Genomic DNA, 138710 nt, shown 5'->3' on the forward strand with positions numbered 1-138710 from the left:
TGTGAGGGCAGGGTGCCGGCCAGGGTAGGCTCAGCGCGTTTGGTGTGGCTGCCCCCAGGCCCAGCCAAGCTGGGTCCCCAGGCCTGTGCCCCCAATGGGCTTTCATGGGCCAGCAGGATAGGTCTTGTTGCCTGTGACTTCGCTGGCTGCCCAGGGGTGTCACAGACTCTCCGTGCCCTGAGGTGGGGGGGTGCACAGCCAATAGCTCATCCACCTGAGAATTCCAGGGGGCCACCTCACTGCAGGGGGCCGGGGGGGGGGGGGACAGTGACTCTGGGTCCAAGGTGTGAAGTATGCTCCAGGCTTCCCCTGATCCGAGGCTCGGGGGTGCAGGGACCCACCCTGGACTCCCTGTCTTCCAGGCCTACCTCCTGGAAGATGCTCAGAGTAATGACTTTCTTGAAGGGATGCTCCTGACCTCGAGATCCAAGCTGGTTCGGCCACCTGGGCTGCTGCTATAAAGCCTGCTCCTCTTCCTGCTGAGGGTCAGAGGACTGTCCACAGAGGACAGTGTGCTTTCTGGCCCTCCTGTCCCCTCCCCTTGGCCACTCATGACTCCTGCTTCTGACCAGTCACTGCCCCCCGGCCCTGGCTGCCCACTGGCCCAAATTATGAGTCTCCTCTCATGCCTCTTCCCCTTTTCTGGTTTCCCACCAGTGAGGGGCCCCCGCAGACCTGCCAGACGGCCTAGGGGCTCTCCCACACTGCCTGCCGAGCGCCCAGCCGGTGCCCCCTTCTGCAGCAGCTGGGACGGGAGGAATACATCCGCCTGTTTCCTCCAGGAAGGAGGCTGGGCAGCCCAGCACCCAGCCCTCTGCGCCAGGGGGCAGCAGCTGCGGGGGCTCCTCTGGCTCTCCACCCACACTCCTCTCTGGGATGGCCTCTCCACAGGTGGGGAAACTGAGGCCTAGCAGAAGCCAGGGTCCGCAGTTTCTCCTGACGGCCTCCTCTGCAGCTCTGCCAGCCCGGATCAGGCAGCCAGGGCCCCTGCTCTGGGCCCCTCCGCTGGGTCCCCCTGCCCTCTGTCACCCTGAACCAGCATCACGCTGTCCATCCACTAGCCGTCCTGTCTTCACCACTCCGGATCCCTGCAGAGGATCCCAGAGCCCCAGGGCTGCCCCCAGGCCACCTCAGGGGCCCCAGGAGAGCAATGTGGGCTGCGGCGGGAGATGGAGCCAGACCCCAGGGCTGTGGAGTAGCCGGTGGGGCGGCCTTTCTGAAAGTGGGAAGCCGTGGGCAGGGCAGGGGTGCCCTCTCCCAGCCCCCCACACTGGCTGGCCAGTCTTGCTCTTCTCTCTGCACCCACGTGTCCATCTGGAGCTGCATCTCTGTACCCAGCCCGGGCCTTGCAGCCTCACAACAACCCTGTCTCCGCGGGGACCCCAGGAAAGGCCTGGACCACACCGGGCACTGCCCACCCACGGCAGCTCTCCCGGGCAAGCTGGCTGGGGCTCCGTGTCTCCTTTGCAGAGAACGAGTCATCCTGCCACCTTCTGGCATCCTGGATGACCCGTCCCTGAGCGGCAGCCCGCGCCCCTCCCCGGGAGGCCAGAGTGCCTTCCCCGCTAACTTTGCTGCATGCTCAGTTAGCCCGGCCTGGCGTCCTCCAGGCTGGAAGGCTAGTTTTCCTTCTTCTACTTGTTTTGCTCCTCCCTAGAATTTCAAATAGCTTCTCTCATTCCGTTTACCATCACCACATACAAGCATTCCCCCGAAGGGGCCTCTGCATGAGACACTGGGGCCTGCGTTTGCATTTTGTTTGCGTTGTTCTGGAACCCCTCCCTGAGTAAAACGGTCTGGAAAGAATAAAATCACTACCGGGAAGGCCCTGAGCCCCAGTCTTTAAGCGTCTCCGCAGCCTCTGGGTGAAGCCCCGATTCCAGGCCAGCCTCCAGGGCCCCGCGGTGGAAGGTGATGCCCACTCCCCAGCCCCATTTTTGCAGCGGCTCCCAACCTCCACGCCCACTCCTCTCTGCCGCACTCCCTCCAGCCCTCTGGCCCCTCCCCACCCTGCTGGGCTCTGTCCTTCCAGAATCCCTGAGAAGCAGACCTCCTCCACCTTCCCTCCCTGAGGCCCCCTCCTGCTGGGCTCTCACTAGCTGTTTCCTCCCACCTGGCTCTGCAGCAGGGTGCATTCTCCCGCTGACCTCTCCTTGAAGGAGCCCGGGACCTTGGGCTCGGCAGCGCCTCAGGCACCTCCAAGCACAGCCTCCTCAGCTCAACCCCAGAGAGGGTCAGGGCTGCGTGGTGCCCTTCAGTGAGGCCCTCCCCATGTCCTGGCTGAGCCCCAGGCTTGGCTTTGACCCGAGGAAGGAGCACGGGGGCAGCTGGGGCTCAGCCGGAAAGGGTGCACGTGGAGCATGCCGGCTCAGGTTCGGGGTGCCCACGGGAAGTCTGCAAGGAGCATGCCAGGCCCAGCTCGGGGCGCCCACAGGAACCCTGCACGGAGCACGCCAGACCCAGGCTCTGAGTGCCCGTGGGGCTGGAGTCTGGCTTAGAGGCTGTTCCCCAAATGCAGAGGCTTCCTGAGGAGGAAGTGAGCCCCCACCCGAGGGTCACCAAACAGCTCTGACCCGTGGCCTTGGAGGCCCCTCTGACACCACCCTTGCCCGCCTTTCTGACTGTCCCACTGGGAGCTGTGAAGCAGCCCACAGTGCCCCCATCTCCATCCCTTCTGCAGGAAACTGTCACTTTCCGCCAAACCCTTATTCACCCTCTAAAGCCCTGCTCTTGCTGTCCTCTTGCAGAGACCCTCCTCCCCCACACCTTGATATCAGCTTGGCTCCTCCCCATCCCTCCTGGCCCCAGTCGTTGCCTGAGCACGGAGGTCCCCATACCGCCCTGCACCCGCTCCTCGCTCGCGGGCATGCCAAGGGTCCACCGCCCTGGTCTGGCTCCTGTGCCGGCTCGTCTGGCTTCTCCTGTGCCAGGAGTCTGGGCTGCGAAGGAGGCTATTTTTAGTCTCTGTTATCCCCGTAATTATCTTGTCTCTGTTTTGCCCTGGTGCTCAGTACATTTCTGCTGGAAAATAGTCTGTGTCTCTGCACTCAGGAGAAACGGGGTCGAGGGCGCCTGCCCTCAGGGAGGGCGTTGGCCGGGTGGTCAGAGACCCTCTGCCACTTTGTTCTGTCCACTGTGGGAGGTGTTGGCTAGGGGGGCCTAACCGGAAGTTTTGATGCCTCCTGGTAAAGGAGACCGGGCATCCCAGACTATGAGCCCCCGGTCCATCCTCAGTCTCAGAAACAGCCTGGGGAGGGAGGGGCACTGGACCCAGCGAGGATCCCCGCCTGGCCTCAGGGGGCATGAACACCGCTCTCCTCTGACCCCTGGTGAAGCAAGCTACGCCTCCTGGAGGCCCGTCCCTGGTGAGAAGGAAACCCGTGTTCCTGCCGGGACTCTGCCCTGGGTTTGCTCCTTTCAGCTCTTCCAGGAAAACCCCTTGCCGTGTGGGCTTCCCCACCAAGAACAGATGGGCCGTGGGCGCCTGCACTGCAGGCTGGACCAGGAGTCCACGTCCTTCCTCAGGCTTGAGGTAGACGTCTCAGAAGGAGGCTTCTCAGATGGGGCGGGGTGGGGGAGGCCGGGGACACACCTCTGGGGATCTGGGGCCCAGACGCACCTGGGACTCCAGTTCATGACCCCCAGATCTGACTCCTGAGGTTGTCTGGCACCCCTGGCACCCTCCTTGTCTCCCTCGGCCGGTCTTCAAGGCCCTTCCGGCGCCCCTCCACACCCCCCACCCGTGCAGCCCACACCAGAGGCTGATGCGCCACCTCGCCCTCTGCCTGGCCACCCCCTCTCACAGGTGCTCCCTGCAGACCCAATCCTCCCCTCCTCTGCAGGCTACCTCCTGGGCGGCCGCCTCCCAATGCTCACCCCCATCCAGGGGCGCCCGAGCTTAAGTCACCCCCGAGGAGCCACCCACACCTCAGCCCTGCTCCAGTCCTGGCCCTCTGCTGGACAGCAGAATCCCCCTTCCCCAGGACGCTCCTCCCACACACCGGGCCTGGCCACCCCCATGACAGACTCAGGGACGCTGCGTGGGCCTGTCCTCTGCTGGCAGAGCCGTTCTGCGGCCAGCACTGGCCAGTGCGTTTGTGTGAGGGATGGGCAGCGGTGCCTTCAGCCCAGGGCTGGGCTGCCCCTCAAGGTTACTTCTCCCTGAATGCTCATTTTTGTAAGTTGTTGTTCTTGATCGAGTGTTTCTCTGCATTGCCACACTCTCCCCTCCCTCACCATCTATGTGTTGCTATGGGAACCAGGCTGTGGTACCCACAGCATCCTTGATGGATGGGTTTCAGGGGCACCTCTGTGTGTGTGTGTGTGTGTGTGTGTGTGTGTGTGTGTGTGTGTGTGTGACATGGTGGGTGATGCTTGAGAGAGGCCCCTGGGGTTTCAAGATCAGGATGGGAGGTCCAGGGAGGGTGAGGGGTTATCAGAAACCACCTTCTTCTGATCTTCTTCCAGTCTCTGCTCTTCTTCTTCTTCCAGTGTCCCCACCAAGGGCACCCCCCTGTTGCTGCCATTCTCCCTTTCCCCCCGATCCCCTTCTGAACGTCACCGCCCTGGTCCTGGGTGACGTCAGCCTGGCCCTCACTGTCTGGGAAGGCCACAGCAGCCCTCACCCTGTGTCCACGCCCTTGCAGAGGTCCCTCCCTGCTCACCTCACCTTGGGCCTTGGGGTGGGTGGCGCTGGCTGATTCAGCCCTTTCCCTTTCTGTCTTTGCGATGGTGCTGGCCCTGTGTTCCCTGCAGTACACGAGGTGACCGCAGCTGCAGGCCACGGTCAAGGTCAAGTTCAGTGCCCAGTGCTGGGACGCTTCTGGACTCACTCAGAACCTGTCCTTGGGGGCCCCTTGGCTCCCCTCCTCCCTCCTGGCATCCCACGGCAGCCCTGGGGGCGGGGGCCTGGGCGAGGCGGGGAACTTTGTCAAATTGCCGGAGGCCTCCAGGCTGACTTGGGACACAGGCCACTGGATGCAGGGGAAGTGAGGGGGAGGGGCTCCCAGCCAGGATGGGGAGGCGGGAGGCACCTGCTGGGGGGTGCCCTGCAGCACTGACAGCAGCCCCCACCTGTCAGGCAGCCTCCCGCCCACCTGGGAGCTCTGTGCCTGGAGTCCCGATGCTGTGTGGGTGGGAGAGGGAAGCCGGCGGTGGGGGGCGGCTGCGCCCTGCACCGTGGGCCAGCAGGCAGGTGATGGGGCGAGGGTGCAGGCCTCGGGGCCGGCGGGGTTGGGACGAGGATGCAGAGCCAGGCAGTGGCCAGGGTCTCATCCCAGGGACCCAGGGCAGGGCTGCGCCTCCCCATCCACCCTCAGCCACGTTCCCCCACGGCTCTGCACACCAACAAGGGGCAGTCCCAGTTGCATCTGCCTGGAGGCTGGAATACACCCCACACCAAGTATTTTGGATATATTGGGTTAAATAAAATGTAAATAAAATGAATCAATCTCTTTACTTTTTGTGTGTGAGATTACTAGAAAGTTTTCAGTCCTATTTTCGGCCCTCTCTGTCTCTGTTGCTTGGTGCTGTTTGCCTTGCCTAGAGCCCGCGGGATGAGGGCCACCACTGGGGCTGAGCTTCCCTCCAAAGAGGGGGGTGGGTGAGGGGCAGGCCACTCGGGGAGGCCTCAGGGCCGTGGGGGTGCCTTGTGAGCAGTCTCAGTGGTGGTGCCCTTCCGGAGCACCTGAGGTCACCCTGGGGCCTGCCTGCAGCCAGGCCATGCCCTCTCCTGGCTCCCAGCACCTGAGGCCAGCTCCACACTGCCCAGCAGAGGCATCCCTCCCAGACCCTGACGGGGTGTGGGGCTGGAGGGGAGACTGGTGCCCAGTGGGTGCACTCCTGCCCTCTGGATTCTGACCGGCCTCCCTGGTGGCCCCTCCCCACTCAGGGCTCCGCTCTCCCAGAGGTCCGTTTCCCCACCCTGGGGGGCTCCCAGCCACGGGGAGGGGTTTCTGGCCCCCAAACATCCGGGGGCTCTTGTCATGAGATTTCAGCCCCAGAGCCTGGGCTCAAGACTCAGTCCCGAGGCTCGTGAGGCTGGCCCCACAGGGCAGAAGGGCAGCATTTGGGAGGTGGGCTGCCACTACCCTCCACAGGGAGGAAACCCCACGACCCCGTGCCTCTGGCCTGGGCCCTCTGATGGACAGTCCCGGTCGGCCTCTCTCCCGGGGCCCCTCTTGCCCCAGGCCTCCTCCCGGAGGGCCAGGAGGGGAGCCTGTATCTTCGGCATGGATGATGACCCCTTGGTCCAACAGGAGGGATCCAACTGGAAGACTGGGTCCTGGCAGGGGTCTCTGGGCCCAGCCCACACAGGGGACCCTTGCTCATGGCCTCCTCCGCCCGGGGCCTTGGACTCCAGGGCTGCTGTGGGGGCTCTGCCTGCTGTCCTGTGGGGTACTTCCTGGTCCAGACGTCTGCCTCCAAAATGCCAGCTGTTCAGAGAACCCGGCCTTGGCTACCGTGTCCTTGTGCCCAGGGCCCTGCCCCGCCCTCCCTCTGCAGGGACTGGAGAGAGCAGCCCTCTGTCCAGGGTGGCTCTGTCTTCCCTTGACCTGGAGCTGCTTATGACTCAGTGGCTGTAGGAGACCACCGTCACGCGGAGGGCCCCTGTCCTGGGATGGCACGGGACTCCTGCTGCGTCTCTGTGTCAGCTCATCTCAGATGGTCTTCCCCCCCGTTTCTGTGCATTCCCTGGATTTACCTCTGAACTGGTCGAAACACTTTCCTGGGTCCCTCCTTGGCGAGGGAAACAATGACGCTGACGTGTGCATTTCACTGTTGGGCAGAGAACCGAGGCTGTGCGCCCTCTGCCCCACCCGGGCACCCTGTTTACCGGGGAGTGGCACCCAGTTAGTGAGCCACAGGGCCAGCCACGGCGACCCCAGCGGCCAGCTTTAGAGCAGAAACCTGAAGGTGCTCTCTCCAGTGGGCTGGGGTCCAGGTGGACGCCCCCCTTCTCCATCTGACGCCTGCTTACGCCTTGCTTTTCCTCTCCCCAGCTTGGCCTGAATGCTGCCTTTTCCTATGAGGCTTCTGTCGGCTGGCCTGTGTGGGGACCCGCTGGGACCTACAGGAGGAAGTGGGGAGGCAAGAACAGGGTGGCCCTCTGGTCAGTCCTCAGGGTGGGTGCCCTCAGCCAGCAGCACGACCACAGGTAAGCGGGCTCTGTGGGCCGTAGCCGATTTGGCCTGTCCCAGGACTGGAAGGCTGGCTGTACCACCAGCAGGCGGTGGTGCGGCCGGGGGACGGGCTGTCCTAGGCTGTTTGACAGCTAGACCCAGAGCTTCTCAAGACAGAGTCCCTGCTTCATTGTGCTGGGTGGGGCCGGTGGGAGCACCCCAGCACCTGGCCTGTGCTGGGTACTCATTTGACGTTTATCAAGCGAAGGGAGGGAGGGAGACAGCAGCAGATGAAGAGAAAGCCTTCTCCAGAACCAACCTCATTCTGGCCAGGTGGCTCCCCTGCACAGACCTTGCCTCATCCTCCCGGCCCCGGGCTGGGGCTTGGCACAGTTCCTGTGAGGCCCCAGGCACCCATGCCCTAGGGCTCTGCCCAGGGCTCTGCTCCGAGCCCTGCAACCTGGGCTCGGCCTGCTTCTTCCTCGTCCCAAACGCCACCCTCCGGGACCTGTTCCCCATTTATACAACCAAGGACAGGTGCTGCGTCTTGGCCAGCTCCTCCCTCCCTCCTTCGCTGCAAAACCTGGCATGGCTCGGGGCTGTGCTCCTCTTCAGGCTTCTTTTTTATTTCTATCTCTGGCATTTCAGGGCCCCGGCTGTCCCAGGACTCAGTTAATCTTCATCACGCTCGTATGTGGCAGGTGCTATTTTACAGGTGGGGAAACAGAGGCCCAGACTGGCTCAGTGATCTGCCCAAGGCAACACAGAGCACCGCGGGGCTTGGAGCAGGGGGGCCCGTGGCACCGGCCCCCGTCAGGCTGGCCACAGGAGGAGCAGCCTGGGCCTGGGGCCACCAGCCGTGAGCACCTTGCTGTCTCCACTTCCCTGTCCCATGCCCCTTCCCGGCACCCACCGGAGTGTCCCTGCCAGCCCAGCCTCTCCTCCCAGCCCCACTCCTGCCCTTGGGCGTCTGGAGGAGAGTCAGGAAGAAAGCGGTGGGAAGGAGGGAGACAGCAGGAGGTGCGTGGGGTGGGGAGGTGCTTCTGTCTGGGGGGCTCTGAGGAGACAGACGCAGGAGCAGCTGGGGCTGGTGCCGGCAGGAGCCAAGTGGGAGGGAGCCTGCTAGGGGCAGAGCCTGAGAGGTGACAAGGTCCGGGAGCCTGGCGGGGCCCCTGGACACTTTGTGTTCTCTGCTGGCCTCGGCCGCATGGATGCCCAGAAGGACCTCGGAGCAGAAGCAAGGGGGCCTGGAAGCTCCTGTCTGGTCTGACCTCGGCCTCGCCTCCTGCTGGCTGGCCTCCCCCATCCGGCTGGCCCATGTGACTTTCCTCAAACCCACGCCCCCTCCTGCTGCCACTTGGGCCACGTAGCCCCAAAGCACCTCCTTGCAGACTCCTCCTCCCACTTCTGGACTGGCCTTTGGCCCTCTCTCACTTGCCCTGAGACTTACGGGTTCTTAGCTCCACACTCTGTGTGCCAGTCCTCCGCTGGGACACCTCTTCTTTGCTCCATGTCTGGCAAACTCCTATCTATGCATCAAGCCCCAGCTCCTATGCCCCTTCCTCTGCAAGGCCTGACCTGAATACCCCAGGCAGAAATGGACTGTTGCCACTGGGCACCTGTCTTTTTGAATGGCTGTCTGTTTATGAGTCTGTCTCCCTACCAGGCTATGAGCCCCTAGGGGCACAGACTGCCTTGCTGTTGTTCAGTCACTCAGTCATGCCCGACTGCGACCCCGTGGACTGCAGCACGCCAGGCTCCCCTGTCCTTCACCGTCTCCTGGAGTCTGCTCATGTCCACTGAGCCCGCGATGCCATCCAGCTGTCTTGGTCACATCTTTCTCGTCCCTTCTCAAGCCAATGGGGGACAGTACATTCCGGGTGCTCGGTTATCATATGCTGAATAAATGAATGAGTCAGATGGAGACAGCCTGTCATGGGGAGGGGGGCGTGGGCTGCACAGGATTCAGAAGAGTCCGTGCCGTTCCATCCTGTCTTCCCACCAAGACAGGCTCCAGCTGAAACTCGAGTTCCGTGCAGCCTCCACCATCCTGCCTGGCCCCGGGCCCTTCCCCACGTGACCGTGGGCAGCAGGGAGCCAAGGAATCACGTCGGGCAGCGTGAGCCTCAGGCAGAGCTGGCCCCTGCAGAGGGGTGCCCCGTGGACCCCCAGGCGCCCGGCCCCTGCGCTCCACAGCAGTCGTCTCGAGGTCTACCTGCCTGACTCCAGGTTTTCTGGCTCTGGAGCTGACAGGTGCACACCCAGGGGTCAGAGCCGGGTCCAGGGAGCGCCGCACAGGTCAAGCGGAAGCCCCTTCTGCCCCCGCACCCTTCAGTCTGCCTTTGCCCCTCCTCTGGCCTGTCGCCACACCGGGAGGGGTGCCCCAGGGGGGAGCTGCTTTCCCAGGGACAGTCGGGTCACCCCAGCTTCACTCTCACAGGGGTGCCAATGCCTCCCGCCTGGGTCACTCACAAGTGCTTGAACTCAGGCCGTCACAGTGGGGCCTGTCCCCTCCTCAGCCTACTTGTCCCACTGCCGCCTTGTCCATCCCTGGATTCTGCCAGTGCAGCCTGCATACTACCTACCCCTCTGCCCCGAGCCCCGGCGCCCAGCAGCTTTCACTGCCCCCCATCTAGCCCCACCCTCTGCCTCTGCCCTCTGGTCACTCCCATAGCCCCTTTCACACCATTTCCCCAAGAGCACCCAGGATCCTCCGTCCCTCTGCTGCCTGCCCTGGGAGCCCTCCCAGGCTGCGCCAGCCCTGTGGCTTGCCCATACCTCTGGATCCTTCATCCCCGGTCCCCACACCAGAGCACACTGGCAGATAAGCCCTTGTCACCCTGTAATGTCTAACCCTAATGGTGATGGATCCGGCCCCCTCCACCCCAAGGTCCCTGAGCCTCCATTTCCCACCCCTCAAGCCTCTGCATCCCAGCACTCCCCCTCCCCCTGGGACCCCTCTCTACAGGCTGGTCGGGGGCATGGGGCAGAGCTGCCTGGGGGAGGGCAGGTGTGGCCTTCTCCCCAGCCTGGAGCAGGAGGGGGCCCTTCCGAAGGGATGGCTGGGCAGGGGCCACTTCCTAACTCTCCTCCGGGAAGGGCTGTGCTGCTTCTGTCCCAGTGACCCCTGTGCTCAGCATTAAAGCTGCCCCCCTTGATGGGAAACCCCAGCTCTGATCCAGCCCCTGGGGACCTTGCTTTGTCCTAGAAGGGGCTGTCCCCACCCTGACCTGCCATCGCGCCCAGAGTTTTGAAGCAGAGGCTTCGGTGCCCATGTATCATTCGGGCCCTGAGCTCAGCCCCTCCCCTAGCGGCCTTGTCACCATGGAAATGGCACCAGCCTCCAGGAGCCCCCAGGATGGAGGCACTGATTCAGATCTGGGGTCTCTGAGGACCATGCGTCCTCCAGGGTCAGTCCCCCCAGTGTGGCCGGGGGCTCAGCACTACCCCATGGGTCCTGAGGGCTATCAGGGTCCTTACAAGCCCCCCGTGACACATCCCCAGGGCCTGTTCTGGTACTTTGTCCAGTAGCAAATGGTTCTGATGAAAGTCTGAAGTGTTCGCAGGGACAGCGAGACCCCTGTGTGTCCCTCCAGCCCCAGAGCCTGGGGTGGGCTCTGTCAGGGTCATCTGTCTCCCCAAATAAGCACAGAGGTCAGAGGCCCCGCAGGCCCTGGTTGGGAGCAGTGGGCATGAGTGGAGAGAGTGGACAGAGGACATGGCCCACCCCAGGCCTGCGGCCTTCCACTCTTGGGGAGCTGCGCACTGGGGGCTGCTCCTACAGCCCAGCTCTCTGGGTCGAGAGACTGGCCCACAGATCGAGGTCTGGGGCCAGCTGCACACATCTCCCTCCTCTCCCCGCAAGCCCCGGGGCCCACCTCTCCAGGGTGCTGTTGGCTGCGGGACACATGGTAGAAACCCCCAAGTCACTGCCCTGTGGGGTTACCCCCGAGTTCCTCAGGGCCCTTGCAGGTGCCTGCAGGGCTCCAAGGGCCCGGCTCACTCTTCCCACTGCTCTTATTCACTCCCCGCCTCCCCCAGCCTGGAGCCACCTGAAGGCCCGCCCAGCCCAGTGGTCTGCCCATGGGAGGGCGGGGCACACGGCTCTGAGTTTCCCTCATCCCCAAGAATTGGTGCCACGCTGCTGGGCAGCGACTCCCTCCAAAGCCTCCCCATTGCCCCCTGGAAGCCTGCGACTCCCTCTCTGAGCGGGCAGAGGGCCCCCGGGGGAGCGAGCCCCTGAGGCTGTCACAGCAGGTCCTGTTGCAGAGCTGCCCTGTCCTGGGGTGGGGGGCGGGGACGGGGCTTCCTCCAGTCTTCGGACCTCTGAAGGGCCTGGGGACACAGGCAGGGGGAACAGGCTGCTGCCAGAGGCCCCAGCCACGCCCCGGAGGCGGCAGTTGGTGTGGCCACACCCTCAGCTGCCCTCCTGGTGTGACTGGTGGAGACGCCACTAGTCTTGCGGGGGGGCCCGAGCCAGGCCTGGATGGGCTCCTGCTCTCTTGGGGGCTGAGAGCCAAGGCAGAGGGTTGGGGAGGCAAGGGAGGGACCGCACGTTCTGGAAGGACCCAGCGAGCCCAAACCCATGGAATGAATGGAGTTGGGCAGCACCCAGTGCCGGCAATGGGGACGGGCGCCCAGTCCTGTCTGCGGCCAGTGGGAGAGGGCGCAGGGCTCCAGGAAGAGGAACCCGGGGATGGCAGGGCCTGTCCTGGGGCCGCCACCGTCTCTAGGACTTGTCCACGTCTGGATCGGGTCCTCCTGGCCCCCAGAGAAGCAGACTCAGGGCCGTGGAAGCCCCCTAACTGCCACTGACAGCAGTTGGAGGACGGAATTCTTAGGTGGGGTGGCTGTTGGGAAAGAAGGAGCCGTGGCTTTGGGGACCCTGGGACAGGACTGGACTCACAGTGGGCTCTCTCAGGAGGTACCCACCCACCACGCCAGCCCTACCCGTCCCCTTTGGGGCTCCCAGCATTGCCGGGTCCCCCCCCACCTGCTGTCCTTTGGGCTCTTTTGCTCAGAGTGACGCCCGCCTGCCAGCAGGGGCGATGCCAGCAGGGACCCCACATTGGCTGTCCTTGGTGGGCTCTCCAGACCTCTGGATAACCTGGAAGCCCTGTACGCACTGCTCCTGCCCAGGGCCACTGGGTCCTGTAGTCATGTGGCCGGGCTCTGCCCCCACCCTGTGAATTCATAAAGTCCTCAAGCCCTTAGAGAACACGCTCCTCACTGCTCTGCCAGCCACCAGCAGGCGGAAGTCCGGACCACGTGGACCCAGGCTGCCCTGCGGGGTCCTGAGTGACTGTGGGCACCGCCTCTGTCCCTCAGACGTCCACAGGGTGGGCAGCGAGTTTGTCCCCAGCCAGAACGGCTGGTGTCCTGTCCCCTCTAACCTTTCCGCCCACACTAGCCCCTTCCCAGCCAGCCCCCATCGAGGCCTGAGGCCTGAGTCCTCCGTCATGTTCTCAGGATGCTCTGAGAGGTCAAGCCTCTGGACACACAGAGCTGGCCAGAGCCCTCGTGCCAACTCCCTCCTCTGGTGGTAGTGTCCACTAACTTGTCTTTTTCCTTTATTCTTAAACCTCATGTCACCTTTGTTTTTAAATAAGCACTCTTTTTTTTTTTTTTTAATAAGGGTAATCATTCTCATTGCAGACAAGTCGGAATTTGAAAAGAGTACAGGAAAAACACCCAAACCCCAACACCCAGAGGTAATGGTTAATTTTAAATTAGAATCATATGGCTTTTTCATTGCATGTGGGACCCTGAGCAATTTCCCGCGTCATTAAATCGTCTTCAGAAAGATGATTTTTAATCACTGCCCGTCCTTCCTGTGTTTTTGAACATGTGTGGCTATTTTAACTGGGAGAAGATTCCCTGAGTAGAGAATTTGCTGTGCATTCCTCATTCATTCCATTGATTAAACTCCCAGCAATGGGGTCCTCTGTGTGCTCCTGGGGGTCTTAGCAGAGACTCCCTTCTTGGGGGCTGTCAGCGACGTTTTGGGTGATCTCTGCCTGTGACTATCAGCTTCTGGGGGCGATTCCATTGGCCACCAGCAGCTCATATCTGAGCCCAGGGTGGAGCCCTCCCTGCACCTGACCCTGCGTGTCTGGGAGGCTCTTCCCTTCTAGGAACCTAAAGCTTCAGGGAGGCAGATGGAAGGCAGATCCTAATGGGGGAGAAAGGGAGGCCCAGGCTCGGAGACGGGAGGGCAGAGGGGTGAGGGGGTGGGGAACACAGGGCAGGGGGCAGGAGTGCCCCAGGCAGCAGTGCCCTTGTGCCAAGGTGGGTGGCAGTGCGGTGGTGGGGCCAGGAACTGAAGGGAAGGCCTTTGCGGCCCTCTGGGGGAGGGCGCTGGGGGCCCGCAGTGGACCAGGCGGCAAGAGGGGGGTGATCCTGCCCCTTGGCCAAATTGTCCTCTCTGGGGCCAGTTACCCTGGGCCCTCTAGCTTTACCTCCGTGGGTGCCCTGTGCCATTTGCTGACTTCGGTCTGGTCTTTCCTCCCCAGGAGGCCTCCAGACTCTCTCCCACTGTCACTTCCACAGCCTGGTCCCAGGACCCCCCCAGGTATGGAAGGGACCACAATGGCCTTTCCATCCTCCGTGAGAGTGGTTTGGGGGACCAGCTTGCAGATGAGGGGATTACCACCTGGAGAAAACTCTCCTCTAAACAGAGCAACAGCCCCCCCAACCCAGCCAAAGCCAGTAGCCACTGTGCTGGTCAGGAGGGTCTTTGTGCAGCAAGCGCTTCTGCAGGGGAGGGGGCTGCGGGGGACCACCAAGGGCCGCAGGAGAGCAGTGACTGCTGGACCACCGGGAGGTGGCCCTGAGGGGGACGGCTGGGGTGCAGGGGAGGGGGGACAGGGCCCGGCCAGTGGGGGGCTCAAGGGAGTGACACGGGAGGGGATGGGGCCGGGAGGGGATGGGGCCAGGAAGGTCTGGACTGGAAGGGCTGCTCAGGTGAGGTTCGGGGCGGGGGGCTGGGATGGAGGGTGGGCTGGAGCGGGGAGAGGTGGGAGGTGGAGGAGACCCTGAGGCTGGCAGGAGGAGGTCCTGAGCCACAGGCTGGGTGCGGCAAACTGCAGGCCCTGAGAAGTGGGATGGCCCACGCCCATTCCAGGGGCTGGGTGAGGGGTCGGGGACTGGACGCCAAGCGTTCTGCTGGGAGTCTGGCTGCAGCCCCCGCCTTTGTGACCAGGGAGGGGGTTGGGTCGTGGACTGGGAAAACACTGAGCCTCTCCCACACTCGCCCCTGCTGCAGGGACCAAGCTGGTGGGAGGCTGGGGAGATGCCGTGACAGGACAGGGGCCAGGGGGCCAGAGCTGGGAGGTCAGGCCACGAATAGTGGAGGGGGTCAGGGCATGCATGAGGGCTGGGTGCCTGGGGACAGAGGAGCCAGGGACAGTTTCGGGGAGTACTTAGGAATGAGGCCGGAGGCGAAGGGAGCAGGAGCCCCGGCGGGATGCTGGTCACAGAGGTCCTGCCTCCCAGGGAGGGGCTGCACCATCCAAGGAGGAACACCTGCCCGCTCTGTAGCCGCTGCCTGGGTCCAGGTCAGTGGGGGCCCGGCGGGGCCTCCAGGAGGCCACGAGCCAAGGGGGCAGCCTGTGGTTAGAGACGGAGGCTCGTCAGAAACGCAGATTCTGCTGTCCCAGTGCCTACAGGCTCCCGCTGCCTTGCATGCTGGACACCGCTGGAAGTACAGGCGGGGCTGGAGTCCCCCGGTGCCCCAGGGCTGCCCCGGGGTTGGCACTGCCTCCCAGAGTGTGTGGCCTGCCCACCTAGGCCCAGAGAAGGGGGTCACGGTCTGGCGGTGGCTAGGCTGGGCACAGTGGACCCCAGGAAAGTCCCGCTGAGCTCCTGTGGCCTGTCCTCATGGCCCCGCACGCCTGGCTGCCCCTGTGGGGGCCACACCTGTGCTGTGCATGTAAGGACGGTGGGCAGGTGGTCCCTGCCATGTGGACCCTGCACTTGAATCACAGAGCCTCTGGGGTGGGGAGCCTGTGGTAGGCTGGGGCCCAGGGGCCCTGGATAACTGGTAGTGTCGGGGGGGAACCTCAAATGTTGGCCCAAGTTAGGAACCAGCCCCTCCTCTTCCCCAGGTCCTGTGGAGGCCTCGGAGCTGCTGACTGGGCGTGGGGGGCCTGGCCTGGGCTGGAGTAGCTGACAGAGGAGGGGCTGGCTGCGCTGGGCCCTGCTCCTGCAGGTGTGAGAGAGGCTGCCCTCTGCCCTCCCAGGACCCATCCTCCCGGAGCACCGCGCGCCATGGTAGCCGCACCCAGCGATAGCTTCCACCGCCCCTCCTGGCAGTCCAACCGCCTCTCGCCTGAGGCGCAAGAGCTGGACATAGGTGAGCAGGGCTGAGCAGGACCTTGGGAGGCCTGCTGAGCTGTCCCTCCGGGCCTTGGTTCCTGTCACCACGGCCAAAGTGTCAGCCCCCCACACACCCTCCCCTCTGGGGTTCCCTCCTGACACTGTGTGGGTGAGCAGCAGACAGAAACTTCTGGAAGGGCTTCGGCAGTCTACCAGTGGCCAGAGCCGGCCCGTGGAGCCTCACCCAGCACCTTACTCTCCCCGTCCCCCGAGGCTGCCCGGGCTCTGTGCTGCCCTTCCTGGGGTCCTGGGGTCTCGCGCCTTCAAGGGAGGCACAGGGTGGAGTCACCCCCCGCTGTCGCCCATCAGGGTCTAGGGACGCAGTGCTGGCCTGAGAACCAAATGAACACAGTGGTTTTGTGTTAGTTTAGGGTTCCGGTGCCTGGTGGGCACAGATCCTCAGCAAGCGTTCAGTGAGCAAGTCAGCGAGTGAGCCGATGGGCGGGCGGCGGGCAGCTTCCCAGTGCTGGTCAGAGCCAGCAGTACACCACCCCCCAACGACAGGCACACTCACTGAGATGGGCCCCGGCTGTGGGCGGCAGCTGGGGGCTTCTCAGAGCAGGCTGGGGAAGATGGGGGGCTGCAGAAGGCAGGGGATGCAGGCACCGTGGGGCCCAAGCTGTGCATGACCACCTGACCCGGGCACCTGACCTGTTTCATTCCCCATGAACACTGGCTTCGCAGCCTTCTGGTTTTTTCTGATGGAAGAAGTATTGATTATCTGTGAAAGTGTGGGCCATTTGGAAACCAGTCCTCACTGCTATCACTAAGCCTTCTTCTGCTCATGAGAGAGGACTCTTGTCTCTGAGTGGTCTGAACATGCTTTTTATTTGCACTTGAGAAGAGTTGCTAGATCACCTTTCAAAGAGGACAAATTGCCGCCTCCCCCACCCCTGCAGCATGACGGTGGCGTCTCTCTCCACACTCTGGTTGTCTTTGTCTTGATAACGAGAAAGACCCTCTTCCCTGGTTTCAGTCTGCAGTCTTTTCATCACTGGTGAGGGGCTGGGGCTGCCTTGTGCTTCATTTATTGGCCAGCAGGCTTTCTTCTGGAAGCCCCGGCTCCATCCCCTATGTCTGTATTCCAAACAATGGTGCAAATCCTTACCGACTGACTGACAGGTGTAAGGAGAGTAACCTTGGTTACAGAGGTCACTAGTGTGTTTTCAGGGTTTACTGGTGGGTTGTGATGCTGCCCCGGGGCCCGAGTCCATGTCGCTGGCTCTGAAAGCCCCCTCCCTCTGGTTTCTGCCTTCGTGCCGTGTGTAGAAATCCTTCTCCCATCCCGGGATTCAGAGACCCCAAGCCCTCAGTTTCCTCTGTCTGTTTACGATTGTAGTTTGGAGATGCAGCTATCAGGACGGGCTGCCCTTTCCTCGGGCGGGCGCAAGGAGCAGGGTCAGGGTCCAAGTTAGGTTTCAGCCCCGCGTGGTTGGCACTCGTTGCCCTCACCTCCCCTGTCGAGGGGTGCGCCGAGGACCCCTCTCCTGGACTGGGCCCTGGCTCTTCCCCTGCCTCCAGGTGGAGTCAGCCCTGGGGGAGGCGTCTGCCCTCCGCGGGGGTCTTCAGAGCCTCTTGGCTGTGTTCCCGCATCTGTCCCGCGGGTGCCTTGTGCACCAGGCCGGGCTCCGGTGACTGCGAGACCCAGACAGAGCAGGAGCCCTGAGGCCTGGGCTCCTCGGTGTCCCCGCATCACTGCCTCTCTGTGTCTCTGCGCTCTGCAGACCACTCAGGCAGGGTGGTGGTGGAGAAGCCCCTGCACCACAGCCCGCCCTGGGAAAAGGCCGTCGTCAGCAAGATCAAGACCATGTCCGTCTCGGAGAAGTGCCTCGTGCTGGAGTCCATCCTCTGCTGCCTCCAGCAGCACAGCCAGGTGGGTGCTGAGCTCCACCCTCCGCCCTGGGCGGACTCCCTCTCCACCCTCTGCCCTGGGGGGGCTCCCTCTCCACCTTCTCCTCTGGGGGGCTCCCTCTCCACCCTCTGCCCCAGGGTGGGGGCTCCCTCTCCACCCTCTGCCCTGGTGGGGCTCCCTCTCCACCCTCTGCCCCAGGGTGGGGGCTCCCTCTCCACCCTCTGCCCTGGTGGGGCTCCCTCTCCACCCTCTCCCCCAGGGTGGGGGACTCCCTCTCCACCCTCTGCCCCAGGGTGGGGGGCTCCCTCTCCACCCTTTGCCCCAGGGTGGGGGGCTCCCTCTCCACCCTCTGCCCCAGGGTGGGGGCTCCCTCTCCACCCTCTGCCCTGGGGGGGCTCCCTCTCCACCCTCTCCTCCGGGGGGCTCCCTCTCCACCCTCTCCTCCGGGGGGCTCCCTCTCCACCCTCTGCCCCAGGGTGGGGGGGCTCCCTCTCCACCCTCTGCCCCAGGGTGCGGGGCTCCCTCTCCACCCTCTGCCCCAGGGTGGGGGCTCCCTCTCCACCCTCTGCCCTGGGGGGGCTCCCTCTCCACCCTCTGCCCTGGGGGGGCTCCCTCTCCACCCTCTCCTCCGGGGGGCTCCCTCTCCACCCTCTGCTCCGGGGGGCTCCCTCTCCACCCTCTGCCCTGGGGGGGCTCCCTCTCCACCCTCTGCCCTGGGGGGGCTCCCTCTCCACCCTCTCCTCTGGGGGGCTCCCTCTCCACCCTCTGCTCTGGGGGGCTCCCTCTCCACCCTCTGCCCCAGGGTGGGGGCTCCCTCTCCACCCTCCGCCCTGGGGGGCTCCCTCTATACCTATACCCTCTGCCCTGGGAGGCTGCTCCTCCCGACTCTGCCCCGGGGCCTCAGAGCCCACTCTGCCTGCTGCAGTCCTGACATCCCTGACACCCGGGGCATGTTCAGGGGAAGGTTCCCAGAGGCAGGAGGGAGTCGTGACAGGCACATGTGAGGGCCAGGTGGGTGCCTGTCAGCTGGGCGAGGGCCTGGACCCCTCAGGGAATCGGATCCATTTGCTGCTGCCCATGGGTCCGTGGGGGCTCCCAAGTACTGGGTGGTGCTGATGCCCCTCTGCAGGACACAGGAGATGCTGTGCTCAGGCCTCCCGCGAGGGTCTCAGGCTGACCTTGGGGGCAGAGCCAGCTCTTCCCTGACGCCCCCCTGCTCCAGCCCTCTGTCCAGTGTGAAGGTCTGGAGGTCAGGTCACAGCAGGGCAAGTGTGCTTAAATGGGGGTGGGGGGGGCTCCAGCACAGCTTGGCCCCGTCCCCTGGGTGGCTGCTGACCCACTCCCAGGAGCCTGGCTTGGGCATGGGTAAAGCGTCCAGCCAGGGGAGCAGCCTGTGCAGAGGCCCTGACGCCTGGAGACAGCAGCACGGGCTGCGGGCACTCCCCGGAGAGAGCACAAGGCCAGCCCCGTTCACCCACCATGATAAGGGTTTAGCCTGCGTCCTGTGGGTAGCAGGCCACCAGGGGCCACTCAAGGGTGGGTGTGGCTAGAATCTACTTGGAATGAGTCCCTTGGAGGGCTGCTGGAGGGGTAGCAGCCCCCACCCCCTCCTTACCCTTTCTGGGATGGGTTGTGTTCTCTGCCCACCCACGGGGTCACTGCAGTCCCTGAGGACTCCCGGTGGTGGGCCTGCTGTGCACACCTGTCCTATGTACTCTGATCTCTGGGGGGCTGGGGGGTGGGTGGCAAGCACTGTGTTCTGCCTGCAGCTTGTGCAGGTGAAGGTGTCAGATGCCAGCATCCAGGAGGTCCTGGAGCCCTTGAACCTGGACTTCAGTTCTACTCTGGAGAAGGTTGGTGCCGCGGTCACCCCCAGGCCCTCCCCTCCTCAAAGGCCGACCCAGCCCAGAAAGTACTGGAAAGGCAAGGGGCGGCTCTGCTCACAACCGCTGCTCCAGGACCTGACCCCAGGGCAGGAGAGGTGGCCAGGCCTCAGGGATGCGGGCCTCAGGGCATTAGCACCCCTGTGCGTGCTGCCACTGCACGAGGGCCCGTCCAGGCCGGGGTCTGCCTTGCCTGCCCCTCCCAGGCCTGCGCTCTCGCAGCGTGGGAGACACCCAGTGGTGCTGGTCCCTTCCAGTCATGCCGCCTGGTGCAGCACGCACTGATTTCCATCAAGAGAAAAACGAAGGGGCTTCTGAAAGATTCTGAGTGCAGCCTCCACCCCACCTGAGGGGGAGTGGGGGGTGGAGATGCCTGGCTCTGCCGGGGGTCCCTGAGACAAGCGGGCCAGGAGGCTCAGCACGGAGCTCGGAGCGGGCACCTGCAGCCCCGCACAGAAAGTGCTCTCTCCTTCTGCCCTAGTCCTTCCTCTTTCACTTGTATGGCGTGATCCTCAGGGAGAGTGCTGACAGCGACATGGTGAGGCAGCACCTGGTCCAGCTCCTCGAGCTGTCCCACCAGTCATCCAGCGACCGGGAGGTGGGTTGGAAGCCCCAGGCACCCCAGCCCCTTGGGCTCCCTCAGGCCCGTGGGCCGGGCCCCCTCCAGCTCACCTGGCTGCTTTGTGACCGAGGTCCACGCCACCCTTCCCATGGGGACTCTGTGACTCTAATACCACCCCAGCCCTTTTGCAATAAACACAGGGGCCACCGGTGCAGGCCCTGACTGTGAGAGTGGGGACTGCCCAAGGGCATGTCCAGGCTCCATCCTGGCCGTCAGCCCCTGGGGTACAGGTTATCTCGGGCGGGCACAGCAGCCCTGCCAGCCACTCAGCAGGCACGGGCTGCATCCTTGGGAGGGGCGGGTGGTCTGCAGGGCGCTGCCCTCAGGGACGGGCTCCTGAAGGGGTCCTCTGGCCCCCAGGGCATCTCGCTGGCCATCGGCATAACGTCCAGCTCTCACCTGGAGCAGGTGTGGGGCAGGCTGGAGTACCTGGGCCGCACCAGGTTCCTGAGGTCTGCACCCCTGTCCCCGGACAGCCAGGTAGAAACGGTGGCGCAGGGGTGGGGAGGGTGGGGGCCTGGAGTGTGTCTCTGCTGACTGGTGCTGTCTGAACCTCAGTTTGCTCATGGAACCTGGGGAGGCAAGTGGTCCTGCCCAGCCACCTCCCTGAGGGGCTGGAGGGGGGACTCACATCTTTCTGTCCTGGCTGGCCAGGCCGATGTGAGCCTTGCCCCGGGGGCCCCACACAGGGGGTTCCAGAGCCTGAGTTAAGCTAAAGGTCAGGGGCCGAGGGGCCTGCTCTGACCTCAGGCAGCATGTATGGCCCTGGCCATGTCCTTGCTAGGGCGCCAGGCCTGGGGGCCACGCTGAGTGGCTCCACTTTACCTGCCCACCCTGCCTGGATGCCTCCACTCAGAGAAGATGGGCTGCTCTAAGGGGCCGGGTCCTGCCAGGGCGGGTCGGGGGAGCAGAGGGCTTGGCGGGCCTTCTCGCCGCCCGTAGCCCCGCCTCTGACCATGCTGCCTGCCGTGGCAGCTGGAGTCGGACCTGCGCTGGCGGTGGGTGAGCAGCACTGCCCTGCTGTGCTACGGGCAGGTGGCCATGCGCGCCGGCAAGCAGGTCCTGCCCTGGGTGGACAACATCACCTCCAGGATGGTGTACTACTTCTGCTGCAGCAGCCACGTGAGCCCCACCGGGCCTTGGGCGGCAGGGCGGGGAGCTGCGAGCGTGTGTGCATGCGTGTATTGTGCGTGCGTGTGCATGAGAGCTGAGCCAGCCAACTCTTCCAACGTCCAGTCCTCGTGTCCAACGCCTTGCCCATCAGGTGGCTGTACTGATGGCACCTGGAAAGCAGGGCCTGGTGGGGAGTCAGTTCTGAAAACGGGGAGTAGGGGCTGAGTGTGAGGCATGGTGGCGGGGGCTTTCGTCTCCAGGGCTTTGTGTCCTTTCCTCACCAGCAGCTGACCTCTGACCCCGGCCCACTCTGAACCCTGACCCTGGTTGCACACTGAGTGTGACCTTGACCTCAGAATGACTTTTAGACCCTCACATCTTTTTCTCAAAAATGTCACTGAGTGAGAGCAAGGATGGGTCAGTGCAGACTTCCCACGGAGGGCTGCAGGCCTTTTAAGCCAGGTGGTGTGTGTGCGAGTGCGTTTTGTGTATGTTGTATGTGAGGTGTGCCTGTGGTCTGTGTGTTGTGTGTGCCGTATGCACAGTTTGTATTCATGTAGGTGTACGAGGGCATGCTGTGTGTAACATGTTTTGCAAGCTGTCAGCGTTGCATGTGTTGTGTGTGTTATGCATGTGGGCAATTTTTGTACATGTGTGCATTTTGTGTGCATGAGGGTGTGCTGTGTATATGTGTGGATGTGCGTGGAAGTGGATATGCTGTGTGTATAGTGTGTGTTTGTATTGTGTGTGTAGATGTGCTAAGAGCTGTGTTGTGTATGCTACGTGCGTGTGCGTGCTGAGGGTGTGTCCTCCGTATCATGTCTGTGTAGAGGTGCTGTGTGCGCTCCGTGTGCACTGTTCGCTGCGGGGGTGCCGCCTGTACATGGGCCAGGCAGGCTGAGTGATGGCTCTCCCTGGGCCCCTGGCGGGGGCTCTGGTCCGTCTGCCTGGGCAGGACAGCACCCTGAAGGCGAGCTTCCTCTCGGCCTCCATCATGCTGGTGAAGGCTCTCAGCTGGGAGAGCAGTACCCGAAGCTACAAGTTCACGCAGACCCCAGAGCTGATCCAGTGTCTCCTGGTCAGTGACCCCGGGGGCCTGTGCAGGGGTGGAAGGCTGGGCAGGCAGGTGGGCACCTCCTCCATGCTGGCTCTCACCCACCCCCCAGCGCATCCTGGAGAAGGAGCCCAACTTCCTGGCCAACCTCTTCCGGCAGAAGATCATATTGGTCATTGTGGAGCTGAGGTAATGTCTCTCAGGGTCCAGGAGCGAGGACAGCCAGGACTCAGTTCGGGTGGGGGTCAGTGTGCAAGGAGATGAGAAAGATGTGAGTGAGGGCTAGAGCGGTGGGCCTGGCACCAGGGGCTGAGCAGAGCCCAGGGGCCACAGGGTCAGGGACAGGTTTCCTTTGCTTCTTGTCAAGGTCAAGATTGATAACGTTGGCACAGACTGAGCCCTGACTCTGCTCAGTGCTGAGCCCTGACCCTGGTCACACATGTTACATGTTTAGCCCTGACCTTACCATATGCTGAGCCCTGACCCTGGCCACACTGACCTCTGGTCACACTCTCAGTCCCGACCCTGGTCATACTCTGAACCCCACCCTCCTCACAGATTGACCCAGATCCTATTCACAGTGTTGATACTGACCCAGAATCATCCCTCAGTTTTCTCACAACAAACATCACTGAGCCCAAGAGAAGTGAATGAATGAGGTGGGATGGCCCTTCCAGTCCGACTGAACTTCGTGTTCCCCACGGCACCCCACCCCCACCCTCACCGAGCCAGAGTCCCTCCCCTCACTTTGGATGGTGTCAGCCTCTGCCGGCCATCTCTTCCAGCCACTTACGGCCCCAACTCAAACCCACGGTCAAGTCCAGAATCTTGCAGACCTGCCTGCAGAGCTTGTACAACCTCCCACCCGTGGAGATGCTGAAGACCAGCTTGCCGCCGCTGGAGCTGGCCCCGGACGTTGTGGTGACTGCCCCGCTCCTGGGGTGGGGGTTCCGGGTGCTGGGCCGCATGGGCGAGTGTGGGGAACAGAGCAGAGAGCCCCAGGCTCACATGCTTTTCAGCCCAGCTTCACGCAGACTTGCTTTGACCTTGGAAAAACCCTGGATCTTTGGGCTCAGCCCCCTCAAATGGGGCTCTGGTCTCCATGCCAATAGTGTTCCATGAGAAGCAGAGGGTGCTGGGGCCAACGCACAGCTGGAGATGAGTGGCCAGGCGTCCCCCACCCCAGGCCCCGGGTCTGCTCCACGTGGCATCTGCTCCCAAGGTCCCGCCCCTGCCTGAAACACATGCTCACCACTCCACACACCTCACTCAGGCTCACCTGCATCCCTGGGCACACCTGTCACAAGCCCTGCCTGGAGCCGCTGCCAGCACGGGCACCTCCTTTTAAATTTCAAATTAGTATCCTTGCTAGTTTTTTTCCAGGGGATTGTAGGTGCACAGAATCAGATGATCATAATCCTTGGTTGTGATATACTCCTGCTGTTGGTCCATGTTACTAGTTTTAGTTATTTACAGTAACAAAACACGTTACCCCAAACCAAAGCTAGCACCTTGACGATAACCTATAAGTAACCATATGTTCCCCCATCTCATCTCCTGCCTCCTGCAGCAACAAGTTTTAAAAAGCTAAGTCTAGTTGATTGACACTACTGTGTTAGTTCCAGGCATACAGCAAAGTGATAGTGTTATATGTATGTGTGTGTGTGTGTGTACGTGTATATATATACACATACATGTGTGTTATATATATTATATACACACATGTAGGTACATATGCACATGTATGCACATGTACACACATACATATAATATTGCATGTTATATGCATATACACACACACACATACACACAGATTTCCCATTATAGGCTATTACAAGATATTAAATAGAGTTCCCTGTTCAATAAGTAGATCTTCGTTGCTTATCTGTTTTGCATGTAGTAGTCTGTGTCAGTCGATCCCATACTCCTAATTTATCCCTCTCCCCTCCCTTCCCCATTTGGAAGCCGTAAGTTTGTTTTCTGTAGAGTCCGTAGGGTTTGATGCGTGACTTCTGCGAATAAAGGCAGTTGCCTTCTTCCTCTCCAATCTCAATGCCTTTTCTGCCTCATTCTCTACTTCTGGCACACCCTAGAACCTCGAGACGGCGCTGGCCAGCAGTGATGAGGGCGGATGTCCCAATCTTGCTCCTGATCTGATGGGGAACACACCTGTTTTCACATTCAGGCATGCTGCTAGCGCGTCAGGATGAAATCTTCCCTTCCATCCCTAGTTTACTGCTAGTGTTCATGAGGATGGAGGTTGGGCTTTGTCAGATGCTTTTGCTCTATCTACTGTGAGGATTGATTTTGATGTATTTTCATTTCCACTTAGTTCAAATACTTCCTAATTTCAGTTTAAATTTTTTAAAAATTTGGTCTATGACTTATTCAGAAGTATGTTAATTAGGTTCTAGTTTCTTTTTTTTTTTTTTTTGGTCAAAGAAAACACTTTAGAGAAGTGTGACTCCTTTAAAACGTATTGGCCCAGATCACAGCCTGTCGGTGAACACGCAGGCTGCACGGATGGGCCGCTCATGCCGCTGTCCCTGGGGTCGCCCACAAACGCCAGCCAGGTGAAGGGAGGGGGTCGCGCTGCTTAAATCTCCTGTGCACTCACCAAATTTTGTCTTCTATCAGTGACTGAAAGGGATGTGGACATCCCACTACCGCTGTGGGCTGTGTCTGTCCTGCAGCTGTATCAAGTATGCTTTGTTTATTTTGAAACTCCATTCACTTTGGAGCTTCATTCCACACACACTTTGGACACATGTCCTCCCAGGGAGCAGAGCCCAGCGCCCTCACGGAACAGCCATCCTTACTGCAGGCCTGCTCTCTGCTCTGGAGTCAACCTTCTGGTGTCAGTGTAGCTTGCATGTGTCAGCATCACAGGACTTGTTCCTATTAACTTATTCGTGTCGTAATTTAAGGGGTCTTTTTTTTTTTTTTTTTTCTACAGGAAGCATGTTAGTTGGGTCTTGCTTTTCTATCCAATCTGGCAACCTTTGCCTTTAACAGGGGATGGCCATGTTAAACTAACTTTGCATCAAGATAGTTGGGTTTATGTGACCATCTGACTGCTGGTTCCAATTTGTCCTTTATCTCTTGTTACTCTTTTTCTGTTTTGTTTTGTTTTTTTTTTTAAGTTTCCATTTTATCTGTGTTTTTGGCTTATTTGCAACAGCTTTTTGTTATCTTATTGGTTATTTCAAGGCTTTCGGCAGACATCTTTAGTCTACTGCTGTGCACTTCGAGTGATGTCCCCCACTTCACGTGTGGGGGGTCCCAACACCACCGTGGCTCTCCCAACCCCTGTGCTCCAGTGTCATACGTTTGTTTCCACACGTTACCAAAGCATTGATATTCTTTTTGCTTTAAACAGCCAGTTATCTTTTGGGCTTCCCTGGTGTCTCAGAGGTTAAAGCGTCTGCCTGCAATGTGGGAGACCTGGGTTCGATCCCTGGGTCAGGAAGCTCCCCTGGAGAAGGAAATGGCAACCCACTCCAGTTATCTTTCAGCAAGATTTAAATAATGAGAAATGTGTCTCATATTTGCCAACACAGTTCCGTTTCTGGAGGTCTTTATTCCTTTTTGTAGATTCAGATATTACGTTTCCATCCTGCATGAAAGTCCTTTCATCCAGAGACTGGCCTTTCAAAGATCTGACAGTTCCAGCACCTTGGCTGTCCTATATCTGCAAAGGTCTTTATTTAGCTTTTGTTAACGAAGTGCATTTTCACTGGGTATAGAATTCTAAATTGACAGGTCCCTCTTTTTTGTGTTAGTGCTTAACACACTTGACCACTGTCTTATCACACAGTTTCATCCAAAAAAATCTGCTGCCATCCTTAACTTTGTTCCTCCAATAACATGTCTTTTTTCCTTTGACTGTTCAGTTGCTTTTTATTTTTTTGACACTTCCTCCTTAAGACTGCCTTTAAGCAATTCTGTATGGTAGAGCTTTTGTAATTTTCTTCATGTTCCTTGTGCTGGGAGTTTGTTGAACATCTGGAACTGTGGACTTAAACTTTTCACCACATATGGAGGAGTTTTGGCCATTATTTCCTCACACACTCTCGTCACACACCCCACCCCACGTCTAGGATCCGTCCTCCAGTGCACGTGTGTTAGACTGCTGGAAGTCACCCTGCAGGTCACTAATATTCTGCTTACTTTCTTCTTTCTACCACTTTGGAACTAGAAATATATTTTTGTCTGGGTACTACGTTTCAAATTTCACTAATCTTTTTTTCTTTGACATCTCATCTGGATTTCATCCCATGGTGTGTGTTTTATCTCATACATTTTGGTTTTCCTCTTTAAAAGTTCTATTTGGATCATTTTTTCCATATCTTGTCTTTATCTTACAGATAAGACAAACTGTGGAACTTTCCTCTAGTTTATTAACATGTGGAATACAGTTATAATAACTGTTTCAGTGAGTTTGTCTACTAACTCTATTATCTGTCATTCATGGGTGGATTTCGGCTAGTATTTCTCTTTCAATGTGGGTCATGTTTTCCTGCTTCATTGCACACCTGGTAATTTTTAAACAGATGTGAACCATCATAAATGAGGTTTGTTAATGTGCTGTATATTTTTGTATTCCTATAATTATTAGGGGGCTTTGTTTTGGTACACAGTTAAATTAATCGTAACTCTAAACTCTAAACTTTTTCAGATCTTTAAAAAAAAAATCTTTACTGGTGGGCTAGAGCAGCACTGATTCTGGAGCTCAATCTGCCTCAAACACACCTCTGGACTCTGCCCTCTCCCCATGAATTAAGACATTCTCTATCCAGGCCAGTGTGTGCAGGCCCAGTCCCAGCACGTTGAGCTCTGGGGACCTTCTCTCCCACCCTGGGTTGGGGGGGTCCCACCTTCACCTGCTGGACTCCAGGGGACCCTCTGTTCTCTCTGTGCACCTCTCCCCTCCCTGGTTCTCTGTCTTGTGGATGCCAGCGGCCTTGACCTGCAGTGACATACCTCCATTGGGAGGGGGAGCAGAGGGCAGACGGACCCGCCTGTGCTGGGCCCTCGGGCTCTAGGGTCTGAGGGAAGAGGTGCTTGTCACCTCTTTTACAGCACTCAATAGCAACTCAGTCTCAAACTTCTTTAGGTGTTTATTTTTCTTCTTCAGTCAGTTCAGTTCAGCTGCTCAGTCACGTCTGACTCTTTGCAATCCCGTGGACTGCAGCACGTCAGACTTCACTTTCACTTTTCACTTTCACGCACTGGAGAAGGAAATGGCAACCCACTCCGGTGTTCTTGCCTGGAGAATCCCAGGGACGGGGAGCCTGGTGGGCTGCCGTCTATGGGGTCACACAGAGTCGGACACGACTGAAGTGACTTAGCAGCAGCAGCAGCAGGCTTCCCTGTTCATCACCAACTCCTGGAGCTTGCTCAAACTCATGTCCATTTAGTTGATGATACCATCCAACAATCTCGTCCTCTGTCGTCCCCTTCTCCTCCTGCCTTCAATCTTTCCTGGCATCAGGGTCTTTTCAAATGAGTCAGTTCTTTGCATCAGGTGGCTCAAATACTGGAGTTTCAGCTTCAGCATCAGTCCTTCTAATGAATATTCAGGACTGATTTCCTTTAGGATGGACTGGTTGGATCTCCTTGCAGTCCAAGGGACTCTCAAGAGTCTTCTCCAACACCACAGTTCAAAAGCATCAATTCTTTGGCACTCAGTTTTCTTTATAGTCCAACTCTCACATCCATACATGACTACTGGAAAAACCACAGCTTTGACTAGATGGACTTTTGGTGGCAAAGAATTGTCTCTGTATTTTAATAAGCTGTCTAGGTTGGCCATAGCTTTTCTTCCAAGGAGTAAGCATCTTTTAATTTCATGGCTGCAGTTACCTTCTGCAGTGATTTTGGAGGCCCCCCTGCCCCAAATTTTTCTCCTTAGAGTTTTAACAAAATGCTCTTGCTTCTCTCCGACTGGCCAGGGAGAGGCTCGTGATCAGGAACCAGGCCTGCTTTTTCCTGTTGCCTCATGCAGGTGGTGTGACGCACGCTCAGTACGCACCCACTGAAGAAGACAATGGATGCGTGGCTAGGGAGCTGTCATTGCAAGGGTGCCAACTATATTTCCGGTTCCTATTTGCATTACAGCATAGACTGTCTCCTTTGAACCTGAGAAATCTTTGGTCCCAGGCGGCAGATTGCAGCATTGCTCTGCAGAGGAACAGCCATGGTTCCCTCATTTCAACCAGGCTTTATTGAGTGCTTGCCACAGTCATTCCCACCACTTGGCGTGTTCATGTGGCATGGACCACAGTGACACAATCACTTACTCATTCAACAATCACCCAGTGGCTCCTAATGGCGAGTGCCGGCAGGTCTGCGGTCTGCCACCACACAAGTACTGGGGCAGGTCTGTGTATGGCTTTGGGTCTGAGTTCAAATATCTGGGAACAAGCGCCAAAAAATGTTCCCAGGGAGAAGCAAGGAGGGGAGAGGAGAGAGGGCAGGACTCACCCCAGGACACGGGTTTGAGCAAACGGAAGACACAGGCCATGGAGACTGGGAGGTGGGAGGACCACAGAGAGCTGTCCAAGGAGCCAGGGTGGGGTGCTGCCTACCCCCTGGAAGCACCCGTGGCTCATGGAGCCCTGCTTCTTCCTCGGGTCTCGGAGGCAGATTTGATATCACCACAGGCTATAACACGAAGAGTTGGCCTCTGTGGGGGCACTCTGTCTGTGCTCCCCCCGAAGTGCCTGGTGGCAGCCAGGCTGACCAGCTACCCTCTGGCCACCAGGCGCTGTACCAGAAGTCCATGCAAGCACTTGACCTGCTCTTCCAGGCCTTCATCTCTGAGAACGAGAGCATGGATGAGATTTGCTTCCTCCTGCAGGTGAGGATTCCCAGTACCCACCCCACCCCGGGGCCCACCCAGGGAGCATTCTGCAGGTGGAGGGCCAGGAGGGCAGGTCAGCCAGTGTGCCCCGCACATGTACCCAAGTGCTGGGGGTGTTCGCCTCTTCCCTCAGAACAGTGCGGACCCTGCAAGGAGCAGGGAGGCCCAGTGCCCTTACCTCCAGGAGCCCCGGGGCAGGGAGGATCAGCTCCTGTGGGCTCTCCTGCAGCCTGGAGAGGCCGTCCCTCAAACACCAGCCCCTCTCTGCTACCCCTGCACAGCCCAGGGCCCAGGGGGACACCACTCGCCCCCAGAGCCCCAGGAGCACCGAGGGGCAGTCATGTGGCCCCAGTGCTTCACCCTAGGGTGCCAGGCTACTGGACAGGTAGGAAAGGGTAATATGCCCCGTGGGCTGTGAGCCACCCCTACCACCCCCACCATCCCAGCTGTGCTCCAGGCGGTGGGAGCTGGGCAGGAGGGCAGGCCTGCGGGCTGAGGTCTCTGGCTTTGGCCTCCGCCCCAGCACGCAGAACCCTGGCTGAAGTCGAGCAAAAGCTACGAGCGCAAGCGGGTGGTGCAGTCCATCTTCCTGCTTCTCAAGTACGTGGTGGACTACGTGAAGCTCACTGTGAGTGCCCCGCCGGGCCCCCACCCTGCCTCCTCTTGACTCCCACAGTCCCTGTCTGCTGAGCACAGGGATGCTTGGCGGGCACTGGGGCCCAGACACCCTCCCACCAGGAGCCCAGACCTGGGGTGGAGGTCGTGGTTCAAATAGAACAGGGACGACCTGGATGGAAAGGCTCCCCGTGAGCAAGACTGGAAGGAAAGAGGGGGAAGCCGGGGGCTACCCGGAGCCCTCAGGCAAGGCCCGACGGAGTGGGCAGTGTTTGAGGACCGGGCAGCCGATACAAGGACCAGCTGGAGGAGCGCTTAGCTGAGAACTCTCAGCTCCAGGACCAGTAGCGGGGGGAGCCAAGACACAAAGACCTGGAGGGAAGAGGACGGGCCCTGGTATGATCACTCCACCCTCAGCCAAGGCCCCAAGCTGCTGAAATACAACAGTAAACAGAAAAATATCCCAGAGCAGCCAGAAGGAAAGAGTGCACACACACAGGCGTGCACACATGCACACAGGGAAGGAAGGACAGGAAGTCCACTAACTTCCGGTCAGAAGCAACGAGGAAACAGGGGTGCCAAAGGTGAACAAGGGCCCCTCTGCAGACGTGGCGCCAGCACCCAACCCATGAGACGCTGACCACAGGAACCAGCTGAGAGCTGCAGGCCTGGGAGGGACTGTGGAGGCGAGAAGCTGGGTGGCTGCTTACTGCGCACCTCCCCCAGGAGGAGGCCATGCCCTCAGGGCTGGGCCGCCAGCTGGGCCTGCTGCTGCTGCTGTGGTGGGACAGGGACCAGCCCACCCAGAGCCACTCCCACCAGTGCGTCTACCTCTTCCTGCAGCTTCTGATCCAGCAGAAGGGTGAGCCATGGGGCCAGGGGAGGCCTCCCTGGTGGTGTGGGGGGAGGGTGTCGTCTCCCAGGCTGCAGGCCTCCTGACCCAGCATCCCACCGCAGGGAGCGCGTCGGAGTTCATGCATCTGAATAAAATGAAGAACTTTGAAGCAAAGGCTAACAAAGATTCAGAGCTGAAGTTCTACAGTTTGGTGAAGGTGAGGGCTGGGAAGGCTGGAGGGTGCTCCTGCAGAGCCCCGGACTGCCCAAGAGCACTGAGTCAGCCTGCCCATTTCACAGATGGGGCCAGGGGAGGGCCTCTGCAATCTGGGCAGGGGTCAGGTTAGTAAGTGCCCAGTCCCCAGAGCTCTTTCCAGGGAAGTACCTCCTTTTTCTTCCCCTTAGAACTCCACCCTCACCCCACTCACCCAACCGTGATGCGGTCCCTTAGGAGACACGGAGTCTGTGGTCTCACAGACATTTACAGAACCTCCCTTCCCAGCATCCTCTCCTTCTGGACCCCCTGTGGCCCCCCACTAGGGTGACAGCTGGCCTTAGCACCCCCATCCCTGGTGAGGGCAAGCAGGATGGCTGGTCTCCCTTCTCTCGCCCCCTCTGCCCCCCCACCCCCACCCAGATCACGTCCTCGGGCTCAGCTCTCTTTTTGAGTTGGACTGGGATTCTAGGGCTTGGGTTTGAGTCCAAAGTCTGAGCCTCACTGATTGAGTGCCCTGGTGGGTCATCGAACTTTCTGTGCCCGTTTCCCCACCTTTTGAGGAAGGCTCACCGAGCCTGGTATCCAGCCGCTCTTAGCACAGGCTAGAATGGGAGCACGGATGTCCCTGAGGACCCTCCCCAGGGGCTCACAGCCAAAAAGCCCACGCCTCTAGCGGGTTCCCTAGAGGTGGGGCCAGGGCAGAGTCCCAGTGCCCTCGACTGAGAAGGGGTGAGGGCTGAGCAGGGCATGGTCTCAGCCCCGCCCAGGGGAGGCACCAAAGTCAGCCCCCCCTCTATCCCAGGCTAGGGGTGGAGCACGGCTGCTCGCTCTCTGCCTCCGCAGAGCAGTTTTCCAGAGAAGGGGCAGCTGTGAGCCTGCAGCGGCCACATTTCTGGCTACTGAGTGGCAGTCCACGGCCTGTGGAGGCCAGCCGGGCCGGCGCCAACAGCCTGCTGGGGTTAGGGTTTCAAGTGGGGCCCTCCTGGGGTCTCTGCACTCTGTGCCGCTGGTGCTCACTCTGTCCCTGGGTAAGAGCACAGCCCAGCTTCGTCTTCAAGCACACATGGGAACGGCCTGGATGGCGGCTGCCCGGGGAAGGAACCCTCGGCCCTTCAGCCCGGCCCCTCTGCTGCAGACCTTGGACGAGCACCTCACGGTGGCTCAGCACACACAGCTCGTGCTCACGCTCCTGCAAGGGCTGTGTAGCCACGACTCCCTCAACAGCCACCTGGCCTCAGAGCTGCTCATGACCATCATGGAGGACCGCAGCATCAAGCCAGAGCAGGTGGGCCGCCAGGCAGGGGCCGTGCACACACCAGGCCTCTTCACCGAGGCCCCCTGAGCCCTGGAAGTAGGAAGTCCTGAGGCTGCTCTTGGCCATTTGCTCTGGTCGGCAAGGCTGAGCTTCAGCCAGGCCCAGGGGTCCCCATCTGGCTGGACTCCTCAAGGTCCCAGGCCCCTGCCATAGGCAATCAGAGGAGCACCCTGCCTCTGTCGCAGTCTTGTCCAGCAAGAAAGAGAGAAAGAGGCCTCACCCCCACCAGGATTTTGACTGCCCTGGTCTGGCTCGGCTAACCTAGTCCACAGCCCACTCGAAAAGTCACCTTCCTCAGAGACGGCCAGGCCCACTGGGCCCTTGAGCTGATGTCCATTTTCACATGAGCCTGCAGCAATGGCGGGCTCAGCCCAGCTGGGGGCAGCCCCCTTGGGGCCTGCACACGTCCAGACAACCCACTGGCTGCAGGCGGGGACGTCCTCCTGGAGGAGACCAGGCATGGGGGCTGCTCCGAGGCTCTCGTGGCCCACCCTCCCCGCACAGGTGGCCGAGATCCTGCAGGAGCTGTTTCAGGAGCTGCCCTGCATTGTCTTCACGAGCATCCTGCAGACCACGATGAAGGCCGTGACGGTGCTGGGCACGCAGCACACGCAGCAGACTGTTGAAGTGATGCTGTCCCTGTGCCCTCCCTCAGAGAGGTAGGTCACTTGCGCCCATGGCCCAAAGGTGAACATCCGTCCATTCCCGTGGTCCACCCTCCAGTCCACAGACACTTCCCAAACTGACTCGGTTCCTGGGAAGGCAGAACTGCCCACGCACTTCAGCCCGACCCCACCCACTGCCTAGACTTCAGACCAGGGCAGCCAGGGGTCTCTGAAGATGCGCCATGCTGAGGGGCTAAGGCAGAGTGTCCCAAGAAGGGCCCCATGGCAGGGATGCATCCCTTCAGGCTCAGAGAGCTCCCAGGAACCAACCTGCAGAGGGCGAGGTCAGCCGGGAAACGTGACAGCACTAAAGAGCCCCCAGCAGCTCCCGCCGCTGCCTGGCCCTGAGCGCACCATGTCCCAGCTGCCCCCTAGGCTAACGTGGGGTTTCCAGGAGCCACACCGTGAGGGCCATAGTGTCATGTTAGAAACACAGCCTCAGGCCAGCCCCAGGGTAGCTGAGTCAGCAGTGGGATTCTAACCTGACTTGAGTGGTGTGTGAACTCTGAGATCTGGGGGTGCCGGAGGTCACAGTGCCTCCTGAAGTATATCGAGGAGCAGAAGCTGCGGGGTCAGCTGTCCCCTCGAACACTCACCCCAGGGCTCACCTGTCCCCTAGGCTGCTGAGAGGTGCACCTTGCTGGGTATGAGCCCCACTTTACGAGTGAGGGGACAAGCAAGAGAAAGACAAGGTTTGCTCACGTCCCGGGTGATGGGATACGAGGCAGGGTTGAGTGTGAATATTGGGGAGAGCTAGCCCAGACAGAACTTCAAGCAGGGAGCCCCCCACCATAGGTCACCAGAAGATAGCTGCTGGACCCCCCAGACTAGGGGCTTCCCTGATCCTGCAGAGCCTGGCTACCTCCACTGCCCTGCTGCCCTGGAGTCATGTCCCAGAGTGGCCAGCCAGCTGGCGGGACTGATCCCCACCTCCCCAGGCAGGTCATGCCCCTGTGGAAGGCCCTGGCCACCAACAGCCAGCTGGCCCGAAAGGTCATCACACTGCTCTACATGAAGCTGAAGCTGCGGCCACCCCGGGAGCTCATCAAGGTCCCGGTGCAGGCCGAGCTTGTTTCCTTGCTGGTGAGCCCTTCCCCTGCACCCTACCCCCTGCAAAAGAGTTTGACATTCGGGGGCCCTGGGGAGGCCAGGGTGGTCTGGCAGAGGGTCGCCCCGGATGCTGAGTCCCAGGGTGGGGCCAGCTTGAGGCTGGCACCAGACCCTCCTCAGGGACCAAGGGCAGTGCCTGTCCTCCTGCAGGCCCTGGGCACCATTTATGAACTCCTCTACATACGTGAGTACAAGGCCACGGTGCGCTGGGCCTTCGCAGGGATCCTCCTGGGCCTTCTCACCCAGCTCCACTACTTGTTTGAGCTGGATGTGGTGGAGGGCATGTCCGACTACCAGGAGGAGGCCTTGGAGGCCAAGGCCCTCAGCCCCTGCAGGTGAGATGTGAGACTCAGCCTCTGGGCCCAGCCCCCTCTCAGGACCCCAACCCACACCTTCTTTCTGGTTCCTTCCACTCACCCCTAGAAGCCCTGGTGGGCAAAAGGACCAGGGCTAAGGGCTGGGGACCCACCCAAAAAGGATGAGCTCTGGTCCCACCTGGGGGTCCAGGGTGGGGAGCAGGGGACTGAGCAGCAGACAGTGACCCTCCTGCAGGAGGGGCGCGTGGAAGGAGGCTGCTCGCCCCACCCAATTGGGAGAGCGCAGGTTATGCTGGAGAAGTGGGCTCTTGCCCTCTTTCACCCCATCTCAAGACCCTTCTTGCCCCTAGGACATGCCTGGAAGCCCTAAAGGGTCTTTTCTGGACCACCAATTACTGGGAGGTGTTCGCCCACGTCAAGCTGCTAAGGGGCTGGGAGCTCTTTGAGCATTTGGAAACCTACACCGAAGGGGTGACCCTCCTGGCCAGGTAAGCTCCAAGCCTGGGAGGGGCCTGCCCCAGACCGCACCCCTGATGGACACTGTGCCCCCCGCCCTCTGAAACTCCTTACTGGGACCCTGCACTCCAGGCTGAGTCACCTGGGTCATCTCCCTGAGTAAGGAAGGTCTGTTGGGATAGAGGGGTCCCCTTGGCCAAGGAGGGAGACTTCATGTCCCCCTGTCGGCCTCCTCCATCTAACAGGGCCATGGCCCACTACGACTGTGAGGTCAAAGCGGTCTTGGGGCAGGCGGTCATCTTCCTGAAGAGCCCTGAAGAACGGGACAACATCGTAGCCATCCTCATCATCACAGAGGTCAGCCCCTTCCGGCCATGCCTCACCTCTACCCCTCACCAGTGCCCTCTGGCCCTCAGGACAGAGGATGGACTTCCATCCCTACCCCTGAAATACAGGCCCCATAGCTTACGCCTTCCGTGTCAGATCTCCTTGCTGCCTGCAACCGCTGCCGTGCCTCTAGCCCCACTGTCTCATGCCCGGCTGCGGGCCCATCTCCCCTGGCAGCCGTAAGAAACTGGTGAGCTGACTGTGCTGCCCCTGCCTAGTTTCTCAGTGGCCAAGAGCTCACCCAGTACATGTCTCGGAGAACCATAGACAGCTTTCTGAACCTGGGCCTCAACAACCCCAACCCGCTGGTGAGGGCCATGAGCCTAAAGGGCCTCTGCAGCAGCCTCATGCAACCTCAGAAGGTGAGGAGGGAGCAAGGAGGAGGCTTCAGGGAGGAGGAGGGCGCGATGGAAAAGAGCCTCCACAGGTCACCTCGGAAGGGGTGGATGAGGAAGGCACGGCAGGCTGGGGCGGGGCAGACGGAGAGGGCTGGGGACACCTTGCTGCACTGCACAGCGCCGCGGGTCCTAGACTTTCTAGACCGAAAGGAGCTCAGCGACTTTGAGGTCTGCGACCCCGGCCTCCTTTCCAGGTAGACATCCCTAACCAGAGGCGTCCGTCCCTGCCAGGTCGTCCGTCCATACTCCACCCAGACACCGAGAGCTCACACTTGCCTCTATGGGGACGCCCTTCCCTTTCCTGCCTTGTGGGCCTCCGGGAACACGTCCTCCTCCAAGACCCTGGCTGGGGGCTGGGGCCGGGTCTCCACTGGGCGCGAAGGGGGTCCAGGAGTGCCGAGGAGAGGCGGCCTCAGCGGGGGACTCGGCCTGGGTATATGGCGCTGGTGGAGAGGTGGGGAAGGGCACCGCGGAGGCCGCTGAGTGGGCCAGCGGGCGGCCGCGTCTCCCGGCAGGTGGTCCTGCTCCGGAACCAGCTGACCGGGCTGCTGGACAGCTTCCTGAAACCCCAGCCCCCAGACCTGCTGGGCCTGATGGAGATCCTGCGTGACGTCCTGCACCAGCTGGGCACCCAGGGCGTTGGCGCCGTCAGCGTCAAGATGGCTCAGCACCTGCTGCCGCTATTTGAAGCCGTGAGGAATCCAGTGCCCAAGCCTGCCAATCAGAACAGCCAGAGCCACCACACCCCACGCCCACCCCCACCCCTGCCAATCAGAGCAGCCAGAGCAGCGAACACTCTCCAATCAGAGCAGCCAGGGTGGTTAACTCCTGCCAAGCCAGACCCGCCACACACCCTCACCCACCCAACCCCTGCCAATCAGAGCAGCCAGGGCGGTTAACTCCTGCCAATCAGAGCAGCCAGAGAGGTTAACCCCCTCCAATCAGAGCAGCCGAAGCTGCTGCTCTTGGCGTCGTGGATAACGTCCACAGGTGGAGACCAGCGGGAACCTGGCCCAGGGCAGGACGGTTCTGTGAGGACTTGAAGCTGCCTCAGAGATAGTCACCTGCATTCCTCACCCAGAAGTGGTGGTGGGGTGGGAGCAGAGTGCAGGGCCCGCCTAGGTTCACAGGTAGAGAATGAGTGGGGGCAGGGTAAATGATTTCAGGGGTTCTGAATAAATGAGAAGCTTAAGAGTGGTGAGGCTTGAACTGAGGCAGGGCCACTGGGCCACCAGAAGGACCTCAGGGATTGCGGGCACAGTCCTCGGGGACTGTGGAGGGGTGGGGGTAGGCAGACTGTGCCACCGTTCACGCTGTGTCTAGGAGACCTCCGGGGCTGCTGTCCCACGGAGGTCTGATGAAGCCGGAGGAACTGGGGCACAGAGTAGGATAGTGAGGTTCCGCACTCAGTGTGGCCCAAGGACAAAGGCACTATTGTCAGCCCCTTGCCATAAAAGGGGAAACTGAGTCATGCACTGAAGAAGCCTTGCTCAGGGTCACAGAGCTAGCCGGTGACAGAGCCAGCTCCGGGGTCTGTGCTCTAACCCCCGTCCTAGTCTCCCTGGGAGTTGGAGGTGTGTTTGCTGGCAGCCTGAGGCCTCCAGAGAAATAGCACAGGAGAAACACCGGGGTAAGAGGCCAACCCAGCAGAAGGTGGCAGCTGTGGGAGGGGGCAGCAGAAGCAGGCAGCCAGCCCTTGTGACCCACGCCGGGGCAGCCTGGGCAGCAGGGCCAGGGGGGTGGAGGGAGGGCTTCAGCTCGCCCTGTGCTGAAGAGAGTGAGCGTGATGGCACCCACCTGCCACTGCCGTCGCTGGGCTGGAACGGAAGGTGAGAGGTGGGTGGCAGCAGGCAGGGCGAGTGGCCTGGTGGGGCTGGGGCTGCAGTGGGGCCTCGGGCGCCAGCAGATTGCCTGGCTGAGGGGAAGACCTGCCCGTCTCTGGCAGGAGCAGGAGGGTGTACGTGGTGGAGCCATCTTGCTATACGGAGATGTCATCTACAGTGGTGGCAAGAAGTTCCGGCAGGCGCTCAAGAGCCATGCCTTCCAGGCCCTGGTGCCCCTGCTCTTCCACCTGGCTGACTCCTGCCCTGAGGTGGTCACGGTGAGTGGTCTGGCGTGCCTGTCTTCATCAGCTTGGGTTGAGGTTGTAAGCCGCCACTGGTGTTGTCGCTGAGATCCAGAGCCTGGAAGGGCCAGCCCTTAGGCCGCTCTCCATGGTGTGTGGATGGCCGTCCTCTCCCTGTGGCCTCATGCGGTGGTCCCTCCTTGGTGCCTGTGTCCTGATCGCCCCTCCTTATCAGGACACCAGTCATACTGGATCAAGGCGGCTCTCAGACCTCACCTTCCGTCAGTCACCTCCCTAAGGACCTTTTCTCCAAATACATTCATACCCTAAAGCCCTGGGGTTTAGAACTCCAACACATGGATCTTGGTGACACAATTCTGCCCATCACGGGGACACAGGGACTCTCTAAAGGAGTCGCGAGACCAGGGTCCATGGCTGGTGGGGGCGGGTGAGCAAAAGGCCAACACTTTCCTTGGGTGCCTAGCCCCTGAACTGGGAGACGCACTCAGGGTTGGGAAGGAGGCCTGGGTGGCCGAGGCACCACTGGAACCCTCCTGTGAATGACAACAGGACACCCGCGGGTCTCGGGGAGTGAAGACTCTGCTGTGGGGGCCCCACTTCCTGCCATGGTGCAGCTCCCCTGAGGTACCGCTGGGAGGGGGTGCTTGCTGGGCCAGGGAGGGTGCAGTGCGGGGGTGATGACCTGTCTCTGGGCACCCACAGAAGACAAAGTTAACCTTCCTGCGCTGCGCCATCCTGCTGAAGTGGGAGTTCCGGAAGGAGCTCTTCAGCAAGTTGGCCTGGGGTCATGGCCCAGGCGCTGAGAACGACATCTTTATCTACATGGTGAGATGCTGGTGGAGACGGGCTGGGTGCAGACAAGGTCCCCTGAGGGGTTCCCAGAGTAGGCGGGGCAGCCAGCGCTCCCTCAAGTGCCCTCGCCTTGGTCCTGTGGGTGTTTATTAAATGCCGGCTCTGTGTTGGGTTGGAGACTTCAGCCTCTGGGAGGACGCTGTTGCCTCTCTGCCGTGGCACTGAGGGCCTCCAGGGTGGGCCACGCAGGAAACCGCACCCCTACCATGGGTCTGGACGAGGGGGCCCTGCCGGCAGCAGCCCCACACCACTGTGGAGGGGCCCCGGGGGACATGGCGGCCCCTGACGTCCCAGTGTGCATGTCGGGCAGGCCCTGTAGGTCCCAGCACTGGCAGTGGACCAGACCCCCACCCCGCGCAGAGATGTGTGCGGAGATGGACGTGGACCGGCTGGGGAGAGCAAGAGATGCCGCAGCTCCACAGCTCTGTATTCCGGGCCTGAGGTGATCCCTGCCCCAGCCGTGGCAGTTGCAGGCTCCAGGCGCAGACAGGACCCTGCTCCCCAGCCCAGAGGAACAGCAGGACACCGGACCACCACACATGCACCTCTGAACAGAGGAGACCCGCAGGCCGCCCACACCCTGTGGACTCTGATGGCCCAGAGCGCTCCCAGGAAGGGCAGAGGCCACTTCCTGGGAGACATCTGGACCGTATGAGGCGGGGGCGACCGGGAGGCAAGGTCCCACCGGAGATGGGCGTGAGAAGGGCAGTCCGGCAGAGCTGCAGCCCTGCCAGGGGTCCAGATTCCCTGCCCTGGACCAGCCCTGGAGCCAGCCCGGTGTCACGGCCCTTCCCCTTCCAGGCTTGGAAGGCAGGGCCAGAGAGCGCGAGGGCCACTGCCCATTGCCCACCCGTCTCCTTCCTCACCACCCCAGGTAGAGAGCAACTTCAGCAGCTACCACCAGTTTCTGATGCAGGCGCTGGTGTACCTGGACAGCCCCAACAGGTGCCTGAAGCTCACGGCCATGAAGTTCATCGGTAGGTGTGGCCATTGCCCGATCCACGTGAAGCCGCACTCCTGGGCCCTGAGGTCCACTCAGTCTGCCAGCTGGGCACCTGCCCCTTGTCCTTGCCTGCCTCCCTCAGCGGCCCTCCCCCTCCCCCTTGCAGGGGGTATCCTGCAGGACTACTTCACCGATCTCTGCTTCTACCTGAAGAAGGGCGACGTGAAGACCCTCAAGAAGTGTAAGCGCGGGGCCACCCTGAGCCGCATGGGAACTCCCCTGATGCTGGAACAGCCTCAGCCCTTCCCCAGGGTGGGCTGTCATCTTCCCCTTGAGAACTGATTCCAGGACAGGCCATGACCTATCCCCCCCCACATCCCATATGGGCCCTGGGGACTGGCTGTGACCCCTCATACCACTCTGATGGAGTCCCCGGAAGGGCAGTGTCTTCAAAGACCGGATTCCCAGGGCAGGTCCTGTCCCCTCCCTCTGCACCTGCCCTCCGCACCACGGCCTGCTGCGCCGTGGCTGGAGGACCCTTGGGTCTCTGCTGCAGACTTCGAGATGCTCAAGCAGGACCCCGACTCCGTGAGCCGTAAATTCTACAAGCACTTCTCCGAAGATGTCACTGAACTGTCCCAGTATGTGATGATCTTCTGAGTCAATCTGGGGCTGCCATTGTTTGCAGTTGGTTTTGTTGCGTTGTGTTTTTTGGTTCTGTATTAAATATGAGGAGTTTCTTCTGGCCTCCCTGGGCTCTTCCTACCCTGAGCACTCCTGATGCCCCCTCCTCAGCCAGGGCCCAGCAGCCTCCCCTCCAGACCCAAATGCTGACTGGCCCTGGACCCAAAGGGCCGGCAACACAGGGTCCTCAGCATCTTGGCTGGGCGTCTCCTTTGGCTGCGTGAGCCAGGCACTCCCCCGAGGGCACTGGGCCTGGAGCCTCAGGGGTCACCTTGGCACCCCCTCCTCACCCCTCCCCGGCCTTTCCAGATCCCACGATGCTTCCTCCCAACTGCTAGAATCTTCCACGTGCCTCACTCTGGTCCAGGCCCTGAGCTCCCCACCTTCCTGTGCCGACCTCCTGCTAAATGAGCATCCCACCCCTGCCCATCCTGCCCTCAGGATCCTGTTTTAATTCTGAAGTGTGGCCCCGGGACCCTCGGCAATTTGGTCCCCACCTTCCACCGCCTTTTGGCCGAAGTCTTTCCCCTGCCTCGGCAGAGTCTAGGGGCCCTGCCCAGCCCTGTCCAGGGTGGCCATCCTTCCCAGCCCAGACTTTACCCCTTCCCCTTCGAAGGCTTCCCTCCTGCCAGGGGCCTCTGGCTGAGCCCAGCGAAGACCCTGAGCATCAGCAGTTGGGGGGAGGTGGTGTGGAGCCACAGGAGCCAAGGGCAGAGCGTGTCTTCTGAAAGAAGAGGGTGGGCAGTGTGGAGTGCTCCCAAGGTTGGGGGTAAGGAAGGCAGAAGGACGCAGGTCTTCCCAAGGTCACTTTAGGGGCGGCAGATGGGACAGAAGATAAAGGAAGAGAGTCTAGTCTCCATGGTATGCAGACTAGATGCTCTGAAGACACGTCCCGCCAAAATACACCCGAATCTTGGATAAGTTACAATAACTGTACTTTTTAATGTATGGCTGCCTCTCAAAAGCACTGGTGTCAACAAGTGGAGAGCAGTCTGACCCTTGGACGACGAGAATACACATATCTGATAACCTAGCAATTCCACTCCCGCATTTACAAAACAAAGCGATCCTTGTCCAAGTCCGAAAGTGCAGAGCAGTGCTTGTGATGGTGGGACATTTGAGACGTGGGCACACGGGCCACATCCATTTCCCTTGGATGTGACAGTGAGTTTTTAGATAGAACACAAAAGTATAATCCATGGAGGAAAAAATGATGCTAATTTTTTTTAATTTAAAAATTTAATTAAAAAAAATTTTTTTTAATTAAAAAATCCTGCTCTGTAAAAGATACTGTTGAAAGATTGAAGAGACCAGTCAGAGACTGGAAGAAAATACTGGCAAAACACATATCTGATAAAGGATGTCTAAAACATACGGGGAACTGAAACTCAGCAATGAGAAAATCAACACTTCTGTGTCCCTCTTGTGTGACGGTTGTGAGGGTCTCAGTCCAGACCTCACCCCAGTCTTACTTGGCCGTGAGAGTCGTATGTTGTTGAAACTCATCAAATGCTTAAAATGGGTGATGCTTATTATATATACATTGTATCTCAATAAAGTTAAATAAAAATATAAAATTCAAGATCGCACATCACAGTTTTTACGCACAGAGTGTTGTTATGTATAGCTTCATATAATCTGTGATACACATTCAGCAGTATTTTTTATTAAAAGAAACCAAGTCAAGAAAAAAAAAAAGAGAGAAATAGCAGATCAGATGCACACATAGCAACCCAGATGGATCTTTGGGGAAAAAAATGCTTAGTGGAAAAAAGTGGAAAACAAAATTGAGATATATAGCAATATAATTTAAATAAATTTAAAATATGTACCCTTTTATTACCATGGTTATAGAAGATATTCACATTACAGGAAGCTTGCAAAGGGTATAAAGAACCTCTATACTATCTCGGCAACTCTTCTGTAAGCTTATTTCAGAATAAAAAGCTTATAGGAAACACTTTTTTTTTTTCTCCCTAAGAGCACTTACAAACAAAAAAGGCACATTAACTAAACTAGAGTAGCTGCTTATGGGTTGGTGGGAGGATTATGGGGGTAAAGAAGAATAAATAAACACGTTAATAAGCCAGAGCGGGACTTGCGTGGGCAGTGGTGATAACGTGCCAGACCTTAATCCTCTGTGGAAAGAAGAGTTTACCATCAACAGATTGAGGGGCTTAGGAAAACATACTCCAGGAGGAAGGAATGGAACCTAAAATACCCTGGTGTGATAGGGTGATTTATAATAAGAAACACACACTTGGTCTTCTTCTCTCTGCTGGCACAGAGTGCCCCAAACCCTTGCAAGGTCATAAGTGATCAGATTGAAAGAGTCTTTCTGCATGTCAAAGAGGTGGTTTCTGGACCCACCAGAGGAGAGGGCTGGCTGCCAGGAGAGTCGACCTTGGGACCAGGGGGAACTGTGAACCTACCCCCAGCTCTGGGGAGGGGAGAGGGCTGGAGGTGGCATCTATGGCCAGAGGCCAGGGCTTTAATCAATCCTGTCTCTGTGATGGAGCCCCCATACAAGCCCAAAGGCAGGGATTTGGAGAACGTCCACGCTGGTGAACACGTGATGATGGAGAAGAGAGGGCGGAAGCTCCAGCCCTTTCCCCATGGCTTTCCCTGTGCATTCTCCATCGGGCTATTCCCGAGCCTTGTCCTGTTACCTTAACCAGTGATGGAGCCAGTAAAATGGAGCTCTGAGTTCTGCGAGCAGCTCAGGCATACCCACCAAACCCAGGCGGGGGCCTGGGAGCCCTGGATCGCAGCTGTTGCTTAGAGGCACAGGTGACTACCTGGACTTGAGGCTGGCGTCTGAAGTGTGTGTGGAGGGAGTAGCCATGTGGGCCTGAGGTCTTAACCTGTGGCACATGACGCTGCAGCAGAGAGAGGGTCAGAGCTGAGCTGAACTGGAGGACAGCCAGCTGATGCGTAGAGCACGGCCTGTTGGTGGTGTGGGAGAAACCCCCCGTGCACACCCATGAGTCGGAATTGGTGCAGAATCCAGTTAAGTGGTGAACCAAGAGACTGTTATACACATAAGTAAATATAACCAAATGCTGTCTGTTTTTAAAAAAGATAATGCCGTGCCTGCATGCTTGGTCGTGTCTGACTCTTGGCGACCCTTTGGATTGTAGCCCGCCAGGCTCCTCTGTCCATGGGGCTTTCCAGGCAAGAATACTGGAGCGGGTTGCCATTTCCTTCTCCAGGGGATCTCCCCGACCCAGGGATCAAACCCACATCTCCTGTGTCTCCTGCTTTGCAGGCGGATTCTTTACCTGCTGGGCCATCAGGGAAGCCACAAAAAGATAATAATATCTAATTAAAGCCAGTAGAAAAATACAGAATGAAAATAATAGAAAATATTACCATGTAAGCCCCAAGAAAGTAAGTGTTCCAAGGTCCTTGTGTTGTATGAAAGGGGGGGTTAATATACTGATAAATTTTGGTCCTTAAGTCAAATAACTGGTTATATTTCAACATCTGAAAGGTAAGCTGAAAGGAAATAGAATCTGTATAGTTTACCAACCAATAAACGATAAAAGTGGACTAAAAATAAATGTGTTAAATGTAACCACTCTAAAAATCAAGAAAGAGGGTATTTTTTTTTTAAGTAGAGTGAAAACAGGACAAATATAGAACACTAAAGAAGATGGGGAAACAAGTCCAAAGATGTTGGTAATTACAAAAAACATGATTAAAACACAAAGCCCAGAGTCTGTTCTTTATAACTGAAAAACAAAAGAAAAGAGAGAAGGCACAGTTCAAACAACTGGGCACTACCAAGGGGACCCAGCTAGACTCTTCAGAAGTCCGAAAAGGAGAGAACAAGATGAGCAATTCAGTTCTAATACATTTGAGAACGTAGTTGGAATAGGTGGGGTTCTAAAAATATACAGCCTGCTAAAAGTGACTAAGGAAGAACTAGAAAGCCTGACTAGTTCTATAATTAAATGCTGATGAGCAGGACTAGTTAAGGGGAGACGGGGAAGAGTCGCGTGAGCCAGGGAGGCAGATTCCTGGAGACGGAGGTGGAGAGGGAGTCAGGGTGGGGGTGGGTCCCGGCTAGAGGAGGAGCGAGGAGAAGCGAGGTTGCCCTCCTGCTTGAGACCCCTGTCAGGCCCAGGCCGGGGCCCAGGCGAGATGGACCTCCCCTGGTGCCAGGGGCCAGCGCTGTGCTGAGAGCACCGCAGCTGCAGCTGAGACCCAGGCTGGGGGCACCACTGACTCGTTCCTGCGACTCCGGGCAAGCTGCCCAGCCTCCCTGCAGGCCAGTCTCCTCTTCCGCAAAGGGGGACGTGAGTAACAGCACCGGATGCCTGCCGTCCCGCCTGCCCTCTGTCCTGACAGGGAGTCTTGTGAAGGCTCAGGTCCTCACTGATGGCTACCTTCTCCGGGAGCCCTGCACCCACCGCGACAGTCCCTGCAGGCCTGGGGTGCACAGCGGGGGCAGCGTCGATGGGCCAATTTGCCCGGACTGAGCCTGCCTCAGCCTCGACTGTCCGGAGTGGCCCCTGCCCTGGGCGTGGGCTTCCAGTCCGCAGCCTGGACCCCGCCTCGGCCAGTTCTGCCCACTCGGCTCACTGTGCTGTCCCTCTTCCCAGCGCACGCCCGGAGGCAGGTAGAGGTGGCCTGTGCAGCCTCCCTGTGTGCTCTGGTGGGCCTGCTCCCCCAGGTTCTGTCACTACCCCAGCTGTTGGGAGAGCAGGCCTGCTCTAAGGGGGACCGGACCCCCCAGGCCAAAGCCTGATCACTCTGGGGACACTCAGGACCAGGGAGGGGCAAGGATGGGGAACTCCAGCCAGACTGGGGCTAGAAAAGCCTCTCTCTCCTCCCAAGGGCTGATACCCCATCAGCAGCCTCTGAGCCTATGTTCAGAAGGCCCACCTGGGTGCCCAGCTACCCACCCCGCCCACCTGCAGGCTCAGCCTGTCCCCTCCCCAGGTTGCCTGCGCTGGCTCTCAGGGTCCCACCCTCTCCTCCTAAGAATCAGCACCCAGCCCCACCTCGTCCCTCCCCTTCCCTGCCCTGCACCCCTGCCCACCCTCCTCCAGCCCGAGGCTGGCCTTTAGCGGGGACCAGGGTGGAGGCTGTCAATCGCTTCCCCACTAGGGGCTGGGGGCCTCTGAGCCTGGATAGGATCTCAGGGGGTCTGGAAAGACATAGGAGCGAGGCAGGGCACGGGGCCGCAGACACAGAGAGCTAGTGAGTGGACAGGCCCCCGAGGCCATGGGCAGCGCAGCTGTCCTGGCACCCCGACCTCCAGGCCCCCCCACCTACCGTCTGCCCCCCAAGGAACTCCGAGTGACAGAGGGGGAGGGAGCCCACGGGGGCTCCGCCTTCTGCCTCTTCCCAACTCCCCTTCCAGGGTGGGGTCCATATGGTGTTCCCAGGGAGCCATCTGAGCCCAGCAACACCTCCTCCGCCTTCCTGGGGCGACTACCATCCCCCACCCCACCCCACCCCCTCTCCGGGCGCTGGCTCTCCCCATCCCATCAGGGTGCCCGCTGGCTGGGAGGCCAGGCTTGGGCGTGGGGTGCGGGACGTGGGGAGGCAGAGGCCCTGCCCTCCTGTCCCCCGGGCCTGGGGAGGGGCCTGGGCTGGACTGTGCTGACTCCCCACGGGTGAGCCCGGGTTTACAGACAGAGGAGTCTCAGGTTCCGTATTTCCAAACTCTGGGACCAGAGCACTTCCACCAGGCAGCCGCGCCCAGCCTGGCAGGCTCCAGGCGTCTAGCCTGAGTGGACTGCCAGGCCCCCGGCCCCAGGCCCGACCACCCTCTGGGGCAGCCCTGGGGCTGGCAGTCCTGGGGGCGAGGCTGGCGAGCCGCGCAGCTGGGCGATGACGTGAGCAGAGCCGGCGGGCGCTGCTTCCGCCTCTGCCAAGGCCTTATTTGGAGACGCTTCCGCTCCAAGTAGGGCCGTGACTGGCACACTCAGAGCTATTCAGAGGCGCCCCTCCTCGCCTGGCTATTTTTAGGGCCTGAGAAAATAAGTCGGGGAGCCCACTGCTCCCCGGGCCTGGAGAAGTGCCGAGCCAGAACGCTGGCCCGGGAAGGGGGTCTCGGCTGAGCCACAGGGGAGACCGAGGACCAGCGGGGAGGGGCCTGCCCGAGGTCGAGGCTGCCTGCTCTGGCAGACCCACGGCCAGGAGCAGGGGCCACCATCGGCTTGCCCTGCCTGGGGGAGTCTCACTGCCTTGGGCCCCTCTGCAGGCCTCTCTGAGCAGACCCGGGCAGGGGCATGATGCTGCAGTGGGTAGGGGGGTAGCAGGAGGGGGGACATGCCAGAGGAGGTCCTGCTGGGGCCAGAGTCAGCCCACTGTCTCCCTGGGGGCTGCAGAGAGAGGGCTGCAGAGAGTGGAATCCCAGGGGCTCCGAGCCCTCCCAGGCTACAGGCAGCAGGTGGCAGACATGGAGCATGGCTGGGGTCTTGTACCACACCCCAAGAGCACTGTACTCTGAGTTTCGAGGTGGCTCCAGGCAGAGCCGTGGTCCCCTCCCCAGGGCCTAGGGGTGGGGTTTTCTCAGAATAAGGCCTTCAGTCAAGATACCTGCTGGGGCCTGGGGAATTCAGCGGGAGGCCCGGTCCCCCAGATTTTACCTCTGTCAGAAAGCGTGGATGGCCTGGTCACCTCCCAGGGAGGCAGGATGGCTGAGGCAGGGGTGGGTGGCACATTCTGGGCTTCTTAAGTGGAGCTTCCAGCTGCCCTGTCACCTCGGGGATCCACGTGGAGAAGGTTCAGGGAGGCAGCGGTTCTCGGGGCCCTCTCTTCCCCGACAGGCCCTGGTTTCAAGAGGTCACCATGAGCAGGTGGAGCAGGACTGGGAAGGACTGTGGAAGCCAGGGGAAGGTTCTGGAACTAGCCTTGGAGTAGGAAGCACACTGGATTTGTGAGGGAAGCCTCGGGGTGGAGGGGTCGATCATTCCTCTTGAATGAGACACAGAGGGGACAGTGGAGGCTAGGGGTGCCCCCCTGGTGGTCATGAGCAGCCCAGACAGCGATGGGGGAGACGAGAACTAAGCGGGTCAGCCTCTGGGGGCAGGAAGCGTTCCCACTGCGACATGAGGTTAGACCACAGGGAGGACTTCCTGACAGCAAGTGTGTCTGTGCTGGACGGGGACCAGGAAGTGCGGAGGGGGAGAGGCAGGTGGGGAGACTTAGCCAGAAAAAGCCTCTACCTGCCTGGAAGCGGGCCCACCCCAGGGAAGGGAGGGGGCCTTGTTGGATGTCCCTCCGAGCCTGCACTGTTGGTGCTGGTGACGGAAAGGGAGTGAGCAGACGGAAGCCAGGTGAGGAGGAGCCGCCTCCCGTCTCAGGAGTGTGGGTGCTGGTGAAATGTCGGCTCCTGACGCCTCCACCCCCAGGTGACTCAGAGGCTCTAGTCACTGTCCTTATGCATCCCTCCTTCTGCCTGTCAACCCGTTTGCCCTCCAGATGCTCCCAGTCTGTAGGCGTGGGGGACAAGGTGACCTGGTGAGATTCTGCTTTTCAATCCCAGAAGCCCCACCATCAGCAACATAGATCATGGTGACGGCCATTTTAGGCATCACCAGCACCAAAATCACTCCCAGCACCATCACTACCTCCATCTCCATCTCCAACTTCACCACCACCACCGTCACTACCTCCATCTCCAACTCCAGCTTCACCACCACCATCACTACCTCCATCTCCATCTCCACCATCATCACCATCACTACCTCCTTCTCCACCAGCACCACCATAACCATCAGCATCTGCACCACCACCACCATCACCATCAGTATCCCCACCACCATCACTACCTCCATCTCCATCTCCAGCTTCACCACCATCACCATCTGCATCCTCCCCACCATCACTACCCCCATCTCCATCTCCACCACCACCACCACCGTCACGACCTCCATCTCCAACTCCAGCTTCACCATCACCATCTGCATCCTCCCCACCATCACTACCCCCATCTCTAACTCCTCCATCACCGTCACGACCTCCGTCTCCATCTCCACCACCACCACCACCATCACTACCTCCATCTCCATCTCCAGCTTCACCACCATCACCATCTGCATCCTCCCCACTGTCACAACCCCCATCTCTAACTCCTCCATCACCGTCACGACCTCCATCTCCAACTCCACCACCACCACCATGATTACCTCCATCAATACTCCACCATCACAGTCACGGCCTCCATATCCAGCTCCACTGTCATCACCGTCACTACCTCCATCTCCAACTCCAGCTTCACCATCACCATCTGCATCCTCCCCACCATCACTACCCCCATCTCTAACTCCTCCATCACCGTCACGACCTCCGTCTCCATCTCCACCACCACCACCACCATCACTACCTCCATCCCCAACTCCATCATCATCACCATCACTACCTCCTTCTCCACCAGCACCACCATAACCATCAGCATCTGCACCACCACCACCATCACCATCAGTATCCCCACCACCATCACTACTCCATCTCCATCTCCAACTTCACCACCACCACCATCACTACCTCCATCTCCAACTCCAGCTTCACCACCACCACCATCTGCATCCTCCCCACCATCACTACCCCCATCTCTAACTCCTCCATCACCGTCACGACCCCCATCTCCAACTCCACCACTATCACCATCACCATTTGCATCCTCCCTCAATCACTACCTCCATCTCCAATTCCACCATCACCACCATCACCATCAGTATCCCCACCACCATCACTACCTCCATCTCCAACTCCACCATCATCACCATCACTACCTCCTTCTCCACCAGCACCACCATAACCATCAGCATCTGCACCACCACCACCATCACCATCAGTATCCCCACCACCATCACTACTCCATCTCCATCTCCAACTTCACCACCATCACCATCTGCATCCTCCCCACTGTCACAACCTCCATCTCCAACTCCATCATCACTATCAGTACCTCCATCTCCAACTCCATCCACTACCATGACCATCAGCATCTGCACCACCATCACTACCTCCATCTCCGACTCCATCATCCAACTCCACCATCAACATCACCATCACTATTGCCATTTCTAACTCCACCATCACCATCACTGCCTCCATCTCCACCACCACCACCATCACCATCAGTATCCTCCCCACTGTCACTACCTCCATCTCTAACTCCACCGTCATCACCATCACCACCTCCATCACCATCAGTATCCCCACCACCATCACTACCTCCATCTCTAACTCCACCATCACCGTAACTAACTCCATCTCCAACTCCACAATCATCACGATCACACCTCCATCTCTAACTCCATCATCACCATCACTACCTCCATCTCCACCTACATCATCACTGTCACTACCTCCATCTCCAACTCCACCATCATCACCATCACTACCTCCATCTCTGACTCCACCATCACCATCACTACCTCCATCTCCATCTCCAACTCCACCACCATCACCATCACCACCTCCATCTCCAACTCCATCATCCAACTCCACCATCAACATCACCATCACTATTGCCATGTCTAACTCTTCCATCACCATCACTGCCTCCATCTCCACCACCACCACCATCACCATCGGCATCTGCACCACCATCACTACCTCCATCTCCACCTACATCATCACTGTCACTACCTCCATCTCCAACTCCACCATCATCACCATCACTACCTCCATCTCTGACTCCACCATCACCATCACTACCTCCATCTCCATCTCCAACTCCACCACCATCACCATCACCACCTCCATCTCCAACTCCATCATCCAACTCCACCATCAACATCACCATCACTATCGGCATTTCTAACTCCACCATCACCATCACTGCCTCCATCTCCACCACCACCACCATCACCATCAGCATCTGCACCACCATCACTGCCTCCATCTCCACCACCACCACCATCACCATCAGTATCCCCACCAGCATCACTACCTCCATCTCCAACTCCACCACCATCACCATCAGTTTCCCCACCACCATAACTACCTCCGTCTCTGACTCCACCACCACCGTCACTACCTCCATCTCCAGCTCCATCCACAAAACTGTCACCACCACCCTGGGCTGCACACGTTCCTGCCCATTGTAGTAACCACCACCGTGCCCAGCCCCACCCCTCTCCCTTGGGCACGGTGGTGCTGCTTAAGGCAGGCAAAGGGCAGCAGAGCTGATGTTCTTGGCCTCACGAGTGACAGGTTACATGGCTGCCCATGGGTAACCCACCTGTAAGGGCAAGTATTCGGGAATTAGAGCCCGGAGAGTGGGGCTTAGATGCACCCTCACACTCACCACCCAGAGGGATTGGCAAGGTCTCTTTCCCCCGAGTCTCGGCGTCCTCTTGTGCAGAAGTCCCCGTCAGGGGCACAGCATTCCGAGCAGCTGGAGGAATAGAGGGGCAAGCTGAAGGCTGCAGTGTTCCCTGCCCCAGCTCTGAGCACCTCATGCCCTTGGACCTGAAACGCTGCCCAGCACGGGGCTCACCCCAAGGTCATGGATGGCAGACTCAGGCCGGGCCCTCGGGTTTTGGTGAGTCTTGTGGAACCCTTCCTGGCGGGCTTCTTGCAGTGAAAGCCAGGGAGCAGAGAGCAATTTCTGTGCTGGTCACCATTCCAGGCTGTCAAGAGCACTGAAGAGCTGTGAGCATGGGGCCCAGGCAGGATAATGTGTGGCCTCTCTTGGAAGACATGGCCTTCTTACAAAGAGGGGCCAGGATTGAGGGGAAACTGGGGGAGTCTGGTCACAGGTTGATCCAGATTCTAGTTGCTTTGAGCCCTGGCCCTGGTCATATGTTGACACTGACTTTCATTACACGCTGAGCCCTGACATTGCTCGTATGCTGAGCCCTGAGCCTGACCTCACACTAAATCTTGACCCTGGTCGCACTCCAAGCCCTGACACCAGTGGCTCACGCCATCTGAGTCTTTCCTTCTGTGTGCATGGAGTGGGTGGCTTGGGTTCCATTTCGTCTTTAGTGCTTTTCCTTCAGTTTTTCCTTTGTGTATGGTTCTGGGCACAAACAGGACAGGGAAGATCAAGGAACTGGCCGAAACTTGTGCTGGTCACTCCACGGTGATGTTGGTGAGCCCTCTGCAGAACCCGACTTGCACACCCTGGCCCCATGCTCTGTGCCTCCTTCCCTGGGGGTGTTGCTGGGGCCCACTTCCTCCACCTGGACACCCTGCTCCTAGGGTGTCCTTGGGTGTCCGGCTTCCTTCCGTTAACAGCTGAAGATGAGGGAGGGAGCACAGGCCATGGTCCTCATCTGAATCCTCCTGGCCAGATGGGCTTAGAATTCCGGACTCTGGATTTACAGCCAGTACAGTGCATGGGTGAGGTTCCACCGAGCACCCCAGGGGGAACATGCTAACATGTCCAAGCGTGCATTCAGAGGTTCACATGAGCTGTAACGAGCTTCATTTTGGGTCACGTCTTGCTGGCCAATCTCACCCCACATTTTGGCTTTCTGGAGTGTTCATAATTGGACTTGGGCTGTGTGCCCTGGGGAAGCACTGGTTCCCAAGTGCCTGCTGTGCGAGGCTGGAGGGCTTGGCACCTCTGGGCTGCCGCATGCCTCCCTCCCTCCCTGTTGTCCACTCACACAGGGTCACAGTGGTCACTCAGCCCCTCCCAGCCAGGCAAGGTCCCCAGTCTCTCTCCATCCTTGGTCACTGCAGTCACTCACAGTGGGCAGCCCTCACCAAGCTCCTCCCCATCCCTCTGCTGGTAAAGACTATGGGTGAGGGGGCGGGGTCACAGGTGACCCATGAGATGCCTACAAGCTGGGGAGAGGACAGGCAAGGCTGCTACAGGAACCTTGCGCCAGGCAGCACCCACGGCTTTTTAACCGGTTCTGACATCGCTTTCCTGTTGGATGACATCGTTAGTGGCCCATAATCTCAGGGTGCTGGGGGCCCCAAATACACGTCTCCTCTGTGGGCAGGCTTCTGCCTGCTGCCTCTCAGGGCCCAGGGGGTCCGCCTGGCTGGTAGAGGCCCTGAGGCTCGCTGGGGTGGGGTGCACAGCCCAGGGTGAGTAGATTGGCCACTCCACAACCGCAGCCCCTCATGTGTCCTGCCAGCTCCCTGTGGAGGCTCAGGCTGCCCCCTGCTGGAAGCACAGGAGAAAGGCAGGACCCGCAGTGTTCACTCGCTCAGCCAGCCTTTCAGAGCTCAGGCTGAGAAACAGTTGGGTGGCGAGCCCCCAGGCCTCCCCAGCCCTCCCCGCCCAGGTGGAGGGCCACCGAGGTCGGCAAAGACCACTGCCAGCCCACCAGGGTCCCGGTGTGTGTGCTGCACAGAGGAGAGACATGCAGAGAGAACTTGGGTTTTTAATTCTTTTTATTGAAGAAAAGAAAAGGAGAGAAAAAATAGATTCCCCACCCCTGTTTCTTCCCGGAGTGGGCTTCTGCTCCTGGCCCTGGGTGGCATAGGGGAGAGGGCTGTGCTCTCCGCCTGGGCCTGGGGAGGGGCACCCAGGCCCTGGAAGGGGTTGTGGGAGGGGGGCTGGCTGCTTCCGAGGGGTGGGGGTGTCTAAAAAACGGTGCCAGGCCGGCCGGGCCAAGCAGGCTGGTCCTCTGCTGCAGCAGCTCAGGCGGGCATCCCTGGGGACGCTGGCCACGCCAGGCCTGGCCGTTGTCCGCGGCTGTCTGCCCGCCCACCAGGGCTGGGCCCGAGGAGGGCAGAGTCTGAGGCACCTTCGGCCTCTGGAGCCCTGTGCCCATGGGGGCCGCTGTCTCCTGTCCCGTCTGGCTCTGGTCCCAGCACTGCGGGCCTCTGCCTGGCCGCCGTCCGAGCGCCCTGAGGCCGGGGCGCGGGCCTCGCCCGCTGCCCACGAGCGTGTCTGTGCCCGTCCTGCGGCAGGAGCGGGCAGAGCAGCGTCCCTCGTCCGTGGCCCGGTGCGTGGCCGCCGCCCGCCCGCTCAGACCTCGGTCTGGAGGTCAATGATGTCCTGGCCCACCAGCGGGATGGTGGCGCCCGACTTCTCCCACTCCACACTCCGCAGCTCCAGTGGGGACGGCGGGAGCGGCTCCAGCTCCTTCTTCACCCAGGCGGGCGGCCCGTGCGCTTTCCGGAGGCTCTCCCAGGGCCGCTTGTTGGGCGTCTGCTGCTTTTCTGGCTGCTGGCCGGTGGGCAGTGGACGGGTGGGGGCCCAGTCGGAGAGACACAGAGCAGACAGGGAGTGGAGAAAAGGAGGCAAGCCATGAGGAAGGGGCCGGGCAGGAAGGTGTGGGAGGCAGGGAGACCCAAGCACAGAGCGGGGAGCCCGGGAGCAGAGCCTTTCCTGACCCGCACAAGGGCGGCGACCACACCACTGAGTAAAGGGTGTGGGAGTGGCTTGCCAGGAAGGACAGTCGGAGGCCCCTGCCCACTCACGACCCCTCCCTTGGCTGCTGCCTGGCACTGGGGGGCAGCCTTGTCCAGGCTCGCCCAGGATAGGGTCAGCCCGGCATGCTGTCTACCCTTCCAGCCGGCCCCCGAACAGACCCATCCACCCGCCCTGTCCCTCCAGGGTCTAGCAAGAGCTGGTCCACGCCAATCCCGGGGAAAGGTCGAATGAATGAATGAATGAAGTAGGACCAGACGAAGGAGATAAGGGCTTACCTAAGGGCTCATAGCCCCGTCCACGCCCGGCCCACGCCCCTGCCCCTCTCGGCTCCGTCCCCCAAAGCCCCGCCCCAGCCCCCGTTCTCCAGACCTTGCTGTCTGGGCCCGGCACATCCTTGTCCTTCTCTGCGTGCTGTAACTTCCGGTTCAGGTCCTGGAACATGTCCTGGTGCCGCTTCCGTGTGTGCATGATTTTCTGCAGCGGGCGGGGAGGCAGCGAGCCCTGAGCCAGGAAAGGGGCTGCCCTGGCCCCGCCTGAGCAGGCTCCTGGGGGCTGGGCGCCCGATGGGGGGGAGGGGGGCAGTCCTTCTCCCCAGCCCCTCCCCACCTGCTGTAAGGCCTGGGCCGGGTGAGTGGGACAGGGTACACCAGGACCCACCTCAAAGTCCAGTTCCGCATACCGTGATTTCCGCCGCTGTGGGGAGAAGGGGTTGGTGTACACTGGCGAGCATACCCTCAGATCCCCTAAACACGAGCTCCTGCCAGAGGGTGAGGGAGGCCAGGGACACCCTGCCCCGGCCCACCCTTGTTCCCAGCCGAGCCCCGGCGGACACACCTCCGACTGCACTGAAGCTATGGCTCTCAGTATCCCGGGCCCTTAGAGGCTACTCTGCCTGGAGACACCTGGCAACCAGGGCTGGGCAAAGATGTCCAGTTCAGGCAGCCCAGGACACGCTCCCAGGGACAAGGAGACTGCGACACAGGGTAGTAGCACCTCTGGCCGGCCACACAACTGGAACCCCGGGGCTGAATCATCCAAGGCACGCACCAGGAGGTGGGAGCCCGGACTGCAGAGGGCGGGGCTCCCCGAGGGTGCTGAGCCTGGCTGGCTCCCCCACAACCCTGAGCCTTTGTCCTACAGGCTGAGCAGGGCTTGGGGGTCACCTCCAGGTCTCAGGCTGGCCTAAGGGGGGGCGTGCTGCTCAACCACGAAGGGGCTGGACTCTGTCCAGGCTGAGGGCTCCTGAGCCCTATGCAATCAGCGAGACCACCATCGAGGGCAACCACCTGACTAGTTGTGCCTTCGGCACAGACAGGACCATGTGGGCCCGGCAGGTCCCGGGAGCAGGGCTGGAGGGAGGCAGATACTGCCCTCCCCAGGCAGGGCCCTGAAACACGCCAGGCGGGCCAGGGGGAGGCAAGCTCGCCCCAGCCCAGGGCTCAGGTTCCCATCCTGCCAATGGGGCTCATTCCCACAGAGGAGACGCTGGCCTCCTGGCTTTCCAGGCCTGGGCTCTCTGAGGCTGGCTGCCACCCCACCTGGACGCCCCGCACCCCCAGCTGAGCCGTCGCCTAAACCCACAGGGCCGACACACCTGTGCCTTTCCCACTACGATCCCCTTGTCCTGGGAGCAGCTCCCTGGACCCCCTTACCTCCAGGGAGCTCACGGACAGCGTGGAGACATTCTCTGTCTTCGTCCCGGGCCCCGTGCTGGGCCCCTGGTGGGCAGCGGGCTCCCCGGGCTCCCCCAGGCTGGGGGGTGCCGGCTCCAGGGGAGGCGGCGGGGGCAGGGGCTGCTGGGGCGGTGGGGGCGGCGGGGGCGGGGGTGGTGGGGGCTGGGTTGGGGGTGGATCTGGGGGCCCACTGCTGGGGGGCTGGCGGGAGGGTGGGCTGCGGGCCGGGAGCCCCGCGTCAGGCGCCATGCTGAGGTGGATGAGGCGGGTCTGGGGCATCTGGTCAATGTGGATGCTGTACTTGGGCTCCTCCGGGGGCTTGGGCCGCAGCGTGGCCGTGGCCGTGGGCAGGATCACGTAGCTTGTGTCCAGGGCTTTCTCTTGGGCCCGGCTCAGCTCCGAGTCCAGCTTCTTGAAGATGTCCCCGTCGCCGACAAATGCCGACTTGGGCACCCTGTCCTTCTTGAGGGTCAGCGAGTGGTTGGGGAAGTCGGGCAGGGGCCCGCCGGGGCAGCGGGGCGAGCCGTGCAGGTGCAGCTTGGACACATTGGCCGGCAGGCTGTTGAAGTTGGAGGGCGCCTTGGCGTGGGCCAGCTTCAGCTTCTCCTCCTCTGGCAGCGACGGCCGTTTGAGCGTGCCCGTGATGGTGGCCGTGCGGCAGGCTGCGATATCCTTGTTTAGCACTGTGGGGACAGACAAGGGGGTCAGGGTGGCCGAGGAGGGTGGCACCGGGCCCCCCGGGTCTCAGCTGCTGACTGATCTGGGCACTTGCCGGCCTTGTGTTTGGCGCTGCAGCAGCTTGCGTGCCCGTGTGCCTTCGGTGGAGGCTGGGACGCAGGGACACCTCCCCACAGAGCACAGAAGACCACCACCCACAGCAGCTGGCGGGCGCGTGGGGGCCTGTGCTGCCTGGTGGCGTGGCACACAGCCCCCCTGCGGGTGGGACCGCACACTGGCCTCTCTGCTGTGCAGCTGCAGGACCAGGCTGCCTTGACCTCCACCCGATCTGGGCCGCAGCGTCCCCACCGCCTGCCTCGTCCCTGCCGGTCAGCTCGGCCTCCACCAGCCCACGGAAAATGCAAAGGGATGGCAGCGCTGCCCACAGCCCACTGAGGCCCAGTCCTAGGGAAATCTGCTCTGGAGGTAGCGCCCCCCCCGCCCCCCGGCACCCGGCACCAGCACTGGTGGTGGACAGACGCCTATGTCACACCCTGGCTTGTCAGCTGCTTCCTGCTTCCTCCTCCTCTAAGCCGCCCAGACCAGTGGGCAGTGGCCCACCTTGGTCTTCCTCTTTGTCCTCCCCAGCAGCCAGGCCCCTTCTGTTCTCTACCCGCTAAGCGCCAACACCAACACCCAGTCTGCAGTTCTGCTCTGCCCCTGGTCCTCGCGGCCCAACAAACCTACCAACTTCCCTGCCAAACCTGCTCCCTGCCACTTGTCTCAGGTTCATGGTCAGGAAAGGCCCCCTGCTTCTCCCGTGCGTGTCCCTACCCTCTGGCTGTCCCCCTGGAGCCTGGGTCTAGCCCCGTGGGCCTCCCCCGCGCAGATTCCCTGCAGGCCTCCTGGGCACTCGCTGGGGCCCCCATCTGCCCTGTGCCGGCCTGGGCGGGCCCCGTCCCCTGGCCACTGGCTCTTCTCGAGGAAACAGGCCAGGCTGGGCCAGATTACCAATGACAAACGAACTGGACGCTCACAGATCCAAGACCCCAAATGCTCTCAACTCTTGGGATCACCTTTCAGGGAGGTTGGCACATGAGATGAAAATGGAGCAGGAACCAAGCCAGAGGTCACCTCCTCCAGGAAGCCATCCTGGTGTCCTTCTGGCAGCACCTGGCCCCGCCCACCCAGGCCTGGCCCCGCCCCTCCCCAAGGCCATCTCTAGAAAAGATGCTCCCAGACGTCTGATGGGTCAGAGAGGACAGAACCAGCTAGTCCTGTGAGGCCCTGACACCTGGCTCACAATACCACAACACCTGGACAGCTTCCTTTCACTGGGCAAACGATTCTGTTTTTGCACTTGCTTCCTGGAAGCTCATCACCTGCCTAAGGCTCACTGCTCCCAGTGACGTCCCACTAACCTGGAAGCTCAGGCAGCCTCGCCTCTGTGGATAGGCTAACAGTGAAGGAATGAAAGCAACACAGATGGGAGGCCTGCGAGGGGGCAGGAGGGTGCGCCACTCTGGGCCTCACAGAGCTGGCTCGGCCACATTGCCCCACAGGAGGGACAGAGGGCTGAGGATGGGGGCACGCTGAGGGCGAGGAGCGGGCCAGGCTGGGGTCAGGGGAGCCCCAGAAGGTGCTCTCCAGTGCTGAGGGCTCCCCGAGCACGGACGCCCCTCCCCTGCCGGGCCTGAGCCTCAGGACGGCTCTCTGAGCCTGCCGCTTCTGCCCCCGGGACCCTGTGGGCAGCCTCGGGGGAGTGGCCAGGGGATGGGGGCCTGGAGATGGTTGGTGGTTGTGAGATGAGGACAGACAGCAGACACACGCACGGAGAAAAGAAGAAACAGTGGGCCCAGGCCAGGCCCACCTGTCGCTCTCACCTGTCAGGCGCTCACCTGATCTACAGGCCAGATCCACGTCCTTCTCAAAGTCGGTCTACAAGACAGAGATGGGCAGAGTGAGGGCCTGAGGGTGGGCAGGGCAGGGCAGGGCAGGGCTGGGCTGGGCTGCTGCCCCGGTGCCACGCTGCCCGCAGGCCGGGAAGGAGGCCCGCCCTGGAGCTGCAGCCACACCTCAGAGTGGCGTGTGTGATGCTGTGCGTGTGCATGTGTGTGCAAGCTCCAGAGGGCCAAGGGTGTCCACAGGCTCCAGGGTGCCCGTGGCTGATGCGCTGACACAGAGCAAGACTGTGTGCACCTGTGGGCCCACGTGTGTGCAGCTGTGTGCCCGCGCGCCTGTGTGTGAACCCCCCGCACATGTGAGCACTCTCCCTTTCTGGGTGTCTGTGATTAGGAACAGCTCGATCACGCCCTGGGCCTCTGGTCTGTCCAGAGGGATGGGACACACGGAGGGTCCCATAGCAGAACCCCTGCTGCCCACCCACTCGTGTGTCAGGAAGGGGCCTACCCCCATCGCCCCTATGGCCCCCACCACAGCCGTCTGGACGAGGAAGTGGAGGCCAGTTGGCCCGGAACAGGCACAGTGGGGTCAGGGCACAGGCGTTTACGCCAGGGTGGGACTCGCTGCTCCTGCAGCAGCACTTGTCCCGCATGCCGCACCCCCCCCCCCCAGGCTAGGAGGTGGGAGAGGCAGAGGTGGGTGGTCCCTGCCCCGCCCCCAGGGAGCTCCCCAGTTGGGGAACCCGGCTCGGGCCACCCAGGCAGGGCAGTGGCATTCTCCCAGGCCTTGGGGCCCCGGGGGATAGCAGGGCCCTTAGTTAAGACTGGAAGCTCCTTCCTGGCAAATGCGGAGGCCAAGTTGCCAGAAAGATCACAGGGTCTTTGCCCAGAGGTCAGAGGTCAGGAGAAGTGTCAGGGGATCCGGGACCAGGCTTCAGCCCACCCTGGGCTCCTGCCTCACCCTTGAAAACGCCTCCCTGAGCCCGGCCGCTAGCTTCTGCCAAGGCCCTGCCTGTGAGGTGGCCGGCACCCCGAAGATTGAACGAGCACTTCCCACCTGCTGGGGGCACCCAGCGGGCAGCAGGCACCAAATGACAACGTGGAGAATTCACCCAGGACATTACCAGGGTCTGAACAGGCGGCCTGGTGGGGCTCAGGGAAGGCTCCCTGGAAGAGGTGACGGCTGCAAAGTGGGCAGCAGGGGTAGGCAGGGGTGTGTGGTGCCCGAGACGGCACTGTGCGTGTGACACGATAGAGCAAGGAGTCAGGCCCTCAGGGGACGTGTGAGCACAAGCTCATGGCGGGGCGGGCGGCAGGGTCGCGGAAGGCGTGCGGACAGAGGGCGCGGCTGGCGCCAGAGGATGAGCCCGGGGCAGACACCGGCCCCGCCCAGCTCCCTCATCCCTTGACCCTGGCCATGCCCCCGGACTGCGGGTTTCACCTCGGCGAGACCCCAGCCTCAAACTGGGCTCAGAGGTCCTCCTATCGGGCTGCTGGGGCCGAGCAGGGGCTGTCTGTGTTCTGGCCCCGAACCCTACCATGAGCTGGGCGTGGCCGTTCTGGAAGGAGCCCCCCGAGTCCCCGTTGCCCTCCTCCTGGCGGTCCACCACGCGGCACTTCACAGCATCCTGGACCTGCGGATGGAGAGCAGAGGCAGTCAACGGCCAGCTACACCCCCAGCGCCGGGAAGGCGGGTTCAAGTCCAGCAGGCAGGATCTTGGTGAGGGGTGGGCCTATCGCGGGCCACACGGACCCACGTGCCACAGCGGGAGTTGGTGGGGGGCGCTCACACGGGCACCCACTTGTCTGTGTGCCAGAGTGGGGCACGGAGTGCGGAGTAGCTTCAACAGCAGCCCGCCAGGGCCTGGCCTCTGCTCTGACCTCTGAGATCTCCTCTATGCCCGTCTTGGGGTGAAAACTCAAAAAACACGGCGCTCTGGGCCCCTGAGAACACGCCGCAAGCTCTCCTGGCCGGAATCTGTGGGTAAGAGCCCACCACCGCCGGCCTGAGTCGGCTGGTGTCCAGATGTGTCCCGAGTCACTGTGGCCGGCACATCCCTGGATGTCTGGGGCTAGCTGGGGTCAGGCCCTCGTTCCCTCATCACCAAGAACAGAGCGCTCCGTGGAAGGGGTGAGCCATTACGGCCTCGGGCTCTTCAGAGAGGAGAGAGAGGGTGGCTGCGAGCGAGGGGCCAGGGAGCAGGTGGCAGGGAGCTGGGGAGCAGGAAGCAGCCAGAGGAGAAGGAGACCCAGTTAGCCATGGACGCTGCTGGTCTGTGCGAGTGGGAGCCGCGGCCACCACCTCCGCCTGCGCGGGGACAGCAGTGAGCAGGGGACAGCAGTGAGCAGAGCGCCTGTCCTCAGGGCGCTGACACTTCAGAGGCCACAAGCGGGGGCACAGGGAATAAATGAAGGTGCAGGAAGCTAAACCACGGAGAGTGGGGTGGGCTACAGACGGAAGGCTGCCTGGAGGAGGTGTCCTGAGTTACGGTGGGGAGAGCTGGGAGGAGGACTTCCAGACACTGACCCAGCACACACCCAAGAACCTGTGCCCAGTGACCCCGGCCACTGAGCCTGTGCTACTGTGAGGACTGGGAGAACCCAATGCACGTGGCCACCCGGCCGGTCAGGGGCTTGCTGGCCCCAGGGCCGTAGACACTCGAGCACACTCCCATTCTCACGCTCGCTGACCAGCCAACAAACATCCGCTCGGCCCTGCTGCATGCCCAGCGGGGCAGGCCTGGCCCCGGAGGGTGCGGAGGACACGCTGTCCCCTGGCACGGACGGCCGGGGGCTCCCCATGTCTCGTGTCCTCGCGCCGCGACCGACTCCACGGGCGCTGGCAGGGACCCTGCTTGTGCCCATCAGGACGTCCTGTGCCCACGGGGCCGGCGTCTGAGAGCCCCTCCTTGCCCGTCCTCCCCAGCACAGCTGAGCGGGCTCAGGTGGCCGGGCCCCTCCCATGAGTCCCTGGAGCTCACTGAGGGCGGGGGAGGCCGGCCCACAGGTCCTCCGGCCCAGCCCTGCAGGCGCACGTAGGGGCTTCTGAGCCCACCGTCTAATGTCCCTAGGGGCGGCCCGGAGCTCCAGACAGCCGAGTCCGTGCCAGCCCCCATGAGCCCGCCCTCTGCGCGGCCTGCCCTCCACAGGACGCCCGTCACCTGAATCCACCTCTGACTTCCACCCCCACCCCTCGGGACACAGCCTCGGCTCCTCCATCTTCCGAGCGCTTCCATCTCTACTCAACATCTCTGCCACCCACAGGCTCTCTTCCTGACTTAGGACGCCACTCTGTCGTTGCTGCCCATCTTGTTTTGCAGACGGTGAGGCGGCTGAGGGCCACGAGCCCGGGCCACCGCAGCTTCAGTCCGTCCAAGGTGAGTGGGCACGAGCTACTCTGGGGGCCATCCCGAGGCTCCTTAACGCGCATGTGCAGGGAGCCAGGCCCAAGCGGGTGCTGGGCTGGGGGAGCGAGGTTCTCTCTGCAGGGTGTCACTGTAGGTCCGCAGGGTCACCTCCGCCTGGGCTGTCTCTGGCTCCAGCACGGGCGGGCCCCGCCTGTCTTGGGGGAGGCTCTCCCTGGGCCCTCAGGACTAGAGAGCGGACACACGGGACCGACTGGACGTCTGCAGGTGGTGGGGGCACCACTCCCTTGGCAGAAATGTCAGGGCTTAGCCCTGCTGTCTTTCCTGGAGCAGGAGCCCCTGGAGAGGGGCATTCCTGTCTTCCCCAGATGTGAGCAGGGCAGGGGGTGGGCTTGGCTGTCCCCGCCAGGGCAGCCCCATCTTCAGCTGTGCAGAGCCCTGGCGTCCACGCCCAGAGGGGAAGCTCTAGGCAGAGAGGCTGGGTGGGCTGCGCCAGCTTGGCAGGCACAAGACAGATCACCCCTCAGGGTCTCAGGACATCCCAGCACCGAGGGACACTCCGGCCTGGCCTCCTGGGCTGCCCAGCGTGCCCACTGCCCTCCACGAGACCCTGGGGTGGGCTCTAGTGCAGCCACGTCTGATGCTGGTGTGTCACACTCCCGCCCCCCAGGATAGGGACACGTCCCCTCCGTTGTTGCTACCAGCCAGGAGACAGTCGGGCCAGGGATCAGTCAAAGCCTTCTCCTATACCTTCCGGAGAAGCCCAGAAAATGCCACGCCGGGAGTCCCAGCTGCCCCGGGAACCGTTCCCGGGGCCCCACCAGCCGGAGTACGAGCCCCGCCTCGGCCGGAGCCTGCACAGGGCACTGGAGCGCCCTCTATGAGAAGCTGTGTGTCGACTGAGCCCTGGCTGCGTGCTGGGCCCAAGTCCAGCCTCTCGGAAGAGTCAGGGCCCAGGAAGCTGCCCCTCCCCCACTTCCTGCCTCCTTCCAGAACCTTCCGGCTGCGGGGAGGTGGTTTCCCAGTGCCCAGTGCCAGGCTGACTGCTCATCCCCAGGCTGGAGGGCAGTGCGGGCCCCTGGCCCGCTGCGAGGCCCGGGGAGGAAGGGCGCCCCCCTGCCCGCCCGCCTGCCGGCCCACCTCCCTCCGCAGGATACAGTGCACCATCACGATGACGAAGCCCTCCAGCGAGTCGAAGACAGCGAAGAGGATCTGGAAGAGGGCGGACCTGCGGTCGGTGACGGCGAGCACAGCGGACATCCAGGTCAGCGCCAGCAGCGGCAGCACCACGCAGGAGCTCCACAGCGAGGCCCTGCGGACGCGGTGGGCGTCATGGCCGCCCTGGAGCCCCGGGGGCAGGCCGGGCCACCTCCCTTCCAGGGCTCAGGCCCACCTCCCTTCCCGGGCAGGTCCCGCCGCGCCCTCTCCCCCAACTGGAGAAACCCGCCCCCACCCAGCCCAGCTGCCTCCTCTCCTGGGGAGCCGACTTTGCCAGCAACACCACCAGCTGGGGGCTCGCGGGGCAGCTGGGGACTCGGAACAGGGGTCCCAAGCGGCTGGGCAGCAGTGAGGGCTGGGGGGACGGGTCTCTGGAAGATGCAGGTGCCTGAGCGTCCCGGAGGCCCCAGGAGGGAGACACGCACGCTGCAGGGAGGGGTGAGCTGGGGCAGGAGGGGTCTGGTCCAGCCCCAGCCAGAGGCCCAGGGCCAGGACTGCCGGAGGGCCGCAGGGGAGGGCATCTGGCCAGGCCTCTGAGCACTGAACAGAGAGACAGGGTTGGGGTCAGCGGGGTCGGGGGTAGGGGACCAGAGGACCCCTCAGGGAGGGGAAGGAGTGGACCTGCGAGGAAAGGAGACAGACGACAGACAGACAGGGCCGTATGGGGAAGGGACGGGACAGACAGACAGGGACAGAAACGACAGGCGCGTCCCCCTCTTGGCGGGCCCTGCTCTGCCCTCCCCAGGGGAGCAGCTGCCCTGCTCCGAAGCCTTCGCCCGTTCCTCCAGGAAATCCTCCAGGAGCACCTCAGAGGCAGGCATCGCCCTCTGCACCACCATGAGCTACACGGGAGGCTACTCTGGGCTGTCTCCTTGTCCCCACAGTGGGGACACTGAGTCAACAGGCTGTGTGGGGACAGAAAGCGCGCCAGCACGGTCCCGGGGGGCAGTGTGAGGAAACCCGCCTGAGGCCCTGTCCCCGCAGCTACGGCCACTCCCAGGCCCGCCGGGCCCGAGGACCGCGGCCAGGGTGGGCTCTGCCCCTGGGCCTGTGACTGCCCGCAGGGGCTCTGGCAGGACTCTCTCCCCAGGAGCAGGTGGGGCAGGACCGCGGGCAGCCACCGGGGGGAGCTGGTGGGAGAAAGGCTGGGGTCCCCTTAGGTCCCCGAGCCCCAGGCCGGCGGGGCCTCCAGTCGGCATGGTGAGATCCGCCCCCAAGGCCGCGCCACCCCTGCAGCGGATCACCTGTGAGGGGCCCAGCCCCACGGGAAAACTGCCCTCATTGACCTGGACAGGGCAAGCCAGCCACACCTGCCTCCCCGGGCCTCCACGTTCTCCCCCCGCCCTGCCTGGCTGTTTCCAGGGCCCGGGTCCCCACTTCAGGGTCAGCCCTGTGTCTCCTCCCAGGGGAGCCCCTTAGGCCACCCCAGGGACAGCCCCCACCCTGGGGCACTTTCCCTGGGCACAGCGGGCCTCCAGAGCTAGACCTGGCCTCTCTGGTCGCCTCACAGGCCTCTCAGACCACTGGCGCTGAGAACAAGGCGGCCAGGCGGAATCCCCCGGGCCGGGGAGCTGCACCGCAGGCTGTACCCTCTACGCACCTGCCTGCGCGCCCACACCTGGCCTGGCGCCTCAGAGCCCACGACGGGGCCCTGTCCCGGCCTGGGCCTCTCTCCGCAGGGTGGGCAGAGCCTCGCAGTCTGCCTCCTCTCTTCCACAGCAGGCCCTCTTGAGCTGGACCCCGGGCCCAGCCACCCCCTCATGGTCTGAGCAAGAGGGCTCAGGCCTACCCCACCGAAACGCTTCGTCCTGCTGTGAGTCACTGTCCCCCAGGCCCGAGGCCTGGCGCTGACAGCCAGGTGCTGCAGCCGGCTGGCAGACGGCCGGGGCCTGGGGACCCGTAAATCACTCAGATGCCTGCGGTTCATCCTCTACAGCTTCTGAAGCGTTCCTGCCCTGCAGCTGGGGGCGGGGGCGTGCAGGTCCAGGCGTGACCGCTGGGCAGGAGGGGCAGGTGCATAGCCACCCTCGCGGGAAAGTCAGATGCCCCAGGGGAGGGGTCTGGGCATGAATGGGGCTGGGCAGGCCCACTGTCACTGACCTCCCATGCGACCTGCCCAGTACGTCCCCCAGGGGTCCGGGGACAGCCTCTCAGCACAGCCCGAGTCACAGCTGAGGCTGTCCCCCACCCCATGGGCCTGCCTGCCTGCGGAACAACGGAGGGGCTTAGCTGAGCCCCAAGTGTCCGGGCTGTGGACCCCAGCACGGAGGAGCAGTCCGTCCCCTCCAGAGGACACGGAGTCTCCACCCCAAGTGTCCGGAGGCCAAGCGGGCTCTCCCCCAGGAGGGTCCTGGGGACCTCTGTCTCTGGGGATCAGACGACCAGATGCTCCTGGCTCATCTGATCCGCCAGGCTACACTTTCCTTGCTCTGCTCGCAGCCCCTGGAGGCAGCCGGGGTCAGCGAACAAGCCAGCTGCCCCAACACACCCAGTTTCCACAGGTGTGGCGGCCTCTCAAACTTATACTGCGACTCTAGAACCAACACACCCACATTCTGCCACACTCACTCGGAGCACAGTGACCCCTCGCAGCCAGAGGCCCAGCCCACTCCCTTGCCCTCGGGGCCGGCTGGTTCCCTGAGGCCACGGAGGATGGAAGGGAGAAGACGGGCTGGGCAGGGACCACAGCGTGAGGAGACCGGGGGGCGGGGGGGATGCCGAGGCCCAGAGGGGACAGCAGAGATGACATGAAGGACAGAGAAAGCGTTAACATGAACGAGATGTGACCGCGGGGCGCAGAGCCTGCAGGCGGGCGAGGGACGGTGCTAACATGGCGTGACTGGCAGCTTCGTAGGCGGCGTTGGCCTCAGAGAGGGCTGCACACTTGGCACATTTTGGGGGGTGCCCGAGGGGGGCTCGGGGCAGCTGACTGCAGGTGAAATTAACAGACTGAAACGAGAGCAAAACTGTTCTCGTGGAAACAGGCAGGGGGAACGGGAGGGGTGTAGCCCCAAAACTAACCAGAGGGCGTCCAGCCTGAGCCTCCCCAGGTAGGGGGACGGGGTCCGGGGGGGGCGAGGCTCCAGGGCAGGGGTGAGGATGGGGGCCAGGGGTCCCCGGGTCTCTTTCCACCTGGGGTCCTGGACCTGCCAGGCGGCAGGGAGAGCCGAGCGCGGGCTCTGAGGCTGGGTGCGGCTGACCGCAGGGCAGGGCCGCCTGGGCCCGTGTACACCCACATTCAGCACAGCGTGACGCGAGCCGCTCACATTCACAGCAAGAAGTGGGCCACCTGGACAAGGCAACAGTCTCCGCCCTCGGGTCCCCCACATCTGGCAGGACCAGGCGCTGCCTCAGCCAGAGAGGGAGGGATTCATTCGCTCGATGGTCCTGGGGGGCACCTATGAGCTACCTGGGCAGCAACCCCCCCGGCCAGCACTAAGCATGCAGGGTGCTGAGGTCAGGCCCACAGGCGAGTCCAGCTGGGCTTTCAAGCCCTGGCACTGCTGCACCTGAGGAAGGCCCAACGAGGCAGGCGGCCTGACCTGACTCCAGCCCTGCTCCACCCGCCCCCTGCCCCCTGCCCCCACCCCAACCTCAGCTTCAGGCTGCACTGCTGTGAGATGGGAGCAGGACTGCAGACCTTGCCTCACGAGTCACTGCAGGAGACCAAGAGGACAGCGCCATGGGGCAGACGGGCCCAGCCTCACTGCCGCCCTGAGCCCGTGCTATGCCCCGAGCAGTGAGACCCGCTGTTCCTGGAGCACGTATGGCTGACGCTGTGCTCTGGGACAAGCCTGCCAGCCCCCGCTTCACAGACTCAGAGCAGAGGCCGAGGCAGTGCAGGGCCCAGGCCCACAGCCAGGCCGGCCAGCTCCCAGACCCCGCGGGCCATCCAGGGTCACACGCCTTCCCCAGGGCAGGCTTCTAACAGGGACAGAGCCTGGCAGGGGCCCATGGGAAGGGCTCCTGAAGCTCTGTTCACGGGGAACGCCAGAGCAGGACGAGGCGAGGGAGAGAGACAGAGAGATGGCGACTAGGCAGGACTGGCACAGAGGGGGGTGGGGAGGGGCGTGGACCCCCGCACAGACACCAGCCAGGGCAGAGGTGAGGCGAAGAGGGCTTGGCACTGGGGTGGGACAGGCCCCGTCCATGATCCCAGGGGGCTCCCGGTCCCCACAGCTGGAGGAGCATCGCCCCACCCTCAAGTGCCTCTGCTCAGATTGGGCACTGCAGGCACTGGGCACCGCCCACCCAAGCGCCGTGGACCTGTCCAGGCGCCGCCCTCTTGGGGCTGGCTCCCCAGGCAGGAGGAGCATCCCGCCTGGCCCCGCACCCTCCCCGTGCTGAAGGCACTGCAAACATGGGGCGCTGCGCCAGTTCAGGGCCAGCTGACCACAGAGGGGCGAGGAGAGGCTGGGCGCACGGCCCTCCACCCTGTGGGCCTGGGGTCTTGAGAAGCAGTCGGTTTCACAGCCTCTGAAAACCTGTGAAGCCCCTGCTCTGTCAGGGACTCCGTGCCTCCATCTCCCGACCTGCTTGGTGGGGGGCGGGGCTCTGGGTCATCCCGACTCAAGGGGGTCGCGGTGCGGCTGCCTGGTCCTACCCTGCCCGCTCCTTCAGCTTCTTGTCCGTGATGCCATCCTTGGACACAAGCTTGTTGAACACCAGGATCCCAATGACCATGTTCACCTGCAGGGCGGGAGGAAGTGGATGTGGGGGGGGTGCCCGCAGGGGCACTGGGGCCGGCCCCCCAAGCCCGGGCAGCACGGGGCTTCGCACAGCCTCCCGCGGGTGAGGAGAGGGGCTCTAGGGAGGAAGCAGAGCCTCCAGGGAGGATGCAAAGGGGAGGGGGGCGCTGCCAGCTCCACCCAAACTCTGGTCCCTTTGCCCTGTCATCCTGAGGGGAGGGCATTTCAGGGAGAGCGGAGACCAGGGCCCGGTGGCCGATGGGGACGCTGGGGACAGCCTGGAGCCCCAGTCCCTAGAGGGGGTTTTCCACACCATGTGGTCCCGCCAGACCCCCAAACCTGTGACGGGTCCCCAGGCCCACTGCCACCCGACCTGGGATCAACAACAGTTTGTGAAGCCAGGATTCCATCTGGGATGGAGTCCAGAGGTCAGGCTGGGGTTGGAGAGAATCGGCCCCTGCCTGGAGTGGTCAAGCACATGAGCAGGCTGGCTGTAAGGCCCCGCGGGGCACCTGTCCTGCACAGACCGCAGAAGGGCCCACAGGTGACCACCAGTCCAGCTGCTGCCACGCCCAGGCTCACCCTCTGCCCCCATCCTTAGCGTCCTGGCAACTCGTGTGCGTCCCACGAACGAGCTCACCCAGCTTGAGCCCAACCTGACGCCGTCTCTGGATACCCCATCCTGGCTCTGCCTGGGGCCACATTGCTCTCCACACCGGGCAGTCCTTCAGAGATCTTAACTCAGGACCACCACCCCACAGGTCTTCCCTGAACCTGCTACCACTGGGCGCCTGCCCCGGGAAGTGCTTCTGGAGCCGAGGCGAGTCTCGGGCTACTGCTCACACAGCCGCCTGCGACAGAGACAAGCTATCCCCAGCGTCCCCATCGGCCACCGGGCCCTGGTCTCCGCTCTCCCTGAAATACCCTCCCCTCAGACTTCAACTCTGCAGAGGCTGCTTGACCCCTCGCCAGGCTCCTGTGTCTCAGAGACCCTGGGACTCCGGGGGTCCCTGGATCCATGACCCTAGGCCCAGAGGTCTGGGAAGGCTGACTCCCTGGGACCCCCTCAGCTCCAAGAGCTCATGGCCGCACACACAGCGGCAGGCCTATCCCTGCCTCCCGTCCTCTGGCTGAAAGCGGCTTTCCTGGGTGACCTCGTTTTCTGCTGTGGCTTGGGGCGGGGTAGGGGGCAGGATACCAGTGGCCACCACCCTGCCTGCAGCGGCTCTGTGTCCTCCTTTATCTGCCTGTGCCCGTGTTACATGTGAAAAAGACCCTCAGGCTGGGAAAGACTGAAGGCAGGAGAAAAAGGGGACAACCAAAGATGAAATGGTTGGGTGGCATCACCAATCAAGGGACATAAGTTTGAGCACACTCCGGGAGATGGTGAAGGACGGGGAAGGCTGGCGTGCTGCAGTCCCTACGGGGTCGCAAAGAGCGGGACACGTGTGAGCAACCAAACAACCAGCCCGTGTTACAGGAGGGGCCCCAGGCAGCAGTCCACAGCAGTGCACACCAGGACCACGCCTGCCCTCCTTGCACTATAGGAAGGGACGCGGGGGACTCCTGCCTCTGACACCCCCTCTCCCCGGGCCCTCAGGAGGCCCAGCCCACTGACTAGTGGCATTGAAATGCAGAGCACGCAGCCTCCCTCCCTACCGGTCTTCCTGACTAAAGGAGCAGGCTGGCTGGGGCTGGGGGCAGGGGCCTGGGGGCCGCCCACGGATCCTGCCTACCAACTCCGTCTGCCCGCTGGCTCCCCCATCTCCCGTCCCTTGCAGGCTCAGCCTCCCCTGGGTGCCCTGGGCCTCACTTTCCCCTCCAAGTCCAGTCTGCGCCCCCAGCCTGGCTCAGGTCTGATAACGAGGCAGTGAGGCCCAGCCCGGCGAGCAGGACCCTGCAGAGCGATGCCCTTTCCTGGGGGCAGGCGGGAGAGGAGGGCGAGACGGACTCAGATCTCCAGCCTCTCCCTGCTGACTGGTGGCCTAGGAACGGTACCCCTGTGTGCCCGGGGCACTGCCATCCTCACTAAATAGGAGGGGAACTGCAGAAAGTGCTGGGCGCGGGGGCAAGGGAAGGGGCTTCCTTCCTCTAGTGAATGACCAGTCGAGGAAAAAAAACCCTGGTGTGGTCGCATCTCTGCTGGCCTGGCCATCCGTCTGCTCACCGTCCCCTCATGGTCACTCACTCAAACCCGCACAGGCCTCCCGACAGGTACACGGCCACTGCACAGCCACCAGGCAAGCTGCACCCAGAGACACAGGAGGCCGCTGGCCCAGCCTCTGCACCCCTGCTGCTCTGTGGGTCCCACTGGCCCCTGCTGACTGGGGCGACCCTGATGGGAAGCAGACGCAACTGGAGGCCCAGCCCGAGGGGAGGCGAGGGGCTCAGCCCGGGCCAGAAGGGCGGGGGTCCCTACCAGCACGACGGCCGCGGCTGGTCCCACGAAGGCGTAGAGCAGTCCCCCCTCCAGGGAGAGCCAGCAGCTGGGGAGGGAGGCAGGCTGGTTAGTGGCCAGACATGACCCCACCCAGGCACAGGCTGGGCACCACCAGCTTTCAGGTGGGCAGGTGCAAAGCCCAAAAGAGGCAGGAGCAAGCGATGATGCTGCGCGTGATTAATTCTTTGGCTTTGCAACTCGAGGGAGCCCCCAGGCGGTGGACAGGTGACGTTCACGGGTGGAATCGGTCCAGAGCAGAGGGTGCTGCCCCCCCGACTCTCCCCCAGGCCTGGGCTCCCCACCTCGCCCTGCAGACCCTCCCCAACTTCACGTGCCAGCTCTTTCTCTTGGCATCATGCTGAAATGTTAGGCTGGGCCCCTGGCCTGGAGTTCTGCCTGCCCACTCAACCCAGGCAGGCCCGGAGGCCTCAGCATCAAGCCTCCTGCTCACAGGAGGACCTGAGCCCTCCTCACCACCACACCTACTTCCCCAAGTCTCCTGGACACCAGCCAGGGGGCCCCCAGGAGCCCTGAGCCCAGGGAGGGCTGCTCTTCCTTCCCCATGTTCTGTTTCATCTGCCCTGAGCTTCCATACTACCTGCCAAACACTCATCTTCATCCTTCAGAACCCCACTGCAACATCCCACCTCTGATCTGTCCCCAAGCCGGGGAGACTGGTGTTCCTTCCTCTCAGCTGTGGGGTCAGTGTCCATGCGTCCTTCCCGGTACTCACAGCCCCCACCCCCGCCAGGGTCCTCAGTCAAGTGCAGGGGATGCCTGCCCCAGGGCCTGGTCACATCCCGGCCCCCTGGGCTCCCCAGGGAGCCGGGCCCGTGCAGCCCCTCCTCCTGCCTCTCGCTGCCCTCTTCTTCCCCACATCCACAGCCACGGCCTCCCAGGCCTCAGTTCTTCGCCCCACACCCTAGGAAGCCACACGGTATCCTGGTTGGGCATTCAAGGCCCCTGGACCTAGGCCGGCTGAGCCTTCAAGGCCTCAGTGACTTCATCCATGAGACAGCCCCGCCACGTTCCACCCTGCGCCTCCCCCTCAACCCCCGCCCCCAGGGGCCGTGAGCTGTGCTGAGTCGCTCAGTCGTGTCCGACTTGTTGCAAACCATGGACTGTAGCCAACCAGGCTCCCCTGTCCATGGGATTCTCCAAGAATACTGGAATGGGTTGCCATGCCCTTCTCCAGGAGATCTTCCCAACCCAGGGATCGAACACAGGTCTCCTGCATTGCAGGCAGATTCTTTATCATCTGAGCCACCAGGGAAACCGCAGGGGTCATACAGACTCCTGAAGACCTGGACTCTTTGTCATGCAGACGGGAACAGAAGCTCTGAGAGGCTAAGCAGCTGAGGACACAGGGGCTCCTATCGCCCGGGGCCTGTTTCTCTCGAGCCTCCTGCCCACCGCCAGGAGGAGCGGGTGGACAGGGGGCAGAGGGCTACCCCCAGGCCTCCAGCTCCCAGGGCCCCTGCTCTTCCCAGGCCTCAGCACTCTCAGCTCTGAGACGGGTGCCCAGCCAGCCCTCACCTTCCAGGGCGGTGGGAGGGTCTGGGGAGCCGTGCGGCCTCCGCCATGTCCCACCCCACCCCAACTCACTAGCTCATGGTGCTGTACCCTCTGGCCTTGGTAAATCCCACGGAGATAGCCACAACCAGCGCAGGGAGCCCTAGGGGGAGAGCAGAAAGGAGAGGTGTCGGCCGACCCCTACCATCTAAGGCCCAGCTCTGCAGGTGGGGGAGGGGAGGGGACAAGGCGCCTCTGAAGCCCGTGAACAGAGAGTGACACTGAGCACGAGAGAGGGCACACGAGGTGGACAAGGACGAGAACGCACAGAAACGGGCAAGGGCTGCCAGGCCAGCAAGTAAAACAGGGTGCCCAGCCACCTCTGGACTTCACGTAAGGAAGGAAACACTTCCCGTCCTAAGTTTATCCTGGATGTCGGCTGGGATGTACTCATACCACCAGCTTATTCCTCATCTGGCACTCAGACAGAGCCAGGTGACCCCCTGGAGGTGGAGGCTCGAGGGGCCACTGGAGGAGAATGAGGGTGCAGAAAGGGGGGACGAGGAGGGGGCTGTGTGGGGGTACCCCGCCGCCCTGCAGCGCTCACCCCAGCCCAGGCACAGGAAGCGCTTGCGGACGAGGCGGTTCCGCAGGCGGCCCGTCACGGCCATGTAGGACTGCCAGGCCTCGGTCAACACCCAGCAGAAAGAGGACAGGAAGAAGAAGTGCAGGAAGGCGGCCACCAGCGTGCACACGGCCTGCGAGGGCGGGCGGGCGGGCAGGCACTGGCTCACCGGCCCCGCGCCCACGCAGCAACCTGGTCGAGGCCCCAGGAAGGATGCCACCCAGGGTCCACCCGCTCCACCGCCACAGACGCGCTGTGCGCACTGAGGCCCTGGGTCGTGCTTGCCTGACCCCACTCCCAAGCTGCCAGGGACTGACACCCCTCTCCCTGGCTTCCCCACCCACTTGCAGATGCCTCAGAGGTCGCGGGAGCCCACCCAAGAGCCCCAGCCCGAGCCCACTCGCTCATCAGCTGGCCACTCTGAGACCACACCACAAGGACAGGCTTGAGGGACCTGGGACCAACGCTGCGCCAGCATGCTGGAGCTTGAGCTGGTCATCTCAGAGCATCAGTCCCACTGGAGACTCTAGACACCCAGTCCCCACTCCTGGCCAGGTGACAGCCCCTCCAGGCTGAGCCGTAGGGCTGCCGAAGCCAGAATAGTGAGGGGTCTGCAGGGCTCTGCCCCTGCCTCAAGCGCCCCAGGGCCTGGGGCCCTGGCGCGGAGCCCCCCATCACCGCTGAGAGCCACCTCCCCGCCCGGGGCGCAGAGGAGGCCACTCACCTTGTTGCGGGTCTGGGTCTGCCCGATGAGGATGAGCGCATTGGAGGAGATGATGGACAGGCAGAAGTTGATGAGGATGACGGAGCGTTCTGAGCGGATGTACCTGTGGGCAAGGGCGGGTGGCGTGCTCCATGCCCAGCAGGGCCTCAGCTCCTCAGGAGCTGGGCGCCGCGGCCACGAAGCCGGGCCACTTCCTCCCTGCAGGGCCCTGGCCTCCATCGCACCCGCACTGTTCGTCACGTCACAGACTCGGCAGGGGCCAGGGGGTCCTGACCACCCCACACACGGAAAGAGATGCTTTGCAAACCACAGTGGTCGCAGGGGAGGGTCTGGGCCAGGGGGCCAAGCAGGCCCACAGGGGGTCAGGGCAGACGTCTGAGAAGGGGCTGCTGGGAGGGGCACCGGGTATTTCAGGGTCACTGGTGTCTCCACCCTCGGGCAGGATGGGGCGGGGGCAGGGCAGGAAGGCACTCCCCTCCCCCTCCACCCTGTGACTGCATCGACCCCTCATTGCGGGCCTCGGCTGCGGTCATGCTGCCCTTGGAGCCGACACACTGGGGATCAGGCTAGACCCAGCGGGTGGGGCAACCTTGGCTTGACCCTCAGTGACCCACAATCCCAACGCCTGGCCCTCGGGGCCCACTGGGAAGGGAGTCTGTGCACACACGCCCCCATCCCAGGGCTGCTGATGGCTGGACGGGGTCGTCCCCACACTGTCCCACCCCCTGGGGACCAAGGGACCAACACCAGTCAGACAGCACCCGCGCACGGGGATCCATGGTGGAGAGGGCTTGAGGCCTGGGGCAGGAGACCGGCAGAGGCTCCCACCGGACACGTGAACCCAGGCTCGGGAAGTGGCCTGGCACATCCAGGTGATGACAACCCCATTCACAGAAGTCGGGGTCTTGGGGCCCAGCAGTCACAGGACAGGGTGCTCAGCTCGGTGGGTCCCACTCAAGAGGGTGAGAGGGAGCAGGGAGCCTTCTGTGAGAGGCCTGTGGGCACGGGGCTGGGCAGGACCAGGAAGGCCCAGCCCCCTGGGCTGCCCCTACACCCCCCTGCTGCCCACCAGCATCCAGGGGACTGCAGTCGGGACGGCTGGCGGGTGATGATAGAGGTGATGGACGGTCCCAACTTGGAGGTGAGAGGGAAGGACGGCTCTGGGCTCCCAGCCCACGGCTGCCCCAATGGGAGAAGGGGTAAGGCAGCCCCAGCCACCCCTTCCTGGGGACCGCCCCTGCACGAGGCGCAGTCCCCCTTCCTGGGGACAGTCTGCACCGCTCCACCCCTACCTGCAGGGGGTGCCACCTCCCCGATGGGAGGACGAGTAAGGCAACTGCAGTCACCCCTCCCGGGGACCCCCCACATGGTGTGCAGTCGCCCTTCCCATCCCCCCCATGGAGTGCAGTCACCCCTCCCGGGGACCCCCCCCGCAGTCGCCCCTCCCGGGGACCCCCGCGGTCACCTCCACACGGAGACGTAGATGATGATCAGCATGAGCAGGGTCAGGGACGACACGCCGCAGCCCACGATGAGCGTCACTGACGGCGCTGCGGCCTTCTCCATGCTCTGTGGGTCCAGGGGGGGACAGAGAACAGAGTGAGGGGCGGGCAGACCTGCAGGGGACGCCGGGGGAGCCTGCCCCCCGCACCCCCGGGAGCCCCCGCGTCCAGCAGCCCTCGGCCACTCTCCCGCAGCGCCTGAGGCGGTCCCCGGGGCGGGGTCTCATCTCCGGCCAAGGAAGGGTCTCTGTGCCCGCCACTGGTATAATCGCGTGGCAAGCCCGGGCACAGCGCCCGCCCCATTTCAGGAAGGGTCCCCCCGCGTCACAGGTGAGCTCACCAAGGCAGCAGGCCCAGCACCCACCATGGGCAGCTGTCCCTGACCCTGTGGCTCTGCAGCGCCAGCCAAGGGCAGGGACCTGGCTCTGGCGGGGAGCTGTGGCCCCTCAACACCCACCACAGACCCCAGCCCTCCACCCTGGCCCACCCTGGGGCTCTGCAAACAGCAGCTGCCCCCAGAGGCCCCCGCCACCTCCACGTGAAACCACCCTCACGCCGGGCACCCCGAGTCCGCCCCAGACTCCAAGCTTGGCCCAGCCGCTCCGTCCACCCAGATACACCTCAGGCCCCTCTGGTCTCGGCTTGTCCCCTCCTAAGGGGGACATTCCCACGCCATTCCCACACCTCCGTGTGCAGCCCTTGTGAGCGTGACCCCCAAGCGGGAGGCTCACGGATGCTTGCTGAGGAAAGATCTCGGTCCCTCTATGTCTGGAATCCAGAGACAAACCGGGGGCCCTGCAGCCCCTCCCACCCGCCCCCTCTAGAGGAAGGAGGGGGTGAGTCCTGGAGCTGGGGGGAGGGGCCAGGGGGAGGGGCCAGGGGACAAGGGGAGTCTGGTGGCACCCCCCACAGAGCTGACCCCTCCGTGGCCTGGCCCAAGTCTAACCTGGCTGGCACTTTGCTGACCCCGCACGTGCAGAGCGAGCCTCCCGGTCGCCTCCTGAAGCCACAGCGGCCCTTCCTGACCCCCAGATGGGACCGTTCACCCTCCTCGGGAGTCTGTGGTCTGGGGGCTGCTGCACAGGCACCCCAGGGCCCACCCACTGGGCGCAGCTGGGCCCCCCTCCTCCATCCATGGCCGGACAGCCCTTCCTCCCACCAGGGCCACCATCCCCGCCCTGAGCCACTGCTGGGGGCACCTGTCTGTCCCCCAAGCCTGCTGTCCTCACGTCCGGGAGCCCCCCTCCACCAGGCCCAGCACAGACAGGCGGTCAATGTGACTGGCTGCACGAATGGAGCCTGGGCAGGCAGGCTCCTGGAAAATTGAGAAAGTCGTTCAAGGTCAACCAGGCCATCCGCTGTCCCCAGGGGCTGGCCCGGGCCAGCTCCTGCGTTTCCACATGGGGCGCTGGAGGGCCCTGGGGAAGCGGGACTCTGGGCTCCAGCCAGCACCCCTGAACTCGCTGGGCAACCTTGGGGCCCCGGTCAGCCACAGAAGTCACGCGTGGCCAAGCAAGCGGCTCAGGCCTACTCCTAGGCCGCTTAGGCCCCGACCTCAGCAGCCGTCTGCCTCCATCTGTCCCCGTCAGGCCTGGCAGCCACACGCCCGCCGGCTGCCCACCTGCCCGCACGCGCCCTCCTCCTCTCTGCCTGGCTCGCCCGTTGCTTCTGACAGCCCTAACCCTGCAGGCTCTCAACAGTGTGGGGAAGGGACAGGTGACAGAGCAGTGGGCAGGGGTGTCAGGGACTTCAAGGTCTTGCTGCGAGGGCTGGACCAGAGACCTCAAATGTGAGACGGGCCCCAGTCCACATGGAGAGCAGGCAGAAGCAGGCCAGCCTCCTGCCGGGACGGGCTCCCTAGCCAAGCTGTGTGCCCCAGGGCCTTTGCACATGCTGGTCCTACCCTAAAGTTCTTTCCCTGCCCTCCACACGGTCAGCTCTTCTCTCAGCTTAGCTGTCCTCTCCCAAGTGGCTCAGATGGCAAAGAATCTGCCTGCAGTGCAGGAGACCTGGGTTTCATCCCTGGGTTGGGAAGATCCCCTAGAGAAGGGAATGGCAACCCACTCCAGCAATCTTGCCTGGGGAATCCCATGGACAGAGGAACCTGGCAGGCTACAGTCCATGGGGTTGCAAAGAGTAGGACATGACTGACTAACACTTTTCGCGTTCCTCACAGTGAGGACTGGACAATCACCCTGAACTGGTCCCTCATCTGTCCGCCCATCCTCTTGCCTTGAGTCTCTGCAGGGTGCCAGCCCCTCCCACCCCACCCACCCAGGGCTTTACTCCTTTCTGGTTCACATGGTTACTGTCAGTTTCTACCATGGGAACTTCCTGCTTCCAGTCTTCTCCGAAACCATCACACACCTTACGTGCCCTGAACCTCTTTCCTAAGGCACTGTCCTTACCCCAGCTCTACTCCAGCACTGCACGTGGCTCACAGCCACCCACACAGACGAGCCCTGACTCCAACACTGACTGATTCCTGGTCCTGGTCACATGCTGAGCCGTGACCCTGGTCAGGCTGGCCGCACAGTTCCGGGCACATCCCAGAAGCGATGCCACCAGCCACTGTGCCCTGCAGACCGTTTAGCACACACCAGGCTGTGTGGACCCCGGCAGTACCTCGCCAGGTTCGGTCCCCACCCAGCCTCGTCCCCTCAGATGTGACTCAGAGCAGTTCCTCAACCTTCCCGCGGTCACAGCCTGGCACAGGCCACGGAGCCGGGACCTGACACTCCGGCTGCAGGCAGGGCTGGGGTTGGCGGGATATCAGGGTCTCACCTCCCTTCGCTTCCTTCCCTCCAGGATCTAAGCCCTCCCTGGCTCCTGGGGTGTGACCACAGCACCCCTTCTCTTCCGTCCTCTCTGGGCCCCTTGCTCTGGACTCCAGCCCCAAGACCGCTCTGCACCCTAGGAGCGCAGCCTCCGCAGGCTCAGATGGACCCCACACCCAGCGCACAGCTCCCACTCCGAGGGTGCAGGCAGGCAGCACCCACCCCCATGGCCCAGCTGCCCGCTGCCACCACCCCCTGCCGGCTGGGTCGCTCCACCTTCACACCGGTGGGACCCCTCTAGGACCCCAACCTTCTCACCTCCCTTTCTCACCGCCCAGCTCCACTGACCTCAGCGTGACGCTCCTTGCTAGAGCCCCCCACCTCTGCTGGGCAGGCCCTCCAGACCCAGCCCCCTCCCGGGCCTCCTGCTCATCTCTGCCTTTCTTGGCCTCCCAGGGGCTGCCGTCGCTCTCCCTACGAGCTGCTGTGAACTCCCGCTCACCCCTCAGGGCCCTGCTTTGCGCCTCCTCTCATGCCCGTGTCCTGACCCGGGGAAGGAAGGAGGCTGGTGCGGAGCCCCCCAGAGTGGCCCTCTCTCCGCCTGGGCTGTCTCTCCAGTAGACGTCGTGCCCCTTGAGGGCCCAGCCCTGGGCACGCAGAGGGGTGGGCTGCCTGGAACAGCCTCCCTCTCGCTCTCAGCCCTTCCCCATCGGCACCTCTGGGGCCGCCCTCACTGGGGCCGGAGCCGGCTGGGAAAAGACAGGAGAGTGGTGAAGGCTCTGATGGCAGCTGAGCACAAGGGGACGGCCCTCTGAGCCACGCCCAGGCCTAGTGGGCGTGCCCCAGCCCACTACTCTGCCATCTGACAGAGGAGGGCCCTGAGGCTCACGGAGGCCCGGCAGCCTGCCCTTGGTCCATGGCCGAAGGGTGGCTCTGTGGCTGCTGAGAGCTCCCATACAGCGGGATTCAGCTGCCTCTTCTGGGACGTGGGGACGGGGTGTCCCCGCCTATATGCAGACCAGGCCACCGCAAGCCCCTCTGACTGCAGCTGCTTCCCCCCCACCCCCCCACCCCGCCCCCGGACCCAGGCACAGCCGAGACCCCTTCACAGACCAGAGCTATGCGCTCGCCTGTGCACGCTGGCGCAGGGCCCTGTCCATTCACCCTCGGGAGTGCCAGAGCCAGGCCAGATCTTCCTAGAAAGGGCTCCTGGGCCTCATGCTCACCCCTGAGCTCCACCAGGGTCAGCCACCCACCTGCCCCTCACCTAACACGCTCTCCCTGCTGGCGGCCCCCCTTCCAGGATGCGGGGGCCTGCCCTGCTGCAGGCCTGGCCCAGGAAGGTCCCTGTCAACAGGCACAGCCCTCGTAGTCACCCTGAGCAACAGAGGCCACTTCCGTTTTCCACGAGAGGAAACCAAGGCTTAGAGGGACCAAGGGCCAGTCTGTGGTTGCCACATGTGAGGGACAGCCCCGTGTTTCAGGACTAGAGCAGCACTGACCTCCTGCGGGCCCGACCTCAGACTTGGAGAGGGCGTCTGGGCACTGCGCCCTGCTCCAGAGCCCCTCAGCACCTCCCGTCCCCCAAGGAAGAGCAGCTCCCAAGGCAGCCCTGCTCCACCTGCTCATCCTGCAAAGGGGACCCAGGGAACCCCAGCGGAGTGGGCTGCTTCCCTGTGCAGAAAGTCACCTCTTCCAGGAAGCCCCCAGCAAGGCCCTGGCTGCTGTCCTCAGGGCCAAGCCCCCAGAACCAGCAACACCTACAGTTCTGTCACGGGGACAGCTTGAGGGGGACGGCACTCCGGGATCTGGGCTGAGAGCACGGACCCGGGTCCAGCAGCGTCGCCTCAAAATCCTGAGCAAGCCCTGCCCCCACCATGACTTCCCTATTGGTGGATGGAGGGGTTAGAGGCAATGACCTCCAAGGTCCCACCCAGCTCCGACCCTCTAGGTGCTCCTGGCTGACATCCCCTGCCCTCCCCACGTCCCTGAGGAAAAAGGAGGGGGCAAACTGCTCTCAGAGAGGCCTGGAGCCATCCTCCACATGGACACTAGGGCTCTGTGGCAGGGAGCAGTGCCGTCCCCATCTGATGAGGGCCGGCCACCCCAAACACCCCAAAACCGTGTCCTCCACGTCTGCTGCCCTCCCACGCCAGGCCTGGGGGCTCGACAAGCAAAGACCCTATCCCCTATCCAGGGGCTTAGTGGGCCCTACCCCCTATCTGGGTACCCCGCTTTCCTGGGTCCAGTGAGTGAAACTTGGCCCTGGGCAAGAGCGCCCCCCACCCTTGGTTGGCTGGGCCCAGCACCCAGGGCCCCAGCCAGCGAGCTGGCCCCAGATGCCGTCGCCATAGAAACTGGCAGCCCCCACAAGGATCATGGGAACAAAAAGGAGGCCCCTGAGACCATGGGGCCTTCCCAGGGAGGGCTGTGGGCCTGGGCCAAGCCCAGCGCCCTCTCCAGCCGGGACCCCTACCTGGGGATGAAGGCGCCTCCGAAGACCAGGGTCCATTTTGGGTGGGTGGGGAACGCCTCCAAGGAGGGTGGCAGCTCCTCCCCCTCCCTCTCCAGGGCAGGCCAGGACCCTGCCATCCGCTGGGGGACGGACCCTCATCAAGCGACAGCATCAACCAGGCTGGCTCTGCCAGGCCATGCCTTCCAGCATCCCCAGCGCCCGGTGGGGGCTGCCCATCTCCCCTGAGCACCGGCTCCCTCCAGGGTCCTAAGCCCCCAAGGAGAGTGCGGAAGACTCACCCGTCAGTCCCTCCCAGGGGCCCCAGCCTCGCTCCTTCAGGGCCAGTCCCCAACTCCACACTGCCACCCACTCGGCTCCCACCCGCCCTCTCCAGAGGCCCGAGCCTCTCTGGCCGGGCCACGGGGGGCATCGGGGTGCAGCCGCCCCTCCCCGCGCCGGCCCTGGCGGCGACCGTCCTCCCCGGAAGCCCCCTCCCCGCGCGCCCCCGCGCGCCCCCGCCCGCCCGCCAAGCTCCCGGCCGGGGTCTCACCGCGTCGGCGCTGAGCTGGGCTAAGATGGCGAAGGTGGAGAGCCGGTCACAGAGGCAGCGCGTCCGGAGGGCGTCGAGGGGCACCGTGCGGCAGCCGCGCCACGACCAGGGCCCGAGCTGCGGGGGGGCGGGGGAGGAGGGTCTGGGGGCGGGACACACGGGGGGAGGGGAGACAGGGGCGGCGTGAGCGGCGGCCGGCCGCGCCCCGGCCCCGCGTCCCCGGCCCGCGCCCGCACCTGCGCCCGCCGCCGCGCGCGCCCCGCCGGCCCCCGGAGCCCCGCGCCCCATGGCCGCCGCCGCCGCCGCCGCCGCCGAGCCACGGGAGAGCGACTCGCGGGAGCGCGGGCCGGCGGGGCCGGCGGGGCGCCGAGCCCTGGCCCTGCGCCCGGAGAGCGCCCCGCCCCAGCGCCGGGCAGGGAGGGGCGCGTGGGCGCACGTGGAGCGGGGCGCCAGCCGGGGGCCGCGGCGGCCTGCGGTGCGCGCGCGGGCCGGGCGGGGTGAGGGGCGCCCTGCGCCGCCCGCCCCCGGGCCTCGTGTCGCGCTGGTGACCTTGGGGCCGCCCCGCCCCCACAGCCACCTCCGGGCCGGGCCGCGTTGGCCAGAACGTGCCCCCTGGCGTCTGACCCAAGGCCCTCCTGCTGTCTGCCGCTGGGGTGGCGCGGGTTCCCTTGAAGCCAGCACTTGCTAGGGCTTCAGTGCACCGGACTGAGCTACTCTGCAAACCAGTAGCTCTTGATCCAAGTTCCCCATCCCCAGGCCGGCCCACTTGTCCGGCAGCATCCAGCCAGGCACGCCGGCAGAAGGTGCCCATGAAGTTTCCGCCCCAGAGCTCTGGACCTGCAAGGCTAGGGGGCTCCAGGCTGCCTGAAGAGCCGAGACCGAAACGGTGGTTCAGGAGCCACAGCTGGGAGGGGACTCCTGCACCTAGGGCTGAAAAAGCCCCTCTCCGCGTGCTCAGAACTCAGATCCCGAGTCTGCCCCGGGGGGAAATTCCAGGTCTCTGTGGCCAGGGTCTACCCACAGCCAGCCCTAGATCCCTCCGCCCCAGCCCCAGCAGTTGGGAATTGCGAGGAGCCTTCCAAAGGCCTCAGTCTGCCTCCCCCATCCCAACCCTTCTGTATGGGGTGGGTGACTCCACCCTGCGCCCCTCCAGGGGAGCCACGACCTCCACCCTCCACCCCCGACACAGAGAGGGTCTCTGCTGGACACCTAGATGCAAGCCACCACCCTGGCTACCTCATGGCTGCGTCACCTGGGAAGTCAGGTACCAGCCTGAGCTGCGGTTTGCGGGGAGGGGGCAGTCCAGAGGATGACGCGGGGCACCCAGACAGCTGCCCTCCTCCCCAACACCCACATGGACGCTCAGGAAAGCAGAGGGGCTCGGCCGCAGGCATCCCGGAACCCAGAGCAGCTTGTGCTGAATTTGAGATGTTACACAATCTCTTTTCTGAGCGTCAGGCCCCAGGGGAGGAGGGACACGCTCTGGGCCTGCTGGAGGCCCTGGAATCTGCTCTTCTCTCTTCACTTCCCCCACAGGGAGGGACCTGCCCCCATTTTACAGAGGAGGAGAACTGAGGCAGCCCAAGGTGACAGCTAGGCAGAGGCCAGGCCTTGGCTCCGAGGGGTGCATCAGGGCTCTGTGGCCCCAGAAGATGCCTCCCCACCCACACTGTTCATCTCTGAAATGCAGGGAGGGGAAGGGACGTCTCTCTCTTGGGCACTAGGGCCCAAGCCCTGGGGGCCAGAGTTTGGGGGATCCAAAGCTCTTCCATCTTAGGGGCCCTCCATAAGGAAAGCCATGGGAGGGTTCTGCAAGCTTCTGCCTCTTTGGCTCCCGACCAGGCCTCTGCCTGAGCCTGCCTGCTTCGGCCCACCTGAACCCCGCTAGCATCTGCTGAGCCGAGTGGAAATCAAAACCTATCAAGGCCTCGCTAGAGACCCTTCTCTCCTTCCTTCTCTGGAAAAGAAGATCTCGATAGCCACAGGACCAGAAAGAAGACCTGGGTGATGGAAGATGGGGAAAGGGGTCATGGGGTCCTGGAGAGTGGGCCTCCGGAGAGCCCAGTCTGGTCCTCCCGCCCCCTCGGTGAGGGGGCATCGAGGCCTCAGCTGCCCCGGGCCCATCACACCCTGTCTCCCTCATCCCCCAACATCACACAGGACAGGGCTGCAGAGTACTGAGCCGCAGCTGCCCCTGGTCCCTCCCACCCCTGGAGCACCCTGTCCTCACACTTGGGATGGCACATACAAGCCCCGGACCAGACGCCAAAGGGCCAAAACAGTGGAGGCCAGAAGTCCCGAGACCCTGGGTGCTCGGGGGAGGTGGCCTCCTGGGGCCGTTCCAGCCGGGAGACACCACCTCCGTCTCTCACACTTGTCCACAAGGTCGGCTACGTGCCTGCTCCTAACAGCCGGAGTCCGGCCAGCTGGGCCGTCTCGGGTTCAAATCTCAGCTCTAATCTCCACCGCCCAGGCATGGACGCTGTCTCGGCCCTTCTCTAAGTGGAGGGGGGACCCCGACCCCAGCTCTTCCGCCCGCTGAAGGCTGTTGGGAGGGTCGGAAGAGGACAGCACCCCAGGCCTGGGGTGAGGGGAGCTGGGCTGGCTGGGGCCAGCAGCCTGGCAGGTTCCCAGGCAGTGCTGGCGGGTCTGCTGGGCGCCAGGCTGACAGCTGCCGGCCACCTCCTGGGAGAAGGCCAGCCCCGACTGGTGGCTGGCCCCACAGGGCTCCTGCCATGGGCACTAATTAGCTTATCAGCCTCCCACAGGAGGGGAGGGCGAGGGGCACTGCCTGCTGCCGATGGGCTCAGCCTCAGACCAGGGAGGACACGAGGAGGCATCCGCCCTGGTCCGGGGCGCCGGCCGCTGGGGCGGGCAGCCCGGGAGGCGGGCAGCTGCTCCGCTTGCCCAGACTCCGCAGGACTGCTGGTGGGCTCCCTGGCACCTCCCCACACCGGCGGCCCCCGAGCTCCAGCGGGCCGGGGGGAACGTGCCTGGGCTCCTGACACACGACACAGGGACAGGGACCTGTTCCTTGCCCCCGCCCCACCTCAATATTCGTAGCTTCGTGTGCATTTTATCATGTAATCTTTACAGTGATCCTCAGCTCAGCTGTGTAGATACAGAGATTGCAGCTCAGAGAAGTGGGGTGATGGCCTGAAGCCACGTACCACAACGACAGAAGGGCCCAGATTACAGTTTTTTATCTGTCTGATCAGCCCATATCCCTGACAAGGCCTACAGCATCTGAACCGCTGGGCTCTGAGAGGTCAGTCTGAAAGGGGCCCTCGAGGATGGCGTATGGCCCCTCCCCAGGCCCTTAGCTGAACTCTCTGGGCTGGGCCGGGCACCACAGAGGACCCACTGGAGCAGGACGGGTGGGCAGAGGTCCCTGACGGGAGGATCCTCGCCAGCATCCCAGGCACACCCACCCTGACCAGGGAAAGCGCAGGCACACTCAGACCTTCAAAAAAACCTCTCGGACACATCCTCGGACACTGACGACCTCTGACAGAAATCCCTCCTGTGGCCGTGATGCCGTGACCATCTCTGCAACACAGGCGGCTTGTTCCCTGCGCACCCTCTCCCCGACCGCTCCACGCGCCGGAGACCACGGGCCGCCTCTTCACTGAGCTTCAGAAACTTGGGAATATCTGGGTCACAGAGCCAGGCCCCGCTTCCTGGGCCCAGGCCCGGGGAATCTGGGTCAAGGACACCTGTTCCACCCCAGCCCCCAGGTCCAGAGCCAGAGAAGGAGCTGGAGCCGCGGCCCCTCCCAGCCCGAGTGGAGGCAAGGGTGCAGGGGGCGCTGGGCCCCTCAGAGCAGAGCTCCCAGAGAGAGGCCGTCTCTGCCCCTTGAGACCAGGGCCTCCAGGACACAACCACACCTACCCCATCAGATCACAGCCCCTAGGACAGAGCTGTGCCCTCCGCATCTGCTGGAAAGGTCCAGCACTGCCCACCCCCCTGTAGGCCACCAGTTCCTCACCATGGGCTCCTCCCACCCTGCTCCTGCCAGACCCGTGTCACCAAACCCAAGGGACAATTCCCTTTACTTCAGACAGAGCCAGCAACCTCTACACACAGCCTCCGCCACGCGTCCTGACCCCGCGCTGGGACCTGAGTTTCCCCTAGCTACCCCCAGCCTCCGGCGCCTTGGGGTCAGTCCTGAATTCCCCCCACCCCTATGCCAGCCTCACCCGCCAACCTCGCTCCCTGGGCAGCTGGCCTCCCGTTCCCGTCTCCCCACCACCCACCCCCGCCCGCCCCAAGTGGTCCTTGAGAACGTGTCCCCCGGTGGCTATCTGCGGCCTGCACGTCCGTCAGCTGGGCCTGGCCTGGCCAGCTTGTCCCCCACACCCGCAGCCACGCGCCCACGCCCCGGCTCTCACAGCAAGGCCGTTCTGACCCGCGACCTCTCCCTGCGGCCGGAGGGTCCTCTTGCCCTGCCCGGTTTCCCCACCCCATATGATGGTCTGATGCTCCCGCTTGAGTCCTGCTCTGGGAGGGCGGGAGGGGGCCAGCTGGCGCTCCCCACTGCCCACACCCTGGTGGGAATGGAGCGCCCGGCCGGGACCTGCTGTGGGTGGGCAAGCGAGGCCCTGCTGCCTGGCGGTGACCCCCAGGCCCCCGCCCCTGTGGCTTACACCTGCAGACCCGGGGCCGTCTGGCCTGCCTTGCAGGTGCGCAAGGGTCACTGCTGTTCCGCACCCTGCGGACGCCGCCCAGCAGGAGCCCCCTCACCACCAGCTTCCGCCCTGCCCTCCGCCACCTGTCTCTCCCCCGCCATCATTTGAAATGTGCCAGGACACGCTGGCCTCTGCTCAAGACCTCCCCCAGCTCCCTCCTCACTCAGGGGCCCACAGCCCCGGGGACTGCCCTCTCCCCGAGCACTCCCCTCCAGCCACACTCAGAAGATGAACCGCAGGGCCCCGCAACCCTGCCCAGTGCAGCCACCTCACTCAGCACCCGGGCAGGAGCCGCACCTTATCCTGGTGCCCAGGTGGGGTGGCTCAGAGACGGCAGCCTGGGGAGTTAGCTGGGCCCCACCCAGCTCAGGAAGCCCCGCCAGGGACCTCCCGCGGGGCCCAGGGTGGATGGGAAGAGGGGAAGAGGCTCAGCCTGTGGGAAACCCTGGCTGGCTCCCTGCGGGGAGCGGGGGAGCACCGGGGGCCAAGGTCTGCTCCCCTCCTGGGCAAATTCCCACCAGGCCACTCAGAGCTGCAGCCCCCTCTGTGAAGTGGGCACCAGCACCCCTGTGATGTCCAGGGACCACAGGCACATCGTGCCCAGCCCGGGGCCCCACGTGCTCATGGAACATCGGGGACGGCCATGGAGAGCCCGGCCTGCCCACCCACGGAGCCAGGGCCTTCACTGCGCTCAGGATGCCTCCCACCGGCCCACTGAGCAGGCGCTATTATGGGACTGTGCCTCGGGGTCCCCTGGGGGTTGATGGGCTAATTCACACTGGAGTGTGAGTGACTCATAGGTGTCCTCCCACGCAGCAGAAGGAACCCAGAGTGGGCACAGATGACCCTGGTGAGGGAACAGGGAGTGGGCACGCTGTCTCTGCAGGCAGGGGCTCCCTCAGCCTGGCCTTTGTGCTCCCCAGACCATCCTTTCCAGGCGAAACCCCTGCAGGATCGTACGGGACACATCCAGAGTGCCTACCTCCCACCTGCCCCTATTGACTGTTGGCCCCCTATTGACCACCGATCCACAGATCAAGGCTCCTGCTGAGCCGCCTCCTCCAGGGAGCCTGCTGGGATAAGCAGTGAGTTCCTAAGCATTGCACCTGGCTCCTTCACCAGGTCCTACCCTGCTGCTGCAGTCGTGCTTCTTTTCTGGGTCAGAAGCACCGGTGCTTCTTTTCTCAGCCAGCGGCTGGAGCTCCTAGTGACCGCCAGGCCCTCCCCACCCCCAGCCCTGGCAGCCCCGCTTGCATGTGCCAGCCCAGAGGAGCCACCGGCGACTCAACACAGGAGCCTCTCCTGCCTCCAGGTCTGGGTCTTGGCCAGTCCCTCTGACCACACACTCGTCTGTCCCCTGGCTGACTCAGCCCCATCCTTCAGGGCTCCCCCGAGGCACTGCCGTCTCCAGGAGGCCTTCTCAAGCTCGAGTTCCGTGCCCAGCCCCTGTCTCCCCGTCTGGCTGCTGAGAACCCCCAGGGCAGGCCCAGGGCAGTTCCATCTCCTCTTGGTTCAGGGTCTGGGGACCCCGGGGGATGGATACGTGTCAAGGCAGAGTGTACCTGTCCAGCCTGCACCCCTGCTCACAGGCTGTTCTCGCAGCACTGACAGCGTCTTGGGCTCCCTCAGCATCCATCGGGCAGTGACTGGGGCCTCCGGGGCATCTCACATTTCCCACAAAGCTGCGATGGCCATCTCCTGGCTCTCAGCTGGCGCCACTCCCTCTGAGTGGGGGCCCCTGGCCGCAGGCCTGCCCCAGGCTGGGAAACTGGTCATCCTCAGGACCTGGTGGTTCTTCACTGACTGACCCACCCACCTGGGCAAGGCCACCAGGGCCCCAGGTGAGTCTGGGGCCCGGAACTCCCCAGCCCTGCCAGGAAGTCCTCTGGCATCGTCGTTCAGTCGCTCAGTCGCGTCCGACTCTTTGAGACCCCATGGACTGCAGCACTCCAGGCTTCTCTGACCTTCACTATCTCCCGGAGCCTGCTCAAACCCATGTCCATTGAGTCAGTGATGCCATCCAACCATCTCATCCTCTGCCGTTCCCCTCTCCTCCCGCCTTCAATCTGTCTCAGCATCAGGGTCTTTTCCAGTGAGTCAGCCCTTCAAATTAGGTGGCCAAAGTATTGGAGCTTCAGCATCAGTCCTTCCAATGAATATTTAGGACTGATTTCCTTTAGGAATGACTGGTTGGATCTCCTTGTAATCCAAGGGACTCACAAGAATCTTCTCCAGCACCACAGTTTGAAAGCATCAATTCTTTGGCACTCAGCCTTCTTTATGGTCCAGCTCTCACATCCACACGTGACTACAGGAAAAACCATAGCTTTGGCTATAGACCTTTGTCGGCAAAGTGATGTCTCTGCTTTATACGCTGTCTACGTTGGTCATAGCTTTCCTTCCAAGGAACAAGCGTCTTTTAATTTCGTGGCTACAATCACTGTCTGCACTGATTTTGGAGCCCAAGAAAACGAAATCTGACACTGTTTCCCCATCTGTGTGCCATGAAGTGACAGGATCAGATGCCATGATCTTAGTTTTTTGAATGTTGGGATTTAAACCACCTTTTTCACTGTCCTCTTTCATCTTCATCAAGAGGCTCTTTAGTTCCTCTTCATTTTCTACCATTAAAGTGGTGTCATCTGCATATCTGAGGTTGTTGCTGTATCTCCCAGCAATCTTGATTCCAGCTTGTGATTCATCCAGCCTGGCATTTCTCATGATGTATCCTGCATGCAAGTTAAATAATCAGAGTGACAGTATACAGTCTTGACATATTCCTTTCCCAATTTTGAACCAGTCCATGCTGCATGTCCAGTTCTAACTGTCGCTTCTTGACCTGCATACAGGTTTCTCAGGAGGCAGGTAAGGTGGTCTGTATTCCCATCTCTTTAAGAACTTTCCATAGTTTGTTGTGATCTACACAGTCAAAGGCTTTAGTGTAGTTAATGAAGCAGATTTTTTTGGAATTCCCTTGCTTTTTCTATGATTCAGTATATGTTGGCAATTTGATCTCTGGTTCCTCTGCCTTTTCTAAATCCAGCTTATATATCTGGAAGTTCTCAGTCCACGTACTATTGAAACCTAACTTGAAGGATTTTGAGCATGATCTTGCTGACATGTGAAATGAGTGCAGTTGTATAGGGTAATTTGAACATTCTTTGGTATTGCCTTTCTTAGGGATTGGAATGAAAACTGACCTTTTCTAGTCATGTGGCCACTGCTGAGTTTTCTGAATTTGCTGGCATATTGAGTGCAGCACTTTCACAGCATCATCTTTTAAGATTTGAAATAGCTCAGCAGGAATTCCATCACCTCCACTAGCTTTGTTCGTACTGACTCTTCCTACAGCCCACTTGACTTCACACTCCAGATGTCTGGCTCTAGGTGAGTGACCACACCATCGTGGTTAACTGGGTTGTTAAAAGCGTCACGATTGCCACCACCACTACCATCCTCAACACCACTAGCATTTCCACTCCGTCACCACCACCAGCAGCACCATCGACACCAAGACCACCGTTCTGTTATCAGCAGCATCCTCGTTACCACCACCATCACTATCACCCCCACTGCCAGCACCGTCACCGTTACCACCACTAGCAGCTGCAATAGTAACACGACCTCACTACCAGCATGGACATCACCGCTGCCCATCACGCCATCAGCAGCAACACCGCCGTTGCACCAACATCACCACCACCAGCACTGCCGTCAACGACGCATTGTTGCCAAAGCTGTCGCTCTCCCCGCAGTCACCTGATCACCGAGCTCACCAGCACCACCTCCGCTGTCAGCAGAGTCACCGCGACTGCCATCACCTCTGGGCCAGCTCTGTGTCTGTGGACTGACACAGGCTGGGAACCCCCGTCACCAACACTCAACACGCCACATCCAGGGCCCTGTGTAGGCAGAAACCGTCAATCGCGATGAGCTGAACCCAGGCAACCTCACCCTCAGCACCATCTGATCCTCCACACCACTGACCACACCCCACCCTGCAAAGTGAACCTCAGGGTCATTCCACCAAGGTCATTTCCGGGCCAGGAAAGGGTAATGGTCACCGTGGGCACTCTCCGCTTCCTGCTAACGTGGAAGCTTTCCTGTCTCCTGCACCTCTTGCCATCTGCATCCTGAGTTGGTTCTCTGCAGAGAAGAGGACGTCAGTCCCTGCCAATACCACCAGCAAGCTACCAGGCAGCCTGGGGAGCTGGGGTTTCGATTAAGACTTTTCTGCCTCAGGAAACTAGCAACTGCACATCTCAAGTGTGGGGAAGCAAGTGGCGCGAGGGAGGAGGGTCACCTCGCACCCTCCAGGCCCATTCCAGTACACGGACCCCCAGTCCCCCAGCCCCTGGCAGCTGTCTCCGTCGCCCCAGGCAGCCCCTCTTGGAGCCCCCAGATCTCAGTGGAGGAGGGAGGTGAGCACCCTCCCCACTTGCGGGCACTGCCCTATGCGCTCAGGGCCCAGCACTGACCTCCCTGACGCCCCCTCCTCCCTGAGGGCAACTCCAGGCTCTTCCTTGTCCCCTCATCCCCAGATCAGTGCGAGTGTGGGAGGCAGGGTGGGGGGAAGGTTCGAGAGGCCCCTCCCAGCTCCCCTGACCACAGGCCACTTGACCAGGGACAGAACATGTGGTTGGTCCACCTGCCCCTCCCCACCTCCGGCGGCTTCGTGAGCACCAACGTCCTCCCGAACCGAGCCATCCAGCGCTGTCCCCACACGCATCCAGCAGGTCTCGGGAGCTCAGGGCAGCCACACCGTGCCTCCCCTGATGTGCCAGCCCCGACCCCTCCTCCACGACCACCACCGACTTGGGCACCCACACTCACGGGGCTGCAAAGTGGGGAGGCACAGGAAGGGAACAGCTAGACTTGACATAGTAGACCCGCAGGCCCTGACTCCGCCCAGGAAAGCGCCCACCCCCCTTGAGCAGTCGAACACATGTCCACGTGTCTGTGACGCTCCCTCTCCTGGCAGGGCCCCACCCCCGCCCCAGTGCTCCTTCCAGCAGGAAGTGAAAGCAAGCAGGTGGGGGACACCGGGTGGGGAGACCCAGGCCCTGCATGAGGAGAGGGCTCACACTCTGCTGGGGACTCACACTCTGATGGAGGTTCACACTCTGATGGAGGGTTCACACCCTGCTGGGGGCTCACATGCTGCTAGGGGAGCTTACACTCTGCTGGGGGGCTCACACTCTGCTGGGGGTTTCACACTCTGCTGGGGGTTCACACTCTGGTAGGGGAGCTCACATCCTGCTGGGTGGCTCACACTCTGCTGGAGGGGCTCACACTCTGCTGGGGGCTCACACTCTGATGGCAGGACTCACACTCTGATGGGGGGGCTCACATTCTGATGGGGGGCTCACATTCTGATGGGGGCTCACACTCTGCTGAGGCATTGCACACTCTGCTAGGGAATTTCACACTCTGCTGGGGGGCTCACACTCTGCTGGAGGGGCTCACACTCTGCTGGAGGGGCTCACACTGTGCTAGGGGCTCACTCTGACTGGGGAGTTCACACTCTGGTGGGGGCTTACACTCTGATTAGGGGGCTCACACTCTTCTGAAGGACTCACAATCTGCTGGATGGGCTCACACTCTGACTGGGGGCTCAGGCTCTGATGGGGGGGCTCACACTCTGATGGGGGGGCTCACACTCTGATGGGGAGGCTCACACTCTGATGGGGGGCTCACGCTCTGATGAGGGGCTCACACTCTGATTAGGGGGCTCACACTCTGACCAGGAGGCTCACACTCTCATGGGGGGCACCTGCAGATACTCAGAATTTTGGCAAATGGGAGTCAGAGCTGAGAAGCAGGGGGGACTGTAGGAAAACAGGAAGAGAGGCCTCCAGAAGCAGGTGGCTTTGAGGCTGGAGAAGAGGCACAGGGACCAGGGACAAAGGCACCAGGCATTCCAGCTGGCGCCAAGGAGGGGAGTGGCGAGGGGCCCGTGGGGCGGAGGACTGTGGCTGGGGAGCCAGGCTGCCTGCCAGGGCGGGGCACTCACCGCCCCAGGTTCTGAGCACAGCTGCTGTCTCTGGGCCATGACCTCATGCTGTCTGTCCCCTCCAAGTCCCAAACCCAGCCAAGACGGGCAGGCCCGGACTCAGATGCCCCTCGAGGAGGGCAGGCTCAGAGCAAGCCTCTGCCAGGACCCCCACTCTGCAAGCACACAGTCCAGGGGAGGCTCAGAGAAGGGAGGGGCGCTGGGGAAGGGGCTGGGGCTGAGTCCAGAGCAGGGGCTGGGGGTGGGTGGTCTTGCCGCTGAGAGCTGCCCTGCACCCCTCCCCCGGCCCTAGCTCCCCACCCAGGTAGGGCGCAGAGCATGACCCCACCTCCCACCCACGCTCATGAAGGGCCACCAAAAGGCCTCTGTGTCCAGCTGTCTCCCCCTTCCCCACCTGCCCCCCTCGCCCGCCTTCTCTGCCCCCATCAGGAACCAGACGGCGTGGGAGAAATCGGGCTGGGAACCGGCCGCTGACAGCGACCTGGGGACCCTGCCAAGTCTCCCTTCCGCTTGCCCCCCTCGGCCTGCCCCCTCACCGCCCTCTCCAAGGAAACCAAGGCCTTGGGGGGGGGAGGGGCAAGGCTCTTAAAGGGACCAGGACACACACTTGGGCAAGGACCCCAGGGAGGGGCCTGGGCCTGGGTCCTGAGCATCCCCCAGGATAGCTGCATCTGCAGGGGGTGGGGAGAAAGCCCAGACTGGCACACCCACAGGGCACCCGAGGCTTGTCGAACAGAACTCTGAGCCCGGTCCTCAGCCTGACTGAGAAAGCTGCGTGAGTGAATGCTGGAAGGTGCCTGGTGGGCGGTCAGGCTTTGGAGAAAACCCTACAGACTGAGGGAGCTGGGGGATCACCCTGCCCTCCACCAGCCTGTCCCAGCGTCTGCTCTCCCAGCTCAAGTTCCATAGTGTAGGGGTGCCAAGTGCCCACTACTCAGGGAAACCCCTAACCTGACTCAATAGCAGCCTGCTGCAGGACTTCTCAGAGCCTTTACAGCTGACTCGAGTGTGGACCTAGGAGCACAAGACATGGTGGGCATGAAACCCTATCGGGCACAGCACCTTCCAAAATGAGGCCGCAGCACCCAGGCCTGTCCTGTCCTGACGTCCCCACGCTGGGGCTCAGCCACACCATCTTCAAGTGCAGCCAGAGCAGGTGACTTCTGAGGGCCTGCCCGCTCTGACTTCTCTGCTCTGTGTAACTCTCAGTTGTTTATTTTTAAAAAGGAAACTGCAAAACATTTGCAGCTTCTTAGAAAGACACAGGGAGCTGTCCTTTCAGAACCACAGACATGAACTCCAGGCGGTGCTTTTGGCCTTCGTCAACCCCGCCCCCACCGGTCCATCCTTCCGGACTCCCCTCCCCCGCCACCTAAACATCTGAGAGTTCTGAAAAGACTCCCTTTCCCTCCCTAGCAGCCCTACCCCCTAGGCCCTCACTGCCACTGGCCAGGCTGGCATAAGGGTGTGGGGGCGTGGGGGGGCGGCCTTGAGCCTCGCTGTGAGCAGTCGTCCCAAGTGTAGACGCTGAGCCTGTGTGTGCAAGAGTGCGTGTGCGACTGGGGGCGAGGCAGGTGGAGGGTCTGCACTGTGGGTGGAAAGCCTGAGTCAGACTTTCCGAGAAGAGCGTGTCACATGCTTGACGGGTGCATGTGTCTGCAAGAGGAGGCGGCCCTCCACACACATGGCACGTGCACAGTTGCATGTTGCATGTGAGCAAGCGCAAGTGACGCCAGGTGAGACGCTGCGTCAGGCTCAGTGTGTGCCCAGGGCCAGGAGTCAGAGTGTGCCCGGGCCGGGCACAGTGTGTGCCCAGGGCCAGGGGTCAGAGTGTGCCAGGGCCGGGCTCAGTCTGGTTTGGGGTCTAGGCTCCGGAGGTGACCAGGGCCAAGACTCAGTCATGGGTCAGAAGCTCACTGCTTCTCAGCTAAAGGTCGCTGCTGCTGCTGCTGCTGCTAAGTCGCTTCAGTCATGTCCGACTCTGTGCGATCCCATAGACAGCAGCCCACCAGGCTCCGCCATCCCTGGGATTCTCCAGGCAAGAACACTGAAGTGGGTTGCCATTTCCTTCTCCAATGCATGAAAGTGAAAAGTGAAAGTGAAGTCGCTCAGTCATGTCAGACACTTCACGACCCCGTGGACTGCAGCCTACCAGGCTCCCCCATCCATGGGATTTTCCAGGCAAGAGTAGTGGCTCTCAATTCCCACCGACCCCTCCCCCCCACCCACATACATACAATTCTGCAGACATGAGACCCTTTCTCATCCAAACATATACAAACACAGGCCCACGCCAGCACAGACCTGATCCCTGGGCACACCAGTGGAAGCAACCTGGGGCCCTGGCCCTGGTCCCCGCTTCGGGTCACCTGGGAAACCGTTGGCTCTTCGAAGCCTTTTTATGTGAGAGATGGCCTCACCTGGCCACGAAGGGAGGTGCTTCCAGCACAAAGCATGGGTGGGGAGAGCCAGCTGCCTCCCTCCTGCCCTGTGCCTCCACCCCGTCACTTCTGGGCCCCAGGCTGTCCAGCTCTGGGGCAAAAGCTTCGGTCCCTACCCTGAGCTGAAGCACCAACCTTCCAGAGCCTCGGCTTCTCCAGAAGTAACAGGCAGGGCTCCCAGGGCCACCCCCCGGGACTGAGCAGGGCACTGGTGGGCGCATGTGTTCTCGGGCACCTCCAACACGGGCCAGCTGCTGGCACCTTCCCCCTGTCCACAGGGCCCTGGGCCCAGGCACAGAGGCCTTAACAGTCCCACCTGTCCAGGGGTACTGGGAGAGGGCAAGGGAAGCCTGGGGTGTGGGCAGGCCCCCACACCTGAGAGAGGAGGGGCTAGTGGAGGCCACAGCCAGACGTGAGAGTCCCACGGGCCTGGCCGCTGTCCGCCGCCCATCCCCACTCTGTTCCCATATGCAAGCAGGCAGACTTCGGCCCCAGGGAAACTCCCAGGGGGCGGGATCTGCCCCGACCATACCCTGGGGACAGTGAGCCCGACACTCACTGGGCTGGCCAGGCCTCTCACAACCTGCTGCCCCCAGAGGACCAAGGGGAAGGATGCGTCCACCTTTCTGGAAAGCAATTTACTACTGAGGCCTTGAAGTTGTCCAGGGATTTGATGCCAACGAAACAACATAAATGTGAGCAGAGCTATTCAAGGGCAGGGCTGCTTGGTGAACCAGGCACCCTAGGGGCTCCAGGCCACCTTTGAACAGCCCAGTGGGAGGGTTTCTGGACTGTGGGGAGGGGCTTGTGCTGACATCAGGGGCCAGATGGAGTGGACGGCAGCCACATGATGCCCACAGGAGCCAGCCTTGGGAGGACGCGAGCCCTCGTTCTTGCCTTTTCTTTTTTCACCCTTTTCTGTCAGTCCATCTGGTGCAAAGTTTATGCCGCTCGCGAAACTCAGAGAAAAACAGTCTCCGGCACAAAGCCAGAGGGCTGGTTTCCTGGGGTCACGGGGTCCACCCCAGTGCTTCCCGGACATTGTCCTCACACACCAGAGCAGGCAAGGGCAGTGAAGTCCACACACGGGCCTGCACTCTCTCACCACGGGGCCTTCGCGCTGTTTGTTCCTTCTGCCAAAATGCTTGTCCCCATACACCCATGTGCAGTGCTGAGCAGGCGTCTCTCAAACACCACCCCAGAGAGGCTTCTGTGAACCTGCCCTCGGGCTCCTCACCCCACCTGCCACCAGATCCACTGCTTCCACTTCTTGGCACGCGGCATGACTGGGCAGTTTCACAGGGATCTGGATGCTCCTACTTTCCTGTCCTGCCTCACAGGGGACAGGAGGCTGAGCACCAGCACCTCCTAGAGTATGCTCTCAATGGTTAGGAATCACCGAAGAGGGACGGGCGGGAGGGTGGGAGGATGGATGGACAGATAGATGGATGGATGGGGTGGATGGAAGAGTGGATGGGAGGATAGATGGATGGGTGGGTGGATGGACAGATGGGTGGATAGATGGATGGGAGGATGGATGGATGGGAGGATGGGTGGATGGATGGATGGGAGGATGGATGGATGGATGGATGAGAGGATGGATGGATGGATGGGAGGATGGATGGATGGATGGGAGGATGGATGGATGGGAGGATGGATGGATGGGAGGATGGATGGATGGATGGATGGGAGGATGGATGGATGGATGGATGGGAGGATGGATGGATGGATGGATGGATGGGAGGATGGATGGCCAGATAGATGGATGGATAGGACAGGTGGGTGGAAGATTTTGATGGATGCATGGTAATCACACCCTTACCCAACAACTTCCACAGGTCCACAACTCCTACAAACTGCCCCTTGCAGCCTCCCTCCCACCCCACACCCCTGCCCCTATGGCTGCCCACTCTTACTGGCCATGCCTCACATTCCTCCTGTACCTTCCAACCTCCACACTTTTGCTCAAACTATTTCTGCCCGAGACCCCCCTCCATCCTCTGCCAGGAGAACATGTCCTCCTCACGTGTCGGCCACTCTGGGAGCCTCCCCTGCCCTCACAGGACACACCTCCATCATCGCACTGCCCATGGCATGAGGGACGTACCTCATGGCCCTGGGGCTGGCCTGGGGACTGGCAGTGCCGGGGCTGAGGGAGGCAGGTGGTGACAATGACATGCCGCTCTCTGACCACCCCCTCCCCAGTGGATACCAAACCTCCTGGGGGAAGGCCGAGCCCCCACCAGGCTCACCTGGTCCATCAGGTTCTAGCCGCCAAGCTCTCTCCTGCCCAGTTGCCCGAAACTCTGACCCTCCTTGCCTCTGAGGGCTGTCCCCACTTTGGGGCCTTTGCACAGACTCTTTCCTGTGACTACATGAGCCCCCACCTACCTTTCGCTTTGTCTCCCTGTGTCTGGGAGGAACCCTGCTCTGGGCGCCCATGCAGGTGCCGTGACCCTGAATCACAGCCTGGCCAGTCCAGCCCAGTGCCCCACCCCCACTCATAGCAGCAGGGCGACAGGGCCTGATACAGGCGGGTGTCACGTGCCGGGTAGGGAGCTGGGCCCGAGACCCCAGGAGTCCCCGTCTCTGCGTCCCATCAGTCACCCTGGGTCTCACGCAGCTGCCCTGCTCTGTGGCCACGCCCCTTTCCCTCACCTGGCCTGGGGGACCACTGCAGCCCTCTGGACCTGAAACCATGGACCTCCCTAGGAGGGGTGGGAAACTGGCTGGGTGGGCCTCCTGCGCCGTCAGTGCTGGACTAGGCAGGGAGACACTGTGCCCGACAGGGGAGGGCAGGGGATGGTCAGCGGGCAGCCCTGAACCTGGAGCCCAGGCCCCTCCCTCCTGGCCGCCGAGCCCGCCCCGGAGGCCGCACGGCTGAGACACTTACGGGTCCGTCTCGTCCCACAGGATGCAGGTCTGGTTGGTGGTGCCCTGGAAGAGATGGCGGAAGTCAGGCCACCTGCCCACCCTCGAGCCCCGCCCGAGGCGGTGTCCACGCAGGGTCCTGCTGCCCTGCCTGGAGCCCTGCCTCTGCTGCTCCCCAGAGACAGGGTTTGAGGAGGAGAAACTGAGGCCCAGAGCGGAGAAGGGGCCGGCTCAGCCCCCAGCCCTCTGCGTGGCCTCGGGCAGCTTCTGTCCCCTCTCTGGGAGGGGCTGGGCAGCAGCGGCCGCTTCTGCTTAATACGAAATAGCCACTGGGAGGGTCAGGGGCACAGACAGGGCTCGGCAAGCACCCCTGCCCCACAGGCTGCAGGGTGATTACAGACGGGCTCCCGCCTGATGAGGGAGGTGCCAGGCACAGAGAGGCTGAGCACAGCCCCGCGCCAGACGACACTGCCTGTCCTGGCTGGGGAGCGGGGTGGGTGTGGGCAGGCTCTTGGTGGTCGAGGGCATCTCAGGCCCAACGGAGAGCCCGGGGAGGAGGGCGTGGTGGGCCTGTGGGGGGGACATGGCAGAGGATGGCTCCATCCTCTCCAAGGAGCGGCTGGGCCGGAAGGGCCCGGGAGCAGCGGCCTCAGACCCGGGTTAGGCTGCATTCGGCTCCTTCAGTCCCTGCCTGTGACCCTGGGAAAGTCCCCGAAGCTCTGCCAGCCACTGTCCCACGCTGCTGTTCGGGGGTAAAGGAGCTCAAGGCCGGCCAGAGGCCGGGACGTGGGCGCACACGGGCACAGGTGGAGGGGCCCATGCACGTGGACATGCACATGAAGGGCACTCACGTTGTACATGTGGGCGAACTCGATCTCCAAGGGTGTGAGCAGGGAGCGAGGCGGGGGCTTCACCGTCACCGAGATGACCTTGGAGTTCAGGACAGTCGTGTTCCTGGGGGACAGCCGGCAGGCCATGCTGGGGTCAGGAGCCCCTCACCCCACCTCTTCTAGGCCTGGCCTCCCTGGTTCTCCACCCCCAGACCCGGCCTCCCCAGGCCCCCACCCCCAGACCCGGCCTCCCCGGGCCCCCACCCACCAGACCCGGCCTCTCCAGGGCCCCACCCCCAGACCCGGCCTCCCCAGGGCCCCACCCCCAGACCCGGCCTCCCCGGGCCCCCACCCCCAGACCTGGCCTCCCCGGGCCCCCACCCCCAGACCCGGCCTCCCCAGGCCCCCACCCACCAGACCCGGCCTCCCCAGGCCCCCACCCACCAGACCTGGCCTCCCCAGACTCCCACCTCCCGCAGGCCCGGCCTCTGCAGGCCCCCACCCCTAGACCCAGCCTCCCCAGACTCCCACCTCCCCCAGGCCTGGCCTCCCCAGCCTTCCACCCCCTAGATCCAGCCTCCCCAGGGCCCCACCCCTAGACCCAGCCTCCCCAGGCCCCAACCCGCCAGGCCCGGCCTCCTTAGGGCCCCATCCCCCAGACCCAGCCTCCCTAGGCCCCCACCCCCCAGGACCGGCCTCCCCAGGCCCCCACCCTTAGACTCAGCCTTCCCAGGCCTTCCACCCCTAGACCCGGCCTCCCCAGGCCCCCACCCCCGAGGCCCTGCCTCCCCAGCCCCCACCTCCACCAGACCCAGCCTCCCCAGCCCCGACCTGTGCCCGTGATGCCCACCTCTGCAGGGCCAGGAAGCTGCCCAGGTTTCGGTAAAGCACAGTGCCCACCACGAACACAGACGAGTCATCAGCCTCTGGAAGAGAGCACAGTGGTCGCTCTCCTCCCACCACCCCCAGGCCAAGGCCCTGCTGGGCAAGAGGAGTGCGTGTCCCCCCCGCCACCCCACCATGGACACAGCAACTGCCCTGGAGCTGGGGTACCTCCTCGGTCCCCCTGAGTGGCCCCTGAAAGCCAGGAGCAGGCAGGGCACAGTTTCTCTTCCTGGGAACTGGAATCGCCTGCTGTGACAACAGGCAAGACCCTCTCCCTCCCTGTGACGAGGGGTCCATTCAGCCAAGATTGCCTGGGGCCTCCCAACATAGCGAGAGCAAAGAGGGCTTCCTGGAAGAGGGGGCAGTCTCAGGAACACTGAGACTGTGTAGAAGAAACGGACACCACCCTAGCCCTTGACGCAGCACGTCAGAACTTCTGGAGTGCTTCTGGAGTGGGGCTGGGAAGTTCTTTGCGGGGACTGAGAAGTCCTAGACTCTGGGGAGCTCTTCCAGCCCCCTGAAGCCCTCACCTGCCAGCCCCGTGGAGAAGACACTCTTGGACACAGTGACCCTGTCCTCCGGCACCTTGGCCCAGTCGCCTGTGGCCCGCCAGCCCTTCATGGGGAAGCTGATGTCGGTGGCTCCGCTGGCTGGGAGCTTGTGGATGCTGAGGACTGTGGCGGGGTAGGGGGAGGTTAGACAACAGCGACAGACAAAGGGAGACAAAGACAGAGCGGTTTCAGGGTCCGGAGCCTCTGCCCTGGGACGGGAAGTTGGGTGGGACCATCACAGGGCTGCTCCTGGCTCAGGACAGGTGCAGTGCTTGTGGGGCCACCCAGCCACACCACTCGAGGGGTGTGCAGGGGCTACACGGAGTGCACAGGGCGCAGGGCCTTGGGTGCATAGGGTACAGGGCTACAGGACTGGGGTGAATGGGGGTGAGGGGTGTGCAGTGGGTGCACGGAGTGTATACGTGTAGGGTACACAGGTGCGAGTGCATGAGTGGGGTCTAGGGGAGAATGGGGCTGTGCAGATACATGGGGTGGGAGGGCTAATGAGGGGTGATGGGAGGAGTCCAGGGCCTCCTTTGGTGACAAAGGGTGGGCCCTGTATGTCCACTGGCTCCGGACAGGCTCCTGGAGGTGGAAGGCCAGGGACTCGGCCCGGGCCTAGCCCCCCTCCAGGGGCTGTGGGTGGTGCTGGGTGGCCAGGGGTCCAGCCTCTAGAGTGAAGTCCAGGGCCAGGGGGCTGAGAGCTGAGGTGGCCTCTGGGCCATGCCTGTCACATGTGGCCACAGAAAAACCTGCTTTCCGGCCACTCCCATCTCACCCGGAACAAGGGCCCTGTCAGCCCAGTGAGAAAGGGACCCAGGAGCCTGAAGCCACTGCTGACCCCGCCTCCAGGGGACCTCCAGGCCGGGGTCTCCCCACCTACAGGAGGAAGCTGCTCCCACTCCTCTGGCCTCAGGGGTCTCCCCAGCTCTGGGGTCCTGAGCTCGAAGGCGAAAGGCGGGACTAGGGCTCTAGGAACTTCTAGCTTAGCAGGCGTTCATCCCTGCCCGGGCAGGTCCCCGGGTGCATGCGAACAGGCACCGTGGGCCCAGAGGACACATCCCCAGAGGCCCAGGAGTCTCTACAGAGGCGGTGACCGTCGCCCTCCTTGGCGCTGTGTGGACCACCGCCGGGCATGGGCCCGGGCCCCACCCTGATTCCCCACTATGAGAAGATTATCTGGGGAGGTGCCCTCGAGAAATGTGGCCAGGAGAGCTGTTTAAGGGGACGTGGTGGTGATCACTGAGTGCAGCTGCTGCAGGTCCGTGTGCCAACAGCCATCGTCAACCTCCCAAGTCCAGGCCTGTCTGCAGCACTCTCCAGCCCCTCGAGGCCTGCACTGCCGCCTCCCCATTTGAGATTCTGCCAGTGCTCCTGAGCTGGGTGTCGCCAAGCCCCTCTGACAAGCGCTTCTGGGAGCAGAGTGCAACCTTGACTTCAAATCTCTAAGGTCCCAGCACAGCGGGTACTGGGGACAAGGCACCTTGGGCCCCCAGCTCCGGGGAGGTGGAAGCTGTGGCTGGGGCTTCCTGTTGCATCCCAAGACTCTAAGTGTCCAGGGCCTGGTCCAAGAGCACCCACACCAACCCCCTCCCAGGATCACATCCGACCATCATCAGGACACTCAGGTCTGTGCACCTGAGAACTCATAGGTCATCCTAGAACCCGGCCCGGGGGTCCTGAAGTTCCGGCACACCTGGCCAGAATCTGAGGCTGGAGGGCCCCGTCCAGGTGTGCCAGGTGAGGCCTGAGGGTCGGGAGAGCGAGGGACAGGCTTACCCAGGTTGTCTGTCACTTGGTAAGCATCCCGCAAGTCTTTCATGCGGAAGCCGATGACATCCACGAAGTCCTCCACTAGCCGGAAGAGCTCCTTGGCATTGGGGCCCATCTGGGGACGGGATGGGGGCGGGGTCAGGGAGCCTCAAGACAGTGGGGGGCAGTCCAGCCAAGAAGCCGCCAGAACTGAGCGTCACCCAAGACTCCTGCCCCCTCAGAGGGGACTCAGCCGCCTCCTTCCCTCATCTGTTCCCTCCTTGACGTGGTCCTGCTGGTCACTCCCTGCCCCGCAGGGCTCTGGACCTGACTTGGGAAGTGGAGCAGGACCTGAGTGTCCACTGCCGATTTGAGGATGAGAACACTGAGCGCAGAGGGGCTGTGGCGCTCTGGCCTATGGCTGGGTGTCCAGATGGGAGGACAGCAGGGGGTCTCTGGGCGCCGCAGGCCCTGGGTACAGGAGGAATGGCAGATTCCTGGTCAGTGTGGCGGGGGAGGCGGACCGTTCTCTCCAGATGAGAAGGGACTGCCACGTCCCGGCCTGTACCCTACGGCCAACACACTTTCTCAGACCCCTCCCTGAGCCCTGTGCGGTGAGCCTGTCATCTGACGGACGGGGACGCCGAAGGTTAGAAGGCTGAGTGATTTCCTGGAAGAGGCCGGGCTGGGATTTGAACCCAAGAGCCTGCCCTGAGCCGGCCTGGGGAGTGGGGAGGTGCGGAGACACCCGCAGCACCCCGGGTGGGCAGGCATACCAGCTGCGCCTCCTCCCACTTGTCCCGGTTCTCCTCGGCCAGCAAGTTGCTGATGATCTGCACGAAGTTCTGGAAGGAGAAGGAAGAAGGGCCAGTGAAAGGGCATGTGTGCTCGGCCTCTGCGACCCCAGGGCCTGCAGCCCACCAGGCTCTCTGTCCATGGGATTTCCCAGGCAAAGAATACTGCAGTGAACTGCCATTTCCTTCTCCAGAACAGAGAATAAGGTACCAGAGTCATGGCTCAGTGTGGCCGGCGTCAGAGTGTGGCCGGGGTCAGGTCTCAGTGCGGGGCCCGGCTCAGGGCTCAGTCTGAGGTCGGGACTCAGTCTAAGGCTGGGGTGGAGAATGCCCTCCTGGGCACCCACCTGCACGTCCCCAGGGGTCGGGCTGTAGTACGCCCGGCGGAAGATCTCTGTCATGTTCCTCAGGACGTCGATGGTGGACAGCAGGTCCCCGCTATAGCTGGTCCCATCCTGGGAGATTTCCACCAGGGTCTGGATGACCTCGGAGACGCCCTCCCCGGGCAGCCCACGCTGCGCCTTCGCTAGGTGCTCCCGGGTCTAGGGGGACGGAAGGTGCGGGTGCTGCGGCTCTGCAGGCGCCAAGGACCTCCACGCCCAGAGGGCGTTCTGCAGCCCCCAGCCACGCTGACCCGTGTCCACAGAGCGTGCCACTGGGGACGCAGGGTTATGTCTGAGAATGGGGGTAGAGGCAAGCCCTGGAGTGATGGGCGGGGCCCGGGGTGGTGACCCCGGCGCCCAGCCTCACCATCATCTGGATGTTCCGGTAGTCAATGGACACACAGCGGATATAGGTGGGGGGCTCCCAGTAGGCGATGCCTTCTTCATCCAGCTCACAGCGTCGCAGGATGAGACCTGTGGAGATGGGGGGTTGGCTCCATCGCCCACTTCCCAGAAGGATGCCTACGTCTGCCGCAAGAGTCCCACCCACCCAGCCACAGCTCCCAGGTGCCTTCAGCTCTCTTCATGGCCCCCAGCCCTGGAAGCAGACACTCGCCTGTGGCCGTATTCCAGGAGCAGAGCTGGCACAGGGGCCAGGCCCCCAGCGACATTTTCATTCAAAACATTTCTGAGCGGACACTGGAGCCTGGAGCCTGGTAGGAGCCAAACCTGCAGGCATCCTACCTGTGTGGAGGTTGAACCCTGGGCCGAGTGACGTGCTTCAGAGTTCAGCCCAGGGCTTCCCCTGGAGCCACTTCCTAACCAGAGCCCTGGTGAGAACCAACAGCCCACCGCTGCCCGGCTCCACCTCTGGGGTCAGGGGGCCCCTCATGACCCTGGTGTGCTGTGGATGCTGGGCAGCTTTGGGGCTGACTGGGGTCAGGTGTGGATGACCTTGAACACGGGCACAGTCTATGATCCAGACCTTACTTCCAGGGGGCCAGGCACAGCAGTGATGACCCTAGAGAACTGCCAGGACACTGTCACCCAACAGGAGCCACGGGGCAGGACAGGACACCTGGTCTACAGCATGGTGCAGAATGAAAACGAGGGGTCACAAGCAGACAAAGGCTAGAGAAGTGACACCATCCTGCAGCTTGCGTTCTCACTTTACTTCCCTGGATTTGCAAGATGCTACCCAGAACCTATATTATTCTGCAAACAAAACAGGGCACGGGGGCTGAAGCTACGGCTGGGAATACACAGCCTCCACCACAGTCACCAGCCTTATCGGGGGGTAGGGGGTGGGGAGCCCACAGCAAGTTCGTTTTACAGAAAGAAATGGAAGTTCAGAGACGGTAGGTACTTCCTGAATGTCACACAGCACACAGGGGTACAAAACAACACATGCTCCTCAGACAAGAGGGGAAAGGAACCCAAACTTTCACTGCAGAGCCCCTTCTGGGAGCCAACCCTGCTTTTCCCACACCTTGTATCACTCCATAGGTTAGCGTGGGGATTAAGATCACTGTGTTCAAACCCAACTTCCCAGTTACTGGCCAGGCAAGCCCAGGGCAAGGGTGTGGGCTCTGTGCCTCTGGTTTCCCACGTGTAAAGCGGTGACGTCGTGGAACATCGCACTAAGGGGCCTCATGCTGGCACTGGCTCCGGTGACTTAGGACATGGCAGCCCTGGGTCCCTGCCCGCACCTCTCTGGCCTTGGTGTGCATGGGGCTGCCCGGGCGGGGTCTGGGCCACGTGCCCTGTGCTGACAGCTCTCGGGCGGGCCTCCAGGGGCATCTCGGTGCCTCCAGCACATCCCGCAAGGAAGGGACAGGTGCCCTGCCAGCCCCTGCCCCCTTGGCCCTCACCTGTGGCATTGCGCGGACACCGGACTGCAGCCACCTCTCCGGCTGGGGTCTCCTTCCATACCACAGCTCCAAAGTTGTCCTCATCACAGATCTCGTGGGGCTCTGCCAAGGGCCAGAGATGTGAGTTGGTGGCAGAAGGGGGAATGCAGGGAGGAGCAGAGAGCTGGCAACAGGGTCAGGAGCGCCTAGACACCACAGGACATCCACCCTCGCAAAGTGGTTGTCCCCCAGCTGCACCCCGAATGCCTCCCCTGCCACTTGGGATGCGCCTCCTCAGGATCCAGCTCTGGGGTTGGGTGGAGACACTCACCGGGACACCGCTGGGCGCCACACTGCCGGTATTCATCCTGGGGGCCTTGGCAGGCTGCTCCCCCGAAGAAGGGCCCCAAGCAGGCGCGCTCCCGCCGCTGTGTGCCACCCCCGCATGTGACGCTGCAGCTGCCCCAGGATGCCCAGGCCTGCCACTTCCCATCCACTGCAGGACATGGCCACGCACGGAGGCACGAGAATGGGGATGAGGGGTAAGCAGGAGCCACAGGGACGCAGGGGTGGGGAGCCGGGAGCAGAAGGAAGTTGACACCAGGGAGGGGAAGGCAGAGCTCGGCTTGATACACGGATAAGACAAGTGCCCCATGTGCACTGGCCCCCGGGACCTCCCACCTCCCCCACATCCCATGGGCCTTGTTTCAGGGCCCCCAAGCAGCCCCCAGCCCGCCAAGTGACTCAGGACCGCAGGTCCCCACCCACAGGCCCAGGGGCATGGCCTGACCTGGACACTGCTGCAGGAAGCAGTCTCGCGTCTCTACCCAGTGGCCCTGGCACTCGGCACCCCCGTACGAAGGCCCGTTGCACTCGCGCGTGCGCTGCTGCCGGCCCTGGGAGCAGCTGGCAGAGCACGTGCTCCAGCTGGACCACTCGTTCCAGTTTCCATCCACTGCCCGGCCCAGGGGAAGAAGGACAGGAAGCCAGCGTGAACAGCCAGGGCCCACACCCCATCTGGGGTACAGGTGTGAGCACCCCACAAAGTCTGAAGCATGGGTGTGACACTCAAGGAAGTCCCAGCACCCCAACACCCCTGGTGCACCAGTGAGAACAATCCAGGTTCTCTGGCCTACAGCCTGGGGTTCCAATCTCATCTCTGAGGCCCCAGTAGGTGGGCCTGAGTGGGCAAAGCTGGGCTCCGGGGGCTGGTCGGTGGCCCACTGAGTCCTTTCCTATCTCACCCCACCCAGCGCCCTCCCTCTCACCTACCAGGGCACAGAGCGATGTTGCAGAACTTGGTTTGCTTTTCTGGGCCCTCACAGGGGTTGCCTCCAAACTGGGGCGGCCTGCAGGTGCGTGTGCGGTCCCGGAAGCCACGACCGCAGGTGCTGGAGCACAGGCTCCAGGGCGACCACTCGTCCCAGGCGCCATGCACTACGGAGGGAACACAGCGCTCTGCGACCCCTGTCCGGCCCAGCCGGCAGCCAAGTCACCTGCCCCGGACTCCCCGCCCCCGGCCCTGACGCCCCGCCCCGACACCACGCCCCTAACCGGACTCCCCACCCCCGGCCTTGACGTCCCGCCCCGACACCACGCCCCTAGCGGACGCCCCGCCCCCACCCCTGACGGCCCGCCCCGACACCACACCCCTACCCGACGCCCCGCCCCCGGGCCGGCGCCCCGCCCACCTGGACACACGGCCGAGTTGTTGCAGAGCCGCTGCTCCCGCAGGGGCCCGCTGCACTGCGTGCTGTAGGAGGACGACACGCAGAAGCGCGTGCGCGTCTGCCAGCCCTCTCCGCAGGTGCTGGAGCACACGCTCCACGGGGACCACTCCTCGGCCGCGGGGTCACCTGTGGGCCCAGACCTACAGCATCACAGGCCTGCTGCTGCCCCTGTCCCTGCGCTGCGGTCAGACCCCCCCAGGTGGCCGCAGCAAGGCCCGTGAGCCCCCCTCCTTTTTTCTTTTTTTCTCGACAGGCCCCTTCGCCTCACACCACTTCTCCTAAATCCAGTGTGCCTGGAGACCAGCGCCTGGCACCTGAGAGGTTAGTCTAATTATGGGAAATTATTACAGTCATTAATTGGAATCAGCAGCAATTAATAACGTACAGTATTTGCCCAAAGACCTAATACCCTGGAACCAACTTTCCCCACTTCCCAGTTTTAGTGCGTTTGCTGTCAGCCCCACCCAGACGCTGCCACTTACCTGTCTGCGGGGCCGGGAACCCAAACTGCTGCAGGTCGTCCCCCAGCTCCTCACGCCGCCGGGCATCCGTGGACCGCAGGGACTGGCTCCTGGAGTTAGTGCGCCCAGCGGCTGCAGGGCGGGTCCAGGTAAGCGCCCAGGCCCTGGCCTGCGGCTCCCGCCCTGCAGCTCTAGAGGGGCGCTCTTGGCCCTTTGTCCCTCAGTCCTCAGTCACAGTAGGGCTCAGGCTTGCCAGTACCAGGGCCACTTGGTCCCACTGGGCAGCTGAGAAACCTGGGACCAGGGCACCCTTGTCTGGTGCCAAGCCCTGTCTGGTCCAGACTCCCCTGTCCTGCGCCCCTCCCTCTCTTCCCCTGGGGCCCGCAGCATCACCCGCAGGGTACCAGGTGTGAATGGCTGCTGCTGTCCCCTCCTTAGCATCCCGCCTGCGGTCCTGCGCCCCGCGGTCCAGCCCAGACACCACAGGGCCCTCCCCAGGCTTCAGAGATGAGCTCCTCTCCCCAGGAAAATTCATCGGGGAAGAAACAACCCGAAGAATGACAGTCTCATTATAACTTGATTTAACTTTATGGAAGCAGCAGCTAAAATATGCATGAGGTCATTAGAGAGCCTTATTAGAGAAATACATCCTGGAGGCAAGATGCAACTGGGACAGGCAGCTCTGGTCAGGGCTGGGGATCGGGGTGGAGGGAGAAGCCTCACTGACAGCCTTCCGCGTGCACCCAGAATTCCCAGTCCTCAGGTGCTAAGACAGCCACATCCAGTCTAACACCTGGTCCCGCCCCTCCTCCTAGGCTGTTACTTCTGAAGCCACCCGGCCAGGACGGGGAGTTGGCCCCGCCCTTGGCTAGGCCCCACCCCTGGTCCCGCCCCTCACAGCCCGAGCCCGGCCTAGCCTGGCCCCGCCCTTGGCTAGGCCCCACCCCCAGATCCCGCCCCTCACAGCCCGAGCCCGCCTAGCCTGGCCCCAGCACCTTCCCTGGTCCGGCCAGACCCAGCCCCCCGCCCTTTTCCCCACCTGGCCCGGCCCGGGCCCCTCCTTCTCCCCCCCACACCCCGCGACTCTGCCCGTCCCACCCGTCCGCGCACTCACGGCCGCAGGCCTTGCGGTTGCACAGGCGGCCCTCCTCCAGCACCCCTTCGCAGCCGCCGCCCTCGATACCCGGTGCGGGCAGGCAGGTGCGCGTCCGCGTCTGCAGGCCTCCCCCGCAGTCCCGCGTGCACTCGCCCCATAGGGACCACAACTTCCAGCCGCCTGGTGGGAACCAGAGGGCAGAGTCAGGGCCGGGGTCAAAGGGCTGCGATGCCTTTCAGGCAGTGTCTCAGGGATCTCGAAGGGGTCTGGGGGTAGAGCGGCCCCTGCGAAGAAGCCTCGGCGTCTTAACCAGCGCAGTGCCCTGGAGGGTCAGCCAGGAGGCGAGAGTGGGCCTGGATGAGGTTAGCGATGGGGTGCGAAGCATAGGCGGCCGGCAGGGCAGGGAGAGGCCGAGGTGCGACCCCAGTTCCCTCTGGGGTCTGAGTGCTTTCTGGCTCTGTTTACAGGCTCCCAGGCCAGGGTCTGCACGGACTCTGAATTTAGGTCCCCAGTGTAGCGGCTGGATCCAGAGCTGGAGCCCTAGGCAGGTCTGAAGAATGAATGAATGAAAGGCACCCCGCCCACCCCAACAGCTGCCTTATTCTCAGGGCCCAGTGAGGGGGTGGGGGCAGAGCGGGCTCTTCTACTTGGCACCGAGCCTCAGCCCCTGTGGATCCCTTCCCCATGGCCCTCAGTCTAGTTTCCTCTAGACCTGTTCACCCTGCCCCCATGATCTGTGTGTTCATTACCCCATCACTCAGGGACACCAGAGGCCCCACACCTGGTGGCCTAGTGAGGTCTCACACCCTGGGCCCCGCCAGGCCTCCCCTCCCCTACACACAGCAGAGACTGGCCTCCAGGCCCCTCTGGCCACCCTCCTTCAGCCCTCTCACGGATCTTCATCCCAGTCCTGTCCCCTCAAGCATCATGACCTCATGTCCCTGAAGGTCTGAGCCCCTTGGTGGCCCCAGTGCCACCGAGGACACTGAAGTGAAGTCGCTCAGTCGTGTCCGACTCTTTGTGACCCCATGGACTGTAGCCTACCAGCCTCCTCTGTCCATGGGATTTTCCAGGCAATAGCACTGGAGTGGTTTGCCATTTCCTTCTCCAGGGGATCATCCCGACCCAGGGATCGAACCCGGGTCTCCTGCATTGTAGACAGATGCTTTACCATCTGAGCCACCAGGGACGTCACCAAGGACACTAAGAGCCTCCAAGTACTGGGGAGGCACTGAGGGGTGAGGAGCAGGAGGCCAACATCTTGGGCGAGAGCTGGGCTGCACTGATGGGTTCAGGGAGGGGCTGCTTCATCCGGGCATTCAGTCCATAGGCCAGATGGCTCCCGCCCTGAGGGACTCTGGTGCTGCCACCCCATTTGTCCTCAGGAACTCCAGGGCCCCTTGCTCCCAGAACAGCAGGGTCAAGTCAGACCCAGCAAGGGCATGCGCAGGTCACCAAGCACCTACCGTGGGCTGGGTGCCCAGCACACAGCCCCTGATACAGACCCCAGGAACGGGGCAAGGAGATGGCACTGCCCAGGCCTGGCACTGGGAGTCAGCCTGGAGCTGAGCCACTGCCCCACCTGGGGCGGGAGCAGGGGAGCCAGGCTGGCCGAGGGCAAGTCGCACCTGGCCCCGCAGGAGGGCCCTTTGGCCTCTCGGAGCCTGGCTTCTCTGGGGAGACGTGGGGGAGAGGCAGACTGTGCAGATCCCTAGGGTGGGTGCTGGAGCCGAAAGACGGGGTTCATGTGGGGGCCCCCCACCCACTGCCCTGGGATGGTCAGGTCCACCCCACCCTGCCCTCATGCCCTCCACCTGAAGATGAGGGCACGTCTAACCAAGTCTGCCGCCTGTGATGGCAAGCAGCAAGAAACGATGGGGAGACCACAGGTGTGGGGTCTCAGTCGATGCTAGAAAATCCCATTTTGTGTGTGTGTGTGTTTTGGCACTCTGCCCAGCGTCTGGGCTCTTAGTTCCCAGACCAGGGACCTGACCCGAGCCAAGGCAGTGAAAGTGTCAAGTCCTAACCACCGGTCCACCAGGGAATTCCTCCAGAGAACCTGCTTTGATGCGCAGCAAGTTGGGCGTCCAGGTGCTGAGTTCTGTCCTGTGCCTGTGCTGACCAGCAGGGGGCGCCGGAAGCAAATGAATGGCAGGCAGGGGAGGGGGCCCAAGATCCACCCCCCTCCCCATTCAGAAGGCAAGGTTCATTCACCCTCCAGGCCCCCAAGCCATCGAGGATCCTTCTCTGGCCTCAAGAGGGCCCCTTCCCAAGTGTCTCGCCTCCCCTGGAGCCCAGAGAGGCAGAGCCTCAAGGGCACACAGAAGTCAGGCCTCCTGTTCTCAGACCTGCCCTGCAGTTGGGACACGCAGGTGGGTGGGGCAGGTGGACAGGCCAAAGCACCCCGACAGGGGACCGGCAGGAGGGGCTGGCTCTGACCTTAATTGCGTGGTCTGTGGGTGGGCATGGGCCCTGCTGTGCCCCTCCCGCACACGCAGTGCAGAGGGGCCCGGGGAGGACCTTGCCAGGGCTGCAGAGTAGAGGCCGGGCTGAGCTTTGCAGGGACCCTGGTTCCTGGGGGCCAAGGGCCCTGGTTCTGAGCCCCTCCTGGGCCTGGGCTTGATGCCCTGTGCTCCCACCAGGGCCTCTCTGCCCCCATTGTCCACGTGAGAAGTCTGAGCCTGCCCTAGTGACAGAATGCTTGGGCTCCCCTAGTCAGGATGGGCTGAGTAGGTTGTTGGACCTGAGCCCCCACCCTTCAAGGCCCGGTGCTCCCGCAAGGCTGGCCCTCAGGAGGCATCCTGGGCAGCAGAGTCCTGTCTTCCCCACTTCCTGTCCGCCCTCCCCGCTTGGCACCAGATGCCTCAGGAACCTGGAGTCCCAGTCCACCCAGGAACCAGGTGTGGACCCACTTAAAGCAGAGGAAACTGAGGCTCAGAGAGGGGTGGTCCAGACAATCGGGAGCTGGTGAGGCTCCCCCCACCCCATCCCACAGGACAATCTGCCCTGGAGTTGAGGAGGCAAGCAGGCCTGAGCCTCACCAGGCAGGGGACTCCAGGGTCCCCAGGGCTGGGAAGGAGCCAGAGCATGGAGGCTGCCACACAGATATGACTTGGTTTTGAACTGCAAATGCCTGTGTCCCAGGGGTTCGGGGTGTGCAGCCAGCAGACCAGGGCATGCGGAGTGGGTGGGGGGTGCCCAGGACAGCCCCTGGTGCACACTGCCCGTGAGTGGCTCTGAGGGTGTGACAGGCTGAGGCTGCCCAGACACGGGGCCTCACTGCCGCCACTTCAGGCGCCTTCCCTCGGGGCCCGGTGGTCGGCAGGAGCCCCACAGCCATGCCCATTTGATAGCAAGGGGAGCCGGGACCAGGTCCCCAATCAGATTCCAAGCACTGCCCCTGCAGCCATCAGACAAGGCAGGCTGCCAGCAGCACTCGAAGCCCCTGGCCTGGGGCCGGGGTCTCACCGGCTGAGCCCCTGTCCTGTCACACTGACACGGAGGAACGGGGAGGCTGGAGTTGGAGGCCGGCCTGGCCGCAGGGACACGGCGGGCCTGTCCTGCCTGTCCCCCCTTGCTGCCCCAGCCCAGCCCCCGTGTGGAAGCCTGAGTGACGTGGAAGCTGGCAGTGGGTGGGAGAGAGAGGGTGTCCAAGCCAGGCTAATCGGAGGATGCCACTTGGTTCCCATGGCAACTGCTGCAGAGCTCAGTCTTTCAGGATAGACTCAGGTTAGGCCTCAGCTGCCAAAACACCCACTATTTCAGGGCTGGTTACCTTGGTGACCCAGGTGGTGGGGACGTGGTAGGGGGAGGGGAAGGAGAGGAAGGGTCATATCAGGAGAGGCCAGGCAGGGGGTCCACTGGCTCAGAGGACAGACTGCCCCCTGGGCCTGGGCCTGACTCTGCTCACATGTTGATTCCCAATCCTGATCACACACGGCCTTGATCCTCATCACAGACTGACTTCTGATCCTCAACACAGGATCCCTGTCGCATCCCGAGCCCTGACCGCTGATGCACGCTCGGTTAATGGCAGCTGCTATCTCTGTTATCGTTTTTACTGTGTGTTGTCACACATGGGTGACACCTGACAAATGTTCACCAGGCAAGCACGTCCACAACCAGGGAGTCCCCCAGGCAGGTCTCCGGGGGCCTGCAGAGCTGGGCTCAGAGGAGCTCAGGCCACCCTTTGCTGGGTGACCATGGGGCTCTTGGGGTGGGTGGGCTTTGAAGGGGCAGCAGAAGAGTGGGCAAGGCTGGGGGGTGGGCTGCCCCTCCAGGCCCGGAAAGAAGCCGCCATTCTTCCCAGGCTCAATGCCCCCTCTGTCTGGAAGCCTCATTTCCATCTCATTAAGGGATGAATAGAGCCAATTAATGGCCGCCAGGCAGCCTTGGCCACCCAGGAGAGCGGACACACGGCGAGGGGTCTCCAGGCCTCCTTCCCACCCTGGCACCCCTATCTGGAGGCTGTGGTCGCCCCGGTCCCTGGGTCCCTGTGCCCCAGTGGGCTGGGGCGGGGCACTCAGGAAGGCCCTCTTCCCGCTGGGCCTCCCCGCCTCCTGGGTCCCCTTTGGAGGAGGCAGTCTGCACTTCCTGTCTCGTCCAGCAGAGGTCTCCCCAGTCCAGCAGGTCACGCAGCACCGCCTGTTTCCGCCCCGCCCCTGACCATCAGGCTGGGGTCCCTTCGCAACCACAGTCCAGCCCCCGGGAGGATTGCAGCCCCCAGAGTCAAGGCCTGCCCTGCAGCATGCAGGTTCTTCCTCTGAGCCCCTTGCATGGATGTGCAAATGAAGGCCACAGGGGATGGGCAGCCCCGCTCTGGCTCCATAAGTCCAAACTTGGTGCATCCTTCACCAAGGCCTGAGGCTTCCACTGTCAGGGCCCGAGCGACCAGCAAGCTGCCCAGCTGCAGGAGGCACTGTGGGATCTCAGGACGGAGCTGAGAACCGCAGCCACTGCTCACAGGCCACTTGCCAGAGGAGGAGGACGAGGAGAGTTCCTCCATGCAGAACAGAGGCGCTGGACCCTACAGGCAGGTACTGTCCCCATTTCACAGAAGGAAACTGAGGCTCGGCAAGTCAGTGATAGGACCCCGTCTGCAGGGTTAGTCCGGCAGGCGCCCCCTGTCCTAAGAAGGATGCCTGTTACAAGCCCAGACGAAGGCCTGGGTCCTGCCTGGCTTTGCAGTTTCGATGCTGGATGACCTGGGCAGGTCTCTTCCCCTCCCAGAGCTTTGGCTACACAACTCACAGCCCTTCCCGCTTCGGGGGAAGCGAGGCCCCAGCAGGGCCACAGCTCCCAGCCTCCCAGCTGCAGGGTGGTGTGGGAACCCCCCTCTGGGCGGCCCCCCGTGTGCTCTTATGGGCTCCACGAGGTCACGTCCTCCTCTGTCCACCTACAATACCCGGAGGTTGTCTGCCTGGAGCTGGAAACCTTGTTTTCCAGGTTTTCTAAGTTGGCCCTTGCGCAAAAGAATAGCTCCCCGGGCTGGGATGAAAACCATCCTGGCAGGGAAGCCTTGACCCTTCCTGCTCCTGTCCCCTGCCCCGGGTCCCTAACACATTCTTGGTCACCCCTAAACTCCAGAGACATATCCTTCCCCCTGAAGTACCTCCTCCCATCAGAGCCCTGCCTCTCTCCACACACTGCAGCCCTTAGAGAGGGTAGCTGTGCGGCATTGAGGGTGGGAATTACTCCAGAGCCCATGGGGTGTCAGGGCAGGGGCGCCCAGCTGAGAGCGGACAGGCCTGGAGGCACCGGGGCGCTCAGCCTGGGGTAGGTCACGGCTGCTAGGCCCAGCATCCCCGCCTTACGCACGCTGGGGATGTCACACACTCAGGCTCCAGCCCAGCCCCACCCCACCCATGCAGGCACTTGGGGGAGGCACACATGTGCACACGCAGGGTCATGAACACACAGGGACACACACATATGCACAGGGACACGTATGCGCACACACAAGAACACACGCACACACAAGAACACACGCGCACACACAGGAACACACACACACAGGGACCCACACACACACACAGGGACACACACACACACACTGGCCCCCAGCCCCCAGGATGCCGCTTTTTCATTATCTTACATGTCGCTTCTGCAATAAAATTCTTTAATTAAAACATGAATATTTAAAGCAACCCTTGAGAGAAATGGCCCCATCTCACCAGAGGCAGAAAAATGTAGAGAGACTCTGGAGGGGGCGGGAGCGGGTGGGCTGTGCAGAGGGGTGGCCGGCTGGGGGCAGGGAGCGGTGCTCTGGCCTGAGGAAGGCTTGCCAGTCGGACGCATGGCGTGGCCATGTGGCGTTTGGACAGGCCGGGCGGGGGCAGGGCTGAAAGTGGGCCATGGGCTGGCCTGGGCCGCCTGCTCACTCTGGGCATCGCACGGCCCCCTCGAGCCGGGACGGAGGACACGCCTTACCCAGACTCCCCTGCTCGGTGTGGGGGGCACGGCTCCGGGGCACAGGCTCCGCAGCACGCTATGGGGTCCAGCTCAGCTGTGTGTCTTCTGAATGACTGCTAGACCTCTCTGGCCCGTAGGCCACCTTGCCCCTACACACACACACCCAGACCCTCTCACCTGAGCTCTTGCAGAAGAAGCCCTGGGTGGCCAAGAGCTGCTCTGCTCCGGGTCTCCCCTTTCAAGCTGTGTGAGCCTGCCCGCAGCCTGGACCCTCTGTGCCTCCCCCTACTCAACATGCATTTATCAAGGGCCTGCTGCCTCCAAGGGCTGGGCCACTGCAGGGCGTCGCCAGTGAGCCGGGCCAGCTCCCCTGCCCCACGACGGGGACATCCTGGCAGGGACAGAGTCAGGACACAGGAAATTCTCTGGTGTGCACAGGCGATTCCATGTGGGAAGAGAGGGGGAGAGAGTGAGGAGACAGTGGGCCTGGGGCTGCCGCCACGTGCCATCTGGGCAGCCCCTGAGAGAGGGGCCATGTGGGGAGAGAGTTCCGGGCCCGGGAGCACCCCAGGCAGAGCTCCTGGGCCGGGAGGCGGGTCCTCGCTGGCGGCCACCTGGGCGGCTGGGAAGAGTGAACTGGTTAAGGGGCCGTGGTGTAACCTGCTGACGCCACGTGTACTCCCAAGGCCTCAGAAGCATCAGGGCCTTCTGAGTCCAGGCACGGGCACGGGGTCTGCGCCACTCCTGGGTGGGGGTGACCACCTCCTGTTCCTGCTGCCCTGCCCCTCAGAGTCGAGCTCCTCACTTCCCGGTGGCAGCCCCAGCCCGCATGCCCTCCAAACTGTCTTCCACAAGGCAGTTGGCCCTGCCACAGAGCCTTGACTTGAGCTTTGTCAAGACTTGCACAGAGCCAGCCTGCACACACACACACACACACATGCACATGTGCAGTGAATTCGAGTACATACCAGTGCACACGTGTACATGCTCACACACATGCATGCACAAACAATGCACACAGATACCTGATGCACTGTACACCAGCGTGCACACGTGTACACGTCAGCCACACAAACATGCAAATACTCACACGTGCATGTGTAAGTGTGTGCACACATACATACTGGCAGTGCCTGTGTGAATGCACACATACATGTCCCCCCTACACACACTTGTACACGTGGATGCATGAACACACGCATGTTCGCATAACACACTGAACACGCAGGCTTACAGAACACTGTGGACATATGCTCACGTAACACACTACACACACATGCACATAGATGTATGAGTGCAAGCATGTGCACACGTGTGTGCACGCACGCACACCTGCCCACCTCCCTCCAGCACCACAAGCAAACATTTCCGTCCTCAGAATCTCTGCTCAAGTCCAGAGTCCCCACATAGCCCTCCTCCTCCTCTAATCTGTCTCTGCCTGCCAAGCCCTCCAGATCCCCTACCTAATCATAAACATAGATATTGACATTTCATCACTGATGTTGCTTTTGCTTAGAAACACTTTCACCCCAATTCTCATTCTTCATGACAACCAAGGAAAGAAGATGTTTTACTCCATTTTAAAGACAAGGAGCCTGAGGGGATTGACCCCAGGGACACAGCAAGTGCAGGGCAGGCTGGGATTAACTTGAACTTGACCCCGTGGTCCCTCTCAAATGACATTCCCGCTGGATGGACTATGGGCCTCTCATAGTCGGGTCCCACTCTGACCTCCGGATCTTCCTCCCCGCCACTTCCCCACCTCAGCTGATGTCCTCACGCCCAGCCAGAAACCTGGGCATGGGCCAGCGATCAATCTCCTTCCTCCACGCCCACATCCTTGGCATCAGCAAGTCCATCAGCTGCACACCCCATCCCCCAGGCGCTTCCCCTTCCTCCCGGCCAGGCCAGCATCAGCTCCCTCCCGGATTTCTGCTTTGAGCCAGACACCACATCGACAGCCCCAGCCCTGTGCCCCCTCTGCTTAAAGCCCCCACGGCCCTTCAGCTCTCAAGAGAAGAGGCAAACCCCGTCCGGGAGGCCTGGCCACCTTTGCGCTCAACTGCACGCCTGGGCCTGCTCTCTCCAGCACCCACATCGAGCCCCGCAAGCTCCCAGCTCATCACAGCGGCCCCGCCTCCTTGACCTTGTCCCGAAAGCTCTGTGTGGCTCCAGCTAGACCGGGTTATCTCCCTGGCATGGTCACTGCCCCGGGATCTGGCAGAGGCCAGCTCTTGTGCCGTGGCCTCCAGTGTGGGCCAAGCTCCAGGGCCATCAGGCCTGAGGCGACTGGACAGTCCCTCAAAGCAGTCAACACCTTGCTGGTGAGGACGCTGAGGTCCAGGGGGCAGGTGACCACTAAGGAGAGGTCGAGCGACGCGTGTGGCCAGGCCACCACCCCGCCCGGCCCTCTTGCACCCACCGGCCTCCCAAAGCCGCTGCCCTCTCTCTGCTCTGTCCTCCTCCACCCGGAGGCCCACTCCCACCACCATGCTGTGGGGCTGCCCGTGCCTAGGTCACAGCGCCCTCCACCTGGTCCAGCCTGAAGATCAGCCCTCGCACCCCATCACCAGGGACCCCAACCCAACTGATGGAAGGCGGGAGTTTCCCGACAGCTTCCTGGACGCCGCGCCTCCACCCCTGGGGGCGCTGCCCACCCCCTCCCTCTTCTCTCCAGCTATGTTCACCACTTCATGGAGGTTTCTAATCTGGGCTCCCTGGCCCAGGGGCCATGAATAGAACCATGTTCCAGGAGAGCTGGTTCCCTTTGAAACCCCCCCACAGAGCGGCTCTTATGCCTTGAAAGATGTTTTTCTGAGGAGTTCATCAGTCTCACTGGCTTGGCAGAGGCCAAGAGCCCTGGGCACATCACCTGGCCCCATGGGGACCCACCCGCATGGACGCCCAGCCCAGCCTGGCTCCCAAGTGCCCAGCACACTGTCTGGTCTCCACCTGCACAGATGGTGAAGAGCTGTCTCCCATCACCCTCACCCTGGGGTCCCACGGGGGCCTCCCCTCCGTGCAGGGTCTCCCTCCTGCCCCGCCCCTGGGAGCTCCACTCCCCGTCCCACCTCCCTGATGGTACCAGCCCCGCCCTGTGCTGGTGCCCATCTCACCAAGGACCCCAAGCTTGCTAAGAAGGTGGGACCGGCCGAGCACACGCCCACTCTCACCTCTCCATTGCCCTGCCTCTGACCCCCACAGGGCTCACCCTCACCTCTCCCAGAATTCCAAACAGTATTCCCTGGGTCAAGTGACCCCTGACCTCCAGGTGACCGGCAGTGCCCCCCCGGCCCCTCCCCCTGCGCTGTGTCATGGACGCCTTGCTGCTCACTTACCTGGAGCGCCGTCCTCGCCCCGGTCCTGGGTCAGGCTGGTGAGGCAGTTCTCGGGGCCCCCAGCCACGCCGTCCCTCAGGCAGACGTCCCCGCGGGGGGCCAGGGAGCCGGAGGCAGGGTCGCCGGTGTCCCCGCCCAGGCAGGCGCAGGGGGTCTGCATGATGCCGCAGGGGTGCGAGCTGCGGCTGCCGGCCAGACAGGCGTCCAGCCAGCGGCACAGCATCTGGCAGGCGGCCCGGCTGGGGTTGCGGTTGCCCACCACTAGGTACTCCACGGAGAAGTCGTCGCTGGGCCCGGGGGGCCCGTCCCGGGCCCCCAGGATGTTGTCCTGGGGTGGCCGCAGGCGCTGCATCTGCAGAAACTGTTTGCTGGCCTGCAGGAAGGCCAGGGGCGCTGAGGGGTCGCAGAGCCGCAGCACCTCATCGAAGCTCTCCACGCCCAGGTAGGTGCGCGTGGACTCCAGGAAGGAGTCGAACTGGTAGGTGCGGACGCGAGCGGGGCCGCTGCAGGCGGGCGCCTTGGCCACCTTCATGTAGAGCGTGTAGCGGCGCGGGTCCGGGTTGCGCAGGGTCCAGGAGCAGCGCGAGGCATTGGCTGGGAACACCGCGGCTGCCGAGAAGTAGCCGAAGAACTTGCCCTGCACCAGCGTGGTACAGGGCTCAGCCCCGGGCCCGGCGGCCGTGCCCGCGGCCGTGCCCGCCTGGCGCCCCAGCAGTAGCAGCAGCAGCGGCCCAAGGATCCAGAGGGCACCCGGGGCGGCGGCCTGGCCCCTCATCCTAGCTCGCGGGGCCGCCGGGGTTCCGCGGGCTGGGCAGGCAGGCGCGAGCCAGGCCTGGACATGCCAGGGTCCGGCGGCGAGCGGGATTGGGGCGGGCTGGGGGGCCGGGGCTCTGGGCGGGGGGGCAGAGGTGGCTTCCGGGTACTGTGGGGGCAGTGGTGGCTCCTACGGTCCAGCAGCCTGGCACCCACCCATGGTCTCAAGCAGCAGCTGGAAGAGAAAGAGCAGAGGGCAGGGTTGAGCCCCTGGGGAGGGCACACTGAGGGCAGTGCCCACCCGGGCTCCGAGCCTCCAATGCGGGCCCTGGCCCCGCGCTCAGTCACCTGTTCTGCCCACCTGCCTGTGTGTCCACCTGCAGGGGCATAGAGCCAGGGGCAGGTCACTTCCTCCCCAAGCAAACCTGGGCAGGAAGTGGTGGGCAGCCCTGGCCAGGGCCGCCGGCCCAGGGGCCTTGGCTATGCCCATCTGGCTGGGAAGCCTGGCAAGGCTCCGGGGGCTCCGGGCCTGCCCACTGGCCCCATCACAACCACGGGGGTCATCCTGCCGCTGGGCCTCCGGGCCTCTCAGACCACACCTCTCCCCTACATCTTTCAGGGAAGGATCTGCAAACCCAGCCAGAGGAGAAAGCAGGGTGGAGGGGAGGGCAGAGGACAGTGGTCTTCCCCGGCCTCCTGCAGCCCCGCCTCTCTGAGCCTTGCCTGGGCGGGTGCAGAGTCCTCAAGTCTGCAGGAGTGACTGGCTCTGTAGGGGATGAGGGTGGGGTCAGACCCCGCTCTGGTTTTGCTGACATCCATCCGCCCTGTGCCTGGCACATACCACTCAGCCTCCCACCCGCGTTCCTGCCAGGGAGCCGCCCTCTCCCCTTCCCTGGAGTCACCTGCAGCCCCCGGGGACCAGGCCTCGGCCTGCGCTGACCCCTGCCTGTCCCCCCAGCCAGGCAGGCTCTGTCTCCTTTCCTGTCACATGAGGAAACTGAGGCTCAGATGGGGTCACAGTGAGGGGGCAGGGGTACCCACACTTGAACCTCCAGGCTGCCCCCAAACTCCTGGCCCTGGGGTCCCCTGACCTGTGGAGGAGTGGGCCTGGCCTTGTACCACCCACTCACTGTGGGTGCTGGGGGCAGGATGCCGCAAGTCAGTGGAGACTCAGCGGAGCCTGGGCTCAGAGGCCAGCACCGCCCCTCCTGACCCGCCTGCTCATGGACCCTGGAGAGCTCCTTTTGCCTGCAAACCTCACCTCCCCGAAGCCCCTGCTGGGGTTGTGCCCCACGGCAGCTGGGCGGGTGGGTACAGGAAGAGCTGCAGCAGCCCCCCGAGCTCCCTGGCCGGGGGCGGCCCCTCCGCTCTGCTGACCGCGCACGCGCCAGCCGCTTAGTGCTGCCAGGCCCAGCTGGCCGGCGGCACAAGGTCGGCCTCCGCTCTGCAGTCCCCTCCTGCCGTCCTTCCCCACAGGCTGTGGAGGCAGGGCAGGGAGCGGGGCACGGGCAGCCTCGGGCTCTGCGCCAGCCGAGCCAGGGTGGCTGGGCGTCGGCAGCCTCCCCCCTTACCCCCCAGCCTCAGTTTCCCCATCTGTATTGTGGGGGTGCAGCCTCACGCTCCCAGCATAAGGGAAGCACTGGACCTGCAGGTTTACCCAGAGATGGGGCAGGAGGGGCCCCCAGTGGGGAGAGGAGCAGGGAGGGGGCTCCACAGCACCAGGGATGACCCTTGGGGGCTCTTTAGTGGCAAACGCTGGGGAGGGAACTTGCAAACTCTTTGTGCTGGCCCTCTGGGCAGAACTGGGCAGATTGCCCTCGGTCCCTGCCTCCAGGAAGCCCCAATCCTGCCACACCTCCAGGCCATCCTGGGCCAGCCTTGGGACCAGCACCGCAGAGCCCCATAGCCCATGTTCGGGGACTGAGGCTGGGGCCAGGGTACTACGGCCAATCCCAGAGCTGGGAGCCTGCTTGCAGGGTGGCCGTGGGATTCGAGACCTCACCTGACCCCCTGCCCCAGTGGCAGCGCCCCCACTCCTGGCCCTAGGCTAGGAACTAACACGGCTGCCAGCCTCCCAGCTGGGGTCCCAGCCCTGAGACAGACCTGTTCTGATGCTCGGGAGAGTCCCTGGTGGATGTCGGCAGAGCCCATCGGAGACCTTCATCACAGTCTGGTGCCTCCTCCAACAGCCCCCCGACCTCACCACTCAACAGCCAACTCAGCCTGTCCCATCCCCCTGGACCCAGGGTCAAGGCCGCCCCAAAGCCGCACGCCTGCCCCTAGAGGGGCCTGCCTGGGCCCTGCCCACCTTCCCCCTGCTCCATCCCTGCTTCTGGGAGCCCACTCCCAGCCCTCTCGTCTGGAAAGTGGATACAGCCTGGAGCAGACACTCGGCCTGCATGCTGGGGTTGAGGGGCTGGCGAGGCACGGCCGCATCCCCCACCTTGTGGCCTCACAGGCGTGTATGGGGCATTAGCCTGGCCCTGCGTGGCGGGACGCATGGGAGGACCTCCTCTGCCAGACACAACTTTCCGCAACCTGGAGGATCTCTGTGCAGAGGGGCGTGTGGGGGCCATGGAAGAGCCACCTGGGAGTCTGTGGGTGCTGAATGGATGCCCGAGCCAGGGTCTGGGCCCGTGTCTGTGGGACAAAGCCCCTGCCCCCTGAGAGGCAGGGCACTGCCCCGGGTCAGACAGACCGCCCTACCCTGCCCGTCCGGGGGCCCATGGGAGCCCGCCAGCCCTCACCTAGACTGGCTCATTAGGCTCCGGTCAGCCTGTGAGGGGAGCGAGGCCACCCCTGGGCCCTGTACAGTGGGCAAGAGGAGCAGTGAGGGTAACAAGCAGGGCAGGCCCCTGTTCAGAACTGCCCCCCAGAAGCGTGGTGACATGAGAAGCCGGCCCGAGGGCAGGAAGGAAGCGGGGCAGGTGCTGGGGCCACAGGAGGGAGTGCCCCTGGGCCCAGCAGGTGGGGGAGAAGGGCACCTTCTGGCCTGCACCCTCGGAAAGTAGGCGATGCCAATGGGGGCAGGTTAGGGGCAAGTCAGGGTACCCCCAAGACTGAGGCTCTGGTGTGAGCCTTCAAGAGGCTCCTGGGGTTAGAAGATGGCCTGGCAGAGCCCCCCCGTGGGGTATTCACACAGGCTCCCACAGTGGGGGGTCGCTGGGGCCACCAGAGGGCCAGGTGTTCTGCAAAACTCGAGGGCTCCATGCCCTGGGCCTTGAGGACAGCTCTGCTGGCCAGAAGGCAGTCCCAGCTCTGAGCCCAAGCCCCTGAGTGGCCTGGTCCGGCCTCTTTTGGCTGGACTCAGGGCAGAGCTGGGCAGGAGGCCCAGGCCGCCGGCATGGAAGGCCCCTGAGCCTGCCAGCGGCCACTCACCTGCACCTGCCCAGACCCCACCCTCTACCCTGCCCCCGACAGGCCCACAGGTGCTTTCCAACAGCGGGCCCCCCCCGCCTCTATTCACTGCCTGCCTGAGAGCTCCAACAAGGCCTTGGATAAATGGCTGAGGCCGCTCACGCCGGGGCACTAGTGTCAGGCCCCAGGTCACATAGCGGGGTGGAGGCCAACCAGTCAAACCCATCCCAGGCTGGGAGATCACAGCTGAGAGGGGCTGGGACCCGCGAGGGAGCCCCTGACCCCGCCTGGCACCCCGGGGTAGTGTCCCCAAGGGGCGATGCCGGCAGGGTCCTGGGATCAGCGGGGGCAGCCCCTGATCTTCACCGAGGGGTTCCTCTGACAGGGTGGGGGGCGCAGGCCCAGAGAGATGGGAGGAGATGGGCGGGGGGTGGTCAGAGGACAGACAGGGCCTCAGAGATGACCAGACCCCCACCTTAAGTAAGCAGGCGATGGGCGGTGGGGACCTTCGCTGAACTTGGGGAACAGATGCGTGTGCGTATCTGTGCATGCATGTGTGTGTTCTGTGTGCACACATGTTTCTGCAAGGCGTCTGCACACGTGGGCACCTGTAGCATGCTTGCATGAGGCTGATGGCAGGAGGAGGGCTCAGTGTGTGCTATGGGATGTGCGGGTCAGTGACCGGGGAGGGGCCAGCCTGGAGGGGGAGCCCAGGGGAGCCCAGGAGAGGGCCTCAGAGGAGGGCCGGGCTGGGGAGGGCAGATCCACACCCCTCCGTGCAGGTGACCGTGCAGTGACTTGTCTGAGCCGCCTGTGCTCTCAGCCACAGCCAGAGCCCAGGCCTCCCCTGGTGGTCAGGCTCCACGAGCCCACTGACCAAAGGTGAGGGTGGGAGGGGCGCCTGGCCTCAGTGCCAGGCTCTAGCGTGGTCGCCGGTCCCTCCTCTCAGAAGTCCTCGCGGGTGGCTGTATCCCCAAGGTTGCTGGCCTCTGTCTGGTCCATGGGTTCACATACCCCGACTGGGGTCACTGCGGCGTCAAGCGCGCACTGCCCGTCCTGGGTCCCAGTGATCAACAGGCACCCGAGCCCCCTCAGGTCCCTGCCTCCCCAACCTGCCTGCGGACAGAAGCCTGCTGAGGGCCCGGCCCCAGCACTTTGGCCAGCCTCTGCCCCGCAGCCTACCGCATGGCCTCTCGGAGCCTGCGGGGCAGCCTCTGGGTGAGGGATGGGGGACCCCAGAGAGTCAGGTGAGGGAGGAGGAGCTGGAGTCATGGAGATGAGCGAGGGCTGACCGCACACCAGGCCGGGTCTCGGGTCTCAGGGGACCCCCGCGAGGCAGGAACAGTGTCAGCCCCACGTCACAGCTGGAGGGGTCACCAACCCGCTGAGGGGTGCCCCACCCGCCTCCGTGCCCAAGTGGACTGTCCAGCCCCCGCCTGCCATCAGAAGCCGGGGTGCCCCAGGTTCCCTGCCCACAGGGGTCTGGGCTCAATGCCGCCCTGCCAGGCTCCGGGATTCTCCAGCCGCACCTCCATCCTTGGGCCCCCCGCTCCCCTCCTGGCCCTGCCGTCCCCTCCCCACCCACCCCAGGCCACCAATGGCATCCCCAGACACCAGCCACAAAAGGCGCTCTGTTGTCCCGGCCGGCCCCCTGAACAGTGCCCGCCTGTGTCCTGGAGAAGGCTGCCCTGGGGGAGGGGCGGGTGGGCAGCCACAGCACGGATGGCAGCCCGCGGGCTGGCGGGTGGGCAGGGCTGAGAGAGGCCACCTAAGGGCGCCTGACCACCCTGCCCTCCCGCCATGGGGTGACCAGGGCCCCCACAGGTCCCTCCTGGGCTGTGGCAGGTCAGGGAGCTAGTTTCCCAGAGGCACAGGCAGCCCCCCTGGGCGACTCCAGTCACAGACCCCGGACAGCCTGGGAGCGGTCTCAGGGGCGTGGGGCCACAGGGAGGGGCTGGCAGCCGGGACAGGCCTCCGTTTACTAGCAGAACCGGGAGTAGTCTGCTAGGAGACCCTGGCCCCCCGCCCCACGACCACGACCTGCCCCCACTCCCAGCCCATGCGGGGCCAACCAGCTTCCTGAGCACCCCGGCCGACTTGTGGAGCATCCCAGGCCTGCCCCAAGGGGGCCCGGCCATGTCATCCTCCCAGCAGAGAGGGAAAGCAGACCAGGAAGGGTCTCCAGGTCCAGGGGCGGGGGTGCCAGGGTGGGGCTGGGCTGCCAGTGGAGAGGCTCCCTCCCCTGCCTGCCAGCCTGGGCACCAGGGCCTCCAGGGGAACCTGGCTGGAAGCCAGGCAGAGCCGCCCGGGAGGAAAGAGAAAGGCGGCCCGGCCGGAAGGTCCAGTGCTGGGGGCGGAGAGAGGAGCCTTGTCCTGGGCTGGCTCTGCTCCAGGCTGCCCCATCCAGACCCGCACCCTCATCACGCCTCTCTTTCCCAAGAGCCTGTCACCCCAAGCCACTTGCAGGCCTTGAAGACATCCAGCGTTCCGTGCTCCAGGCCTGTGCTAACACCTGCACGCTCTGAGCAGCTCTGCCCCACCCCCACCCCCTGCTGGGTAGACACGCGTGGGCCTTCAGGTCACGGGCCTTTGGGTCACGGGCAAGGTGGCTGCCCTGGAAAGCGTTACCTGAGCCTGCGGGGCCTCCTGAGAACAGACGCGCCCTTGCGAGCTCCCACCACGTCCTGCGGCCCGGGCACACACACATACGCGCACACAGTGCTCTTGTGTTGCACAGACACACTCTGCGGAGTCCCGGGTGGGGACAGTGAGAGCATCAGCCCCTTCAGCTGGGCGTCCCTCGGGGGCAGGGAGCTCTCCTGAGGAGGGGAGGCTCCCGATATTCTGGCTGCGACCTATGTCCCTGCCTCTCCTCTCCGTGTTCCCCTGCTTGGTACCGAGAGGAAGCCCATGCTCCTTGCAGGAGACACAGAGTCCTCGCCCGCTCAGCTGCTGGCCACGGGTGACGCCCCACCCACGCCCCACGCCAGGGTCTGTTCCCAGAATTCTCAGCAAGAGGGGCTCATCCAAGGTCAGCGGTCCAAGGTCACATGGGAGGGGGTGGGGATGGCGGCAAGATCGGAAGAGGCGGTCAGGAAGGGCCCTTGTGGCTGGGCCGACGATGCGGAGGTCCCAGGGGTGTCCCAGGGGTGTCGGGGTGTCCCTGACAGCATGGGGTGGTGGGAGGGGCGAGAACAGAGGAAGGGGTGCTTGGCCAGGACACGCTTCAGGGAGCCCAGGTCTCAGGGCTCTCGACACCCCCTGACCCGCCCCATGACACCGGCGGCTGCATCAGGACAGGCCGTCCGAGAGGAGCCTGAGCACTTGGTGCTTAGAGGTACCAAGGCTCCTGGCACCCACGGGCACCTTCTCCCCCGTCTCCAGGAGGGCTGAGGGGAGGGAGGGTGGCAGAGTGCGGGCCAGGCCCAGCACCACCACCAGCTGCACCCCAAGAGCTAGGGCTGGGCGGGCAGAGAGGGGGACAAGCTGACCTGTGGCCCAGGGCGAGCTCCGGGGAGGAGGCTGCCCCGAAACCAGGGCTGGGCCAAGCTGGAGGGACACGTGCACAGGGACTGGAGGAACCCGGAGGGTCAGGGCTCGGGCTGGGGGCAGGGACAGCGTTTTCTACGCTCTGACCTCACTTGCATCTGCCTGGACAAGCGGGCTGGCAGCCCTGACTGCCCAGGGTGTCGCCTACACTGCCTGTCCAAACTCCGCAGGCCAGGCGGCAGGGAGGCTCCGCCGGCCCTGGGCACCAGTTCCAGGGGGCAGCCCCCCACCATCACCCCCTGTCCCCCAGTGACTTGGCCAGGCCACCTGGGCCACGCACGGAGCTCTGAGGCCCCTGCTTGCCAGCTCCTCGGGTCCTCTGCCTCTCCTTCCACCTTGGGGACCCCTCAGCCGTGTCTCAGCTGAGAGTCAGCACCCCAAAACCAGCCACCCCGTGGGGGACGGGGGCAACCTGGCCCTCATCTCGCCATCCATCGCAGCCTCTGAGGCCCTGGAAACCTCCTGCCCTGGAGACCTCTCTGGTCCCGCAGTCACCTGGTCACTCAGCAGGGACCAGTCCGTACCCCCGCCCCCAAGTGAGCCCTGGAGGATGCCCACAGACACCACGGGCAGGGACCCGCTGGAGAGTCAAAGGCGAGGGTGGGGGTGCTATGGGGGATGGGGGGGTGAGGGGGAGGAGGCGTGGGGGCAACAGTGGGAGTGAAGGCTGGGGATGAGACGGCCAAGGGGTGAGCCAGGGTCTCCAGCCACACACAGACGGATTCCACTGTCTAAAGCATTTTATGCTTGTAAAGGCACAGAACATTCTGGAAGGATAAACAGGGACACATTAACAGGAGGACCTGGGGTCTAGGGCGAGGAGATTCCCTCTTCACTCTAGCCCTTTGGGGCTGCTCCCATTGCTTGTCACCTTCCAGGTGCATGCGTCAGGGAGGTCTAACTCTTTGCGACCCCATGGATGGTAGCCCTCCAGGCTCCTCTCTCCAGGGGATGCTCCAGGTAAGAATATTGGGAGTGGGTTGCCATGCCCTCCTCCAGGGGATCTCCCCAACCCAGAGATCGAACCCACATCTCTTATGTCTCCTGCATTGGCAGGCAGGCACTTTACCACTAGCATCCCCTGGGAAGCCCAAGTAGAAACGAATTAATAAGAAAGAGCGGAGGGAATGGTGGTTACAGGCAGGAAGGAGCCTCAGTTCCCGCCACCCTGTGAGCCAGGGGGACACTGGGTACAGGGAAGGCTCCGGATGCTCTGGCAGAAAGGAATCCGAACCGAGGGATCCGAACTCCTCTGTGGCCACGGCCACGGCCACGGCCAAGGGTCCCGGGTCTGCTGCCGCGTCTCGCCCTACAGAAGAGGCCTCGTGCCTCTGTGGCCCAGGCTGGGAATCAGCGGGAAGCTCTTCCCCTCTTGGGCCTTGCTTTCTCAACAACATAGGGCATGAAGAAGGGTTCCCCCAGCACCCTCTGCCCGGTATCTTCAGAGCAATGCCACAGCCCCAGACATGAATGTCCACCACGGTGCCCAGCTTCCAGGGCAGTGCACACTCATATTTTATGCTGTGTTGTGGGTCTGTTTGTGGTACACACTGAAGGGGGTCTTGGGTGGTGTCGGGATGACAAGAGGAGCCTGGAGTCCAGCGTGCTTGTGGGCAGGGGCTGTCCCCCAGGAGCACCTACCATCTCCTCGGCCACTGGGGCAGGTCACCACTTCAGTCTAGGACCACCCCCCTCCCCTGCCATAGTCCCCACCACTCCCAAGACACAGCCCAAGGCCTGCAGCACTCTGGGTTCCCGCCCCCTTCCCTCTGGAGCCCCAGTCCTGCTGTTTATCTCTCCAGCTTCTGCACACGAGCTGCCTACGCCTTACATCTGCCACAGGGCCTTTGCATGGCTGCTCCGGTGTGAGACCATCCTCACCACTCCCACCCCTCTTCTCCTGGTTTAGCTGCCATTCCCCACAGAGGGCTCTGGGAGACCCCTGCCTCTGGCCTCCTGCAGGCTGCTGTCTTCCATCCCAGAGCCCATTCACTGAACTGAGCAGAGTCTTTCCTGCCTTATTCCCACTAGCCTTCACATGGCAGGGCACGCCCTCTGCCTTGCCCAAGCTGCACTCCCAGTGCACACGTGTCCACGTGGGCACCTGTATTTTCACTACGTGTGTGCAGGCTATACACAATGGATCCAGGCCATATGTCTACTCAGAAATCACTGCTCTGACCGGTAGCACAGCCGCAGCCACGCAGGCTGGGGGCCAGAGAGTTCCAGAGGACAGTGGGACAGAGTGGGTCAGCCGGGATGCACTAAGCTAACCAACTCTCTGGGTTTAGGTTTGAGGGGGGCCACCGCTTGCACACCACCACAGGACCTGCCGCAGGTAAAACGTGGTTAGATTCAATCCTGCCATCCCGGGCGCGCATTGACACAGATCTGCTCTGCGCACGCACACACGTGTGGCAGTCTGCGTGCCTGCCCACACAAGCCACCAGTTTGCCGGCCGGACACGCACGTGCACGCGTGGCACACAGGTACCCAAACGCGCTCCTCACGCCCGTGCACCGGGCACGCGGGCACGGCGAGTGCGGGGAGGCGGCTGACTGCGCTCGGGCCCTGACGAGGGAGCCTAGGGCCCGCCGAGAGGCGGGGGCGGCCGTGCTGCGGGGATGGGGCGGGCGCCCGGGCCGCGGACGAGACGGAAGGGGCGGGCAGGCGGCCGGTGGTGCGGGCGCCCTCTCTCGGCCGCTCGGGGCAGCGCGCCGCCCTCCGCCGCCGCCGCCACCGCATCCCGGCGCCCGCCGCCCCGGCTGGAGCTGGAGGCGTCCCCGGGGGGCGGACTCGCCCCCAGGACCCGCTCCGGAGGTGGAGGCCCGGGCCAGGAGGGCCGGCCAGGGGGCGAGGATGCCGAGGGAGGTTGCCTGCACCCTGCCGCTCGTCCGGCCCCGCCGAGGCCGCCTCCTGCCCGGCCCCGAGGCCGCGCGTCCGCAGGCACCCAGCTGCCTCCGGACTCGGCTGGCCGGACGCTGCGGGCCTAGCCCGCTGCGGGCCCAGCGCATCGGATGTCCGGGAGAGCGCCGAGGGCCTGGGCCGGAAGAGCCCCCAGAGCCTCCCCCTCGCCCCCATTTCACGGACGCGGCCACCGAGGCCGGAGAGGGGCCGGAGCCTGTGGGCGAGGCACGGCCCCCCAACTTGGCTGCGTCCCCTCCCGTCCCTGGGTCCCGAGCAGAGCGGCGTGATGCCCAGGGCGGCGAATCCCCTTTTCCGCCCCCGCGAAGGAGCGCGGCGGGGACAAGCTCCCTTCCCCGGGATCGGAGGCGGCAAACTCCGCGCTCGAGCCTCCGCGCCGCGCCCGCCGGCGGAGCCGCGCGCCGCCCTGGCGCATTCCCGCCGGCCTCGCTCTCGGCCTCCCGCCGCCCGGGTTCCGGACTCCCAGGCCGGCCCCCCGCCCCCCAGATCCAGGCGCAACAAGTCTGAAAGCAGCGCCGAGCAAGAGCGAGCGAGCCGGGAGGAAGGGCGCGCGGGGCTGGGCGCTCCGGGATCCCGGCACGCGCAACGTTCGCCTCGGGGGACGCGGCGCGGGCGGCGGGCTGTCCGGACTGATCGGCGGGCGGCCCCCACCCCTTGGGCGGCCCTGACACTGCGCGGGCGGGGGCGCGCCCGGGAGCCCCCACCCCCTCCTTCGTCTGCTTGACCTTGCTGGGGTCCTCAAAGCCGGACCTGGCGGCACCCGGGCGTCCGGACGCAGAGTTTCGCGGCCACCTGCGGGGGCGAGGGAGGCTCTCTCCCTCGACCTCCCTCCCTTCCTCGGCGGCGGCGGGGGTCGCCGAGGAATAGAAGGCTGCAGACTCTAGGAGACGCTATGGCCGCCGCCTCAGACCCCAAATACACGGTATTCCACTTCCGGATATGAAAAGAGACCCCGGCCTCCCGTTCGCCCCCATCCCGCCCGCGCGGCCGCTGCTCGGAGGGGGCGTGTGTTTGTGTCTGTGGGGGAAGGCGCTGGGGGTCCCCTTAGGTCCCGAGGGTGGGTTGGGAGCGCAGATTTCCCAGCCCCCTTCCCAACACGTTTGCCAATTGGCTGCCTGGGGCGGGGGGGTGCGCGCCCCCTGCCCACCCACACACCTGCACACATTTCAACTCCTCGGGAGTTGCTGCGAAGGAATTCTCGGCCCTGACCCCGGGGAATGAAAGGGACGTGACGGGAGCGCGCGGAGGGAAAGGGCGCTGAAGAAGGGGTGGGTTAGGACTCGTCCGGGTCCATCCTGGCTCCCTGCACTCCAAGAAACTTGAAAGCCGAAAATAAAAGTGGGGAGGGTAAGGTGCCCAGCGGGCCAGGGCCGGGGTGCCGGAACAGGCGCTCCCTCTGAGCTGCCTGGGAAGTGACCCAGCGGGAGCCGCCGCACCCGGCAGCGGTCCACGGGCTCGGAGCCGCATCCTCTGACAAGCCTTCCCGGCCACCAAGCTTCGCGGCGATTTTCAGCTCTGCCGTGCCCTCCCGAAGCAGGCCCGAGGTGCGCTGTGCCCTGCCCAGGGGGCCGCGGGGACTAGCGGGAGAGGGCGGCCGGCCGGGCCCAGAGCACCAACCTGCCTGGGAGGGGGCGGGGGTCAGGCTAGTTCCTCGAGGCAGCTGCGCGGCGGCCGACGGGGACCGGCGGCCTCGGCCCTCTGGGAATGGGGACCGAGGAGTGCCCGGCGCCCGGCCTCGCTGCTTCGCGCGGAGAGGGCGCAGGGATGACCCAAAGTTCGGATCCGCTTATCCGCACGGCCTGTCCGAGCGAGTGGAAAAGATCAGAATGGAACGAGTCAGGGCGTTCGTGTGTGTGTGTGTGTGTGTGTAGGGGCCGGACGGTGCTAGGGTAGCCCTCTGACCATCTGGGAGGAAGAGCACCTCCAGGGAATATCCGCCGCCGGTACCGCGTCTACCGGAGGCTGCGAGGGAGAGCCTGTGCGTGCGGGGAGGACATCTCGGGCCCCTACAGGGGTTTAGGGGCTCTGGATGTGATGAGGGGAAGGGGACACACCGGGGTGTCTCTCCTGAACCTACCTGGGTTAGTGTGTGGCTGCGGGGCACCTCTGGGGCTCCAGAGACCCCTGCCAGCGCCCGTGTGGGTCAGGGACACAAGGGGAACGCCTTCCCCAGCCGGCCCTGGCTCTGTGCATGTGACGGGGAGGGCAGTCTTCCTCAGCCTGGCCTGCCACCCCGGCCAGGCTGCGGGTGTGTGGGCTCGGGGGAGCCTAGCAGCGCCGAGGAACCTCTCCCACGTCCAGGTCGCCCCCTCCTCAACCCGCCCGGTGCGGGCGCGCGGAGACCTGCCAGATTCCGTCGCCGCCGCCAGAGGAGGCAGGGGGCGGGGGCGGGGGGGGGGATCCGAGCTCGGAGCGCCAACCTCGGAGCTACGAAGCCCCAAACGGCGAAGTTAGGAAGTCCGGGCGTCCGTCCCTCCCCCGACCCCCTCCCACCATCGCTGCGCCCCCTCTCGCCGCGCCCCCAGTCCCCAGCCCCCCGCCAGAGCCTTCCTTACCTTCCCCGGCAGCAGCGGCCCCGCTGGCGAAGACTTGATCGGGCGAGTTGCAAATCCCCAGGAGCGCCCCGCGTCGCCGGCGGCCGAGCCGGGCGCCCGACCGGAGCGGGGGCTCCTCCTGCCGCCGCCACCCCCGGCCCGTTCCAGGCCTAGCCGAGACGCCCCCAGGAGCACACTCGCCGGCGCGCGCAGGCCCCCTCCCCTCCCCCCGCCTGCCGGCGCCCCCCGGACGCCCGGGAGGTCCGGATGCCCGGGCTGCGGGCGATGCGGGGCGCGCGGGCCCGGGCCCGGCCAGGACGCGGTGCGGCCGCCTGTGCTCCCGGCTCGCCGGCTCCACGCTCGTTCCGCCGGGGCCGCCGCCAACGCCGCGACCGCCGCTCCCTCTCCGGCCGCCGCCGCCGCCGCCGCTCGGCTCCTCTCTCCTGGCCCGCTCCTCTCGCCTTTTTTCCCCTTCCTGAGGGGGGGGCGAGCCGAGCCGAGCCGGGGGCGGGGCGGCGCGGGGAGGGGGAGGAGGAGGCCGAGGACGGCGAGAAGGAGGAGGAGAGAGGCGGGCTCCTTCCCCCACCGGGCTGCCGGCGCTCCCCAATCTCTCGCTCTGAAACTGGATCCCGAATCGGGAGCCAGAGACTGCATTACGGATTACATCAGGCTTTCTAGAGCTTCCAGATCACACATGAGAGGGGAGCGCGAGCGGGGGGCGGGGTGTGGGGGAGGGGAGAGGTGGCGGGGCGGGGGGGTAAGGAAAAACGCACACACACGCGCGCATCGGGGGAAGCCCGGCGCCCGCCCCATGCAGCAGCAACACCAGGAGTTGGGTCTCAGCTCTCTGCCTCTCCCGGGAGCCGAGGAGTGGCTGCCGCGGGCCGACTGGGCGAGTGGACGGACGGGTGGGTGGATGGGCAGGCAGGGCAGATGGATGGAGGGAAGGAAGTTGTACGGGCTTGTGCCCCAACAGGGCGCAGAGGTGCCAGAGAGGACGGGCTGGGTGGAAGGGCGGATGAGGTAAGTGGGCTTCGGTCGAGGAGGTGCGGGAGGGGATGGGTGGAAGGACAGATGCCTAGAGAGATGGGCGATGTGGTGGATGGAAGGGTGGAGGGTGGGTGGATGGATGGAGGAACCAGGTGGAAGAAGATGGGGAGAAGAGGTGGGGACATAACTGGGTGGATGGCACCTGAGTGGAGGGCTGAAGAGATGGCTGGGCCATGCAGCTGAAAGGATGGCGCGTGGATAGGTGCAGGAGGGGAGATTGGATGAGGGAAGGGCAGAAGACAGAGGCCGAAGAACAGACCTAGGACCGTGAGGCTCAAAGGTTGGCGGACACGGGGAGGCCCAGCTTGAACGGCTCAGGTTGTGTTTGCCCAGTCTTTCCTCAGGGGCCTCTGTTCTGAGAGGTGCTGAGGGAGGGGCTTGAGAGAAGAGCCCCGAGGGTCAGAAGCAGCGCTTACCCTGAGGGGCGTCCTCAGTCACTTTGTCCACATTCGTATCCTCCACGCATCCTCCTTTGACTTGGTGACAGTGGGGACATCCCAGTCCCATATGCAGGCTTTGTTTTTCCATAAACTGGGGGAGACGCCCCTTCAGCTGCTTCATCTCTCATCTTAAAGTGACCATAGTCCCCGTTCTTCTGAGGCCTTTGGCCAGATACCCACAGGGGGCCTCCCTAAAATGGAACACAGCATCTTGGAGAAAGGACCTCAGGGAGATTACTTCAGGGTCCTTCTCTACTAGGACGGTTATGCCTCCGAGCCCCTCACTTCTTTTTCATAACTTGTGGTCCACTCTGAATGCAAAATCCTCACTGAGTCTTCCTGAATATGCAATAGTATACACATCTCTCGTCTTAGCCAGCCACCAATGCCTTTGCGGCCCAAGCCCAACATCTGGTCCAACTGTCAGCTTTTTTTAGCTTCTTCCCAGAAGGCTCCATTAGGGTGTCATCACTGTCCCCATCAACCATTAATTCACAGTCGCTTCCACCATTCTCAGCCTGAATGTTAGCATGCAGCCCCACACGGTTCTCCCCATGGCCATCACCGTAACCCCCAAGCAGGACCTCTACAGCACCATCACCGGCCAGGGCACGTGGCTCACCTCATCAGGGGCAGCTCCGTGCAGACCAGTCCCTCTGGGAAGGACAGCCTGTGGACTGAGCTTCATACGGTCATCCTGAAGGGCTGGTCAGAAGAGCTAGGGAGACACGGTCCCCAAGGCAATCGGAAGGCAGAGGAGGCCCCAGGGCAGCTGTATCCCTCCCCCTTCATCCTGGGGAGAGGACCTTCTCCCCAGAGTCTTTGAACTGAGGGAGGAGGCAGAGGCGGTGCCCCTGGGGGGCTGCTGCTCCCACCCTTCCAGGCCCAGACTCAGGGCCTCAGCCTTTGCTTCGCTCTCCTTTCTGCACTTGCAGCCTGTGGCCACCAGGGGGCCTTTGCTGTTGGGCCATGGACCGCGCCAAGGGTGCCGGCAGCTCTGAGTCAGGATTTCAGCTGCCGCTTTGCCACCAGCCCTCCTCGTGCCCACGGAGGAGGGTAGTAGCCACCCCGTGCTCCTCTGCCCTGGGACCCCTGCTGGGGGTTCCCAGGGCAAGGCTTGGGTCCCCTCCACTCAGGCCATCTGGTGCGAAGCGGTGTTACCTGAGACAGGACTTCTCAGCGGGGCCCTGCCTACCCCTCCTAGCCTCCGTCCACTCTTTGTCCTTTCTAGAAAAGGGTCTCCTCACCCCAGTTCCTGATCCAGACCCCAGACGGTTCCCCTCCCAGAGGCAGAGAGGCCGTCCGACCCCTGCTCCTCAAGGAGGGAGCAGAGTCAGCAGGGCCCTGGGATTGCTGCCCAGGGAATTCTACCCACTCCCCAGGCCCGTACCCAGCTGAAGTCCTGAAACAGAGTTGCACGGGCCCCACTGGGGCTTCAGCAGCCCTGTGGCTGCATGTGGACCATGACAGAAGGGGGTGAAGGTTTCTTGCAGCCCAGACATCCCAGGATTCTACACTTCTGAGCCTGAAATTTGCTCCCAGTTTACCTCCAGCATTCTCCACCAAAGCTTGTACAATCCCGATGGCTCACACTGACATGAAGGGCGGGGCCACAGCTTGTAGTAGTCCAAGGTGGCCTCAGCACAGGAGGTTGAAACTGATGGACCCATGCCAGGCCAACCCTACCCAGCCGGGCACGAAGTCCTGGAACCTCTTCACTCAGCCCCAGGGGGAGCATGATATTAAACTTCATGGCCATAAACCAATCCCTGACCACAGCCATCTACTCACTGACCACTGACCCTATTCACACACTGAGCCCTGTGACTGGTCCTACTGTAAGCCCTGACCCTGGTCTCACTGTGAGCCCTGAGCCCAGTCCTACTGTGAGCCCTGAGCCCAGTCCCACTGTGAGCCCTGAGCCCGGTCCCACTGTGAGCCCTGAGCCTGGTCCCACTCTGAACCCTGAGCCTGGTCCCACTCTGAGCCCTGAGCCTGGTCCCACTCTGAGCCCTGAGCCTGGTCCCACTCAGCCCTGACCCTGGTCACATGTTGAAGCCCCAGCCTGGTCCCACTGAGCCTTGTCCTCCTGGCCCTTTTACCCGTTCACCTTCTTATTCCCGAGCCTGAGTGTACACGCTAAGGCATCCCTGAGGAATGAGAAACAGAAGCTTTGTGCGTGCCGGGGCTAGGAGGACCCCCAGTGGAGCAGCAGGAAGCCTACCTCAGGGTCTTATCTGTTTAAAACCATTCTCACACAGGACCGGCCCCTCTCTGGGGAAGACGTGAGGGTTTACCCCTCAGCAGTCAAGGAGAGAGCTGGGATGGTCTAGAGCCGAGCCCTCTAAGTCCTGGTCTCCCCACCCGGCCTCCTGGCACCAAGGCAGAGCGAGGGCCTGCAGCACCTGGCACCCCTTCTCTGGCCTTCAGAGGTTGCCTGGGGGGTGGCTGGAGGGCACAGCACAGGGGTCCCAGCCTGGGGTCATCGTGGCCCTCTCCAGCCACTTGGTGGACTTTGTAAGCCAGAGGGTGGCGGTGGGGGTGCGGAGCAGAGTGAGTAATGGGCTGATTCACATGCATGTAATTAGTTGTGGATGCAACATGCCAGCGTCAGCCTCCCAGCCAGGACACGCAGGGCCCGCGCTGCCACTCAGCAGAACGAGGCCCCGCCCTGCGGCTGCTCTGCCTTCCCGCTCCCCTGCTGCCCACCCGCTCAGCCCTGGACTCCCCAGGCTACGCGACTGTGAGGAGACGGAAAAGAGGAGGGATGCCTAGGGAGGAAGGAAGCGAGGCCAGGGCTCCCAGCTCCTCTGGCTAGCCACAGGCTCCATGGGCCCCTCCTCCAGGAAGCCCCCCACCCTCTGGTAATCTCCCCCTTAGCAGGCATGGCCCCCGAAACACCCCGGACGTCTCCGCCCACCTGCAAGCACACAGGCCAAGGCCCTCTCTGGGCCCAGTGACGGTGGCCAGCCCTCCTGCACCCCCAGCCAGCCCAGAGCTGAGTGACTGGGCGGCGGGGCCAGCATAGGTGGGCCCGGGCAGGTGGGCAGTCAGCTTCCATTCTGAGACGCCCACAGTCCCCTGCGCACCATCGTTCTGCCCCCGCCCCGGCCAGGTGTGCACACACAGCAGCGACCCAGCTGGGGTCTGTGTCCTGGAGACCAAGTCCAGGGCCAGAATCAGCTCAAGCAGCCAGAGTCCAGCAGTGAGAGGGCCCAGGGGACCGACCTCCACACCTACTCTGCTCAGGCTGCTTGCTCCTGGGCCAGAGGCACTGGGGTGGGGGCAGGGGCAAAGGGCCGAGAAGGCTGGTCTCCAGATGGCCCTACAGAGCTGGCCAACAGGATGGGTGGTGGGCATGTTCTGTGCAGGGCTGACCAGCACATCCACCACTGGCCACGCGTGGCTACTGAGTGTCAGAAATGTGGCTCATGTGCCCAAGGAACTGAAGTTTTAATTACTTAGTTTTCACCTTAAATAACCACGTGTGGCTGGTGATTGCCCTACTGCATGGTGGCCTGTCTTCCCCGCAGGGGACTGGCCTCTAGGAGTCCTGAGGCTTCCCCTGGGGAGGGCTCCGGGCCAGAGGGGGCCTGAGATTTGTCATTAACTGGACTCCAGTGAGCACGCGACCTGTGGCTCCGGGCTCCACAGCAGAGCTGGTGAGCTGCCTGGCACCTCCCCTTCCCCACATCGGGCTCCAGGTGAGAGTGGGGAGTCCTCAGGGCAGGTCGGCGCAGTGGCTGCAGCCAGACGAGGGTGGTCTGGTTTGTATCCTGACGGCCCCACCTTCTCGCTGTGTGACCTCAGGCAACTGCCTCCTCTGTGCCTGCTTCATCTGTGTGCCGGGGACAGTAATAGCACCCCTTGTGTGGTCCTTGTCAGGATCGAGTGAGTAAATCAAGGCGGGCCTGGCACAGATGGCCAATTCCGATGGAGGTGTGGGCTCCACGTCAGAGCCCCAGTTTTCCCGCTCTCTGGTGCCAAACCTCCTGGCCCGGGCCCAGCTCCTGCCCCCTCCCTCCTGCTTCTCCGCACTGACTCAGCGCAGCCGCAGGGTGGGACCCCTGCCATCAGCCCCTCGGGGTCAGCAGGCGTGACGGCGGCATATGGAGGTCGGCTGCCCACAGCTTCGACCCCTCTGGCCCCAGGGCCTTCAGCTCCTGCCACCTGCCTTGGCGCCACGGAACCAGGGTCCTGTGGACCACTGTGCAAGCCCTCAGTGTGCCCCTGCCCCGTGGGCCCCCAGCTACCACCCATGCCTGGGCTGAGTGATGGGCCTTGGGCTGGCAGGGCAGGAGGTGAGGGGAAAGCTGCCCGCGACTCCAGCAGTTATAACCCTTGCCCTTTGGAAGTTCCTCCCACACCTGACCTTAAGCCCTCTTGCTGCAGCCTCGACCCTGGCCCTCCATCTGACCCCAGCTCCCCACCTCTGCCTAACACCAGGCATGTCTGATGTGGAAATCTCAGATGGAGGGGTCCACTTGGCAGCTGGGGCGGGGGACATCAGGCTGAAAAGCTGGAGGCCCCCTGGCAGGGTGCTTTCAGCCAGGCAAGGCGCTTTCTTCCCCGGCTGGTGTCAAAGCCCAGGTGGTGCTGGGGTGTGGGTACCCAGGAGGGGCCTACGCCTCCCGAATAGGGAGCAGAAGGGCAGGGGCAGAGTGGGGGAGCGGCCAGTCCCATTTTGGACTCTGCTGAGCCCAGCTCGGGACTGGGATCACCCTTCTGCAGGGAAGCCGCAGAGAGGTGAAGGCGCCAGCTGAGCCCATCAGGCAGGACCCAGGCAGGCTTCTGGGGGGAATGGGTCTTCTGTCTGGGGGACTTGGGACCAAGTGCTTGATAAGTTTCTTCCACCTGGCCCTCAGGCTGCAGTCCTCAGTCTGCGTGACTAGCTGCCGCCCGCAGGCCCGAGGGGCCCAAACCCCGGGCCCTGGATGCCTGGTTTCCTGGCCGTGGTGCTGAGTCCTCAGCCTTCTCCTGAGGAGCCTGGGACACCGAGCTTATGTAACAGGAGTGCCCAGCCTGGCACCCCTCGCCCGCCCTGCCCTCCCTGGGGAGGAGGAGGCCGGGGTAGTTTCGGGCTATTTTCAACCACTCGTTCTCACAACTCTTGGGTGAGAACCGGGCGCGATTGGCGGGTTTTCCTAACACCCCCCGTGGGCGGCAGGGCCGAGGAAATGCAGGTCAGGGAGAGGCGAGGAGGCTCCAGCCCATAACTGGTGCTGCTGCTGCTGCTGCGAGGGTCCCGGGCTGGGGCCAACTGGGGAGCCCGTAGGGTCTCTGAGACCCGGCAAGCGGGCAGCCGGTGGCCATGCTTCCCACATGTCCGCAGCAGCCGTGCTGCCAAGGCCGCTCCTTTCTGTCTCCTACAGCCTCCAGGGGCTACAGGGCGTGGTGCCTCTTGGAAGTGGGAAATCTCGAGGCTCAGAGAAGGGGTGTGACTGGCCCGAGCTCACACAGCCAGGATTGACACCAAAGTCTTTCCTCTGACCAAGTGGGACCTAGAGTCATGGGCTTGTTCTTCAAAGAGAAGGAGGGTCTTCAAGACTGACAGTGCAGACAGAGAAGGTGGGGACCTTACCTGTAGCTCCCGGCTCTAACCCTGGACACTTCCAAAGCGCCATTTCCAGTCCTCACCATCCTGACTGAGCCCCGACCCTCCCTGGTCACCCCTGAGGATGACCATCCACTGCAGCCACTTGATGGGTTTTCTTGGACCCCTCTTACGGGCTGGCACCTGTGCGCCCCAGCCCTGTGGTGCTGGTTCCGCCAGCCCCTCCCCTGGGCTGAGCGAACCCTTGGGAGGGGGGACACGGCGCTGCTCTGGGGGCTTTCAGTGGACAGAGATTAAGCGTTGAATAAACAGTGCAGTGAAAATCAATACCGACAATAGCAGAGATCACAGAGCCGACAGAGCCAGGGCTCAAGGTGGCCTGGCTGGCTCTGCACGCTCATCCACCACACGTGGGGCCTATTGGGCTCCTAGCGGCATGGGTGATGAACCAGCCTCCTTGCCCCTCTGGGTCACAGGCTGAGTTCTCCCCCACGACCCAGCACCCTGCCCAGGTCCCCAAGTCAGGCTCACTCCCCAGGTCTCACCACTTCTGAGGGCCAAGGAGGCCCTGGTTTCCACAGAGAATCTGGACGCCACCTAGGTCTCCACCTGGGTCCTCCCTCCGGGGCCCCGAAGTCCCATCACCATGGCTTCATCAGGAGGCCTCACGAGCTCCAGCTGCCACTGGGCAGAAGGCCTGGTCTCGGCACTGCAGGACACGCCTGTCTCGGTGCTGCGTGGCCAGACAGACAGGTGTGTGGAGGATAGTGGATACACAATTCCACAACACGGTCTCTCAGGGAGTGGCCTCTGACCCCCGGTCCATCGGGTGACTCCCTGGGACTGTGAGATGGGACTCGGGGTGTGGGCTCTTGTTGGTCTCTCTCTCGGAGCCCAGGTGCTGGCGGTGGAGAGAGTCCAGGGCCCCTGTGGAAAGTGCTGGGAGGGCAGAGGGAAGAGCGAGAGGGGGTCGGGGAGTGGGATGGATGCCACATCTGAGATGAAGGAGGGAGGCTGGCACCTCCGGAAGACACGTGGATACCGTGTGGAGCAGAGATGTGGCGAACACACTGACCTGTCGGGTTCTCTGCCACAGGCAGAGGTTTCCAAGCCTCTCCTTCTGCCCAGACTCCCCCATCCCTGTGCTCCCTGGACCCCCGCAGCCCTGTCCCCCTACCACCTGTCCTGAACCAGACCAGGTCAGGGCAGCCCAGCCAGGGCTGGGCGTGACTCTCCCCGAGGGTCCCGGGGTATTTGCATGTTCACTTGCATGTTGTTTGCACTCCAGTCAAAGGTGGCATCCATCTTCCAGCTCCTGGAGTTGGTTCCTGGAACTGCAGCACTCCCAAGACCCGACAAGTATGTGGTTGCTGGGAGGGGGGCCAAGAGAGGGAAATGGACTTAATATGATGAGAAGAAAGAATAACGGTTGCTCAGCACTTTAAAATTAACATAACACCTTCAGATAGTTCAATTTATTTCACTCTCAAAAGAATATTGAAAAATAGACAGGTTAGGGAGCATAATCCTACTCTTAAAGGTGGGGAAACTGAGGCTCAGAGATGGCAAGCCAGCTGTGTGAGGTCACGTGACGCACAAGGACCACGGCAGGGCCTCAGGCCTGTGCCTCCTCCCGCTCTTCCCAACCGCCTGCCCTGACCGGCAGGGCCCTCTACCCAGGGCCTAATACGAGAGGGGAGTGGTGGTGATGGTGCTGGTGGTGGTGATGGTGGAGATGGTGCTGCTGGTGGAGATGGCGGAGATGGTGCTGGTGGTGGAGATGGTGGTGCTGGTAGAGATGGTGGTTGGTGGGGAGATGGTGAGGGGGGGAGATGGTGTGGGGGGAAGATGGTGGTGCAGGGGAGATGGTTGGGCAGGAGATGGTGGTGCTGGGGGAGATGGTGGTGCTGGTGTTGGAGATGGTGGTGCTGGGGGAGATGGTGGTCGGGGGAGAGGTGGTGCTGCTGGTGATGGTGGTGGTCGTGGTCAAGATGGTGGTGGTGATGGTTCTGCTGGTGGTGGTGATGATGGTGGTGGTGATGCAGACGGTGGTGGAGTTGGTGGTGGTGGTGATGGTGTGGTAAGGACAGTGGTGATTCTCATGGTGTAGAGAATGGGTCTGCCTGGTGTGGGTGTCTTCAATGCACCCTGGCTCGCACAGGGTACTGCCCCTCCTGATGGGTGTCACCAGCCGGGCTCATACTTTCCCAGGGAGGGAGCTGAGGCTGCAAAGGAGCCTTTGAGAATCAACCAACTTGAGTGTCCCTGGGAGCTGGCGGGCTCAGTGCTTCAGGGAGAGAGAAAGGGGGCCCACGGCCCCTGGGCAGGTTGGGGAGGCTCCCTGAACGCTAAAGAGGGGCTCAGATGTAGAATGGCGGCCTTGGGAACCAGCCAGCCAAGTCGTTTGCAGGGGGTCCAGGAGGAGCCCCACTCCGAGGTGGCCACCCTTGATGGTCAAGGCGCGCTATGGGTTCCTTGCACCCCTGATCCCTTCGGGGGACACTGCGCCCACCTGAGCCTCCAGGGCTGCTGAGTCGTCAGCATTCCACATTTTCATGCTGCAAAGGAAATGGATGCCGTTTCTCTTTTAAAACATGTATATCTTACGTAATGTTATGTAAGTATGCTGATAAGTATGGGGGCAACATGGATGGGGGACCCTGGCCCAGGACCCAGCTTCAGCAGAGCTCAGTGTTTTCCCTGAGATCTTTCTGGTTTTAGGGGGAGAAAGCCTCACCAACGTGGGCAAGTTCTCTGTGGCTCTCCCAGCATGCAGGCCGCTCTTCTGCCCGTGTTAGACTCGATCATGCCTCTGCGTCTTCCCTTACGTCTCCAGGCCCCATGCACCGATCCAAATCGTGCCGGTCATGTGCGTGGTGACACGGTTGGGCGCTGTCCCAGGCTAACACCTCTCAGCGATCAGCTCGACTCTGCCTGCAGGGTGAACACAAGTGACAGTTCCTCGTCCTCCCTGCTGTGAGGTGCTCCACCCTGGACCAGGCCTCGGGCTTTTCACCTGTCCTCTGTCCCGACCGCATTCCCAGAACTTCTCTTTGCCCAGATGTGGCCGCGTGGACGGGCTTCCAGCAGTGCCTAGCCGCTTTCTCTGCATCAAGCTGTGAGGCCTGTCCTGCTGGGGGTCATGGGGTGGGCTTTCTCCAGCGTGTGTATCCAGGAAGACAGGGTCTGGGTCAAAGGGCACATGAAGCTTAACCTGTCCAGCTCTGGAAGCTTGACCTGTCCAGCACCCGAGGGGCGCTGGCTGTCACCTCTCCTTGGCGCAGGTCCTG

The 138710-nt window shown here is 62.8% G+C and overlaps 2 protein-coding genes across 4 annotated transcripts; one reads left to right on the top strand and one right to left on the bottom strand.

Annotated features, from left to right (window-relative positions):
- Window positions 1–52669: 52669 nt before the first annotated feature.
- On the bottom strand, window positions 52670–116033 carry ADGRB1 (adhesion G protein-coupled receptor B1). 3 transcript variants are annotated; one of them, XM_068983659.1, is made up of 30 exons: window positions 115259–116033; window positions 105528–105689; window positions 104435–104545; window positions 103914–104078; window positions 103497–103659; window positions 103013–103188; window positions 102554–102718; window positions 102244–102345; window positions 100740–100846; window positions 100337–100531; window positions 99972–100040; window positions 99223–99331; window positions 97423–97566; window positions 96858–96933; window positions 96029–96131; window positions 95200–95243; window positions 79165–79306; window positions 73346–73449; window positions 71881–71983; window positions 71139–71289; window positions 70643–70694; window positions 68999–69065; window positions 66495–66580; window positions 61814–61985; window positions 58847–58942; window positions 57306–57345; window positions 54730–55433; window positions 53735–53770; window positions 53447–53551; window positions 52670–52867 (listed from the first exon to the last, which is right to left on the bottom strand). In XM_068983659.1, exons 1-30 carry the CDS (start codon window positions 116031–116033, stop codon window positions 52670–52672), a joined length of 4722 nt encoding a protein of 1573 aa, XP_068839760.1. The 3 variants fall into 3 exon arrangements, with proteins under 3 accessions (XP_068839760.1, XP_068839758.1, XP_068839759.1); XM_068983657.1 differs by having other exon boundaries at window positions 70625–70694; XM_068983658.1 differs by having other exon boundaries at window positions 70625–70694; window positions 103013–103177; window positions 103495–103659.
- Window positions 116034–125776: 9743 nt separating this feature from the next.
- Window positions 125777–126349, top strand: LOC138088757 (uncharacterized). The gene has a single exon (XM_068984086.1). It carries the CDS (start codon window positions 125777–125779, stop codon window positions 126347–126349), a length of 573 nt encoding a protein of 190 aa, XP_068840187.1.
- Window positions 126350–138710: the final 12361 nt, after the last annotated feature.

The sequence above is a fragment of the Capricornis sumatraensis genome, chromosome 11, assembly GCF_032405125.1.
Source record: "Capricornis sumatraensis isolate serow.1 chromosome 11, serow.2, whole genome shotgun sequence".
NCBI classification, from domain to species: domain Eukaryota; kingdom Metazoa; phylum Chordata; class Mammalia; order Artiodactyla; family Bovidae; genus Capricornis; species Capricornis sumatraensis.

What these genes read in the sequence shown, in the direction of transcription:
- LOC138088757 (XM_068984086.1), top strand. Translation starts at nt 125,777, where the DNA reads ATGCCGAGGGAGGTTGCCTGCACCCTGCCGCTCGTCCGGCCCCGCCGA.
- ADGRB1 (XM_068983657.1), bottom strand. Translation starts at nt 116,033, where the DNA reads ATGAGGGGCCAGGCCGCCGCCCCGGGTGCCCTCTGGATCCTTGGGCCG. An exon ending in CTTCTCCACGGGGCTGGCAG is followed by an intron (nt 96,934 to 97,422) that starts GTGAGGGCTTCA and finishes GCTCTCTTCCAG; the next exon opens with AGGCTGATGACTCGTCTGTG. An exon ending in CTGTGGGACGAGACGGACCC is followed by an intron (nt 79,307 to 95,199) that starts GTAAGTGTCTCA and finishes TCCCGCCCCCAG; the next exon opens with ACCCTCCTCCCCCGCCCCCC.